This window comes from Mesoplodon bidens (assembly GCF_964165515.1).
Source record: "Mesoplodon bidens genome assembly, chromosome: 4".
Taxonomy (NCBI): domain Eukaryota; kingdom Metazoa; phylum Chordata; class Mammalia; order Artiodactyla; family Ziphiidae; genus Mesoplodon; species Mesoplodon bidens.
The window spans coordinates 28,150,760-28,294,938 of record NC_138160.1 but is presented as its reverse complement, the minus strand read 5'-3'; the positions used below and the strand labels follow the sequence as shown (position 1 = coordinate 28,294,938).

The 144,179-nt window shown below is 38.3% G+C and overlaps 1 pseudogene across 1 annotated transcript; it reads right to left on the bottom strand.

The window, feature by feature from the left end:
- Positions 1–34,769: 34,769 nt before the first annotated feature.
- LOC308616305 (phosphorylase b kinase regulatory subunit beta-like) lies at positions 34,770–140,960 on the bottom strand (annotated as a pseudogene). Its single transcript has 5 exons — positions 140,766–140,960; positions 116,437–116,479; positions 112,230–112,371; positions 36,068–37,333; positions 34,770–35,856 (listed from the first exon to the last, which is right to left on the bottom strand). The product of its transcript is annotated as a phosphorylase b kinase regulatory subunit beta-like (transcript).
- Positions 140,961–144,179: the final 3,219 nt, after the last annotated feature.

Here is a 144,179-nt window from a genome sequence, read left to right as displayed (position 1 = left end):
TTCATTGCGGTGCGCAGGCTTCTCATTGTGGTGGCTTCTCTTGTTTCGGAGCATGGGCTCTAGGCACGCGGCATCAGTAGTTGTGACACATGGGCTCAGTAGTTGTGGCTCGCGGGTCCTAGAGCACAGGCTCAGTAGTTGTGGCGCACGGGATTAGTTGCTCCGCAGCAGGTGGGATCTTCCCAGACCAGGGCTCGAACCCGCGTCCCCTGCATTGTCAGGCAGACTCTTAACCACTGTGCGACCAGGGAAGTCCCTAATTTTTATTTTAATACCCATGATCCTCATGATCTGTCTCTTTCTTACCTCTGCAGTTTATCTCTCACTGCTTCTCCACCTGAATCCTTTGTTCTAGCCACACAAAGTTTTCTGAATGTCTTTATGCTCTTCCATGCCTCCATACTTTTACACATGCAATTATCTTCTTTCTTCAAAACATCATCCTCTTCTAGCTTCTTCTAGATAACTCTTACGTGTCCTTTAAAAATCAGTCCTTAGGGGCATCCCTGGTGGCGCAGTGGTTGGGAGTCTGCCTGCCAATGCAGGGGACACGGGTTTGTGCCCCGGTCCGGGAGGATCCCCCATGCCACGGAGAGGCTAGGCCCATGAGCCATGGCCGCTGAGCCTGTGCGTCTGGAGCCTGTGCTCCGCAATGGGAGAGGCCACAGCAGTGAGAGGCCTGCGTACCGCAAAAAAAAAAAAAAAAAAAGAAAGAAAAAAAAATCAGCCCTTAAAATCACCTCTGCTTGAAAGTCTTCCCCTAACTACCAATCTGATATAATTGCCGCTATGCTTAGCATAGTGTAATAAATAGTAAAATTTACCATCCTTTCTTTCTTGGGCAAAGTCAATCTAAGTAGAGTTTATCACACTTTAGTTAGTTGTAAAACTTGGATTGAGGTTCATCAGTTCTTCTACATTTACTCTAGGACTTTCTAAATTTATCAAAGTAGTTGATCTTTGGAATGCTGATTACATTCTGAGAGTTGGCATAGGGCTTGCTGGAGGACTGATGATATTCTGTATATTGATCTGTTCTGTATATTGATACTTATATATCAGTTTATCATTCTGTATACTTAAATTTGTGTACTTGACTATAAATTATGCTTCAGTTTACAAAAATGAATGTAAATAGCCGACCTTTTAACTATAAAATTTATCTTAAGGCCATTTTGTCCATTTGCCTTTTTGCCTATTAAAATGAAATCATGGGAACCTTGCCTCTAGAGGATAATTTTAAATGTCTATGCAAGGCACATTAAGCTTTCTGGAGAAGAGAGCTCTTAAAATTTTAACTTCTCATGAGACAATGAAATAATAAAATAGGATTAATTGGAAAAGTGGTTAAATACTTGCTTTACTTATGTTTCTGCTATTTCCTATATCTTTTCCAAATATTTATTTTATTGTGCTAGGTTTTAATCTCCTTGCTACTGGTGTGTTCTTTTTAGCTTTTCAAGATTACCAAAACTAAAAATTGTGTGAGTTATCTCATCAAGGTTTATTTTAAAAGTGCTGATAAGAAAAATAACCAGTGCTTCTTGATTTTCAACTTGAGGTCTTAAATCCTTCTATTAATCATTGTACTACATGATCTTTAAACTCCTAATCTTGAGCATCTATGATTCCACTTGGAGTGGTTTTCCATGAAGAGAGATTATTGGTAAGAATTGCATCCACTCGTAGCTATGTCTTCCAAGAGGGACTTATCTTTAAAAATAGATTTGTAAATTCCATCAGAAACTGTTTAGTTTACTATTGCATCTCCAGCACCTAGAACAGTCCCTGGCACATAGTTCACGGTCAACTATAACAGCAATGTTGGTGAATGAATAAATGAAATGACTAAAACACTGCAAAATATGCTACTCACTTCTCTGTTCCTAGATCTGCTATAATTCACAAATTAACCTCAACTGTTTAATTTTGGTCATTTGTCTTCTGAACAATTTAACATTTAGAAAATCAAGTTATAAGTTGTGGAAAAGGCCTTCACAACAGTTTCCAACTTTACTATTTACTTTATTTTTAATGAACGTGTTTATTACTGAAGAAACACCTGATTAGGTGCTATTTTTTACTTAGAAATTAAAAGGGAACTAGTAATACATTTCCTGGACAAATTTTAATATGTTTACTCTTGAGAGATTTCATGAATTCTTAAATTTGAATTTTAAAAAATATGGTTAAAGAAGAAGCAATTGAAGGAGGCAATTTAATTTACCCCTTATCCCCTACAATACCAGACTGATGCATTAATACAACCCATAGAGCTAGAGATGTCAGCTAATACATAGAGAGTACATAATGGAACCTTCTAAAAAGAGTTTTCCTTTCATTGATTATTGTCTTCTACTAAATCTTTCTACTAAAGTTTTTCTCAATCTTTGTAATGCATGTTGTCATATTTTGACATTTTTTCAGTCTCCTCTTAGAAGTAAGAATTTATATATGAGACCTAACCATTTTTCCGTAAAATTGGCCCATTATTAAACCTGGGCAGTTGTGGAGAGGAGGGACTGGGGCTGCATATTGGGAAGGAGATTAAAGTTGCTTTTTTAAAAAATTCTACTGCTACATAAACCCTAATAAAACCCCTGAGAGAAAGTAAAGGTGCAAGTTCTCATAGTAACTTATTAATCCTTTTTCATCAAGAGATATCTAAAGCCAACTATGCATACCTGGGACCTCTTTGTTGTGTTATATGCTTAGAAATAAATGTAGGTTTTAAAAATACTTATTTCTGGGAATGAGGAATAATAAACTCTTTGGTACTTCTTGTCACAGCTACTCATCAACCAGTAATTCTGGAACCAGCCTGTTTGTTATGGTGTTGTGACAACACAGTTTTCAAATCTTGGATGAGTTTGAAGGAAGTACCATTTTCACTTTGTCGTAACTTGTGTACATGTCTTTGATGTTACTATAAAATAAAGAGGCAGAGTTTCATTAGCCACACACTAAATGTTATTTTCTTTATTCGATAGTTACATCAGGTATAGGTAAGGCAATCTAATCCTGTACCTTAACTAGATTTATATCAAGTATAAAATTCATTGAGCACAGCATAGCTATATTCCTGAGAGATGGAAGCATCAATATTGCTGTTATTATGACTTTAGAACAGGTTTTGGTCTTAACTCAGGAATCCAAAGTAAATCTAGGACTGGAACCCAGGTTTTTTCAAACTACCTTGACACCTTGAAATTTTATTTAACCTTTGTGCTCTAGTCAAATAGGAACAATAAAATGGGAATAATGCTATCTCCCCTATTTCATAGGGTAGTATTGAAAAATTAGGAAATGTGCTACCTACATTGAAAGAGTTTACAACTTTGTAGAATAAAATAAGTGATATATCTGGCATTTTTATTAAATAGTTTTTAGGAGATTACATAATTAAATAATTATAATAGTTTTCATACCCACCAAAAAAGCGTTAACAAAGGATCTAGCCTATTAAACTTCCTTTAACTTGGTTTCCCAGTTAGGATATTCCCCAATATAAATGATGCCCCCTTAGTTTTCTGACCTTTGATCGACCAATAATTTCTATTGATTGGTACTTTGTTTTGCATTTAAAACAGTTGTTTCTAATACTTCCTATGGGATACTGTAAAATCTTGATATGCTTTCTATGCCATCAGAATGTGATTTAATTTTGCTGAATTTAATTTTAAGGTTAAGTAGTTTAAACCTTTTTCTTCATGTTTTTAATTTCCTAGAGGGAAGAACCTATGTGTTTCATTTTCTTGTATACCCCAAGCATCATGTCTTGTGCATAAAATGATACCATTTTTCCCCTCAAAAGCTAAAGGCCTTATCAGGAATTATTACATACTTATATAAATTTAACAATAGTTACATGAAATGTAAGCGACTTTGTTTAATTATACAAGGAAAAATAAATCTAAAGCTTAAGATTACAACGTCCATATGAAGTAAAGAATTGCAAATTATTACCTAACAAAATGAAATCTGTTATTTTCAAGTCTACTAAAACAGTGTTAGATTTTCCTTTACCCCTAGTTGCTGAAACACTGTTTATTGTAAAAGATGTTGAAAGAATGAATAAGTATACAAGAAGCAACATACTTGCTTCTTTCTAGTATTTAAAATTTGTTAGTCCTTTTAATATTGGCCAGTAATTTCTGTTAACTTAAATGTTTGCTGTCTCACAGGGTTTGGCACTCAACAGGCACACAGTAAATGTTTTTCGGTTGAGCTGAAAATTTTAATTAATAAGGTAACAGATGAGAAAACACACACACAAAACAGCACCTGACACAAGCCCCAATGCAGAGAAAACACAATAGAGATGTTTCTTGCTCCACTCCCCCACCCCCTCCAAATATTTCCTGTGTTTCATAATATTGCTGCAAGAATCTCCTGTTGAGTTCCTTTATTTAAAAACTCAAGTAGTTTGACTAAAGTGCCAAGTGATTATAACTGAATGTCCCTGAATAGTTGCTCACATAAGGGCCAGTGAGAGGTATAGTGGAGTTGGTCAAAATGTGTCATGTCCTACACTGGGTCACTTTTCCCAGTATGCTTTAAGATCTGCTAAAACCTTTGTTTCAATGAACTTTCACTTGAGTGTTGCAAAAGGAAATGAAACATGGGATGTTGATGGAGAGTCTGCCACAGCATTATGTTTTCTTTCTCAAAATACACTATTTTTTTTTTTCAGGACTATCCTAATCCTAGCATGACCTTAGCCATAATTATACTGACTCCATTCACCTTGTGCAATTAACTGGATAATTGCATGAATGTGAACACTGCTTTGGCCAGCCTTTCCCCCATATAATTCTGCAGGGGACATCCTCTTCAGCTGCAATGTATTCTTCTGGGATCTAATTATGGTGTCTCTTGAAATCTGGCCTGAGTACAAGAATTCAAGCTGATTTTCCAGGGTGGAGACCATGCAGAAATCCCAACTGGACTCACTGGAATCCAGTTGTAAACATCATATTATTCAACTGCATTGTAATGGAGTAATCCATTACAATTTTAATTTACACACTAAAGTTGAATACTAAAATACGTCTTGACTGTCCACTCCTTTAGCAGAACTGAATGTTGAAATACTTACTGAGTGTTGACTGATTTGTTTGTAAGGTTGATAGGCCCTATTGTGCTGTTAGTGAGACAAGGTAATTGCTCTTGGTATAGAGTTTCAGCAAATTGGATAACAGGCTCCAGCCTGGAGGAAGGGCCAACACAGTTAATTTAGAGATTGAAATTATTTCTTCCCAAGGTGAAAGAAACTTGTAATGATGGTCTGAACTTCTGAAGCTCTTGCAAGAAAAGTTGAAGTTGTGTAAACCATTGCTCTATATTTTGACTGAGTGAAAGTAAATGAAAGTACATGTCAATTTTCATGTAGTCTCAGCTTGTCTTATAAGGCTTCAGAAAGAGACCACTGATGTTGACATGTCAGTGAAGGAGCCACAGCATCCTTCTGGGGGAATTATGCTTTCATGGATTAGAGTTTTTGAATTCATTGAGGACAAAGTACTATCATTTGGTAAATTATTCACTATCCAAACTTATCCTTCTATTTAAATGATGAAATATTCACCAGAAAGAGAGGGATGTGGAGGAGTGATGTGTGGAATGAACAAATATGGCTACATGGATTCCGTTATGTAGTTAGGAGTAAGTATTAATGAATCAGTCTAGTTGTTTAGTTGTAGTTGTATACTTGGTCCTCCAGCTTAGGGTAGTGGCAGCTTCTTGCTTTTGTTAACTCCTGGGTTACCTATAACACTCCCCTGTTTTGCTCTTTAGTCCTTCTTCAATCTGTGTAACAAAATTCCCTCTATTACACTCCCACATTTCTATTTTCGTGGTTGGACCTTGACTGGTGGGAATGGGTTTTGTTTTTTTGATGGAGAGAGAGAGTGGGAATGAATTGAAGAAGAGAAACAGAGACATAGTTTATGGATATGCTTAGGACTGGCCTGTGAGCTGTCACTTATTCCCTCCTCCTATATCCCTAAGTCACTGCTCACCTTTGATAGTTTGAAGGACCTTAGGTGGACACCTGAATTTGTCAGGTCTTCAGTGATGGTTCTCATTGAGACTCTTATTTCTGTTCAGTCATTTGACTCCCAGTCAGTTCAGTTTTCCTCCAAGAGGATATTGAGTTTGTCTGCTGGAGGGCTCCTATATTTTTCTATTAATGCAATACATGGAGAAAAATGAATTCTTAACAGTTCAATGTGGGAAATTAAGTATTCAGTCCAAGTGAATTTTCCTGTTCCCCCATAGAGCAACATTTATGAAATTCAGACTTCATTTAGCATGTGCTTTTGCTTCTCCAACAAAATCATAATATCAGTAATTTTTCTGCACATACTTTGGTTGAAACTTTCTCCGTAAATAAAGCTCCTACCAAAATGACTTCCTTAATATGATGTTAGATGTGATTAGTTCACTGCAAAGCCACAGAAAAATAATATTTATATGATCAGCACTGTAAAGGTAATACCTCAGATACTGTCTGGTCGTGTGAGTGCTCTGTGGAAAGCAATGCACATGCTCTTTGCACCTCTGCCTTGACAGAGATCTAAAGAAGCCATGATGGTCTCAGCTCTTTTAACATAAAGGTCGATCCTTTGGTAAGTTTTGTTAAAGAATGATTTACTGAATTGGATTGTAAAGAAAACATAAAATAAATATAACATGCAACAGTTTGTCCTCCTTTGGCTAATAAAAACCTGGCATAAGTGTATGTCTTAAAAATCCAGATTTTCTATGGTTTCAAAGCATTTGCAGTATTAAAGCACTCAGTCATTTAAAAGACAATCCAGCGTGAAACATTTTGTAGAAGTTGGAGAACGAAGGCCAAGGTGGTGTTGCACCTATCCCAGGGAGCTAGTTCATTTCTCTGAGACAATCTTGAATTATTAATTGCCTCCAGTTTATAGCACTAATGTTTCATATCAAAAACCTCAGGTTAAATGGAACTCAGATGACCTAGGCCTGACGTTATGAACACCTTTACGTGAATTAGAATTAGGATATGTAAAGCCAAGCAGAGGCAACCAAGTGAACACCAGAGCTTTCTTTGGCTCACAGAAGGACTTGCATAGCCAGATGCATTAATACTCTGTGGGCATACATACGCGAAAAGCCTTATGTAAGTATCAGGTGCCAGGCTGGTGACGATGGTGTATTAAAAATCATCTGATAGGTGGTAACACAAATCCAGCCTCCTTGTAAAATAAGCTTACATGGTTTTTTTTTTTTTTTTTTTTTGGTAAGAACCAACACTAGGCTGGGCAGTTAATGAGCTCCGGAGCTGTTGATTGGTTACTCCTGAGTAGCCTGATGAAGTAGTTCCGTCATGCTGAGATACTGCTTCGGTGGTGCTGGAAACCTAGCCAGCCTCAGTGCCCGTTTTCTTCCACAGTGGTAGATATTTCCATAAACCAGATGTCTGCATTCTTTTAGGGGATCCATCTCATGGAAATTGTGGCGCTTGTTTGTGCCTTCATTGCCTTATCACATTGTGGTCGCTGGGGAGGAGAGGGGATGTATGGGGTCAGCTGGATGGCATTAGGTCAGAGGCAGATGGGAAAAGATGGTCTTTGCTAAGGGGTCTCACTCAGCCAGCTTGCAAAAGGCTGTGCTGAGAGGATGAAAGATAAGCAAACTTAGCAAGTGCAGGGAGAGGAAGCAGCACTTCCTCCAGGCAATTCTCAGAACTGTTTCTAAGCTGTTTACTTCCTATTTTGATACCTAGAGCAATGAGAAACAAGGTCTCTGGACCAGTCTTTGATTGGCCTCGTCCTGAGCTTGTTTATCCACTCTTTCTGTCAGGAAGCAATTGTGATAAGGCCTCTGGCACTGCTCTGGAAGATTTTTTTTTTTCCATTTGTGTGTGGCTTTTGATTGATCATGTTGTGAACACAGTGCTCTATTCTTGGATTGATTTATTAACAAGGTTCAAAGAACCTCCACCATTTAGAGGGTTTTTTCCTTTTGCTTAAGGAGAAAGGCATTATTTGCACCTTTAAATGAGGGTGTTTTCCAGGCTCTCGTTCAATAACTGACGAAGATGGAGTGGCTCTCTGTCTCAAGATCAGTTTACCCACATCAAGATGTATTATGCATGTGTATGCTTGACATCTAATTTATCGTCCTGGAGTAGACATTTATTTATTTTTTTTTTAGTTGAAGTATAGTTGATTTACAATGTTGTGTTAATTTCTGCTATACAGCAAAGTGATTCGGTTTTATATATATATATATATATATATATACACACACACACACACACATTCTTTTTTATATTCCTTTCCATTTAGGTTTATCACAGGATATTGAGTATAGTTCCCTGTGCTGTAGAGTAGGACCTTGTTGTTTATGCATTCTGTATATAGTAGTTTGCATTTGCTGACCCCAAACCCCCAATACATCCCTCCCCCATACACCCACCCTCTCCCCGTTGGCAACCATAAGTCTGTTCTCTATGTCTGTGAGTCTGTTTCTGTTTCATAGATAGGTTCATTTGTGTCATATTATAGATTCCACATATAAATGATAGCATATGGTATTTGTCTTTCTCTTTCTGACTTACTTCACTTCGTATAATAATCTGTAAGTCCATTCGTGTTGCTGCAAATGGCATTATTTCATTCTTTTTTATGGCTGAGTAGTATAGACTTGCTTTTTCTGCTGAGAAAATGGAGGGTGAGAGGCTTCTTAAAGAAAATGCTGGTTTGGACAACTCATTTTGAGGCTCTAGGGCCTATTTAAAGGGTTTCTATTATTTTATTATACTTTAAGGATATCCCTTCTTTTCTTCAGCCTAAAACCACTTCTTCTATAGCCCTTCCTTTGCAATGGCCCTGAGCTATACCATGTTTATTTTGAGTTGTTGGTTTGGTATTGGATTGGGTCTGTATGTGGACTCTGCCTGCTTTGGACCAAAATTTGATTTGCTTGGCTCCACTGCAGATATTGTCAGCACCCTGCGCATTTAGGGCTGTATAAAAATGTGAAGTAATAACCGCAACTTTATGAGCTGAAAACAGCTTTTCTCACCACACTTACTTCTCAGTGGACAACAGCAATTTCCACATTTGAAAAGCAACCAATATTAAACATCTTTCATTATCTCAGTACTACTTCCAATAAAACTGACATAACGAGGAACTGGAAGCATCTTATTTCTCTGTTTTGTGAAGATATCGATCCAATGAATGGTTTTCAAAGTCAAAATAAAAAGAATATACATTCTGCCCTGCAGTGAGAATACGTAGATAGAAAGTTCCTGTTATCCAGCAGCCAGTATCACTTGTCATGTTTATTTTTCCTTCTACACCTTGACCAATAACAGAGGAACAAGGAGAACAGAACACTAATGAAATTAGTTTCTTAAAAAAAAAAAAAAAAAAGTATGACCTGCCTGCAACTCAGAGCAGCTTTAATTTCTGGGAAATACCATCTCAAATTCTGAGGAGTCATTGGATAAGACAGCTGGGACATACCTGATTAAACAAACAAACAAACTGGACATGAAGGGCAGTTATACAGGAATTCTGATAATGACCAATGAGATCCTTCTATGAAGTCATTTATTCAATATGGCCAGATGGCATATCGGGTCTACAAATGTTAGTCCAAGATCTGTTGCTCTTTTGTTCTTAAATTTCTACTATCTGTAGTAAAGTGGGACAGGATAGTGAGTTTCTCAGAAGAATAATTTTTTAAAAGTTAAGTGATTACTTTCTATTAATGGGCGTTAAATGCTGTTTCTCTTATGAAATGGTTGTGAGCGTAGGTAGTCGTATATTTGCTGTCTCTACTTGAAAAAATAAAAAGAAAAATATGACACCCCAGTGTCAGTCACCAGTTTCTACTGAAATGTAAAATTCTACTGTTGTCTTTTTTTCTTTCATTTGTGTGAGTCAACAGGCATTTACTTGCAAGGAGACAGTATGTCTGAGCAGGCACCTATGATGTCTCCAGTGGAGTCTGGAAAGAACATGTTGATTCACTTATGTGAACTACGCACCAGTGAGAAAGAAAAATGTGTTTGATATGATACCAACTGAGTAAAACTTCACAAATATTCAGTGGAGTACGTCATGGTGAAGATATCATAGTATTTGCTGGGACCCCAGAGAAGAGAAAATTGTCCGCGATTGGGCATATGGTGACAAGTAGGCTTTCTGGAGAGGATAGCCTCGGCTACACGACCTCCTTTTTACCTTTGGGGTCCATGCCTACAGCAGATGATTGGCTGCAAAACACAGGGCAGCTGCACTGAGTTCAGTGGCAACGCAAGCCTGTGTCATATATTCAGACTGTTCACAAGGGACAGCTTCCCTGAGTCCCCCAACAGCTCGTTGGTTCTAAGGGCAGGGTCTGCAGGCTGAACTCTCTTGGCATGGCCTTTGTGGATGATGATACAGTATTTTGAGGTATGATGTCATTTATCATTTTATGGTGTATTGCATGGTGAAGCTGAGGAAGCAGCATTGAACAGCAGAACCAGAAGACCTGGGTTCTCATATCAGTTCTGTTTCTGATTTGCTGGTGTAACTTCCCTGGGCCTCAGTTTACTCATTTGTAAAGTGACAGGGTTGGACTACGTCAGTGTTTCTAAACAGTGTCTGTTTACCCCACCTACATCAGGCTCAAAATGCTTGTACAAATGCAGGTTCCTGGGCCCACCTGGCCCTATTGAATCAGAATTTTGTGGTGTGGCCCTGCAGTCTGCATTTGTAATGCTCTCCACTGCTAGGTGACTCTTCCACAAGCAGAAGTTTGAGAATTACACTATTGAACTAAATATATCTCTAAGGTTGCTTGTATTCTACAGTTTTCTAATCTTCAGCTTGGTGTTTCAGAAGTAAATCTCTCCCTCCCCCATGGGAATGGCTGAGGGCCATTCAAGGGTATTTTGTCCAGCTAAACTCTTTTGTAGATAAAACATTTTGGAACTGAGTTATCTCCAGTACTTTAGGTTAGAAAGATTGCTTACCTCACAGAGATAAATTAAAACAATGCCCCTGGGGGGAAAAAACTTTACAAGATTTTGAAAACACAGATGTCCTTGTACTACATTCCCCTTCAGTCACCTTCAGAAGAATCTCTGGAAGGTCCTAACTTCCTCTCTGTGGTATGTGGGTTGGTCTGTGTAAGACTTCACAGCCAGGTGATTCAGCTCTGTAGGCTTCAGTTCAACGCTGGTGAGGATTCAGTTCTTCTTTGATTCCTTCAGTCTAAACATTTGAGTTACAAGCCACATGATACCATTTGGTAGGGATTGTAGCTAGGGAGAGTCAGTTCACAACCTGACACCTCATAAAGCCAAATTTAGGGTTTGTGGGGTTTGCTGTATATAAGTTTGTGTGTGTGTGTGTGTGTGTGTGTGTGTGTTAAGCAAGCACCTGGATGTGGGTTTTTCTCTTTCTGGCTGACAAAACAAAATGGAGTTCAGTTCTTCTCCCCTTTAAATGCTTTATGATCTTTGCCTCATTTTGTTTGTACTTAATTGGGCTAGCAAGGATTGTTACAAATACAAAGCTCCTGGAGGAGCTTGGGTGCAACCAGATGAATTAGAGCTTTGGATTTCCTTTTTCCAGCAAATACAGTGGTGCTTCTCAAGCAGGGACAGTTTCCCCTCTAGGAGACATTTGGCAACATATGGAGATATTTTTGCTTGTCACAACTGGGGCAGTGCTACTGGAATCTACTGCATAGAGGTCAGGGATGCTGTTAAACAGCCAAGTGCACAAGTCTCCCCCCAGAGCGCCGTCTCACCCTGTCAACACAGAATTATCTGGCTTGAAATAGCAGTGGAGCGAAGATAGAAAAACCCTAATATTCAGTAACTAGAGTAATAAGTTATATATTCTGGGATAGGGGCACTTGCATAAAGCCAGCAGGAGTGGAGGATGGAGGAGTCAAGGGAGGGTTACTGACATGGAATGTTTGACACAACTTAAATGAAAATAAAGTCTACTAATTTCTAGGACAGGTTCAGGCTCAATGAGGTGCTTATAACAGATTTTGAAAAGGAGCCAGGAGAGAATTACAGGCTGGGTTGAAAATAAAGAGGCAAGCCCATTAATTTTAGGCCAGGTAAGGACACAAGACGAGTTTCATTTGTTAACAGTGACATAATAAATAGCACAGTTTGTTTTTCTGATGAGAGTGATTTTAACAAACAAGTATATATATATATATTTTCACTTCTTTCTTTTAAAAGTTATATTTTGAAGATTCTAGAATCTCAGATCTAGGATATCCCCTCATCCCTTCAAATTTTCTTAGGCTGTTAAAAGCATCAAGTAGTTAACCACTAGCTATAAAGGGAGCTTGACTGAAAGTTCTTATTCCTGTTGATGTTCCTCGACTCTGTACTTGCAGTCATTATTTTCTCTATTCCATGCCCAATTCGTTCTCTTCCCTGTGCACCAGAAAGCCCTCTTGTTCCCTGGTTTCTGGGTAGATTTGGCTAACGAGAGACAACAGCAAGTGGAGGCAGGAGCAAAAAGAAGAGGTCCAAGATATTTACCCCAGTCCTCCAACCTCCCTGCTTTCTGGCAGTGGCTCCTTCTGTGAGACCCCAGTTTCTTTGGGTCAGCCATACTTCCTCCAGTGTTGGAGCACTGGAAACCCTGTTTCCTCCCCCTAAGAAGGAATAGTAAAGACTTTTTAGTCCTGCTAGTCCTTAGATGCCTCACCATCTCTTTTTGGTTCCCTTAACTCAGTACACTACTCTGTAAATAGTCCCTTCATTCAATTCTTTTCAGTTAAGCCCTCTTTATTGTGCCATCTATTTTGTACTAGGCCTCTCACTAATGCAGTACTTATTAAATTTTTAGTGGGAGGTTATTGATTTTGTATTAGATATTCAAATACTATTGATCTGGATGCTAGAAAACTTGGATTCCTGTTCCAGTTCTTCTATTAGTTAACTCTTTCCTTACGAAAATCCATTGAGCCTTAGTCCCTCATCTATTAAATAAGGATTAAAGAATATGTCCTATCTTTCTTACGTAGTTGTTGTGAGAATGAAATTAATGTATACTGTTTGAAAACATTAAGCACTGAAAATTGGAAGCCACATGTTGGCAAGGAGACTAGCAACACGTGTTCTAGTTCTAGCCCTCAATTTTTTAGGACTCTAACTTTGTGTGTGAATATACACATATATATTGATTCTCTGGGACTCCTTTTCCCCATGATAAATATGCTGATTAGATTAGACAATCTTCTTGGTTCCACCCAGCTTCAAGAAATTTCACAGTCTTTATATATTCTGTTCTCATTGTTCTAGACTATTCAGCAGCATGACCTGTAAAAACAAAAATTAAAATGTAGAATATAAAACTGGAGAAAAAAAGAGTAGATCGAGGTTCTTTAGAGAAAAGATAGTTTGAAATATTCAAAATACACAGCGTTAAAAGATGGACTTAACTTCTGTGTGGTTACAGAGGGAATAATCAGGACAATTGGGTAGATGTTATAGGAGACATATGTAAGTACAAGGAATGGAAAAACCTTTCATATATTTGGACTGGTTCAGTAATGGAGTGGAATTGGAATAGGCTGGCTTTCAGGGAAGTGACTTGCCCATCACTGGGATTGTTCAAGCAGAAATGTGTTTGCTCATTTCTCAGGAATACTCTAGAGAAGATTGCTGGGATGAACATTGTAGTCACATGATTTAATAATGTAATGGTTATGTAAGTCACAAATATAAGTGGATTGTTCAGGAGTGTTAAAGAATTATGATTCTTTATTTTCAACAAAAGAAGACAAAGGCAATTAGAAAGGAGAAAATGTGAAGTGTTATTGTGTATGCAAGATACTGTTATGTGGTCTTCTGTGTTTGCAGAGAAGCAGAAAGAATAGAGCAGGGTTTAGATTTCAGCAACTAGTTTTTGTTTAATCTACTGGAAAACACCCATTGTAATAGTAATTAAACAATTCCTACATCAGAGGACTTCTAATTCATTTCATAAGTGTTTAATGAATTCCTACTATATATACCAAACATATGCTGAGATCAAAGCTGGGTTTTAAAAAGACCAGATGCAGATTTTAGGGGGGAAAAAGATTTTAGGGGGAAAAAAATATAGTACAACACGATGCTGTTTCTATTATCAGCATATTCTAGAGGAGGAGGCCCTTTTAAAAATGGTAGTTTGGCTTCGCCATCACTTCACTCCTCTGTTAGTTACTTCCCTGCCTGCCTTTCAGCAATACTTTCTTATTCATTTGACAAATATTTATTAAATATCTACTAAGTGCAGTTACTGTTCAAAGTTATAAAGATACATCAGTGAACAACAGAGACAAAGTGATCAGTGCCTTGAATCTGCATTTTGAGTCTACCTCATCAAAGGCTCAACCCCTACCTGCTTCCTGCAACAAACGTCAATTTGTTGTCAACTCTGTTTCACATTAATTTGAGCAAGTGGAAAACATGTCAATTCTGACCAAAGGTGGGGAGACTGAGTATCAACACTTAATATGCAGCAACATTTACATCTCTCCACTTTAACAATAAATGGGAATGTGATTCATTTTGTCACTATATGTGTTACGGACTGAATTGTGTACCCCCCTAAAAAAAATCCATATGTTGAAGTCCTAAGTCCCAGCATCTCAGAATGTGATTGTATTTAGAGACAGGGTCTTTAAAGAGGCAATTCATGTAAAATGAGGTCATGTAGATGGGCCCTAATCCAATATGTCTGGTGTCCTTATAAGAAGAGGAGTCTCAGAAGAAACCAACCAACCCTGCAAACACCTTGATCTTGGACTTCTTGTCTCCAGGACTATGAGAAAATAAATTTCTGTTTTTTAAGCCACCCAGTCTGTGGTACTTCATTATGGCAGCCCTAGTAAGCTAATACACATGGTATAGGATACTAAGTAGCACATGATTTCAAAATTTCTTATCCTGTAAACATGAGGCTGCTATAATTCCATCCATGCCCCCGCATCCATTTCTCCTGCTTTACGCCACTGACATTGGGGGTCAACACCTGGAAACTCTAGGCCCGCCAGGGGCTCACAGTGCGTATCAGTGCAATGTCTGTCCAGCATATCAGTGACTCCCTGAGGAGGAGAGCAGCTGACTGAGAAAGGGTTAGTGATCATTATTATTATTAAAGTTTCTGTTTAGAGACATCCTGCTGAGATGTGCACAAAACAGAGGTTTGGTACACCACTGTAGGCATATTCCAGCCTTCAGAATGCAGAATATGCTCCTGAATCAAAGTTAAGAATTTTCTTCCCCAAATTGACTGTGGGAATTTTATGTATTTATTTGAGTGTATATTTATTTGGGTCAGCTGACAGGACCAGCCTGCCTACAGACTCAAACTGTGATTTACACTTTGGTGAAGAGAAGCGGTTTTGGAAACGCAGACCTCTTCTAAATACTATATGATCCTGGCTCTAATTGGCTAGCTCCTTCTCAGGTAAAACTGTACATCCGCAGTGATTTATGCTGACAGAGTCTGCAGCCTGGACCTTGTGGCATGTGACTCCTGTCTCCCACCCTTTCCTTGAGGACTAGATAGCAGAGCCTACCCACCACAGTGGTCCCATGAAGAAGGGTTTGTTACCTGTTGATTCAAGGTAATGAGGAGGAGGTTCTGTTTGTTCTGAAATAGCAGCTTTAGAGACAGAGGAAAGAGCTGCAGGGAGAAGCATTTTCCAGGAAGGTCATCCTGGGTCAAATGTCATTGAGGATGTAGCATGAGAAGGAAAAGCTCGAACAGATCAGGAGAGCTCTGGATTTAATCCCGACTTCTAGCACAGTAACACAATGACTGGACAGGTCATTTAGAACCAGTGTTTCCTCCTAAGAAATCCAGCCTGTGGAGAACAAAAATGGTAAAAATTTACATAATGCTTATCCCTAGTTAGGCACTAAATGCTTTACATTTATTGTAACTTAGTTAATCCACTCAAGGAGTCCTGGAAGCTTGTTGTCTTAGACAAAATTCTAAATGTTCCACAATGGGTTATCACCTCATACCTGTCAGAATGGCTATCATCAAAAAGAATAACAAGTATTGGTGAGGATGTGGAGAAAAGGGAACCCTTGTGCACTGTTGGTGGGATTGTACAATACGTTGGAGCAGTCACTATGGAAAACAGTATGGAGGTTCCTCAAGAAATTAAAAATAGAACTACCATATGATCTGACAATTCCACTTCTGGGTATTTATCAAAAGAAAATGAAAACACGAATTAGAAAAGATATATGCACCCCTATGTTCATTGCAACATTATTTACCAAAGCCAAGATATACATACAATATATGTATATATACATACAATATATGTGTGTATATATATATATCCACATATACATACTATACAATGGAATATTACTCAGCCATTGAAAAGAATGAAATTTTGCCATTTGTGAAAACATGGATGTACCTGGGCATTATGCTTAGTGAAATAAGTCAAACAGAGAAAGCTGAATACTGTATGTTTTCACTTATATGTGGCATCTAAAGAACAAAGCAAATAAATACGGAGATATAGAGAACAAACTAGTGGTTAGCTGAGGGGAGAGAGTAGGAGGAGGGGTGAAGTAGGTGAAAGGGATTGAGAGATACTAACTACCAGTTATAAAGTAGGTAAGTAGGATGATATGTACTGCACAGGGGATATAGTTAATATTTTATAATAACTTTGGTGTGTAATCTGTAAAAATATCAAATTCTTTTTTGGTATGCCTGAACTAATATAACATTGTAATATACTTCGATAAAAAAATAAATAAATAAAATAAAATGCTCCGCAATCTTCCTGCCCCCTTGTGTTTATACCCTATGTGATCCCTGCACACACACTTGAGTTTGAACAGAACTTATAAGTCTGAAGGCTACCACTCTGTGATTATTTTACTTTAAAAGGTGAGAGAATTTTGTAGATGTTATTAAGATCCCTAATTAGCTGGCTCTGAGTTAATCAAAAGAGAGATTATCTAAGTTGGGCCTGGCTTAATCCAGTGAGCTGTTACAAGGGACTGGGTCCACCCTAAAAGAAGGGATTCTGCTGCTGACCTTGATCTAGCAAGCTGCCATGTTGTGGAGAGGGCCACGTAGGAGGGAATAGCAGGCAGCCTCTAGATGCCTAGAATGGCCCCTTCATTTACAGTCAGCAACAGAGTGGAAACCTCAGTCATATCATCACAAGGAAATGACCAAAGGACCTTAGAAGCAGAGCTTTCCCTAGTCAAGACCCCAGACATGGACATACCCCACTGACACCTTGACTTAAGCCTTGTGAAACTCTGAGCATAGTACATATAGGCACTAAAATGTGCCTTCTGACCCACAGAAACCGTGAGATTGTACATTTGTATCTACAGAAACTACTAAGTTTGTGGTACTTTGTTATGCAGCGATAGAAAATGAATATACCTGTGTATTGTTACCTCCATTTTACAACAGGGAAACTGAGGTGCAAAGAAGTAGACTAACTTGCCTAAGGTTACGAAGTCAGTAAGTAGTAGAACTTGCATTTGAACCTCAATTTCTGGCTCCAAAGTGTATATACTCAACCGTGGCATTGCACTAAGCTCCTGCCACCTGCCTTCTCTTTGTTTCATGCTCCCTGCAAGTTACCATGGCCAGAGTATACATAGGACCCCTCCCTCTGGAATAGTTGGCTGGAAAGCCTTTTTTTTTTTAAACATCTTTATTGGAGTATAACTGCTTTACAATGGGGCGTTAGTTTCTGCTTTATAACAAAGTGAATCAGCTATACATGTAAATATATCCCCATATCTCTTACTTCTTGCATCTCCCTCCCTCCCACCCTCCCTATCCCACCCCTCTAGGTGGTAACAAAGCACCGAGCTGACCTCTCTGTGCTATGCGGCTGCTTCCCACTAGCTATCTATTTTACACTTGGTAGTGTATATATGTCCATGCCACTCTCTCACTTTGTCCCAGCTTACCCTTCCCCCTCCCCGTGTCCTCAGGTCCATTCTCTACTAGGTCTGCATCTTTATTCCTGTCTTGCCCCTAGGTTCTTCATGACCATTTTTTTTTCTTTTTTAGATTCCATATATATGTGTTAGCATAAATACCGTATGCTAACACATATATATATGGAAAGCCATTTTGAAAGCAGTAACTCTAGCCCCTGGCCTCTAGCCAGTCCTCCACTCTGTAACAACTCCCTTTTTTCATGGATGGGAAATCCTAGGCTTCATTCCCAGAGGGTGGTTTTTTTTTCTTCTACTTCTTTTTCTTCCCTTAACACTTCTCTTTTAAAAAAATCTACAGTTTTTGAATTGTAGCCCTGTGGTTAAGGGAAATGACATTTACTGGGGAAGCAACTTGTTATGGTCTTAGGTACTCTGCCAGATGCAATGAGAAGGGAGCTTTTAAATGTCATTTATACATTAAAAAGATTTAAAGAGACACTGAAGAATATACCTGCCTGGCATTGACGAAACTTTAGGCCTTGTATCCACAAGTGCCCTGAGCTAAAATTTAATTTGTTCTTTTATGAGTGAATAGAGTATATTCTGCCCCAGGTCTGAACCAAAATGTTTAAAAATCACACTTCATTTAAAAGGATTCATGGAGACATGCCAGATCTACAAAGAAAGTGTAGATCTGAAGAGTAAGCAGAAGCCTTCATTGCCTAGAGAGTTTTCCTAGTTTTGGAGGAAAAATATAGTAGGAAAATGAGACAATATTCTTTTAAGTAACAGAACTGAACCTGCCTGAGTTTTCTTCAACTTTTTGAAAATCTGGACCGAACCTCCTCTAATTTAAATAAAAGATGACTGAGGTCCAGTTATTTAATAATTGTTAGGAAATAACCAGGTGGTAATCCAAATTACTCGGCAATGGTGTCGAGTTAAACCGAGTCTTGACAGTGGCTAGATTGATCTGATCCCTGTAGAATGAAGGTTGGAGGACGATTTAAAATCTTGAGGGTAACAATGGTAATGGTATCGCTGCAATGCATTTTAACCCCTGTTAATTAATTTCATCTGTGGCCTTGAATACATTAGCATTATATATATCTCTGTAATTTCATTTTTGTCATTCACGTTTTTTGCTTGTAAAAGGCACTTGAGAATCCCTCTCCCAGTAAACTTCAAATATCCTAGATATTTATAGCTCATTTACAGGCTTTCACTTGCTTTGTAAACAGTGGCAAAATACTGATACATCTCTCACTTTGTGAGGTTAATGCAGCACACTGACACATTAAAGTGAAATAAGGGTCTTTTTTTTTTTTTTTTTTTGGTACGCGGGCCTCTCACTGTTGTGGCCTCTCCCATTGCGGAGCACAGGCTCCGGACGCGCAGCCTCAGCGGCCATGGCGCAGGCTCAGCGGCCATGGCTCACGGGCCCAGCCGCTCTGCGGCATGTGGGATCTTCCCGGACCGGGGCACGAACCCTCGTCCCCTGCATTGGTAGGCGGACTCTCAACCACTGCGCCACCAGGGCAGCCCGAAATAAGGGTCATTATATGTAAAAGTGACATGAGCATCTCGGTATCAGTGGGCTGTGTACATTGAGTTGCTTTCATTATAGGTGATTAATTTGGGTCAAATCATCTAATGCCTTTTAGTCTTCTTTGTGATCAAGAGCATGCAGCATTTTACAAGACCTTCACCAGGAGTAAGTGTGTTCTGGAATGGATTTGCTCACCATGTACTGATGCCACAGTTTTTCAGAAACACAGTGGAAAATGTTACAAAGGTGAAGCTGTCACTATTTGGTTAAGAAACTTGCAAAGAAATTTTTAAACGATGCTAAGGATTAGCTATTTTAAATCCAATTAGAATTTAGTTGTATTTGTATAGAACAGGACCTGCATCTTAATAATACTGTTCCCTGTACACATAGCAAGCTCTCTGGAAAGTGCTGTCACCTACAGATTATTGTTGTGATGAATTTAGGAGAGAATACATGAGACTGTATGTAAAAAATGCTTGGCACCTGGGAGTTATTTAATTAATAGTGAAATCTAAAAAGCAAACAAAAAGATTTTATTGTGTGCCCATCAAATGAATGAACACAGGTATAAAGCATTTTAGATAGTTACTAACAAGTAAGTATAGGATTTGGGGTAATGTGACTATATTACGTTTTATTTTTTATTATTTATTTATTTTTAACCGGATATCTGGAAGAGTCCTTTTGCTCTTTTTTTTTTTTTTAACATCGTTATTGGAGTATGATTGCTTTACAGTGGTGTGTTAGTTTCTGCTGTATAACAAAGTGAATCAGCTATGCATATACATGTATCCCCATATCTCCTCCCTCTTGCATCTCCCTCCCGTCCTCCCTATCTCACCCCTCTAGGTGGTCACAGAGCACCGAGCTGATCTCCCTGTGCTATGTGGCTGCTTCCCACTAGCTATCTATTTTACATTTGGTAGTGTATATATGTCCATGCCACTCTCTCACTTCGTCCCAGCTTACCCTTCCCCCTCTCCATGTCCTTAAGTCCATTCTCTATGTCTGTGTCTTTATTCCTGTCCTGTCCCTAGGTTCTTCAGAACCATTTTTTTTAATTCCATATATATGTGTTAGTATATGGTATTTGTTTTTCTCTTTCTGACTTACTTAACTCTGTATGACTGACTCTAGGTCGATCCACCTCACTACAAATAACTCAATTTCGTTTCTTTTTATGGCTGAGTAATATTCCATTGTATATATGTGCCACATCTTCTTTATCCATTCATCTGTTGATGGGCACTTAGCTTGCTTCCATGTCCTGGCTTCTGTAAATAGAGCTGCAATGAACATTTTGGTACGTGACTCTTTTTGAATTATGGTTTTCTCAGGGTATATGCCCAGTAGTGGGATTGCTGGGTCGTATGGTAGTTCTTAGTTTTTTTAGGAACCTCCATACTGTTCTCCATAGTGGCTGTACCAATTTACATTGCCACCAGCAGTGCAAGAGGGTTCCTTTTTCTCCACACCCTCTCCAGCATTTATAGTTTGTAGATTTTTTGATAATGGCCATTCTGACCAGTGTGAGGTGATACCTCATTGTGGTTTTGATTTGCATTTCTCTAATGATAGTGATGTTGAGCATCCTTTCATGTGTTTGTTGGCAACCTGTATATCTTCTTTGGAGAAATGTCTGTTTAGGTCTTCTGCCCATTTTTGTATTGGCTTGTTTGTTTTTTTGATATTGAGCTGCATAAGCTGCTTGCATATATTTTGGAGATTACTCCTTTGTCAGTTGCTTTGTATGCAAATATTTTCTCCCATTCTAAGGGTTATCTTCTTTTTTTTTTTTTTTGCTGTACGCGGGCCTCTCACTGCTGTGGCCTCTCCCGTTGCGGAGCACAGGCTCCGGACGTGCAGGCTCAGCGGCCATGGCTCACGGGCCCAGCCACTCCGCGGCATGTGGGATCCTCCCAGACCGGGACACGAACCCGTGTCTCCTGCATCGGCAGGCGGACTCTCAACCACTGCGCCACCAGGGAAGCCCTAAGGGTTGTCTTTTTGTCTTGTTTATGGTTTCCTTTGCTGTACAAAAGTTTTTAAGTTTCATTAGGTCCCATTTGTTTGTTTTTGTTTTTATTTACAATTCTCTAGGACGTTGGTCAAAAAGGATCTTGCTGTGATTTATGTTATGGAGTGTTCTGCCTATGTTTTCCTCTAAGAGTTTTATAGTGCCTGGCCTTACATTTAGTTCTTTGATCCATTTTGAGTTTATTTTTGTGTATGGTATTAGGGAGTGTTCTCATTTCATTCTTTTACATGTAGCTGTCCAGTTTTCCCAGCACCACTTAATGAAGAGTCTGTCTTTTCTCCATTGTATATTCTTGCCTGCTTTATCAAAGATAAGGTGACCATATGTGCATGGGTTTTTCTCTGGGCTTTCTGTCCTGTTCCATTGATCTATATTTCTGTTTTTGTGCCAGTACCATACTGTCTTGATTACTGTAGCTTTGTAGTATAGTGTGAAGTCAGGGAGCCTGATTCCTCCCGCTGTGTTTTTCTTTTATATTACATTTTAAAATAGTGAAACATTATTTAAGAGAGTTCTTGACATCATTTAGAGCCTTGAGATTGCCACATCCTTTTAGATAGAGAAGAACTTACAGGAAGGGAATTTTGGATATTTGAAGAACCTTGTGATAGGATAAATGGTTATATCAAATTATGCAATCTTTAATCAAAATATGTAATGACAGTTGTTTCACAAAGATCTTTCCTGGGTTAAAATGCCTGACGCAGGAGCAGTCAGAATGATATCTTTGTTGATAATAGGCAGTGTTTTATCATGTACATCAGTGAAAGTCTGACTCAAGCAGAAGAAAAGCCCAGGGGGAAAAAAGGCCCGTTTTCTCTGAGAACTCCAGCTATGGCCTATGGCCAAGTATCCTGCTTGATACTCTGGACTACTTAAAAACAAATTATTTGAAAAACAAAACAAAAAAAACAAATAAGTTGTAAGGATATTGGCCAAGTCCTTCTATTCCAGGATGTATGACCCTGCTCTAATTGACAAATAGGTCAGAAAAGGCCAATCATATTACTGTGTCTGAGTTGTTATAAAGTTGAACAGTTTTAGTTATTTAATTACTTAATTTTTTTTGCTGGATACTCTTGATATTCTTTCTTCTTTAAATGTTCTTTTTAATGGAAGGTTGCATTTGTCACTCTTTTGTAGCCTGCCAAGTAGTGTAATTGGCAAAGAGTGTTTCAGGTGTTGGAACCCTTTAGCCAGAACTTGCTGTCATTCTCATTGTTCTGGGGAAAAAGAAAACAAACATTCGGAAATGACAGTGGATAAGCCTGAGCCTTGGTTTAAGCAGTGGAAGGAAATGTAGTTAGTAGTTTCAGCACAGAGGAAATCTTTCTTAAAGAAGCTGGACTGATTCCTTTAGGAACTAAAAGCCAAAGTGCTCTGTGGGGAAGGTGAGACACTTGGTGACAGTGAGCTTAGTGATCAGCACAGTCACAAATGCTTGCTAGCCTGGTGACGGCAGTCCGCAGAGGGATCTGCCGGATAATGAACAGCTAGGTCTAGGGCCTGCTCTGAGCAGATAAGTCATCAAGTTTGTCTTCAGCTGCACCCTCACCCCTCACTGCCTCCTCCTTCATCCTCCCTCTCAATTCCAAGGTTTCTTTTCTCCATTTTTTCCCAAAGGCTTAAGGCATTTTAATTACTTGTTTTTAATTGTTAAAAACTTTTTATGCATTTTCCTTTTGTAGTTTAAAATTCTCTAATCAAAGGAGGACAGTAGTTTGGTAAACTGAATTCATACTGAGGTGATAGAATTGCAGGGATTTATTATTTATTTATTTTACTGTTTCTAGGGATCTTTGTACTAATACTTAGAAAGGAGTGTGCTTTAACTTAAGAGATTTTCAGACACCTGCGGACCAAAGTGGAAGAGATGAGCGGGCACTTATGGAGAAGATTAACTGAGTGAATGAAATTGTGCAGCGGATGCCAGTGAGACTCAAAGTGTTGGGTTCCAAATCTGTTTCTGAGGTCTTAAAAAAAGATTATTTCTCGTGCGTAATATATGAAGTAGGCTGAATTACTACCTCATTCTGTCTCATTTCATTTTCAATGCTTCTCAGAGGCAGTTTATACTCCTGTAACATCTCATGCCCTATGGAAGCATGAACATTTTTTCTGACAGTGTTTGTCATATAGAGCACCCAGCCAGTCTTCCATTATCTTTTTCAACTTTTGTTTTTGTTGTTGTTCAAATAGGACTTCGTAGAGCTTTGCATTATACTGAAACTCAATAATATGGGGTTTGAATCTCTTTTGAAGAGATAAAGATGTACTTATACACACCCATAAAGAGGGCAGGTTATAAAGAATAGATTCTGTCCAAGTAGAAAGGATTCCAGAATAGCCATAAGCCATCAGAAAATGCAGAGTCTTTAGCCTAACCCAAAGAAGAAATATATCTCAATAAGACTGAAGTCTCTTTCCTAGTTTTTTGGGTTTTTTTTTCCAAATAACTACAGTTAACACCTTCTTATCCATCTGGGATGTATCTGAGTAGTATCTATTGGGAAAAGAGATTTGGATTTGTAGATGTGAAACTGGGTATTTTCACCTAGTATGCTGCTTCTCTTCACCTCCTCCAGATCCATTCCATCCTCCTCTGCCCACTTCTGTGCCTGACTTTTTTTGGTTGCATCATCCAGTATCTTTATTCTTTAGCTTCTGGTTTATTTTGGTCAATGGGAGATGCTGGCAGAGGAGTGGAGGGTGAGAAAAGAAAAGGATCTGGGTATTTCTTCACTGGCATTATGGTACTCTGCTCTGCCACAGCTCTGGCAGTATCTGTGTCCACCATCCTGTCAGGCAACTCCTCTTTCACAGTGGAACCTCTCACCAAGCTCTGGGAACATTATTCTCTCTTCTTCAGGCCTAGGGGTAGTTGTGACTTTCTGCTTTTTAGTCCCTGAGTGTTTTACATTCCCTTTGTTGGCCCCTTCGATCAATTATTTTCAGTCAAATCCTTTAGGTATGCCATTTGTTTCCTGTCAGAACACTAACAGGTACATTTAGGTTCTTGGACAAGTCAGATAATATCTCTGACCTTTTATTTTCTTCATTTATAAAATCAGATAATATCTACATTGTTTATATCTAAGGGTTGCCAAGAGGACCAATAATGCATGTGAATTAATAAGGTGTCATAAAAATGCCCGCTATGAATAGCAAATGATCTGCTAATATTGAATCCCCAATCAGCTTTCCTTAGATACTTGATTTGTTTTTCATTACCTGTCTCCATGATAAACTGATAGAAGCTTTGAGGATGAAATCTTGGGTTGACTAAAGGCAAGCAGAAGCAGGAAAGGTAATTCCCTACTGCATATGTTCCAAAGCTAAATATATGCTAACCTTAGGTTTTTACCATACCTGTGTTCCCCTTCTTGGCAGTATGTAATTAAGAGCTGGGAGGGCAATGTAAATCATCTTATACCTTTGTTCCTACCCTGCATTTGTACCCTTGATAATGACTTTGTCAGACATTATTTTCTTGTAGTGTGTCTTGTGTATGTCTTGCCCCTCTGTGAGATTATAAAGTTTCTTTATGGTGTTCCTGAAGATGGGGATCGTATCTTACAAGTTTTTTATGAGAGGATAATTCACGTACTGTTAAGCATATATTTGATAAAGCAGACACTTGGGAAATGAATGGTTGGGTATTCAGTGCACAGCTCTTGATATTGAAACTTCCAAAGCCTGATCAGGGGCATTTACTGGTTTTATAGAGTGTGCTCTCCCTGATTAGCATGATCCTTTTTGCCTGCATGGAAAGTGTTTGTTTAACAAATGAAGATTCTATGGACATCTGTTGTGTTTTATATGTGTATTTTATTGTGTGGTTTGGCACATGTAGGACTTAAAATTCAAGAGGAGAAACTCTTCCTCTTTGTTTCCATCTTACTAGGTTGGCACCTAGTAAAATGATCTTAAAAACAAAATAAATGTTTATGATGAAAACAACTAATGTTTTTCCATCCAGTCTTCCCAATGCCAATAAAGAGAAGTAATGCTACTCCTGAAGATCAGGTAAACCCAAATTCACACATTCAGGAGAAACATTTAAATTTCAGAATAACAGGCCTGGGAATAGTGACTGCTGGTTTATCCACTGAACCAGCTCTAGAAAGGGCACACGGACAATGGTACAAGAGGTATTTGGCTCACTGATTCTTCCTTTCTTTGTTTTCTTATTTCTGAATAGGCACAATGCACTCTAGAGAACCCTGGCTATTTTTTGTTCCCACATTCTCACTCCTTCAAAAATAAAAAGAAAAATAACTTAGGTAATCAGGAGCCATATTAAAGGCTCTTGGGAGGCCTAGACTGATCCTACTAATTCCTCTCAGAGAGAGGCCATGTGAAAACAATATCAACAGCCTAGTTGAAGGGATGGTATAAAAGTCCCTTAGCTTAGCAGGGTCACCAAGGTGCTGAAAAAAGTAAAGAAATGCTTAGACCCTAAAATATATTTGGTAAATTGAAGAACTAGCTGGAAACAGAAGACTGTAGGAGTATATGTATGTACATATGGTATGAAACTAGAACATAACAGAGGGGTCATGGTAGATTAGCAGCTGACTGAGAGTAACACTTAAGTGCAAAAGTACAAAAGGAAACACAGGACTGCTGGGAAGTCCCAAGAAGAGAAGAGAATGCACAAGCTTGTTAAATTTCTGATATATTTGGTATAGACAATAATACCAGAGAAGTTTAGAAAATGGAGAGATTAAAATGGAAGGAACCATCAGGGAACATTCATTGGAGAAAATAAGCCTGAAATTGGCCTCTGAAGGGTTGGCTTGATATAAAGCAGAACAACGGGGGTGATGAAATGCCATATACCTTTTCATGGGAAGATTTATACATTAAAGCAAAAAAATTGTTCAAATAGAATGTCTAGTAAAAAATAATGAGGTGATATTGTAACGTCTTCTCTAGACCCCCGGGAAGAGAGAGAGGCAGTCTTCTGGATGGTCAGTAGTAATGAGGCTGAGGAAGCAGTCATTTCCGGAATTCTTAGTGGAGAGGATGCAGGGAGTGCCTTGGTTTGCTCAGGGTGCCACGACAATCCCATAGACTGGGCAGCTTAAACAGAAATTTATTTCTCTTCCCCTTCTTATTAGGACACTAATCCCATCATGGGGACCCCATCCTCATGACCTCGTCTAAGCCTAGTTATCTCTCAGAGGCCCCACCACCAAACACCATCATTTTGGGGGTTGGGGCCCACTGTATGAATTTCAGGGGGGCACAGTCATTCAGTCTGTAACAGGAAGTAAGTCAGTTGCATGGAAGGGAATTCATTATTCTTTTGGGGGCATCAAGAGAAGCTGTCATGTTAGAGGAGGAAAAAAGTAGATACAGAACAAGAGGAATAGCATAGTCCTGACTACATGGCAATTAAGAAACCGTGCCCAGAAAAATAGATGAGGAGTTGTGACTTATCTCAGAGTATAATTGACCAACCATAGGAACTAACTAACTAAGGACTGCCTAGTCAGATAAAAGAATCAAACTATGCAAAAAGGCAATTGGCTAGGGAGAAAACAAATGTGGGTTCTGATTTCTGCACCTAGAATTCAGATAGAATTAATTTCAGGGAAGGAGATTATAAAGTCTATAGAGGTTGTTTGGGTTCCCAGAGAAGAACACTGTAGGGTTATGTGGGAAATACACTTCCTCATATAGGGCCAGGAATGAATGCAAAGAGACAGCTGTGGAGTGAGTGCAGAATGATCTAAATTCAAAGAGGACAGGGCCGTGGAGTAGAGACCTGATGTACTGAAAGAAGCTAACTGTATTGTCTTTGGTGGAAATGGAAGGAATAGTGAAAGATTAACACTCTTGGTATGGGGTTAAGGCAAGGATATATTTATAGAGTGGACTAAGAGTCTTGCATAAACATAACCCAAAAGGCTGGTGAGACATCTTGGGAACAAATTAGGACATAGGCCAAGATGAGACATCAGTAAAGAGATCATAGTCATCCTAGGATCTCTCACTTCTAAGCATAGTCTCATTACAGACAGGAGTAGCCTTTCATGTCATATCTTTGAAGCTCTATTACTTCTGAACATGCATCTTCTTTCTTTTCTAAGCAAGTTCCTAAGGAAGATAGTGGCAGTATAGAAGGGCAGCCGAAATACTGGGGGTCTAATACAAAGAAGAAGAAGCAATTAATTTTGATGGATGAAGTAGACTGATTTTGCTTAGTAGAGTACAGTGTACCTCAAACATTAAACCAGTTCCTATATAATCAGTGTTCTCCACAGCGAGTAATCTAGCATGCATACTCTTTATATGTTCAAAAGTGCATTATCATAATATTAATAATGTGTTATATTCATGATAAATTATGATATATATATTAATACTGTCACATTCATGGTAAAAAAAAAACTAATTGGAAAGGCACACTAACAAAAAAATTTGAAGCTATATAAATTTAAGGCAATGTGAGCTATTAAATTTGTATTTTTTAAAATATTTATTTAGTTTTGGCTGCATAGCCTCTTAGTTGCACCGCACAGGCCTCTCTCTAGTTGTGGCATTCAGGCTTCTCTCTAGTTGTGGCACATGGGCTCCAGAATGCGTGGGCTCTGTAGTTGTGGCACGTGGGCTCAATAATAGTGGTGTGCAGGCTTAGTTGCCCCACGGCATGTGGGATCTTAGTTCCCCGACCAGGGATTGAGCCTGTGTCCCCTGCATTGGAAGATGGATTCTTAACCACTGGACCACCAGGGAAGTCTCTAAATTTGTACTTTTATTTCTGCCTCTAAATATGTCATTTTGTGGGGGGGAGTTCCCTGGTTGCCTAATGGTTAGGATTCAGGGCTTTCACTGCTGTGGCCCGGGTTCAGTCCCTGGTTGGAAACTGAGATCCCACAAGCTGTGCAGCATGGCCCAAAAAAAAAAAAAAAAAAAAAAGTCATTTTATTGGAGTAAATTCCACAAATAGTTTTTCAAGGCTTTATAAAAAATATTAAAACTTTATACTCCTGCTGGGCCTATAGAATCTACATTACACTGTAACCTCATTCTGAGCAAATATAACCTGGGTAAGTTAAGGTAAATTAAAGGAAATAGAGTAAATGAAGACGACATATATACACACGCCCTCTGTATGTGTCTTTCTTTTTACCGCTGAATTTTGAACTGTTTTCCCCACTCTTTGCCCTACCATTCTCTCCCATTTCTCTGTTTGTATGAAAAGAATCAGAGCCCATCTCAGTGAATGTGAAGTTGTAAGTGTTATCTCTGGAGCAACCAATGTAAATCAGGATTTAAACCCTACCAGCCAAAGGCTGATGAACAGTCTCAGAATGTAGTGTGTCTACCAATGTCTGTTACTTGAGGATAGACGGATTTGGTTCTGATGTGGTCATTTTCTGTTGGCAGTAAGGAGCTGTTAGGAGACAAAGGGTGCTAGGAAACAAACAAGATATTTCAAATAAAAAATTACAGGGCTTCCCTGGTGGCGCAGTGGTTGAGAGTTCGCCTGCCGATGCAGGGGACACGGGTTCATGCCCCAGTCCAGGAAGGTCCCACATGCCGCGGAGCGGCTGGGCCCGTGAGCCATGGCCACTGAGCCTGCGCGTCCGGAGCCTGTGCTCCGCAACGGGAGAGGCCACAACAGGGAGAGGCCCACGTACCGAAAAAAAAAAAATTACAGAACTCCTGTATCCAGAGTGATTATTTTTTAATTAAAAATTATTAAAATGGTACTTTTGAATTTTAGAGATGTTCTGGACTAAAATCTTCTAGCTGCCCACATCAAAAGAGGATTATTGAAAAACATACAAATAGACGATCACAAAGAAGGCACCAGGTCAGATAAAACCAAGGTCGAGCATGGCTTGAGCAAGTCCTAAGTTTCTAAAACCCTCCAGGTCTGCTTGTGCAACTTTTCATGACAAAGATCAGGAAAACTGATCAAGGCCATGCTAGGTGAGGCAAGTGTTCCGTCTCAATTCTTTTACATGTTTTAAATTTGGAACAGAAGAGCCTCAGTCATTTTTAGTTGAGCATGTATAGGTGAGGAGGTGAACATGCTTTCATGCTTTGGGCCTGCCAGCCTTTGAGTCCTGCCGCTGGCAACAAAGCTGGCAAATTCGTTCAGGACCAAACTGGGGTGTGGGGTGTGTGTGGGGTGTGCGTGTGTGTGTGTGTGTGTGTATGTGTGTGTTTTGAAATTTTGAGTGGAAAATTAGTGTTAACAGTGTAATTTTTGGTTTTATAAAATTCTAGCATTTCCAATGCTATCTATTTCTTTCTAAAGTGATATCATTTATATAAACTACAATCAAAGGCTGGTAGTACTTACATGAGGGCTTGAGGTTTGAACAGCCAGGCTTCTAAGAGGAATAATCAACTGAATTAAAGGATTTTTTTTTTTACTCAATTTCTTTTCTATCAAAGACTGAACTTTAGTCACACACTAAAGCACAACTATTACTAAATATATGTCTAAAACTTTACTTTTATGAAATCTATTAAGGACTACCTATTTGATATTCTTCAGAATATTAATGTAGTCATTAGGAAGCCTAAAATGTATTTTAATTGACTTTGAAATTCTTTGTAGAAAAATAAAGAACTTTTGCAGAGAAGTGGGGGAGGTAGGTAGAATCAGAAAAAAAGTAGGATATGGGAAGAAGACACTGATTATGTAGAGGGATTAATAAAAAAGATTTGATTTTCTGGACTGTGGTGTTTGACCAGAATACTAGGGAATGGCAAATGGTAACGTATTTCTGGACAACCAAGAAGAAAATATTTTCAAAGAATTTTTTAATGTTTTAGAGGCTTTAAACTAATTCTTGAAAGGAAGACCGAAATAAAAAGAAGATATCATAAGTGTAACACAGAAAAAGCTATAGTGGAAATGCTGCCCAGCTATTCTTAGCCATCACCTGGCTCATATTATCTCCCCAAGTGTGCCCCCCACCACTCCTTCCAGAGCTTTTTACTCCATGCTTTCTCTACTTAGAAGTGCTTTCCTCCTTGACTACAGGGCAAACTCTACTTATTTCTCAAGACTTAGTTCAAATATCTCTTCTGCTATGAAACTATCCCTGATGCCCTACAAAATTTTACTTTTTATTGCACTAATTGCACTGTCAGGTTATTTGCTTATGTGCCTTCTCTTCTAGAATGTTCAAAACAGGTAGAGACTTAACCATCATTTTATGTGCCTAATTCATAAATTCTTTTTAAACAAATAAATGAATATTGAGTATCATGATTTTAGAAAGATGTGACTGTTTTCCTGACATAATTGTGAATAAGATAAAGAACTACAGTCTGGATCTAGTAACAGTGGCTTTATGGTTGGTGAAATCACTCATTAGCCCAGAAGGTGATTGGGAAGTATGAATTTGGAGGGGAGTCTCCAGTGAAAGACTTTAAGGCTTTGTCTTAAAGTTAATCTTATACTGTGTAATCAGTGAGTTAAAGAGAGAAACAAAAGATTAAGATTAGTTAATTACATGTATTCAACTCCTGGTAGTCTTTCAAGTTTTAGACTTCCTAAGTTACTCTATGCCCTTTGCTGTACCAACCAATAAGTTAATTTTGTGGTTTATGTATTACTCTTTTTTTCAGTTGGGTTATTAGGTTGATTTTCCGGAAGCAGAAAAAAATCTTATTTGAACTAAAAAGAAAAACAAAAAATAAAATAAAACTAAAGTTTTAAAATTTGTAACGGTGAGGTGTCTCTTTCCTTGTCTTTGTTGTTTTCTCCTTAACACCATCTGTGCATCAGTAATTTGTTGAAAACTCCATCTTGATGTTATCATTTTAGTGTATTTTGTTAAATAAGACACAAGACATTGAGTTTCTTCAGTATTTTAGATGGCTTTTAGAGTCCAACGTGAAATATTAACAGATGAAAATAATAATAATAAACCCTTACATTGTTGAGAACAGCCAGACCCTTCTGGAAAATATGTGAGTTCTTTCACTTAAGAAGCCTACTGTTGGAAAATAAAGAAAAGAAAACTATGCTCTCATGTGCTCCTGTTGGCCAGGATATAGTCAAAGCCGTTAATTCTGCGGTCTTGCTAGTCTTACCATCTTAAGTCTGTTTTCTCCAGGCCACAGAGAGGAACCCAGTGTCTGGATCTAAAGACTGATTTGCACAAAAAGCAATGGATGCAAAAGAGAAAAATGATTTATTCACAGTTCTAGAGCAAGCAGGGACTTGAGACATCATCTGGTTTAGAGATTTCCCAACATGATCGCTCATCAGAATCACCTGGAGAGCTTTTAAAATACAGATTTCTGGTCCTCATCCCCTGAGACGTTCTGGGAAGGGGATCTAGAAGATTAAGTTTATTAAGGCCTCCAGACAGTTTTGATGCCTAGCCAGTTTTGGAAAACAGTGATCTGGTCAAGCCTCCCTGAATTCTGGATGCATAAACTGAGGCACAGAAGGTTAAGTGACAACTCAAGGTTGGCACAGCAGCATCAGAACCCAGTGCTCCTGATGTCCCATCTTCAGTGCATCTATATTAAACTATAGAAGTGCAGACAGTATTTTCAGCTGCCTATTTGATATCTTAAGTCACCTTTTATAGTCATAGGAAGCAGTGGAATAGTGAAGGGAAAAATAACTAATTGAAACCAAAAACGCAAAGGACTGTTGTGAGAACCTGGTGAAACGATAGGTTACTGCTTCATAAACCATGAAGTGGTATACCAATATACATATACAGAGTATATGCAGGGGAGTAAAACTGTCATATGAAAAAAGTTTTTAAGTAAATAAAAGTAAAATTAAAATGTTTTAAAAGAACTTGATGGTGCATTAAAATTGCTTCAAACTTTTTCCATCTCAGTTAAAGAGGCATAGTCTACAGGTGAACAGGACAATCTACAGGTGCTTTGTGTCTGTGGTTTGTGTTTTTTTCTAGGAACTGTGGACCAAACAATGAGACTTGAGTTCAAGGTCTTCTACTTATTTGCTGCTTGAGCACTCTGAATCCCAATTCTACCCCTTATCAAATTAAGTGATTAAAGAAGATAAAAGTTTTGTTCTGGCTTTAATCTTTTGTAATGTTTTTTTTTTCTGCTGACTTTGCAAATCTCTTTACCATCTTGATTTCTCATGTTTTCTAATTCTGCTTTGAGACTTTCCCCATTTTCATGTCATTTCCTATTATTTCTAGTTTTTAATCCAAGAAATAGTTATTAAACATCTTTTAAAATATGTTACTCTGCTAAGTATCTGGGATATAAAAATGAAGAGTATGGTGTTCCTGACCTTAAGAGAACTCACATTCTGCAAGGAAGAGAGCCATCTAATAACCACATTCTGATAAAATGTGATAAGAGCTACAGTGGTGACATATGTAAAGTATCATGCAAGCATATGGGAGGAAATGATGAATTCTTCCATGGAGATGGAATACATATGGGGATGCTGTCAAAGGTTTACAGAGGTAGGGTGATTGGAGTGGATGTATAGAATGAGAGATAGTGGGAGGAGCACTCCAGGTGAAGTATGGATAAAAGTGTGAAAGTGCCTGGTGTGTTCAGGGAATAACTACTAAATCTAGAGTGGGGACTGCAGTTTGGTATAGAGTGTGGGGTACCTGGGTTAGAGAAGGAAACTTAAAAGGAAGACTCAGATGAGAAAAACATGATAAGATACCGACTTTAGGAAGATTGCTGTGACAACAATGTGGTTGTGTTGAAATGGGATAGAATGGACAGGGAAAACAGTCATTGGGGCTTGTAAATAGTTATGGCTGTAGATGAAGACATCAAAAGTTAGACATTGACATTAAGGTTAGAGAGGAAGGGGGATGTAAGAGAGATGAGCAGAGAGACTTTAACAAGTTCCTTCCTGGAATTAATTTAGCACATCCATTAACAACAAAGAAGCAAAGCTACTTGCATGTAGTCTTAGGATTTTTTCCTTTCTCTTTCTTCTCACCTCCCGTCCTCCTTTGGTTTTACTTTATTTCAAGGCTTTCCTTTTTTCAGAGAGATAAAATTAATGTCAGTTTCTAAAGGGTCATTCACTACGCAAGGCCCTGTGCCATCTGGTTCCCCTTTATCTATTTCCATTTCTCACTCCTCTTCAACCATGCTGGCTCCATTGCTCTTGCTCAAATGGGCTAAACACTCCCCCTCTAAGGGACTCTACATTTGTTCTTTCTTCTTCCTAAAATGCCCTTCTACCATATATCTACATGGCTCAGCTTTCACTTTATTCAAGCTGACCTCAGGGTAATGGAGGTGTAACCCCGCCCCCCCCCACCCGCCGCTAGGATCTGACTGGCTAGCCATTCTCGCTCTTCCTCAATCTCAGAGCCTTTTATTCTATGTTGGGTTTTGAATGCCTCTCTGGAGGAAAGGCTTTTCTACACTCAAATGGATTCCCAGGGGCTTTTTCTAAAGGAGCAAAAGGGGCCTGGGGAGGGTGTCTGAAGGTGAAGGTAGCAGTAGATACCTTCTTCTTCCCCTTTGTAAATAGTATTTTTGTATGCCATCCTCACATCTCAGGCATTATACATGGAAGTCCCCACATGAAGGGGATGGGAGGATTTCTGTTCCTCTCCAGAGTGGATAAGGGTGAGAGAAAGGTGTGTATTTATAGAAAATAAAATTTAATAACAAGTTTCTATGAAAAATCAAAGCTTTCCCTCTATGCTCCTCCTTCTATCCCCTGAACTGTTGTGTTTCCCTTTATACACTGACTCTACCTGATCTCTTGTATGTATATATTGTTTATTGTCTGTTCCCACCCATTATAGAATATGAGCTTCCAAGGTACACGGTCTTTTTTTTTTTTTTTTTTTTGGATCAGGCATAGATTTATTATTTTAGTTCAACCATTACAGTTAGCACAAATACAAAACCACAATCATGTTTACAAGGCAAAAATTATACAATAGCTCTGTATACTAAAATATTATCGATAATGCAGTTTGAGAATCAAAATATCAGCTGGCTGATTTTGCTTTTATGATGCATATTGGTATCTTTTTCTAGCATTATAATGCCACTTAAAAAAATTTACCATTCTTTCATTATATTTTCATTCCTAGTATGCATAATTAGTTGGAAAATTCATTTAATTGGCAGTAAGGTGGGAATTTAGTCCAAAGTGCAAAGACTCATTTTGATGAGCTGTGTAATCATAAAACATGCAGTGGTGAACTTTCAATTCATAAACAATTACTATTGTTCAGTAAAGATTATTATTGTAGTGGGCATAATCATGAGAACTTATTTTCACTTGATTATAAGCAGTTCTTACCATCAGATTGCTTATGGCATGCAAGAGGTCCAATAACTCTGCCAAGGGTGTGGCAACCACTCACCAGCATGATCAGCCCACACATAAATGGCTGCCTTGATTAAGCTTCAACACAAACTTAACACAGTTCTGGAAAACCTGCCTCAACAGAGTCTCTAACACTTTCCTCACTAGCTAACCAGACATGGGTCATCATTGCTTGGCTTGACTTCTCCTTCCAGCAGCAAATTCATCACGACCTTTGTCAAATAGCTGCATGTTCCTTTTTTTCCCAGGGAGGGGAGTACTGTAAAAGGAAGTCATGTCATCTTGTTTTTCAACTTCTTTTAGTCGACTCTCATCTTTTTGAAATTCATGAAATGCTTCTTTCACCAGTTTGTCTAGATCTACTTTGTCTTGAAATTCTAGCTCAGGGTTTCTTTCCAGTACAATGGATACAACCATTAGTAACTCCACAACTATCTGTCTGTACTTTGGCTGGTCAATATTTCCCAAGATGTCTTTAACAAGGAGAGAGAAATTCATCTCATACATGGTCATATCTGACAGGGTTGGTTGCTGGGGCAAATGCCTTCTGGCTACAGTGATTCCATTGGGTGTGTGCTCCAGGATCTGCCACACTCGGTCATAGAACTCAGGGGGGGTTCTATTCAAAGACCCATCGATCTGACACCTGTTCAGCCAACATCTTCCATTCCGTTGAGGCTGCAGAATACCCAACAGAAGCTGTTTCACTTCACTAGGTGACAACCGATATGTCTCTGGCTGGCTTGTTTCCTCCACGGATCTGTAGTTCATACTCCATAGCATGGATGATCCACCCAATTCATATTTTCAGCATGCCACAGAATAACTCCGGGTTATTGGAGATGATCCAGCCAATATGAATGATCAGTTCTTGCTGAATGACTGCCTCCCTCTCATCATGGGTATTACACTTGTAATGGATGATGTTCTTAATCACTCTTGGAGACAAAGGATTAGAGATAACCTCTTCTTCATGTCCAAAGGCACCCAGAGTTACCTGTTTGCCCTGCACTAAAACATTAGTAAAAGGGCTTCCTTGGTGGCGCAGTGGTTGAGAGTCCGCCTGCCAATGCAGGGGACACGGGCTCGTGCCCCGGTCCGGGAAGATCCCACATGCCGCGGAGCGGCTGGGCCCGTGAGCCATGGCCGCTGAGCCTGCGCAGCCGGAGCCTGTGCTCCGCAGCGGGAGAGGCCACAGCAGTGAGAGGCCCGCGTACCGCAAAAAAAAGAAAAAAAAAAAACACATTAGTAATGGATGGGGCCAGGCTGTCCACTAGTTTACTTAAAAGACTTGCTGTATGGTGCACCACCGACCAACGTTTTTTGCTGCCAGCTCTTCTATAGACTCTCTCAATGTGATCAGAAACGGTACCTTCCTTTGTGATGAAGTTGGGCCCTTCTCTTTTGAGCAGTATACCCAGCAGGATGGCTTGGCTAGCCAGACAACTACAGCCATTCAGTTTTTGAAGAATTTCATGGGTGGGTTTGTTTTTCCATTCAGTAATGGTGACATCTGGCTGCTGTTCTTGTTCAGGAGCATTGGAGGTGCTGCTTTGTCATTTGACTTTTGAATGTTTGGGAACTTCTAGTTCCTCAAAACTCTTAAATTCTGGAAGCTCTTCTGTGTCACTGATTCGTAAGAAAAGTTGTTCTACCACAGCTCCAGATATTAGTGTCTGTAGACAATCTATGTGAACTTTGACTCCTCCAACCACTCCTTTCTTAAAAGCTGCCAGCATATCTAATATGGGATTGAATCGGCTACCTCTTATATTGTCTTCCCAGATGAGAACAAGGAAAAGTGGATGGCCATGCATTTTCCAGTATTGCTTAATAAACTGTAGTGCATTCTTTATGTCATCTATCAGCAGTAAAACATCTTGAGACATGTAGAAATCACTTAGGTCAAAGATGATAGAGTAACAAACCACAGTCTTTCCTAGAATGCGATAAATCTTTGATGTACCAAGGCAGCCAATGGGCCTATCTGGCCTTCCGCAGAGTCCTAATTTTTCATTGATCCCCAGATGGAAATAAGCTTTCACAAGCTCCTGCTGGGCCCAGATCTAAATGGGTTCTACCTGTTGAGGAGTGTGAGTCTGAATACCATATGTGTTGAGGAAAACTTGAAGGCGTTGGCCTTCTGCTATGAGCGCTGCATAAACAACCAAATCATTTTCCAGTGGGCCCTGATTGGAAAGCCTCATGCTCACATTAAGTTGGTTCTGTAGTGGGACATAACGCTGAACAGGATCAATGTCTTTAGGACTAATTAATTCATCAGCCAGGAGTTTTACGATGACATAAAGGGCTTGTCCCCAAAGAAACAGTTTTCCATCACGGCCACAGTTGCTAGGAAATCGCTTCTGACTACCAGGGTTTCTTTTTTCATATTCTACAAAATCAGCTGGCACAGAGTAGTACTTTGGTATGACAGGATAACCTGAGAGGCTTGTCTGCTCACCCACCCCCCCCAGGGAGGGTTGGGGCTGGGAGCTGAGGCTCGGGCTTCAGAGGTCAGATCCCAGGGAAAGGACTTGGTACAAGGTCTTTATCCCCAGCTCCTAGAATACTGTGGGGTTCATAGTAGGCATTCAATAAATATTTTTTTAAAGAATATCTATGCAGGCTGGATTTAATTAAGGACCTGATTAGAGTATTTATTTGTACTCGTTTATTTTTATATGATGGTAATATTAAGATCGCTTCCTGGAATCCCAGGAATAAGATAGTAGGTTTTGTCTTCTTGGCTGCTTGATTTTTGTTGTTGTTGTTCTTGCTTTCCTCATTCTTTAAATGCATATATGCACATAGATCAGAAAGATAATACTGGGTTGGCTAAAAAGTTCCTTTGGTTAATGAATACCCAAAGTTCTTGGTGAAAATGAAAAAGGTGTCTTTTATTTTTACTTAAAACCGAGTGAACTTTCTGGCCAACCCAATACACATCGAGGAGCAACAGGGCTGTGGTCTTACTGGGTATAGCTCGTGAAATATTTATTAATTGGTTGCTAGTTTTGCTTAAACTACAAGGTGTGAGTGTGTGTGTGTGTGTTTATAGGTGTGTTGGTAGATGGGAAGAAGAGAGTGGCATACTGGGAATAGGTGTTTCTAAAGAAATTGCAGTGTCAATCAAGAATTTATGGACATATAAATGAAAAAGGCCTATAAAAGCACCTGTTAATTTTCCATTCAACAAGCATTTTTGAGCAAGAATGCAAGGCCTTGGCAGGGGGCTGAGTGATGCACAGGATCCCTTATGTTAAAGGATTTACAGTATAGTGAGAGATACAGGCTTATATACCCTGAGCTATGCTACAAGACTGAGGGTGCTAAGACCTGCAACAGGAAAGCAAAGTACTCACAGAGGAAGCAGAATAGAGACTTAAGTACAAACTAATAGAGGTGACTACATGACTATGTCACTTATTAGCTAAGAGATGCCAATAGTTAAGTGACAAGAGCATTTAAGTTTCATTAGGGAAGGCTTCAGAGGAGAAAGGAGGAAAGTGCAGCACCCACTTAATACATAGGGGAGAGTGACTATTTCCTGTGTGCCCTACTTCCTGACAGTTAGAAAGATGCTTCTCTTTCCAAGGCTGCCTCTTGTCAAGTGAGGAGTAATCCTAGAGGATAGGCAAATGGCTCTTTAAGTTCTCTAAACTCTTTACAAGTTTCCTTGTACATGAATACTGGAGGAAAGAGGTACTAGGTTAGGATATTTGTCTTCTAGAGAAGTAAACTAACAACCTGGCTAACTGTCTTATGGTATGGGGAATTTGCTGGGCAATTTTAACATTGTCAGCCAGTGCCTGGGAAGGAACTCATGTGGGTCCTGACTCCCTTTGAAGACAGGAAAGCCAGAGGAAGGACATGGGTTTGTTTTACTATTCCCTCACCCCTACCCCCAGCCCTCAGTGTGAGAAAAGGTTATCATTTCTTGGCTTTCAAGGTTTTCTCTCAGGAAAATCTTTTCCTTTGTTCTATTTATGCCACAGACCCAGACAAAGGCACTCCGTACCGCAATTCTGGAACAGTGACACTCTAGTCACAGTGCATGGGGAGCTGAATGAGTCAGCCTGACAGGGACTGGCTTACATCCTAATTATAGAAAAGAAAACAAGATTGTTTTAGATTTATTAAAAACTGGAAGGTGCTGTTGCTGCACATGAACAGAAAATCCTTGCCTCCAGTAACCCTTGATCTTGTTTTAACACAGAAACAGAAAGTGAGCTGAACTATACACTTGCCTGTCTAGAGGAAACAATGCTTCCTCCCTTTAGCCTTGAGCTTCAGTGAATTAGAGGAATGAGTGAGAAATGAGGGTGTGAAAAAGAGGCTGGACACAGTGGTGCTGCCCACTGAATTATTTTCCATCTGGAGGGAAGGCCGTTGCTTTCAGTATATTCTTCAAAGGAAAAAAAAATGGTAGTGAGCTCAGTCAAGTTTAAATATTACCTTGTAATATATTTAATACTAAGGGAATGGACTTGAGTCACAGCACTGAGGGCTTGGGCAAGGCTCAGTGCATTGGGATGATCTGATGCATTCTGTCCTGTGTTTATCTGAATATCTGCCGAGAGAAAAGAGATTGGAGCAGCATGTTAGTCCTGACAGTGGTAGAGGAGGCAGCAGGATGACACGGGGTGTGTGTGTGTGTGTGTGTGTGTGTGTGTGTGTGTGGTGGAGGCAGGCATATCCACATGTACGGAAGACAGTTTAGCAGGTAGACTAGTTAGAGCACCAGAAGCTAGGCAGAGGCAAGGAATGATTCCCCTACAGACTTCAAAGGGAGCATGGGCCTGCTGACATTCTGATTTTAGACTTCTAGCCTCCAGAACTGTGAGATAATGAATTTCTGTTGTTTTAAACCTCCAAGTTTATGGTATTTTATTATAGCATCCCTAGGAATTAATATACAGTCACTCAGCTAGTAAGTGACAGAAATAGAATTTGAAACCTAGTCTATAATCCATATACCATGGCCATTTCTAAATGGAGACATTGGAATGTTAGGCTGAATTTCTGTAAATAAGGCTTTCCTGACAGCTGAAGTATATAGGCAGTGACTGGTAATCATAGGAGTAGATACAGTCAGGTTGGAAGTGGGGCTGGCTAAATTTGAGCAAGTAAGGATGAAGTTAAGGCATATAGTTGTTCAGTCTTGCCTAGTTCTGCTTCATCCCACCTAGCCCTAATCCTCAGTCTGATTACCTGCACAGGGGAATAACAAGAGCTAAGTCAGTCCAATGGGTTAGGAAGAAGAAAGCAGAGATTGTTTTAACTTCGGAGTTGGAGGGAAAGGGGAGAGTAGTTGGATAACTCAGGGATTTCTAGGTCTGTTGTTGAGTTGCCAAGAGAAACTGTTATTTCCTTCTTTAGAGGTTCCTAAAATCACTCCTAAATTATTCACTGACTGCTAAATGTGTGTTGGGCACATTGGGGAGGTGACGACTGTAAAATAAATATGAGATCCAATCCCAGTAATCAGGGCTGAAATCTGGGAACACAAAAATTAGTATATCTGAAAATATTAGAGACAGTAAAACTGTTCAGGTTCAACTATAAGTGTAATAGGAGTTCAGGAAGGGATGACAGAAAAGGATCCTCCTTTTATTTATTTTTTTCCAGCTTTATTGAGATATAATTGACATAGAACATTCTGTATGTTCAAGGTATACAGTGTTTTGATTTGATACACTCATATATTGCAGAATGATTACCACCATACCATTAGCTAACACCTGCATCACATCACATAATTACCACTTCTTTTTTGTGGTGAGAACAATTTAAAATCTACCCTGTTAGCAACTTCAAGTATATAATACAGTATTAATAACTATAATCACCATGTTGTACATTAGATCTCCAGAACTTTTTCTTCCAGTCCATGAATATGGAATATCTTTCCATTTATTTGTGCCTTCTTCAGTTTCTTTCAGCAATGTCTTATAATCTTCAGTGCACAGATTTTTCACCTCCTTGTTGAAATTTATTCTTAAGTATTTATTCTTTTTGATGGTATTTGTAAATGGGATTGTTTTCTTAATTTCTTTTTCTGATAGTTCATAGAAACACAACTGCTTTTTTGTATACTGCTTTTGAGTCCTGCAAATTTACTGAATTTGTTTATTAGTTCTAGCAGGGTTTTTTTTGTGTGTGTGGAGCCTTTAGGGTTTTCTACATATATAATACCATGTCATCTGCAAATGGATACAATTTTACTTCTTTTTCAATTTGGATGCTTTTTAAAAAATTGAAGTACAGTTGATTTATAATATTATATTAGTTTCAGATGTACAGCATAGTGATTCAGCAGTTTTACAGATTATATTCCATTACTGATTTGTATCCTTTTAAATGTCAGTTTTTTCTAATGCTCCATCTTCAAATCTTTACCCTCTCTATGTACTCTATGGCTGATCTCACGATGTCAGCTACTGTCTGATTCCTCTGGAGTTGACTTTTATTCTGAATTTCAGATTTTATTTATAGCTATAACTGCAATCTTCTCACAGAAGAATTTAGAATCAGCCCAGAATCACCATTTCCTGGGTAGAGGGAAGAAAAGTGATTGCTGTATCCTAGATCAAACATAAAATATAGTAATAGCTGCTAACATTTATTGAGAGGCCTTCCAATCATTTGCCTACTTGGGATCAGAACTATTTCCAGCCCTTCCCTTTTCCCAGATAACTATATTTGCTAGACTCCCTTACCAACTGGCTTCTAGCACATTTCAGAAAATAGACACTGGCGGAAGGTTGGAGGACTGGAGACAGGGTATATCCTCATCTTTATGTTTCCAGTAGGATCTCCCGAAGTGGCTATGTCTTTCTCATGGTTCCGGCTTCTCCCAGCTCTTAGGCACTGTTAAAACTACTTTACTTTCCAGTCCTATGGGGTAGAGAGACTTCCTGTACTTGTTAATTTCTGGATTGCTTCATGTTCCCCTGTTTAATCTTTCAGCACATCCAACATACTTGAAAACAGATTCCCAGGGTTTGGCTTCTCTGCCTGGATCCTGGTTGTTCTGAGTACTTTACATATATCACCTTTCTAATCTATATAACAGTTCTATGAGGTAGACACTATTATTTCCCAATTTTAGAAATGAATAAACCAAGGTAAATAGAGATTAAGTGGCTTGTTCAAAGTCCAACAGAAAGTGGTGGCCTGGGCCTAAACTCTTGAACACTAAATCATGTTGCCTCTCATTAAAACACAGTCATTCACCTTTGACTTCAAGCATTTCTAACTGAAGAATTCTCCCCTGAGTTCTGAGCTCCAGGGTCATTGGCATCTTGCCAAATGTCTCTGGTGATGCTTCTATTTTTAGGAGAGCAAGTGGCCAAAGGACTGCTTATGTTATCCCCCATGAACCTCTAAGTTCTATTTTGCTTTCTCTAATTTATATGTTCCCCCCACCCCCGCCATTTCTTCTACAGGCCTCCTACCAGGGTCACTCACTGGATTGTCTTGATCCCATCACTCAGTGCACTCAGTGTATCCAGAGGTTGCCTTCTGCTTTAGTTTTGCTCCCTGCCTCATTTCTGCCCTTTTCCAATTCCATTGGTACATAAGGACAGGTCAGAAATACATCACATAGGAACACACTGATTTTTTTTCTAACGATGAATTGAACACTTCCCAGAAGAGTTTTACCATCTTTCCCAGCATAACTTTTTAATAAATACATACTGGCTCTCTACTTAGGATTCTATGAATATACTAATTTTATATTTATTATAAATACCTATATTAATTTTTATTTTTTCCCTTATAGTCCTCTTTGTTTGAAATGTCCTTTCCTTTATTTTCTTCCTGGTGAAATCATACTCATCTGGAGAAGCAAGATCTAGCTTAAATGCTGTCTATTCTAGTAGTCTTTCATGACTCTCTCCCCTCCCCGCTGTGCCTTGTCCTTACCTAGATTGAATAAATCACCTCCTACCTTTTGGTTCCATATCACCCTGATCACCCCTCTGACCCAGTTCTCAGTGTGTGCATGTCTGTCTCCCAAATAAACTTGACAGTAGAGATCATATCTTTGCTTTTGTGTTTCCTGTCACCTAATACATGTTAAGTAAATTTTGGAGTTGAATCAGAGCAAGCAGTTTTGTTGAAATCCACTTAGGAGACTTGTTGACGACGAGCAAACAATATTTAGTGAATGTTAAGCAGGTGAAACTATCTTCCTTATAGATCTGGCTTTTGTTCTTTTAACTTGATATGTTATAAATTGGGACACTTGGTGATTTTTTTTAATTTTTTAAAAATTAATTAATTTATGGCTGCATTGGTTCTTCGTTGCTGCTCGTGGGCTTTCTCTAGTTGTGGCGAGCGGGGGCTACTCTTCCCTGCAGTGTGCAGGCTTCTCATTGCGGTGGCTTCTCTTGTTACAGAGCATGGGCTCTAGGCACGTGAGCTCCAGAGTGCAGGCTCAGAAGTTGTGACACACGGGCTTAGCTGCTCCACGGCAAGTGGGATCTTCCTGGACCAGGGCTCGAACCCATGTCCCCTGCATTGGCAGGCGGATTCTTAACTACTGCACCACCAGGGAAGTCCGACACTTGGTGATTTTTATAATGAATAAATTGTACCCTAGATACTAAGTTCTAATGCAGAATTGTGTGTGTGTGTGTGTGTGTGCGTGCATGTGTGTGAGAGAGAGACAATGGGAAATTTACTTGAACATTTTTTTTTCTTTTAGACAACCACCTCACAATGTTATTTTGAGGAAACATGACTGAACGGTAGCAGAATATTACTTTGTAAATATAACTAAATTCCTGTGAAATACTCAGCGATTGAGGATAGGTATTACAGAATCAGCAATAGGTTATAAGTTGGTTTATTTCTAATGGGAAATATTTAATGTGGAAAGAGTATGTTTTGGTGTTAGGGAGATCTAATCAATATATATAATCTTAGTTTATGCACACATGGGTTAGGTATTATGTGTGTGACTTACCAAAAGATGATTACTTAGCTATGTGGGTATTATAAGGGCCATTTACAAAGAGTTAAATGGTTTACTGAAGGGCTAATATGAGTTAGTTAATCGTTAAGAAGTTTGCAATTTCCAGACTAATATGTTCCCCTTTGAATGGTTTATTAAGTTGGTCATTTCCCAGAATAGTTTAGCACCCAGATAAATAGATCCATTGCAGTACCAAAAAAAGCACAATAAATATATTTTTCTCATGGTTCATCATCCAGTGAAATCCAGAGAGCACGATCAAAGGATTATAGCCATCAGAGTAACTGTTCCATATTGCTCTGTAGCTTTAGGCCTGTAAATATCAGTGTTCCATCCCATGCTTTTTCTGGCTTGTATCATGGCCACTGAGCCAATTCTTTTCCTTTTTAAGTTTTTTAACCTGTTTATTTATCCCAACATGATCTTTCTTTCTGCTGTTAATTTATGTCAAGGTGAAAAGTTTAGACCCACAGTACAAACAGGAGCTGCACTGACTATGATCAGTTCATCATGGGACTTTAGGACCTCTGAAGAGAATGAAACAACAGCCAGGATGCAGGACTGCAAAATGTATCTCCAAGAAACTATGAATAAGGCATACCCAGGCATACATATAAATACAAGTATAAATATATACACACACATATAAAGTTATGTTTGATTTTTGTTAAAATAAGACCACACTATGCACATTACTCTGTAACTTGGGTGCCAAGACAATTCAACAGGGAAAGAGTAGTCTTTTCAACAAATGGACAACTGGATATATATATATATATATATATATATATATATATATATATAACCTCTTTCTTATATCATACAAAAAAATTATTCCTAGTGGATCATGGACCTAAGTGTAAGAGCTAAAATTATATAGCTAGTTGAAGAAAACATGGGAGTAAATCTTCATGACATGGGGTTAGTTAAAGCCTTCTTAGATACAATCAAAATCACAAGTGACAAAAGAAAGACAGGTAAAATGCACTTCACCAAAGTTTAAGACTTTTGTGCCTCAAAGGACCCATCAGTAATGTGAAAAGACAACCCAGGATGGGAGAAAATATTTTCATATCATATACCTGAAAAGGACTTACATCCAGAATATATAAAAAATGCTTGACACTCAACAATAAAATGACAAACGACCACTTAAAAATGGGCAAAGGATCTGAATAGATATTACTCTAGAGAAAATATATAAATGGCCAATAAGCACATGGAAAGATGCTCAACATCATTAACCATTTGGAGATTGCATATCAAAATCACAATGAGATACCATTTCACACCCAGTGGGTTGGCTATAACCTAGAAGACAGGTAATAGCAAGTGTTGGTGAGGATGTGGAGAATTTGGAATCCTCATGCATCGCTGGTGGTAATATAAAATGATGCAGCCTCTTTGGAAAACAGTTTGGGATAAACATAGAGTTACCCTCTGACACAGAAAATCTACACCTAGGCCAGACCTCAGAGAAATGAGGTCATACAAAAATTTGTTCATGGGGCTTCCCTGGTAGCGCAGTGGTTGGGAGTCCGCCTGCTGATGCAGAGGATGCGGGTTCGTGCCCCGGTCCGGGAGGATCCCGCGTGCCGCGGAGCGGCTGGGCCCGTGAGCCATGGCCGCTGAGCCTGCACGTCCGGAGCCTGTGCTCCGCAACGGGAGAGGCCACAACAATGAGAGGCCCGCGTACCGCCAAAAAAAAACCCCCAAAACAAAAAACAAACAAAAAAATTTGTTCATGAATGTTCATAACAGCATTAGTCATTATAGCCATAAACTGGAGACAGCCCAAATGTCCATCAACTGATAAATGGATAAATAAAGTATGGCATAACCAAACGATGGAATATTATTTGGCAATAAAAAGGAATGAAGTACTGATACATGGTACAATATGGATGAACACTGAAAACTTTATGCTACATGAAAATGTCAGTCAAAAAAAACTACATAATGTATTATTCCAGTTATATATTAAGTCTAGTATAGGTAAATCCATAGGTACAGAAAGTAGATTAATGGTTTCCAAGGACTCAGAGAGTTGGAGGGAAATGGATAGTGACTGCTGTTGGATATGAAATTTGGGGGGAGGATAATGAAAATGTTCCCAAATTGATTGTGGTGATGGATGCACAAGTCTGTGAATACACTAAAAACACTGAATTGTATACTTTAAAGTGGTAAATTCTGATGGATTGTAAATTATATCTCAGTTTTTAAAATTCATGACATAATCATATTTGCAAAGTTCTTTTTGCTATGTAAGATAACATATTCACAGGTTCCAGGGATTAGGATGTAGACATCCTAATTTTGTTTGTGGGGGCCATTATTCTGCCTATCACATTTAGATTTTATGGAAGTACTTGAAACTGAGTCAGTCAGACCTGACATGACCTTGCTGTCCTCTATGAGTAGCAGTGCAGCCCCATAGAGCATGGGGCTATAGTAAGGTATGATGACCTGCTTCTCAGCAGATGTCAGCATGGAAAGATGAGGGTAGAAGACAATGCATTTTGTGTCTTCCTCCCTTCTACCACTAAGATATCATGGTACCACAGAAAGCCCTGTGTTAGTCATGTCTTTGTTATGCCTCAGTATTTTTAATCTTTAAGTAAATTCTTCTTCTTCATATGATCCTGATTTCTTACGTTGTTTAGAAAGGTCTCCCCTACCCCAAGGTTAGAATGACTGCCCTAATTTTTCTTCTATTACTTATTTTAATTTTCCTTTAAAAACTTCAATTTATGTGAGATTTATTTTTGTCAGTGATATGAAGTAGGGGTCTGCCTTTGTTTTCTTTTAACTGGATAGCCATTTATGCTAACATCCTTTGTTAAATAATCAATCTTTTTCTCTCTGTTTGGAGACCTTAGTCATATACTAAACTCTCATATGTACTTCAGTCTATTTTTGAACTTTCTCTCTTGTGTTCCACTGATAGCTTTTACATTCAAGAATAAAAACCTCAGGCAGAAAAAAATGCAGAAGATCTCTCTTCTATTACAGACTTTGATATTGAGCACAATTAGAAAGTAAAGAAAAGCAGTTTGGGCCATTTTCTTTCCCTGCCATCATACTCCAATTTACATAGGCCTTATTTGTATAGTCCAGGTCATACAGATGCAAAGCAAGATTGTGTGTGCATGTGTTTTTGAAGTACTTCTGCAAAGAACTGCCTGATCATGCAGACACCCATCTAAAATGTACAAATTGAATGGTGCTGAGAAGCTTCTTCACTTAAAACTGTCTTCTTCATGGATAAGCAGCCTGGCCTGAGATAGCTACCATTAGAGGTACTCTCTTATGATAAATTTACCATCTATAGAAGTTTACCCTCCTGTATGAGAGTTGAATGTAAAACCATTGGCATCCACCACCATCTTAGAAATGAAAATAGATGTGGTGGCATTATGGAATAAAAAAGAATTCTATTCAATAAATTTTCTTAGAATCACTAAATATTGAGGGAGATGTGAAAGCTTTCCAAAGACATGACACTGTCTTAATAGAAGAAAACAAGTTCCCATGAATTTATTATCCTGAAAAGAAATCTCAGGAGAAAATCCCTGTAGATCAGTGACTCTTGATTTGGCTCTGTCAGGCTTTTTTTTTTTTTTTTTTTCTTTTTTTAGGTTTGTAAGCTTTGCTATGATTCTTGATGTGGCTTATTTGGAAGCATAATGAAAAATTTTTTTTTCCTGGGATGGTATGTTTTTAGGGTGAATTTATCTTTCTTCATTTGAAATTTAAGATCTGAGCTCACATAAATATTTCATTTGTTGAAATTTGAGTTGTCATCTTGAAGTGAAGTGTACCATTGAAAGGGCATCCAGCAAGGTGGTTAGTTATGCAGTGACCCTGAGTTTGCTCTGTGCTTTGCTTTCTGTGATGCCATATATCACAAACATGGTAAGGCAGAAATAGCCAAGTTATATTAAGAAGGAATGTGTCCTAAACAAATTAATTAGAGTAACAATTTTCTTTTTGAGTTCCTTAGAACCCTTAAAACTATCTGTGAAGGGACGATTCTATATTTAGTAAATTACTCATTATTACATGGGAATGCAATAGACAATTTTCTCTTCATGGCTTTTTTTAGACTCAGGTCAAGAGAAGGCTTGTTTTCCATAGATGTTTTTCAATAGTAGATTTATTTTATTTTTGTTCTCATGCTATAACTGAAGCCATTTGAGCTTCCTCCTATCCTGCACCCTCTTTTTTTTTTTTAACATACCATTGTAAATAAATTGACAAGTAGTAAGGAATTCATATTTGGAAAGTAGAAAAAATAAGATTGGGGCATATACATAATTATAAAGCAATATTAATCTGTGTTTATCTGATTACTGGCCAATGCAAAGGTACCAATTACAGATCTGTTTACTAAAATAGTTCTTAAAAATAGTTTTAAATGTGTCTCTGTGTTTAAATGTGTCATGTTATAGAGTATAGAAGGAAACATTTTCTCAGCAGTATTTAGATGCATTATCTCCCACGATGAAAGGTATGGAAACATGGGCAACAACAACAAAAGTGTAAAAGTGTGTGGCTTCACCTCTGACTGTGTTCAGAATGTCAGCCATATTGAATGTTTTTATTTGGTCAATCAGGTGCCCAGCTCTATTGCATTTATGGATAGTAGAGAAGAGCTGACTGAAGAGGTTTCCTCAGTCTGAGGACCCTTTTCTGAGAACAGTGATAACATCTTGAAATGGAAGGAGGAGTAACATAAAGCACTTATCAGAGAGGTTCCGTTTAGGGAAATACACCACTGACAGAAAGGACATTTGAAGACTAGTGTTATTAAATTCTTAGTATAGATTGAAGACTGTAGAATAATGTGCAGTTGTTCTTCAGAGCTGCTGTGTTTATTTCCATACAGATCATAGAAAAAAAGCTTGTAGACAAAATATTTAATTTTAGTCAGTGTTTAAAGTCAGCTTGACATTTTTTCCAAGTTGAACATGAGTTCTAATCTTAGATAATTCTTCCCCTTAGTTATAAACATAACATTCCACCTCATTTTAGTTGGTTTTGTAAAACAGCCAGACGATTTTTAATTTGCCCAGTAGTGACTCTAACACATGCACCGCATTTATGGGATTATTTTATGAATATCCTAAACTTATTAAAATGTTTTTGCATGAACTACTTATTCCATATACTGACCATTGCTGGTATTAAAAAATCTCAAATTCTTGCCACTAAAACTCAAATGTTATCTTTTATATTATTTTTTCAAGAAGTGCTTTCTCAACTGTTTATTGCATATGGTAATAATATAGCTCATCAAACCTCTATTGTGGATATTCAAGGAAAAAAATGATCCTGTGCTGAATTCAGTTTGCTCAGAGATTTGGACAAATGTTAAATTTTGCTGTTTTAACTGCAGCTAGGAAAATGAGTGTCATTTTGCAAATGAATTTGTAAGGTTAAAATTGTTGATGTTTCAGTGCCCACCAGTCAAGCAGAACATGTTGAAATTTGATTGCTTTATGATTATACACACATGACATAACCACAAAAATTTGGTAATTAACCTTTATGCATAAAATTAAATAAAATGAATCAATACAGATAGAGATTTATTAATACTATTAAGTAATTAGACTAGTTTTAGAGTTGTTCAGTCTCATTATGTTCTAGTCACATCATGTATATATAAATTCAATGTGAATTTAAAACTTCCGAAAAAACTTTAATCAAAAATATACTAGCCAATGAGCTAACTTGGTTTATTATACTGAAAAAGTAGCTCTCTTTTCAGATTTCAATGATACAAAGATTCTTTCTGTTGGAAGATACACCTTATATACTACCAAGAAAGAAAAATATTCTAACTAAGTTGTGACATAATACTCTCTTTCTGCTTAGAATTTTGATTTTATACTTATTTAAAAAGCTATTATAAACTCATTTACACATATTTTTAAAATTGCTTTTAGACATTCATGTAAAAAGAAAATATGAACAAAATACATTTATTATACTCCTCAAAGTCTTTTTGTTCAAAGTCCAGTCCATCTGAGTCACTTTTAAATTCAGAATTATCACTATCTTTTTTTTCCATACATATCTTTTCTGTCATCAAGAACGTTAGTATTATAGCGTTGTTTAAAACGGTGTTCCAGTATCACCTCAAGTATTTTCTTCCAAGTCATGGACACTCATTCTGCCAATTTTGAAGTTGGCAAGATTTCAGTAAAAGGTTTTTAGATAACAACCAGTCCCTGTTTGCCAGAGATTATAAGATGCCATCTACTGAAAAGATCCTGATTTCAGAAATGTTAATAATATGGGGAAATGTTTTAGAATGAATGAAATATGGTATTAATATTGCTAAAACTTTCTATAATTGAAATAATTTAAATATTTGTAGCAAATCTTCTCTGCATGCCTCATTTGTCTCCATGCTATCTGGACTCCTATGACTAAGTCCCTGCCATGAAACATTAAAAAATGCCCATGCAAGAAACAGCTCAATTGCAAAACAACCTGCATTTCAGAGTTTCATGTTGTAAGTTATTAAGGGTCATGGCACATATGCTCACTCACTGGTAAGTACTGACCTATGAAAGCAAAGGGGTAGGGGGTAGTTCTAAGGATTCAGAGACATTAGGAATAAGTAAGAGTTTTTCCTTTATTACACTCCATTGAAGAACACAATTATAGGTTTTTCTGGGGGGTTTTTGTTTTTGGTTTTTTTTGGCCATGCAGCTTGTGGGATCTCAGTTCCCCGACCAGGGATTAAACCTGGGCCATGGCAGTGAAAGCACCAAATCCTAACCAGGAGACACTAGGGAACTCCCAGGTTTTTCTGTTATTTTTAAATCTCTAAATTTGGATTTTGTCACATTATTCTAAATTTCACTGCATCTAACATGATTAAACAATGGAATTGCATATAATCTGAGGTTCTGCATTCTGATTTAGGGATTGACCAAAAAAAATCCAGACATTCAACAGACTTTTAATTTCTTCAGTATACTTAATTTGGAGCCATTATTTTGAAATCATGTATTGCTTTGTGCATAGCACTTTAATTTTTTTTGACAAAAGAAACTCAAACAAAAGTTTAATAACATGTATACATGGGAGAGACCCAGGAAAACTGAGTAACTCAGCAAAATGGCCAAAGCCCTCAAATACCATCTTCAGCTAAGGACAAAAGAGGATGCTGAGGGTGGGGAGAGTCAGTTAGGGGAGGTTAACCAAGAGCATTTTAATTCTTTATGGCATGCTTCTTTGAATCAGCAATCTAATGTCCCTTGAGCTGGACTTTGGCTTCAATTGCCTGTGCAAAAGCAGTCACAGTATATTATGTCTTGAATATAACTGTTTTCAAAAATTACTGTTTGTCTCTTTGTTTGCTCTAATATGTTTCACGTTGGTTCTTAATCTTCTTTGCCCTTATGAGAGTGTACCTCTCTCAATGGGCCCCAATTCTTCACAAAGGACATCATTACAATTGGCTCCTGAAAGAACCTGTCTCTTTGGACTGGCTTTCAAATAATTATCTCCTTTAGAGAGATTTTTAGACTCTTTCCACTTCTCTCTCCCCTTACCATTTAGCCCTTACTCATATAAAACTAAGATTTGTATATTCTTGGATGGCAGTCAGATTGTGAAGAACTAATGAAAATTTGGAACTCAGATTTATAAAAACTGGAGCAGAATTCAAAAAATAGAAGTTTCTGAAAATAACTCATTGAAATCTTTAAAATGATGTACCACTCTACTCTTTTTTAAAAAATTTTTATTGGAGTATAGTTGCTTTACAATGTTGTGTTAGTTTCTCTTGTACAGCAAAGTGAATCAGCTATACATATACATATATCCCCTCTTTTTGGATCTCCTTCCCATTTAGGTCACTGCAGAGCACTGAGTACAGTTCCCTGTGCTTTATAGTAGGTTCTCATTAGTCATCTATTTTATACATAGTATCAATAGTGTATATATGTCAATCCCCATCTCCCGATTCATCCCCACCGCCCCTTGGTGTCCATACGTTTGTTCTCTATGTCTGTGTCTGTATTTCTGCTTTGCCAATAAGATCATCTATACCATTTTTCTAGATTCCACATATATGTGTTGATATACGATATTTTTCTCCTTCTGACTTACTTCACTCTGTATGACAGACTCTAGGTCCATCCACATCCCTACAAATGACCTAATTTTGTTCCTTTTTATGGCTGAGTAATAATATTCCATTGTATATATGTACCACATCTTCTTTATCTATTCCTCTGTTGATGGACATTTAGGTTGCTTCCATGTCCTGGCTATTGTAAAGAGTGCTGCAATGAACATTGCAGTACATGTGTCTTTTTGAATTATGGTTTTCTCTGGGTATATGCCCAGTAGTGAGATTGCTGGGTCATGTGGTAATTCTGTTTTTAGTTTTTTAAGGGACCTCCATACTGTTCTCCATAGTGGTTGTATCAATTTACATTCCCACTAACAGCACAAGAGGGTTCCCTTCTCTCCACACTCTCTCCAGCATTTACTGTTTGTAGATTTTTTGATGATGGCCATTCTGACCAGTGTGAGGTGATACCTCCTTGTAGTTTTGATTTTCATTTCTCTAATAATTAGTGATGTTGGGCATCTTTTCATGTTCCTCTTGGCCATCTGCACTCTACTCTTTATGAAAGAAAAAAAGTAGCCAAACTTATTTTAGTTGTGATAATTTGGGTTGCTCTAACAGTCTCCAAAATATCAGGGACATGTAATAATAAAATCTTATTTCTTGCTTCTGTAAATTCTTGCAGTTTGCTAAGTGCTTGTGCCATACCTTCCAGAAGCTGGGCTCCTTCCATCTTGTGGCTGTATCTTTCCTCAGTCCTTGGACTCTTATCCATTTAGACAGTACATGGGAGAATAGAGAGAGAATCACATGAGGTAGGATTTTATAAACAAGGCCTAGAAGTATGCACATCTCTTTTGTTCACATTGTGTTGATCTGAAGTCAGTCACATCATTACATGTAGCTGCATTGGAGACTGCAAAATGTATTCTAGCTGTGTGCCCAGGAGTAAGAGAACAATGTGGATTATGGTGAGTACCAGCTGTCTCTGTCTGAGAGTGAATTTTAGGTAGGCCACCTAAATACCCTGGGCTTGCCCTCCAGTTTTGTTGCAAATGTCCAAACAAAATATATTATTCATATATATGTGAATAAATATAAACATAGATTCAATCTTTTGCTAATTGAACTCCCAGTATCTAAGGGGAAATTAGAAGTAGACTGATAATCTTTTTCTCAATTGAAATGCAGTTCCACATGACATATTTTGAGAAAATTTCACATAGTAAATGTATCACTTTAGGACAATACATAATTTTGTTCAGTATGTGGGTCCATGTTTAAAGATTTTTTAAGGCGGAAAGCAACTTAACAACAGATTTAAGAGAAACAACTCTAGGAAAATTGGTTTTTAAACACTAACCTGCAGTTGTTCAAGCCCTCACTACCTGGCTGTGGTTGGGTATTCCAGAATACTTGATTTTCATCATATTTGTTCTTATATCTACAGCAGGTATTTATGAATGACATATGCATCCTATGAAAAAGAGAAAGGACAGAAATATTTGAGAGTTTAAAAAGAGTTTTAATATTGTCAATCTGTGAAATGCTCTTTATCAAAATCGCTCTACTCTCCCTGGCGTGACTAAATAAGTGTTGACTCTAAATAGCCTTCAGTACCCTGTTGTCAACTAGCTGTGAGTTAAGACCCATGACAGAAGTTGTCCCCAAGACCATGTCCTGTCATACATCAGGACAGACCTGATTTTCTCAGTCATTAGTTCAAGGAAGCAGGGTTTAAACATTTATTTCCATATTAAGAGAAGCTTTGAGTTTACACTGTACCCTTCCTTGCTTCTTGGGAATCAGCAATTTTCTCTGTTCATCTGTTCTGATTTATCTTTTTGTTCCTCTATCCCATTGTACTTGCTTTTAAATTATAGAGATGGAATAATGATAAGGGCAGAGATAGGCTTTTTTTTTTTTTTCTTTTTTTGCGGTACGCGGGCCTCTCACTGTTGTGGCCTCTCCCATTGCAGAGCACAGGCTCTGGATGCGCAGGCTCAGCAGCCATGGCTCACGGGCCTAGCCGCTCCGCAGCATGTGGGATCCCCCCGGACCGGGGCACGAACCCGTGTCCCCTGCATCGGCAGGCGGACTCTCAACCACTACGCCACCAGGGAAGCCTGGCATATCATTTATAAAATATTTGTTTTTAAGAAAAATATTAGATGATTCTTGTGATTCTATGACTAACTTTTTTCTTTCCTCCACCTTTTTTAGTGTTTGCTATGTAGATAAGATTGGCTTCAAATTGAGCAGATCTTGTGTATTTGGATTGATTGCTTGGTTTTAAGGAAGGAAGCGTGCTATTTTATTGTTTTAATTGAAGGTTCGTGAGCAAATGGACAACCTTCAGTCCTTGAAACTGTGATGGATACTGAGGGTCTCAATGGAACATTAATTCCAAGGCCATACATATCTTGGGTAATAATAGAAAGTCCTTTTCCCATGAAGTCAGGAATGAGAAAGATTATGCTGTTTGAGAATGTAGAGTTTTGGAATTAGATTCAAATCACCAGTAATTCTTTTTGTGGAGGATATGGTTAATTTTGATGCTTTATGCAAAGGCCTCCTTTTCCACCACTGGCCTGTCTTATTGCTTGAAATTGAGTCTTTCAGTTTGAGGCTTTGTATCTCTAGGAGTCTCCCTTAAAATGTAGAGGATCACAGGAGAGATAGTAACATCAATTATTAAAAGAATTATTAGAAGAACATTATTTTTGGAAGAGATAGAATAAGACAGTAAACATGCATGCTAAACATTTCAGATATATTAATCCATAGAATAATTGATGCTTAGTCAATTCATTCAGAAATACCTATGAAGCATCAACTGTGTGCCTGCCACTATGTTAGAATCTGATTATGCATAGGTAACTAACCATTGCTTCTGACTTCAAGGACTCACAGTCTAATAGGCAAGATAGACAAGTAAACAAATAAGTGTCATACAATGCAAGTGCTCCTAAAGCCTGTGAAGTGGGTGTGCTTATCCCCATTTCACAAAAAGGACAATTGTTGTTGCCCAACGAAGGGAATCTTATTGAATTAATGGTGGGCACAGAAAGGGGAAACAGAGGAACAATACAGTGTCTGGAAATTAACAGGTGGTCAGAAAATACCCCGTCAGGACTTCTTCTATTCTGTGCTTACAAGGGTCAGTTTTGCCTACCAGTTATGAGAAAGGAAAAGGATTTATAAGACTGTATCTCAGTTTTTCCACTTCTAAATTATACATTCTGATTCTGTAGAATATAATCAGAAGTGAGATTTGAGATATTTAAAAACCTGTAGAGCATGGACACTGACCAATCAAAATGGACACAGCCATAGCACTGAAACAGACTCCTGAAGATCCCGTGCTATGGCAGGCAGTATGCCTTTATTTGTTGGAAAGTAGAAATCACTAGGATCCTGGGGGAGGGACCTGGGAGACTAGAGTGGTGGTATGTCACCTGGGAGATTTTAGGTAGTAATTCTTTGCTTAATTATACAAAAGTTTTCAAATATTTTAACAACTGGTTTGGCCATTTTAGTGTGTAGGACTGAATGTCAACATTGAGAATAGCCATGCTCCTGAGAAAGAATAAATGAAACTATGAACTGGAGGAGTCAAAGTTATTATGAAAACTGATGGATATTAAACTAAAACCAGATTTCTTCTTGGTATCTGGATGATTTTATGATTCTTGGAATTAATAAAAAAAATAAGAATCAACCACAAGTAGATACTAATTAAGATCAATACAGCACATCTGAATATTTACACCCATGTATTGTCAAGTTTTGCCAGAAAAGGCAACTTCTTTTTAACAGAACTGCAAGAAGAGATAGGCAAGTTTGAATAATATCTCTGATGGTTAATTTTATGTATCAACTTGACTGGGCTGTGGGGTGCCAGCTATTTGGTCAAATATTATTCTGAGTATGCCTGTGAAGTTGTTTTTGGATGAGATTAACATTTAAATCAGTAGACTCAGTAAAGCACGTTGCCCTCCATTATGTGGGTGGACCTCAACCAATCAGTTGAAGGCCTGAATAGACTAAAAGGCTGACCCTCCCTTGAGTAAGAGAGATTTCCTCCTGGACGAATGCCTTCAAACTGGGATATCAACTTTTTAATGCCTTCAGACTAAAACTGTAACATTAGCTCTTCCTGGGTCTCAAGCCTGTAGGCCTTCAGACTGGGACCATACCATCAGCTCTCCTAGTTGTGTGTATGTGTGTGTGTGTGTGTGTGTGTGTAAATCCTATTGTTTCTGTTTCTCTGAAGAACACTGGTCAATATAGTAAATAGCATGTGCAAAAAAAAAAAAAAACTAAATGCACATTTTTTTACTTTAAAATTTTGAGCAATTAAGTTGAAGGAGAGGAGGTGAATACTGAAAACTTAATTAGTGGCCTAGAATACAAAAAGGGTGATGCATCTTAAACTACAGTGAAAAATACAAAGAGAAGGGGAGAGATCAAGATGGCAGAGTAAGAGGACATAGAGCTCACCTCTCCCCATGGACACATTAAAAATACATCTACATGTGGAACAATTCTCATTGAAAACAAACTAGAGACTGGCAGAAAAACTCTTATACAACCAAGGCTTTAACAAACATCCACATGGAGTTGGGTAGGAAGGGAAGAGAAGCAATCAGGTCAGGACCCACACCCCTAGGAGGGGATATAGAAGAAGAGGAGGATTACATGGGCTGGGAGATCCTCTGTGGGGAGTGAGTGGTTTGAACAACATATTGGGCGCCCCAGCCCTGGGGTCTGACACTGGGAAGATGAGTTCTCTTAGCTCATTTGAAACCAGGGGCTGTAAGAAACCTAGATTCTGCTTATGAAGAGTGCACACATATTTGCTTACTCCCAAAACAAGGTGGAGGAACCAGATTGAAACTGCTTGGGACTCTGGTGACTCTGGTCAGTTTCCTGTGACTGCCCCAGCTTGGGCCCCAACCTGAACTGAGTGCCCACTCTGGCCCCTCTTACTCCACAGCACAGCTCCCCATTAAGGTGAAGGCTGCCAAAGCCAAGGAGAGTGCACAGTTGTGGGGCACAGAGGTGGTTCAAACCCAACATGGAATCTGAAGTGGGTAAGTGCAGCCATACTGGCTTTCATGGAGGCAGCAGATCAAGAAAGGTCTGAAACTCTGCCATGCTAAGACCACCCCAGCATGCACCCCAGCCCACACCAAGTGCCCTGGCAGGCCCCTTTTGCTCCAGCCTTGCTCCCTCTGGGACAGAGGTGCCAATGCTGCAAGGGGGTAGAGTACACAGAAAGAACAGAACCAGCTCAGACCTGACCCTCAAGGCTTCTGCTCCAGCAACTTGGTACGTGACCCCACCTCCAATAGGGTGGTGTTGACCACTGAACAGAGGAGAAGCCTTGGCTCACACCTAGCTCTGGCTTTAGCCCCTCCATCTCCAGCCCCACCTCTTAACAAGGTGTTAGCTGCCAGCACACCCTGGGGGAAGATGTGACTTGTGCTCACTTCATATCCAGCTTCCCCACCAAATCCACTGGGCACACAGACTGTGAATATGGTAAATTATTGATATTTGTTTCTGCTTCATTAGTTGTTTTTCCAGGGTTTTCTCTTGTTCTTTTGTTTGAAACAAATTCCTCTGCCTTCTCATTTTGCTTAACTTTCTCTGTCTCTGTGAAATTAGGTGAAATATTTACGTATCACAGTCTTGAAGTGGCATCCAAATATATATATATATATGTGTGTGTGTGTGTGTGTGTGTGTGTGTACATATATCAACATATATGAACCCCATGGTAACCACATATCAAAAACCTACGACAGATACACAAAATATAGAAAGGAACATAAGCATGTCATTAAAGCAAATCATAAAACCACAAGGGAAGAAACGAAAGAAGGGAAGAAACTAAAAGAAGAAAAGAGCAGAGAACTACAAATACAACCAGAAAACAAGTAACAAAAAGCCATTAAGTACATACCTATCAATAATCAGTTTAATTATGAATGGCCTAAATGCTCCAATCAAAAGATGTAGGGTGGCTGATTGGATACAAAATAAGAAGCATCTGAATGCTGCTTACAAGAAACTGACTTCAGAGCTAAAGATACACACAGAATGAAAGTGAGGGGATGGAAAAAGATATTTCATGCAAATGGAAACTACAAGAAAGCTGGGTAGCACTACTCATATTCAACAAAATAGACTTTAAGACAAAGTCTGAAACAAAAGACAAAGGTCATTATATATGATAAAGGCATCAATACAAGAAGAGGATATAACATTTGTTGACATAGATGCACTTAATATAGGAGCACCTAAATATATAAAGCAAATATTAACATACATATAGGGAGAAATAGGCAATAGTACAATAATCAAAGGGGATTTTAACACCCCACTTACATCAATGGATAGATCATCCAGACTGTAAATCAATAAGAAAACAACAGCTTTAAATGACACTTTAGACCAATTGGACTTAATAGATATCTATAGGACATTCCATCCAGAAACAGCAGAATTGAACAGAACATTCTGTTCAAGTCCACATGGAACATTCTCCAGGACAGATGACATGCTAGGCTATAAAACAAGTCTTAACAAATTTAAGAGGATGGAGATTATATCAAGAATTTTTTCCAACCACAACAGTGTAAAACTAGAAATCATTTACAGGAAGAAAATGGGACAAACACATACATGTGGAGAATAAACAAGCTACTAAGAAAACCAATGGGTCAATGAAGAAATAAAAGTGGAAATCAGAAAATACCTTGAGACAAATGAGAATAAAAACACAACTTTCCAAAATCCATGGGACAAAGCAAAAACTGTTCTAAGAGGGAAGTTTATACAAAAACAAACTCAAAATTGATTAACGATCTTACTGTAAGACTGGAAACCATAATACTACTATAAGAAAGTATAAGCCGAACACTCTTTGACATAAATTGTAGCAATATTTTTTTTGCATCTGTCTCCTAAGGCAAAGGAAACAAAAGCAAACCTAATTAAACTTAAAAGCTTTTGCACAACAAAAGAAACCCATTAACAAAATGAAAAGACAACCTACTGTATGAGAGGATATTTTGCAAATAATATGACCAATAAGGAGTTAATATCCAAAATATATAAATAGTTCATACAATTCAATATAAAAAAAACTGATTAAAAAATTGGCAGAAGACCTGGATAGACCTTTTTCCAAAGAAGATATACAGATGGCCAATGGTACCATGAAAAGATGCTTAACATCACTAATCATCAGGGAAATGCAAATCAAAACCACATTGAGATACCACCTGACACCTGTCAGAATGGCTGTCATCACAATGTCTACAAACAACAAATGTGGGCAAGGATGTAAAACAAAGGGAACCTTGTGCACTGTTGGTGGGAATTTAAATCAGTGCAGCCACTGTAGAAAACAATATGGAAGTTCCTCAAAAAACTAAAAATAGCACTACCATATGATCCAGGAATTCCACCTCTTGGTATGTATACAAAGAAAATGAAAACACAAATTTGAAAAGATACATGCACCCCAATGTTCATACAATGGAATATTACTCAGCCATTTAAAAAGAATGGAATTCTGCCATTTGCAACAATGTGGATGGACCTAGAGAATACTATGATTAGTGAAATAAGTCAGGTAGAGAAAAACAAGTACTTCATGTAAAATTTTAAAAATAAAACAAACGAATGTATCTAACAAAACAGAAACAGACTCACAGATAATAGAGAACAAACTAGTGGTTACCAGTGGGAAGAGGGAAGGGAAATGGGCAAGTTAGGGCTAGGGGATTAAAAGATACAAACTACTATGTAAAATAAATAAGCTACAAATATATATTGTACAGTACAGGGAAATATAGCCATTATTTTATAACAACTTTAAATTGAGTATAATCTGTAAAAATACTGAATCACTGTGTTGTACACCTGACCCTAATATACTATTGTAAATCAACTATACCTCAAAAAAACTCATACATATATAAAAATAAATGTCAAGGTTCCCCTTCCACATAGTAGTGTAAAAAGCTCTTTTTTCGAAAGAACTTTTTAAAGTCTCTGGAAATGGCCCTAAGGGCATAATGCAAATGAAGAAACATTTATTCATGAAAATTTGCTAAAATTAGGTAAGAACTACAAGGTTTTATGATATCTGAACAAAAATCCACGTCTTCCCCTAACTTGCCCAGCTCAGTAAGACAGAAACTATACTCTAGACTGGTACAACCAAGAACAAGGGGCTCTCTCTCTGTCCTTCCAGCTCCCAGCAAGAGGTCTACCTTCCTGAGAAGTGCAGGATTTAAGCATTTTTTATTCCTCCTGTCACCTGTTGCTAAGGCTAGGTTCTAGGTGAGTGCAGCTGAGAGGTTGGGGTTCTTTTCTTCCACTCAGCCCCCTCATGGGATAAAGTTGTCTACCTTTGGTGTGGTGCTGGTGAGAATAACGGGGACCTGATTACCTTTACCCCACCTCCTGGGCTGTGGGTTCCTCACTTAGGGAGCCAAGCCCAAAAGACCTTGATTCCTGCTGCCTTCTCTTTCATTTCCAGTCTCCTGAATGCTCAGCTTCTAGGAGTGTGCTTCACTAGGAAAGAAGCTCACGATTGTCCTTATAAAAGGATTATAGAGGAATACTACAAATAATTGTAGGTCAAAAAATTAGTTAATAGATATAGTGGACAAAGTCCTAGAAAGACAGCAACTACTGAGATTGACTCAAGGAGAAATAGGTAATCTGACAGACCTATAACCAGTAAAAACTTTTAATTAGTAATCAAGAAAACTATCCACAAAGAAAAGCTCAGGTTTAAATGACTTCACTGTTGAATTTTACCAAGCATTTAAAGAATTGATAACAATTCTTCATCATCGCTTCCATAAAAAAGAACACTTCTCAACTCATTCTATGAGGCTTTTATTTGTTCAGAATCAAAACCAGTCAAATATATGACAAAAAAACACTATACCCATATCTCTTATGAAAATAGACATGGAAATTCTCAACAAAATACTAAGAAACTGAATCTAACAACATATAAAAAGTTATACATCATGACCAAGTGAGATATGTCCCAGGAATGCAGGGTTGGTTTAACATCCAAGAATCAATTAATTTAATACAAATAAATTCCTTGAAAATTGAACATTCTTATTTTTTTAAAGGTTGTATGATTTTTCTGTTGAGGATATAATGATATTCATAAGATAAATAAAAACAATAAATAAAGAGAATGAAAAGCAACATCATTTGAAAGATAAAAGATATTTGAATGAGAGTCTATTATTTTCTCTCATTATGTCCTGGCAGATGTAGTTTATTTATTCACTAATCTAGTCATTAATCTACTCATTCAAAGTTAATTTGGATCACTCAGTCAGTACATAAGAATCTCCAGACCAGGGCTTCCCTGGTGGCGCAGTAGTTGAGAGTCTGCCTGCCGATGCGGGGGACACAGGTTCGTGCCCCGGTCCGGGAAGATCCCACATGCCGCGGAGCAGCTGGACCCGTGAGCCATGGCCGCTGAGCCTGCACGTCCGGAGCCTGTGCTCCGCAATGGGAGAGGCCACGACAGTGAGAGGCCCACGTACCGAAAAAAAAAAAAAAAAAAAAGAATCTCCAGACCACTTCTAGTATATGTATAATTATATATATTATAATATATATAATTATATATATACTCTGTTTATATGTATTCTAATATATATGGAACTCTCAAGAAGCCTTCTTAAAGAGTGTATAGTCTTGTTAAACTGGTTTTATTATAAGTGTTCTGGATTAAATGTGGGTAGCTTTCCTTGTTAATAATAATGATAATGTCTTTTCAGTTAACTTCTCACGGCTAAGGAAGTATGGAAGCTAGAAGGAAAATAGAGATTGCTACCAATGATGAGGAGAAATCAAGAAATACGTAAAAGGCAACACTGTGGTGCCTAGCACCAATGCTAAACCTGGGTGTTGTGTATTCAATGCTATTTCATCTTAGTGGTGGTGGTGGTTTTAGATAGAGAGGCCTGATGAGCACCATAAGGTTGACCATAAATAACTAATGTCCATATTTCTTTGTTTTTCCCATTAGTCTTCCAGTAGTGGTAGGAAGCATTGGATTTGCAACAGAAACATTCGTTCTGTGAATCACTCATGCCTTTCTTTTAGTTAGAAAAACATGTTATATAAAATTGGATTCCCTTGAGAAAACGTTAATATAAATGAAAGGAAAAACACAGGCACCCCTAAGGCTTTTACAGCTAGTTGTCAAATAACAAGAAGAATATTTGAAACTGAAAAGTAATATCAGTTTTTGTGATACAATAGTTTAGAAAATATACTTCCCCCACCAGTATCCTTAGAATTGGAAAATAGCAGACAAAAATGTCATTTTGGTAAAGTCTTCATTAAACTTTAACTTTAAAATTTAGTTAAAAATACTCAGGAAGCGAGCCTAGGATAATGGCAATGCCCTCAGTTCATTTGGGCAATTCAAAGAGAAAAAGGACTAATCAAACCAAAATTGATTATGCACTAATTTTCAGTTCAATATATTGGCTTCATATATTTAGGTTTTGAATTCCATGCAGCTATGGACAATTTGTTGTCTTCTTCTTCAGGAGGACTCATTACTGATTTCAGAACTTGAGTTGGATTGAAGAATGAGTACAAATATTAATTGTTCCAGCCTGGGAAGAATGACAAGTATTGTGGAAGGATTTTTTTAATGTGTTCTACAAATGATTATAATTTTTAAAAAATTTATTCATAATAAAAAAAGAATAGTGTTGTTATAGGAAGTAGTATATATGAATAGTGGCAGAGTTAGATTGGATACTATTTAGTAATCTTTGTGTTATATAACATTTGTAAAATCGCTTTATTTTCTGGTAAGCATATATCTAGTTTTCAAACGTCAGACAAATTATTTCTAATTTTAGTGATGATCAGAAGAAATTAATGAGAAGCATTTGACCTTGTATGCCATCCACACCATATTGGTTTGGGTTTTTTTGGCTGCAGTGGGTCTTTGTTGCTGCGTGAAGGCTTTCTCTAGTTGCGGCAATCGGGGGCTACTCTTCGTTGTGGTGTGCGGGCTTCTCATTGTGGTGGCTTCTCTTGTTGCAGAGCACGGGCTCTAGGTGTGTGGGCTTCAGTAGTTGTGGTGTGTGGGCTCAGTAGTTGTGGCTCATGGGCTTAGTTGCTCCACAGCATGTGGGATCTTCCTGGACCAGGGATCGAACCTGTGTCCCCTGCATTGGCAGGCGGATTCTTGACCACTGTGCCACCAGGGAAGTCCCTGGTTTGGTTTGTGATTTCTGATCTATTCTAGGAAGTACAGTAGTTCAGTTCCCAAATTGTGTTTCACATAAGTGAGCTTAACTAAAGGATGGAGTAGATGAGAAGACGAGAGGAAGAGGAAAATCCCAAATGGTATTTTGATTTGTACAACAAAACAACAGACTTATGGCTTTACTATCAAAGAAAGAAGAATAAATGACAAACCAGCAACATGGTGTGGCATCATCTGTGAGCTTGCTAGAAAGACAGAACCCCACTCTTAATCACAATGTACATTTTAACAAGATCACATAATTCTTATGCATATTAAGTTTGAGTAGCCCTGGTTAAGGTACCCGTCTCCTACATTATTCATAAGCACTTTCTACACGATGTTCGGCTAGGTGGGGATTCTACCCAGTTTAAAGCTTAATAGCCCAATGTTTGCATTTAGCTATAAGGCTTTAAGCTTTAAACTACAAAAACATGAGACTTCTGTGTAATTTAAGGCATTAATGAATAAGGGGGAAAGATGTATGGAGCTCCAGGGCCTCTATTTCCTCTAAAGTTGAACCATAGAGGCAGTCTATTCCACATGTAAGTAGCCAGTTTCATCAGTTATACAGAACAAAGTAAATTTGTTGAATCTTGGATTTAGCTTGTTGTTAAACATTCTGGACATAAAAGTCATTATGCAATTTTGAATGCATCTTATGGGGGATGTCAGTTTTTACAGATATTTGTCTTCCAAGAATGAGTACTCTATATACCTGGGGAGAGAGGGCATACTTCTGAAATTTGGTACCTTTGACTGTAAGGAATGTTTGTGGCATGACTGTTTATTCAGATTGCTTGAGGTTACTCTACTAGTACTTTGTATTAGACCCATGATAGAAAAGACAAGTTTTAAGAAAAATCTTTAAATTATGCTTTTATAGATTTGAGAATTATGCATTTCATTATCATTGCCTGAGGACATTTGAAGAACTGTCGATATTTTTAAAGGTTGTAATAGTCACTAAATGTAGGACCACAGAGAATGTATTAATCTAAGTATCCTAGACAAATATTAGCAGATTGAATTATGTCAATGTGAACCAGGCAGCTGACAGATTGAAATCTATTGATGCAAGTGGTGGTTATGTTAAGTAATTGGTTTGATTAATTAAACGACAACTTCATCCTCCAAAATCCCATCTCACTTGTAGTACATGTGATGCAAATGGAGAAAAGAAGATACAACGCAAATATCAGGGTGTTGTTCTTAGTAGTGCCATTTAAGCCATTTTCTCAACACTCTGGTTTAGTTTTCTTCCAAAGAATATTTACTTTCTGCTAAAATCTTTCCACCTGCCTAATACTCCAAACTTGATGAAACAAGGTGGCAGTAATTTTTGCAAAAAGCAGTATTTTCTAATGCAAATGCCCTCCAGCCAAAGACCACCAGGAACACACCTTTAGCTAAACAAGTTGTTTTTATTACTTGGTACAGTAAGAGAAAATGCACACCATGGAATCATCATGGAATCATGGGGCATCTCAGTAAGAAGATATTATGGACTGAATGTTTGAGTCTCCCCAGATTTCATATGTTGAAGTCCTAACTCCCCAACTTGATGGTATTTGAAGATGGGACCTTTTGGGATGTAATTAGGATTAGACAAGGTTGTAAGGGTAGGGTACGTGTGATGAGATTAGTGCCCCTTTAAGAAGAGACACCAGAGATCTTTTTCTCTTCACTATGTTAGACCACAGTGAAAAGGCAGCCATCTGCAAGTTAGGAAGAGAGTCTTCACCAGAAACTGGCCATGCTAGCACCCTGATCTCAGACTTCTAGCCTCCAGAACCATAAGAAAATTAATTTCTGTTGTTTAAGCCACCCAGTCTATGGTACTTTGTTATGGCAGCCAGAGAAGAATAATACAAGGCTATTAGAAATAATCTATTATAGCATTTGGGCTTTATAGCATTTGGGTTATTTGAGGGAGGATCTAAAACAGGGATTCACTCTAGATAGGGTGTTGCCAGAAAGTGGGCACCGTTCCATAACTGGGTATGTCAATAGGTAGATGGAACAGACAAGAGAGTGGATAAAGCTGTAATTGGTAAAGAAGCAGCAAACACTCATATTAGCCAGGAGAGAGGGAATTTTGGTATTTTGTGGGTGGCACACTGACCTTGATTTTGTCTATGCTTAGATAAATTATAAAGTGACCTTGTTTCATCTCACACCATCATGGTCTCAGAGTGACCTTGTCTGAGGTTGGTATCACGTGAGATTATTTATGTACAATGGGGGAACACATGGCCCAGCTGTGAGCACAGGCTAGCTTTTTAACAACAGTGAAGCCCGGCCTTATGTGAGACATCAGTTCCCTGATTCTGGTTCCCAGTTTCTTCTTTTTCACTAACTAGAAAGTTGGCTTCTAGATGTTTTGGAAGAATTATTCCTTCCAATAGTAAAATATATTTTATTGTAATAAAATATATTTTTATTTTAAAGTCTTTAATTTTTTTCAATAAGCAAACATTAAATAGATAATAAGACTGTATTTATAGAATCTTAAATTTCTTTCTTATGAAAGAAAGCTTAAATCAATCAATAACTTGTTTGATGCTGGTATCCTCTCTCTGACATCCCTGCCTAGGAGTTGCCCAGGCTATACCGGAATAGTTTCAATAAAAGAAAACACTCATCTACCTGAGACAGTCTATTCCATAAGCCAGACAGTTGAGCTACTCTGATTCGTTGTATCTTCATCCTTTGGCTGTTCTTGTAACCCTTGAAACAATAGAGAACAAAACTAATGTTAGTCATAGGAAAAGTTTCTTAATCAAGAAAAAGAAACCTACAAAAACTAGTTCAAAGAAAAAAAAGGGAATTTTTTTTGAAAGGCTACAACAGGCCATCCCAAAGACAGTGATAAAAAGAAAATTCTCATCACACGGACCAACATAAGCCTCTTCCTAACATCTTCCATAGACTCATACCATTTCTCACTGAGTATCTTTCCCATTTTTTTCTTCTTGACCATCATTTTTCTCTATTTCTGCTTTCACTCATAGCTTCAGTCAGCAGATCACTTTGGCTTATCATGGTACCAGCTCCAACAGAATCTGACATCCTATATCTACAAGATACTTTATCTTAAGGGCTTATGAACATCTAAGTGACTCAGTCTTGGTCCAGTTCAAATTTTTTTTAATAAATGTATTTATTTATTTTTATTTTCAGCTGTGTTGGGTCTTCGTTGCTGCATGCGGGCTTTCTTTAGTTGCAGTGAGTGGGGGCTACTCTTGGTTGTGGTGCACGGGCTTCTCATTGCGGTGGCTTCTTTTGTTGTGGAGCACGGGCTCTAGGTGCACAGGCTCAGTAGTTGTGGCACACGGGCTTAGTTGCTCTGTGGCATGCGGGATCTTCCCGGACCAGGGATCAAACCTGTGTCCCCTGCATTGGCAGGCATATTCTTAATCACTGTGCCACCAGGGAAACCCCCAGTTCAAGTTTTGAGGTGAAGAAATCTACTTGGATCAGTTCTGCCTGTGAATTTCATTCCTCTAGGTCAGATGTTTGGTCTCATCTAATCATTCTACCCCTGAAATAATTATAGTCAAGGGCCAGCATTGTATTCATTACAGAACCCTAACCCAATGCTCAAATAATTATTTGGAAATATACCAGATCAGGGTAAAGGCTATGAAAATACAGGTCACAGAAAAGGAAGCGCAGATGGTTCCTAAACATATGAAAATGGTCAACTCACTCATAAGTATAAAATAAAACTACATTGTAATGCCATTTTTTCACCTGTGAAATTGTTAAGAATTAGTGTTAAATATGTTAGATAATACACTGTGTGGGTAAGGCTGTGAAGAAATAGGCCTTTTCATACATACATGGTGGGAATGTACAATTTCTGTAGGGATTAATTTGCCAATATGTATTCAGTTTTCATCAATAGGAACTGAATAAGTATATTAAGACACATACATTTTAAATTTAAACTAGTTCCAGCACTGTAACTTGATTACATACCTTCAGGTTACATACAAAAAGAACTTTAAACAAATATTGATTCTAGTTAGTGGGTTTGTTTTTCACAGGGGTATAGATTAAACAATTCTGAAATATATAAAGTGCATCCTAGTTCTGAGCAAATAAGTAAATACACTGTGGATTATGAGAGCAAGGTTTCTGACTGTCAGAGAAGCAAGTTACAGAGATGTTCAGGAGGACGACTAGAACAAAATTCTGATGTTACATTGGGATTGGAGATGTCAGTATGGACTCATGGTTTTAAATATAATGATAGATACAGATGTTTATGTATTTATATATTCCTATCTCTGTCCACTGAGATGACCTAGAAACAATGCACTCTAATACTAATAAACATCCCTAGCACCCAGATAGTAGTTTCTAAATACCATTCTTCACTAAAAAGAACCAGGGATCCTTAGAAAAATGACCAATTCTGGAGCTAGTGTAGCCAAAGTTCAAGTTGAGATTAGAACACTTTTCTTGCATGTGTGCCAGTAAGGAAGGAAGTGCTCAAATAATGATGGAAACATATCAAAAGGGTGCAGGAACTAGTTTAAGGGCCCCCACTGTCCAAGTCTTGGGCAAATAAGCATCAAAATAAATAATGATGTATTAAAATCCATGATTTTTTACTTATATACATACATAAATGAATACAGGCATACCTTAGAGGTATTGTGGGTTCAGTTTCACACCACTGCAATAAAGTGAGTCACAAGAATTTTTTGGTTTCCCAGTGCATATAAAAGTTATGTATACACTATATGGTAGTCTATTAAGTGTGCAGTAGCATTATGTCTAAAAAAACCCAATATACATACCTGAATTAGAATATACCTTATTACTAACCATCATCTGAGCCTTCAGTGAGTCATGATCTTTTTTTCTGGTGGAAATTCTTGTCTTGATGTTGATGGCTGCTGACAGATCAGGGTGGTAGTTGCTGAAGATTGGGGTGGCAATTTCTTAAGATAATCAACATCTATTTATGATAAAAACTCTCTGGGACTTCCCTGGTGGTGCAGTGGTTAAGAATCTGCCTGCCAATGCAGGGGACATGGGTTCGAGCCCTGGTCTGGGAAGATCCCACATGCCATGGAGCAACTAAGCCTGTGCACCACAACTACTGAGCCTGTGCTCTAGAGCCCGCGAGCCACAACTACTGAGCCCACGTGCCACAACTACTGAATCCCATACACCTAGAGCCCATGCTCCACAACAAGAGAAGCCACCACAATGAGAAGCCCACACACCACAACATAGAGTAGCCCCTGCTCTCTGTAACTAGAGAAAGCCTACGTACAGCAATGAAGACCCAACACAGCCAAAAATAAATAAATAAATAAATAAATTTATTTTTAAAAATGATAAAAACAAACAAAAAAAACTCTCATCAAAGTGGGTAGAGAGGAAACATACCTCAACATAATAAAGGCCATTTATTAAAAGCCCACAGCTAACATCATACTCAATGATGAAAAGCTAAAATTAGCATTTCCTCTAAAATCAGGAATGCCCACTCTTACCACTTTTATTCAACATAGTATTAGAAGTCCTAAACACAGAAGTCAGACAAGGAAAAGAAATAAAAGGAATCCAAACTGGAAAGGAAGAAGTAAATCTGTCACTGCTTGCAAATGACATGGTATTATACATAAAAAATCCTAAAGATGCCGCCAGTACCTACTGGAACTCATCAATGAATCTGGTAAAGTTTGCAGGATACAAAATTAATATATGGAAATCTATTCGTTTTTATAAACTAACAGTGAGCTATTAGAGAGAGAAGTTAAGAAAACAATCCCATTTACAATCACATCAAAAGAATAAAATACCTGGAAATAAATCTAACTGAGGAGGTAAAAGACTCGTACTCAGAAAAGTGTAAGACACTGATGAAAGAAATTGAAGATGACTCAAAGAGATGGAAAGGTATACTGTGTTCATGGATTGGAAGATAATATTCTTAAAATGACCATATTCCCCAAAGCAATCTACAGATTCAATGCAATCTCTATCAAAATACCAATGACATTTTTCACAGAGCTAGAAAAAATAATTCTAAAATTGTATGGAAACACAAAAGACCCTGAATAGCCAAAACAATTTTAAGAAAGAAGAACAAAGCTAGGGGTATCTTGCCCCCTGATTTCAAAGTATACTACAAAGCTACAGTAATCAAAACAGTATGGTACTGACTCTCACCACTGTTATTCAACATAGTTTTGGAAGTCCTAGCCACAGCAATCAGAGAAGAAAAGGAAATAAAAGGAATACAGATTGAAAAAGAAGAAGTAAAACTGTCACTGTTTGCAGATGACATGATACTATACTTAGATAATCCTAAAGATGCCACCAGAAAACTACTAGAGCTAATCAATGAATTTGGTAAAGTTGCAGGATACAAAATTAATGCACAGAAATCTCTTGCATTCCTATACACTAACAATGAAATATCAGAAATAGAAATTAAGGAAACAATCCCATTCACCATTGCAACAAAAAGAATAAAATACTTAGGAATAAACCCACCTAAGGAAGTAAAAGACCTCTACTCAGACAACTATAAAACACCCATGAAAGAAATCAAAGATAACACAAATAGATGGAGTCATATACCATGTTCTTGGATTGGAAGAATCAATATTGTGAAAATGACTATACTACCCAAAGCAATCTACAGATTCAATGCAATCCATATCAAATTACCCATGACATTTTTTACAGATATAGAACAAAAAGTCTTAAAATATGTATGGAGACACAAAAGACCCCAAATAGCCAAAACAATCTTGAGGGAAAAAAAATGGAGCTGGAGGAATCAGACTCCCTGACTTCAGACTATGCTACAAAGCTACAGTAGTCAAGACAATATGGTACTGGCACAAAACAGAAATATAGATCAATGGAACAGGATAGAAAGCCCTGAGATAAACCCACACACCTATGGTCAACTAATCTATGACAAAGGAGGTAAGGATATACAATGGAGAAAAGACAGCCTCTCAATAAGTGGTGCTGGGAAAACTGGACAGCTACATATAAAAGAATGAAATTAGAACACTCCCTAACACCATACACAAACATAAACTCAAAATGGATTAAAGACCTAAATGTAAGACTGGACACTATAAAACTCTTAGAGGAAAACATAGGAAGAACACTCTAACATAAATCACAGCAAAATCTTTTTTTGATCCACCTCCTAGAGTAATGGAAATAAAAACAAAAATAAACAAATGGGACCTGATGAAAATTTAAAACTTCTGCATAGCGAAGGAAACTATAAACAAGACAAAAAGACAACCCTTAGAATGGGAGAAAATATTTGCAAATGAATTAATGGACAAAGGGTTAATCTCCAAAATATATAAACAGTTCATGCAGCTCAATATCCAGAAAACAAACAACCCAATACAAACATGGGCAGAAGACCTAAATAGACATTTCTCCAAAGAAGATATACAGATGACCAAGAGGCACACGGAAAACTGCTCAACATCACTAATTATTAGAGAAATGCAAATCAAAACTGCAATGAGGTATCACCTCACACCAGTCAGAATGGGCATCATCAGAAAATCTACAAACAACAAATGCTGGAGAGGATGTGGAGAAAAGGGAACCCTCTTGCACTGTTGGTGGGAATGTAAATTGATACAGCCACTATGGAGAACAGTATGGAGTTTCCTTAAAAAACTAAAAATAGAACTCCCATATGACCCAGCAATCCCACTACTGGGATATACCCAGAGAAAACCATAATTCAAAAAGACACATCTACTCCAATGTTCATTGCAGCACTATTTACAATAGCCAAGTCATGGAAGCAACCTAAATGCCCATTGACAGACGAATGGATAAAGAAGATGTGGTACATATATACAATGGAATATTACTCAGCCATATAAAGGAATGAAATTGGGTCATTGGTAGAGATGTGGATGGGCCTAGAGACTGTCATGCAGAGTGAAGTAAGTCAGAAAGAGAAAAACAAATATCATATATTAATGCATATATGTGGAATTGAGAAAAATAATACAGATGAATCAGTTTGCAAAGTAGAAATAGAGACACAGATGTAGAGAAAAAACATATAGACACCAAAGGGGGAAATCGGGGTTGGCGGGTGGTGGTGGTGGGATGAACTGGAGATTGGGATTGACATATATACACTAATAGGTATAAAGTAGATAGCTAATAAAAACCCACTGTATAAAAAATAAATTAAGGGCTTCCCTGGTGGTGCAGTCGTTGAGAGTCCGCCTGCCGATGCAGGGGACGCAGGTTCGTGCTCCGGTCTGGGAAGATCCCACATGCCATGGAGCGGCTGGGCCCGTGAGCCATGGCCGCTGAGCCTGCGCGTCCGGAGCCTGTGCTCCGCAACGGGAGAGGCCACAACAGTGAGAGGCCCACGTACCGCAAAAAAATAAATAAATAAATAAAATAAAATAAATTAATTAATTAAAAAAAAAAACCTATAAACCCAGTATGGCACTGGCACAAAAACAGCCACATAGATCAGTGGAACAGAACAGAGAGCCCAGAAATGAACCCACACTTATATGGGCAATTAATCTATGATAAAAGAGGCTAGAATATACAGTATGGAAAAGACAGCCTCTTCAATAAATGGTGTTGGGAAAACTGGACTGCTACATGCAAAAGAATCAAACTGGATTATTTTCTCATACCATATACAAAAATACACTCAAGATGGATTAAATACTTAAATGTAAGACCTGAAACCATAAATCTTCTAGAAGAAAACATAGGCTGTATGCTCTTTGATGTATCCAATAATTTTTGGATATGTCTTCTCAGGCATTAGCAACAAAAGCAAAAATTAAAAAATGGGAATCTATCAAACTAAAAAAGCTTTTGCACAGCAAAGGAAACTATCAACAAAATGAAAAGTCTATCTACTGAATGAGAGAAGATATTTGCAAACAATATATCAGACAAGGGGTTAATATCCAAAATATACAAAGATCTCATACAACTCAACATCAAAAAAACCCCAAACAACTCAATTAAAAAATGGGCAGAGGACCTGAATAGACAATTTTCAAGGAAGTCATACAGATGGTCAACAGGCACATTAAAAAATGTATGCTCAACATCACTAATCATCAGGGCACTATGAATCAAAACCACAATGAGGTATCACCTCACACCTGTCAGAATAGCTATTATTAGAAATACAACAAATAATAAGCATTAACAAGGATGTAAAGCAAAGGGAACCTTGAGTAGTATTGGTGGGGATGCTAACTGGTGCATCCACTGTGGATAACAGTATGGAGAATCCTCCAAAAATTAAAAATAGAACTACCATATAACCCAACAATTCTACTCCTGGGTATTTATCTAAAGAAAAGGCAAACATTAATTCAAAAAGATACATGCACCCCTATGTTCATTGCAGCATTATTTTCAATAGCCAAGATAAGCTACCTAAGTTCCCATCAGTAGATGAATGGATAAATAAGATGTGGTATATATGTACAATGGAATATTTCTCAGCCATAAAAAAGAAGGACATCTTGCCATTTGGGACAACAGGGTATTATACTAGGTGAAACAAGTCAGACAGAGAAAGACAAATACTGTATGATTTCACTTATATGTGGAATCAAAACATAAAAATAAAAACAAAAACGAATAGACATAACAGAAACAGAGTCATAGATACAGAGAACAAACAGATAGTTGCCAGAGGGGAAGGGGTGGGGCTTGAGAGAAATAGATGAGGGAGATTAAGAGGTAGAAACTTCCAGTTACAAAAATCAATGAGTCATGGGTATGAAACATATAATGTGGGGAATATAGTCAATAATTATGTAATATCTATGTATGTTGACATATGGTAACTAGACTTATGATGATCATCTTGAAAGGCATAGAATAGTGAATCACTGTTGTGTACCAGAAACTAACATAGTGTTGTAGGTCAATTACACTTCAAAAACAAACTCATAGAAAAAGAGATCAGATTTGTGGTTACCAGAGGAAGGGGGTGGGGAGGAGGGAGAATTGGGTGAAGGTAGTAAAAGAAGTACAAACTTCAGTTATAAGTAAGAACTAAGGATGTAATGCACAACATGATAAATATAATTAACACTATTATATATAAAAGTTGTTAAGAGAGTAAATCCTGAGTTCTCATCATAAGGAAAAATATTTTTCTATTTAATTTTGTATGTATATGAGATAGTGAATATTCACTAAACTTACTGTGGTAACCATTTCATGATGTATGTAAGTCAAATCATTATGCTCTACACCTTAAACTTACACAGTGCTGTATGTCAAGTATATCTCAATAAAACTGGAAGGAAAAAGAAGACAGCAATGAAGTTTGCCACATTGATTGACTCTTCCTTTCACAGATAATTTCTCTGTAGCATGCAGTGCTGTTTGATAGCATTTTACTCACAGAATTTCTTTCAAAATTGGAGTCAGTCTTCTCAAACTCTGCCGCTGTTTTATCAACTAAGTTTATGTAATATTCTAAATCCTTTATTGTCATTTCAACAGTCTCCATAGAATTTTCATCAGCAGTAAATTCCATCTCAAGAAACCATTTCCTTTGTTCATTCATAAAAAGTAACACCTCATCCTTTAAAGTTTTATCATGAGATTGCAGAAATTCATTCATATCTTCAGGCGCCACTTCTAATTCAAGTTCCCTTGCTGTTTCCACCACATGCAGTTGCATCTTCTACTGAAGTCTTGAAACCCTCCAAGTCATCCATGAGGTTTGGAATCACCTTCATCCAAACTCCTGTTAATTTTGATATTTCGACCTCTTCCCATAAATCACAGAAGTTCTTAATGGCATGTAGAATGGTAAGTCCTTTCCAGAAGGTTTTCAATTAACTTTGCCAATATTCATCAGAGGAATCACTATCTATGGCATCTTTAACCTTACAAAATGTATTTCTTAAATACTAAGACTTGGAAGTTGAAATTACTCCTTGATCCATGGGCTACAGAATGGATGTTGTGTTAACAGACATGAAAACAACATTTATCTCGTACATCTCCATCAGAGCTATTGCATGACCAGATGCATTGTCAATGAGCAGTGATATTTTGCAAGGAATCTTTTTCTGAGCAATAGGTCTCAACAGTGGGCTTAAAACATTCAGTAAAGCATGTTGTAAACAGACGTGCTATCATCCAGGCTTTGTTGTTCCATTTATAGAGCACAGGCAAAGTAGATTTAGCATAATTCTTAAGGGTTCTAGGATTTTGGGAATGATAAATGAGCACTGTACCTGGCTGCATTAGCCCCCAACTAGACAGTCAGCCTGTCCTTTGAAGCTTTGAAGCCAGGCATTGACTTCTCCTCTCCAGCTATGAAAGTCCTAAATGGCACCTTCTTCCAATACAAGGCTGTTTTATCTACATTGAAAATCTGTTGTGTAGTGTAGACACCTTCATTAACGATCTTAGCTAGATCTTTTGGATAACCTGCAGCAGTTTATACATTAGCACTTGCTGCTTCACCTTGCACTTTCATGTTGTGGAGACGACTTCTCTCCTTAAACCTCATGAACCAACCTCTGCTAGCTTCAAACTTTTCTTCTGCAGCTTCCTCACCTCTCTCAGCCTTCACAGAATTAAAGAGTCAGGGCCTTGCTCTGGATTAGGCTTTGGCTTAAGGGAATGCTGTAGCTGGTTTGGTCTTCTATCCAGACCACTAAAACTTTCTCCATATCAGCAATAAAGTTGTTTCACTTTTTAACATTTGTGTGTTCACTGAATAGCACTTTTAATTTTCTTCAGGAACTTTTCCTTTGGATTCACAACTTGGCCACCTGGATCAAGAGGCCTAGCTTTTGGCCTGTTTTGGCTTGATCATTTCTAAGCGTAATCATTTCTAACTTTTTTTTTTTTTTTGCGGTATGCGGGCCTCTCACTGTTGTGGCCTCTCCCTTTGCGGAGCACAGGCTCCGGATGCGCAGGCTCAACGGCCATGGCTCATGGGCCCAGCCGCTCCTCAGCATGTGAGATCTTCCCGGATCGGGGCACAAACCCGCGTCCCCTGCATCGGCAGGTGGACTTTCAACCACTGCGCCACCAGGGAAGCCCATTTCTAACTTTTGATTTAAAGTGAGAGACATGAGACTCTTCCTTTCACTTGAACACTTAGAGGCCATTGTACGATTATTAATTGGCCAATTTCAATATCGTGTCAGAAATATCGGAAATATCAGAAATAGGGATGCCCAAGAAGAGTGAGAGAGACAGGGGCCAGTTGATGGAGCACTCAGAACACACACATTTATTAACTTCGCTGTCTTATATAGGCACAGTTTGTGGTGTCCCAAAATGATTACAACAGTAACATCAAAGATTATGATCACCATAACAAATATAATAATAATGAAAAAGTTTGAAATATTGTAGGAATTACCGAAATGTGACACATAGAGTGAGCAAATCCTTTTGGGAAAATGGCACAAATAGACTTGCTCAACACAGGTTTGCCACAAACTTTCAATTTGTAAAAAACACAACATCTGCAAAGGGCAATAAAGTGAAGCACAATAAAACAAAACTAATGGACAAAAGTTTCCTGATGAGAAATGAGATTTTTACATAATCTCAAAGCATCTCTCCATAAAATACTAATTAATTATAAAAAGAAAAATAGTAACTTTATGGTGGACAAACCTGACAGAAACCACCACAACCAAACTCCTGGTAATGGGACGAACATCATGTACTTCCTGAAAATGTGTGCCTGGAAGACACAGAATTTCTTCTGTGTTATTCCTGCCAAAAGTGGAAAAGTGAATCTAACCTTGAGGAAACATCGAGTGAAGCTAAATTGAGGGATATTCTACAAAATGTTAAAGTCATTAAAGACTGAGAAACTGATCTAGAATAAAGGAGACATGACTACTAAACCCAGTGTATGATCTTAAATTGGAATCTGGACCAGGAAAAAAAATCATTTTTCTGTAAAGGACATTAGTGAGACAATTGGTAATATTTGAATAAGGCCTTTAGGTTAGATAATAATGTATCAGTGATAGTTTCTGGATTTTGATCACTGCACTAAAATTGTGTCCTAAGTGTCCTTGGTTTTGTGATATACACACATTGATGTATTTAGGGGTAAAGAGTGAACACATCTGTAGGGAGGGAGAGAGGGGAGGAAATGACAAAACAAATGTGGTAAAATTCTTACAATTGGGGAATCTGGGTGAAGGATATGTGGGAATTCTTTGTACTATTTTTGTAAGTCTGAAATTAGTTCTAAACAAAAAGTTTCAAATATATAAAAATAAAATAGTACCATTTGCTTTCAAAATCACTATTAAAATAGCTACTTTAGGGATTTGACATTTTGCTAGAGTGTAAGTTAAAAATATATGTAATATTTTAAAATAATCTCCAGGTGTTTAAAAACTCTGGTTTGTTCATGTACTTGTTTATTAGTTAAATTAGTTAAATTAGTCACTGATTAAATTAAGTGTCAGTTTGCTAAATACAAGGCTCTGAGCTTATAGTTATAATTGAGATGGACAAGTCTCCTAGCACTCATGGTGCTTACATTTGTAAAGGGAGAGTGTGTTATGGGGGACAGAGACAATATAAAAGAAAACAAGTGCCATAACTTACATTAGGTGTATTGTTATGAAGGAAATAAAATAAGTTGGTATGCTAGTGGCAGTCACAGAAGGGTATGTTGGTCAAGAAAGACCTGTCTGAGAGAATGACATTTGAAGTGACACCTGAATAATGAGAAACAGCCAATACTTGAAGAGCTCAAAGAATACTTCATAAAGGAATGCCTTGGATTTATGATACATGTAAAGGTGGACACTGTATTAGCAGCCATTTGGTCTGCAAAAATTATGTATATCTCAATGCCAACTAGAAAATTATTTCATAAGTTACTGAAACATGAGAGGCATGGAATATCATTGGAATGACAATTAGGATATATAGGATCTGTTCTTTTTTACCACTATATATCTATATTATGCAAATTGCTGAAATTCTGACTCAGATTTATCTGTAACAAAAGGCCATGAGTAGAAAATCTCTAATGCCTCCTACACATTCAATATTTAATATTTTACAATCTTATTAAATGTCAATATTTATAATTTTACAGTAGAATTATGTAAATACATATAGATAAATTCAGGTTGATAGTAAAGAAAAAGTGATGTTTTACAGTATTCCATTGTTAACTATGAGCACTCTCTGGACTAGGCCATACTTTGTTTTGTTTTGTTTTTTATTTATTTATTTATTTATTTTTGGCTACATTGGGTCTTCATTGCTGCATGCAGACTTTCTCTAGTTGTGGTGAGCAGGGGCTACTCTTTGTTGTGGTGCACGGGCTTCTCGTTGTGGTGGCTTCTCGTTGCTGAGAACGGGCTCTAGGCACGTGGGCTTCAGTAGTTGTGGCATGTGGGCTTAGTAGTTGTGGCTCACAGGCTCTAGGGCGCAGGCTCAGTAGTTGTGGCACACGGGCTTAGCTGTGCCGTGGCATGTGGGATCTTCCCAGACCAGGGATTGAACCTGTGTCCCCTGCCTTGGCAGGCAGATTCCTAACCACTGTTCCATGAGGAAATTCCCCATACTAAGGAAAAGGGGGTATTTCCATGACACCAAGAAAGAGAAACTGGTCAAAGGGCTTCACAAAATATGCAAACTGTAATTCATACTTTAACAACACTCCTCCCCTTTCACTACTGCTTGATGACTTTATATTTTATTAACTGAAAAAAAAAATCAGATGTGAATTCCTATATATTCCCAACAGCAAAATGTACCAACCTATTCAAATATGTGCCAATATTCTCTGCTTTAATTCCTGTTGTAGTGGATTTGTCCCTGCTTCTATCTTCTCTCTTAGCAACTTTCAAATATACAATACAGTATTGTAAACTATAGCCATCATGCTATACATTACATCCCCGGAACTTATGTGTCTTGTAACTGAAAGTTTGTGCCTTTTGATCACATTCACCTGTCTCCCCTACCCCCAAGCCCCATCTCTGGCAACCACGAATTTGTTCTACGTTCCATTCCTGTGAGTTCAGTTTTTTCAGACTCCCAAATAAGATCATACAGTATTTGTCTTTCCATGTCTGACTTGTTTCACCTAACATAATGCCCTCAAGGTCCATCCATGTTGTTGCAAATGGCAAGATTTCCTTTTTTATGGCCAAATAATATTCCATTGTATATATATAACACATTTTCTTTAGCCATTCATCTACAGATAGACATCCAGGTTGTTTCCATGCCTTGACTAGTTTAATAATGCTGCAGTGAACATGGGAGTGCAGATCTTTTTGAGATAGTGATTTTGTTTCCTTTAGATGTATATCCAGAAGTAGAATTGCTGGATTATAGATGGTGATCATCTTAAGGGAAGAAACGTTATGTTAGTTCTCTTGGTCATACCACTGCAAAGCACAATACTTGGAAGCTAACTGGTAGACAATCAACAAATATTTAGTTAACTAGACTGAATTAAATCCACAAGCATTAAGATATGGAAGAATGTTCTCTACTCTTTGTTGGGAGATAACTCACCCCCCCACAGCCATATATACACTAACATAACATGATACACATAGGGAAAGGAAGCATTCCTGTATTAATTAAACTCTCATCTTGTATACTTAGGCTTTTTTCTTGAGATATGTATCTTAGAGCTAACTCAGCATATTGCTTGGTGAGAAAGTCTGCGAGCCAGCTGGAATCTCTCCTCAGCAGCTGGGTACCCCAGCCTATAGCAGGTAATGGAGTGCCTGACAGGATGTAAATGAAACTGTATGGGCCTGGCTGTTTTTTCAGAGCCAGTGGAGGCTAAGAGGCTACAATGTGATCCATTGATGCTAATTTGAAATGCATGTTAATGTGCTGATTCACATCAAAGATAAGTTTGCTTTTTAAAATAGTACCCTGAGAAAACCATAATTCCAAAAGAGACATGTACCAAAATGTTCATTGCAGCTCTATTCACAATAGCCCGGAGCTGGAAACAACCTAAGTGTCCATCATCGGATGAATGGATAAAGAAGATGTGGCACATATATACAATGGAATATTACTCAGCCATAAGAAGAAACGAAACTGAGCTATTTGTAATGAGGTGGATGGACCTAGAGTCTGTCATACAGAGTGAGGTTAGTCAGAAAGAGAAAGACAAATACCGTATGCTAACACATATATACGGAATTTAAAAAAAAAAAGTCATGAAGGACCTAGGGGCAAAACGGGAATAAAGACACAGACCTACTTGAGAATGGACTTGAGGATATGGGGAGGGGGAAGGGTAAGCTGTGACAAAGCGAAAGAGAGGCATGGACGTGTATACACTACCAAACGTAAGGTAGATAGATAGTGGGAAGCAGCCGCAGAGCACAGGGAGATCAGCTCGGTGCTTTGTGACCGCCTGGAGGGGTGGGATGGGGAGGGTGGGAGGGAGGGAGATGCATGAGGGAAGGGATGTGGGAACAGATGTATATGTATGACTGATTCACTTTGTTATAAAGCAGAAACTAATTTAAAAAATGAATAAATAAACTTAAAAAAAAATGGAAAAAAAAAAAAAAATAAAAAAAATAAAATAGTCCTTCTCTCCTCAGTAAATAGGCTAGAAGAGATGACTCTCTGACAGGAATGAGACTTCAGGACTGAGGCACTCCTAAGTGAAGGGGCCCATTTAGTTAATTATGGGGCCAACTTGTGAATGTGCTGCTAGAGGCTAGAAATGAATATGATACCTTGTGCTAAAGGACCAGTAGATGGTGGTGTCAGCCAACTTCAGCCCTGTCTATGAAGAGCCCACACTTCCCTGGATAATCAGCCCAACTATTAGGTCTATTTAATAATTGAGAAGCCACATGTTGGTCAGAGCTAACAATGAGAAGTAGAGAGTGAGCGAGGGGTGATTTTTGTCACCTCTTTCATCAGGGAATGTTCATGAGTATATGTATGCTTTGGGATGGGATTCAGACTTGTGTTCTGAGGCACAGGAGGGTTTTTACTCCAGGGTATCCAAAATAAGCTTACAGTTCAGCATATGGAATTCTAGCTCTGTGTTCTGCTCAAAATTTTTTTGAGGAAATAATACAACCCATAATTTCTCCAGGACTTGACATTTCCTATATCAAATTCCATATTTAGAATACATAAAATCAATGCAAGGAATGGCACTCTGGTGGAGTATCTGGTCATTTCTTTCTTTCTTTCTTTCTTTCTTTAATTCTTTTTTTTTCTTTTATTTTTTATTTTTTTTCTGCTTTATAACAAAGTGAATCAGTCATACATATACATCTGTTCCCACATCCCTTCCCTCATGCATCTCCCTCCCTCCCACCCTCCCTATCCCACCCCTCCAGGCGGTCACAAAGCACCGAGCTGATCTCCCTGTGCTCTGCAGCTGCTTCCCACTATCTATCTACCTTACGTTTGGCAGTGTATATATGTCCATGCCTCTCTTTCGCTTTGTCACAGCTTACCCTTCCCCCTCCCCATATCCTCAAGTCCATTCTCAAGTAGGTCTGTGTCTTTATTCCCGTTTTACCCCTAGGTTCTTCATGACATTTTTTTTTAATTCCATATATATGTGTTAGCATACAGTATTTGTCTTTCTCTTTCTGACTTACTTCACTCTGTATGACAGACTCTAGGTCTATCCACCTCATTACAAATAGCTCAGTTTCGTTTCTTTTTATGGCTGAGTAATATTCCATTGTATATATGTGCCACATCTTCTTTATCCATTCATCCAATGATGGACACTTAGGTCGTTTCCAGCTCCGGGCTATTGTGAATAGAGCTCCAATGAACATTTTGGTACATGTCTCTTTTTGAATTATGTTTTTCTCAGGGTATATGCCTAGTAGTGGGATTGCTGGGTCATATGGTAGTTCTATTTTTAGTTTTTTAAGGAACCTCCATACTCTTCTCCATAGTGGCTGTACCAATTCACATTCCCACCAGCAGTGCAAGAGTGTTCCCTTTTCTCCACACCCTCTCCAGCATTTACTGTTTCTAGATTTCTTGATGATGGCCATTCTGACTGGTGTGAGATGATATCTCATTATAGTTTTGATTTGCATTTCTCTAATGATTAATGATGTTGAGCATTCTTTCATGTGTTTGTTGGCAGTCTGTATATCTTCTTTGGAGAAATGCCTATTTAAGTCTTCTGCCCATTTTTGGATTGGGTTGTTTGTTTTTTTGCTATTGAGCTGCATGAGCTGTTTATAAATTTTGGAGATTAATCCTTTGTCAGTTGCTTCATTTGCAAATATTTTCTCCCATTCTGAGGGTTGTCTTTTGGTCTTGTTTATGGTTTCCTTTGCTGTGCAAAAGCTTTGAAGTTTCATTAGGTCCCATTTGTTTATCTTTGTTTTTATTTCCATTTCTCTAGGAGGTGGGTCCAAAAGGATCTTGCTGTGATTTATGTCATAGAGTGTTCTACCTATGTTTTCCTCTAAGAGTTTGATAGTTTATGGCCTTACATTTAGGTCTTTAATCCATTTTGAGCATATTTTTGTGTATGGTGTTAGGGAATGATCTAATCTCAAACTTTTACATGTCCCTGTCCAGTTTTCCCAGCACCACTTATTGAAGAGACTGTCCTTTCTCCACTGTACATTCCTGCCTCCTTTATCAAAGATAAGTTGGCCATATGTGCGTGGGTTTATCATGGGCTTTCTCTCCTGATCCACTGATCTATCTTTCTGTTTTTATGCCAGTACCACACTCTCTTAATTACTGTAGCTTTGTAGTATAGTCTGAAGTCAGGGAGCCTGATTCCTCCAGCTCCGTTTTTCGTTCTCAAGATTGCTTTGGCTATTCGGGGTCTTTTGTTTTTCCAAACAAATTGTGAAATTTTTTGTTCTAGTTCTGTGAAAAATGCCAGTGGTAGTTTGATAGGGATTGCATTGAATCTGTAGATTGCTTTGGGTAGTAGAGTCATTTTCACAATATTGATTCTTCCAATCCAGGAGCATGGTATATCTCTCCATCTATTTGTATCATCTTTAATTACTTTCATCAGTGTCTTATAATTTTCTGCATACAGGTCTTTTGTCTCCTTAGGTAGGTTTATTCCTAGATATTTTATTCTTTTTGTTGCAATGGTAAATGGGAGTGTTTTCTTGATTTCACTTTCAGATTCTTCATCATTAGTGTACAGGAATGCCAGAGATTTCTGTACATTAATTTTGTATCCTGCTTCTTTACCAAATTCATTGATTAGCTCTAGTAGTTTTTCAGTAGCATCTTCAGGATTCTCTATGTATAGTATCATGTCATCTGCAAACAGTGACAGCTTTACTTCTTCTTTTCCAATTTGGATTCCTTTTATTTCCTTTTCTTCTCTGATTGCTGTGGCTAAAACTTCCAAAACTATGTTGAATAAGAGTGGTGAGAGTGGGCAGCCTTGTCTTGTTCCTGATCTTAGTGGAAATGGTTTCAGTTTTTCACCTTTGAGGACAATATTGGCTGTGGGTTTGTCATATATGGCCTTTATTATGTTGAGGAAAGTTTCCTCTATGCCTGCTTTCTGCCGGGTTTTTATCATAAATGGGTGTTGAATTTTGTCGAAAGCTTTCTCTGCATCTATTGAGATGATCATATGGTTTTTCTCCTTCAACTTGTTAATATGGTGTATTACATTGATTGATTTGCGTATATTGAAGAATCCTTGCATTCCTGGAATAAACCCCACTTGATCATGGTGTATGATCCTTTTAATGTGCTGTTGGATTCTGTTTGCTAGTATTTTGTTGAGGATTTTTGCATCTATGTTCATCAGTGATATTGGCCTGTAGTTTTCTTTCTTTGTGACATCCTTGCCTGGTTTTGGTATCAAGGTGATGGTAGCCTCGTAGAATGAGTTTGGGAGTGTTCCTTCCTCTGATCTTGTTTGGAAGAGTTTGAGAAGGATGGGTGTTAACTCTCCTCTAAATGTTTGATAGAATTTGCCTGTGAAGCCATCTGTTCCTGGGCTTTTGTTTGTTGTAAGATTTTTAATCACAGTTTCAATTTCAGTGCTTGTGATTGGTCTATTCATATTTTCTATTTCTTCCTGAGTCAGTCTTGGCAGGTTGTGCATTTCTAAGAATTTGTCCATTTCTTCCAGGTTGTCCATTTTATGGGCATAGAGTTGCTTATAGTAATCTCTCATGATCTTTTGTATTTCTGCTGTGTCAGTTGTTACTTCTCCTTTTTCATTTCTAATTCTATTGATTTGAGTCTTCTCCCTTCTTTTCTTGATGAGTCTGGCTAATGGTTTGTCAATTTTGTTTATCTTCTTAAAGAACCAGCTTTTAGTTTGGTTGATCTTTGCTATCGTTTCCTTCATTTCTTGTTCATTTATTTCTGATCTGATCTTTATGATTTCTTTCCTTCTGCTAACTTTGGGGGTTTTTTGTTCTTCTTTCTCTAATTGCTTTAGGTGCAGGGTCAGGTTGTTTACTCGAAATGTTTCCTGTTTCTTAAGGTGGGATTGTATTGCTATAAACTTCCCCCTTAGAACTGCTTTTGCTGCGTCCCATAGGTTTTGGGTCGTCGTGTCTCCATTGTCATTTGTTTCTAGGTACTTTTTAATTTCCTCTTTGATTTCTTCAGTGATCACTTCGTTATTGAGTAGTGTATTGTTTAGCCTCCATGTGTTTGTATTTTTTACAGATCTTTTCCTGTAATTGATGTCTAGTCTCATAGCATTGTGGTCGGAAAAGATACTTGATACAATTTCAATTTTCTTAAATTTACCAAGGCTTGATTTGTGACCCAAGATATGATCTATCCTGGAGAGTGTTCCATGAGCACTTGAGAAAAATGTGTATTCTGTTGTTTTTGGATGGAATGTCCTATAAATATCAATTAAGTCCATCTTGTTTAATGCATCATTTAAAGCTTGTGTTTCCTTATTTATTTTCATTTTGGATGATCTGTCCATTGCTGAAAGTGGGGTGTTAAAGTCCCCTACTATGATTGTGTTACTGTCAATTTCCCCTTTTATGGCTGTTAGTATTTGCCTTATGTATTGAGGTGCTCCTATGTTGGGTGCATAAATATTTACAATTGTTATATCTTCTTCTTGGATCGATCCCTTTATCATTATGTAGTGTCCTTCTTTGTCTCTTCTAATAGTCTTTATTTTAAAGTCTATTTTGTCTGATATAAGAATTGCTACTCCAGCTTTCTTTTGATTTCCATTTGCATGGAATATCTTTTTCCATCCCCTTACTTTTAATCTGTATATGTCTCTAGGTCTGAAGTGGGTCTCTTGTAGACAGCATATATATGGGTCTTGTTTTTGTATCCATTCAGCCACTCTGTGTCTTTTGGTGGGAGCATTTAGTCCATTTACATTTAAGGTAATTATTGATATGTATGTTCCTATTCCCATTTCCTTAATTGCTTTGGGTTCGTTATTGTAGGTATATTCCTTCTGTTATGTTTCTTGCCTAGAGAAGTTCCTTTAGCATTTGTTGTAAAGCTGGTTTGGTGGTGCTGAACTCTCTCAGCTTTTGCTTGTCTGTAAACGTTTTAATTTCTCCATCAAATCTGAATGAGATCCTTGCTGGGTAGAGTAATCTTGGTTGCAGGTTTCTCTCCTTCATCACTTTAATTATGTCCTGCCACTCCCTTCTGTCTTGTAGAGTTTCTGCTGAGAGATCAGCTGTTAACCTGATGGGGATTCCCTTGTGTGTTATTTGTTGTTTTTCGCTTGCTGCTTTTAATATGATTTCTTTGTGTTTAATTTTTGACAGTTTGATGAATATGTGTCTTGGCGTATTTCTCCTTGGATTTATTCTGTATGGGACTCTGTGCCTCCTGGACTTGATTAACTATTTCCTTTCCCATATTAGGGAAGTTTTCAACTATAATCTTTTCAAATATTTTCTCAGTCCCTTTCTTTTTCTCTTCTTCTTCTGGAACCCCTATAATTCGAATGTTGGTGTGTTTAATGTTGTCCCAGAGGTCTCTGAGACTGCCCTCTGTTCTTTTCATTCTTTTTTCTTTATTTTGCTCTGCATCAGTTATTTCCACTCTTTTATCTTCCACCTCACTTATCCGTTCTTCTGCCTCAGTTATTCTGCTATTGATCCCATCTAGAGTATTTTTCATTTCATTTATTGTGTTTTTAATCGATGCTTGATTCATCTTTAGTTCTTCTAGGTCCTTGTTAACTGTTTCTTGCATTTTGTCTATTCTATTTCCAAGATTATGGATCTTGGAAATAGAATCTTGGATCAGCTTTACTATCATTATTCTGAATTCCTTTTCAGGTAGACTGCCTATTACCTCTTCATTTGTTAGGTCTGGTAGGTTTTTATCTTGCTCCTTCACCTGCTGTGTGTTTTTCTGTCTTCTTATTTTGCTTATGTTACTGTGTTTGGGGTCTCCTTTTTGCAGGCTGCAGATTCGTAGTTCCCGTTGTTTTTGGTGTCTGTCCCCAGTGGCTAAGGTTGTTTCAGTAGGTTGTGTAGGCTTCCTGGTGGGGGGGACTAATGCCTGTGTTCTGGTGGTTGAGGCTCAATCTTGTCTTTCTGGTGGACAGGTCCACGTCTGGTGGTGTGTTTTGGGGTGCCTATGGCCTTATTATATTTTTAGGTAGCCTCTCTGCTAATGGGTGGGGTTGTGTTCCTGCCTTGCTAGTTGCTTGGCATAGGGTGACCAGCACTGTAGCTTGCTGGTCATTGACTGAAGCTGGGTGCTGGTGTTGAGGTGGAGATCTCTGGGAGATTTTCGCTGCTTGATATTATGTGGAGCTGGGAGGTCTCTTGTGGACCCGTGTCCTGAAGTTGGCTCTCCCACTTCAGAGGCACAGCACTGACTCCTGGCTGCAGCACCAAGAGCCTTTCATCCACCCGGCTCAGAATAACAGGGAGAAAAAGCAGAAAGAAGAATTAGTAGAAGAAAGAAAGAGAGCAGGAAGGAAAGGAAGGAAGGAAGGAAGAAAGAAAGAAAGGAGGGAGGGAGGGAGGAAGGATGGAAAGAGAGAAGGAAAGAAAGGAGGGAGGGAGGGAGGAATGAAAGCAAAAGGAAGAGTGAATGGAAGAAGGGAGGGAGGGAGGAAGGAAAGAAAGAAAGAAAGACAGGAGGGAGGGAGGAAAGAAAAAGAAAGTGGAAAGAAGAAGTGTGGGAGGGAGGGAGGAAAGAAAAAGAAAGAAGGAAAGGAGGAGCGGAGGGAGGGAGGGAGGAAGGGAAGGTAGGAAAAAAAGAAAGAGCAGGTAAAGTAAAATAGAATAAAGTATGAAATATAGTAGCGTTATTAAAATTAAAAAGTAATTATTGAAAAAAAAAAAACGGACCGATAGAACCCTGGGACATATGGTGGAAGCAAAGCTATACAGAGAGAATCTTACACAGAAGATTACACATACACATTCACAAAAAGAGAGCAGGGGGAAAAATCAAAAATCTTGCTCTCCAAGTCCACCTCCTCAATTTGGGATAATTCGTTGTAAAAAGAGGAAAAGGGCGAGAAGTCTGAAATCTTGCTCTCTAAGTCCACCTCCTTAATTTGGGATAATTCGTTGTAAAAAGAGGGAAAGGGGGGAAAGTCTTAAATCTTGTCCTCAAAGTCCACTTCCTCAATTTGGGATGATTCGCTGTCCATTCATGCACTCCACAGACGCAGGGCACATCAAATGGACCGTGGAGCTTTAATCTGCTGCCTCCGAGGCTGCACAGAGAGATTTCCCTGCCTCTGCTCTCACAGCTCCCGGGTCTCAGCCTTGGACCTGGCCCCGCCTCTGCGCATAGGTCGCCGGAGGGCGTCCGTTCTTCGCTCAGACAGGACGGGTTTAAGGGAGCCGCTGATTCGGGGGCTCTGGCTCACTCAGGCAGAGGGGAGGGAGGGGCGCGCAGTGTGGGGCGGGCCTGCGGCGGCAGAGGCCGGCATGACGTTGCAGCAGCCCGTGGCGCTCTGTGCGCTTTCCCGGGAAAGCCGTCCCCGGGTCCCGGGACCCCGGCAGTGGCGGGGTGCACAGGCCCCCCGGAAGGCGGGGCGGACAGTGACCCGCGCTCGCACACAGGCCCCGCGGCGGCGGCGGCGGCGGCGTTGGGAGCCCCAGCGTCCCACGCCCGTCTCCGAGGTCCGTGCCTTACCCGCGGCTCGCGCCTGTCTCCGATGCTTCCCCAAGCAGCCCTCTTAATGCCCTCTCCTTGTGCACCAGGAAACAAAAGGGAAGAAAAAGTCTCTTGCCTCTTCGGAAGCTCCAGACCCTTTCCCCGGACTCCCTCCGGGCTAGCCGTGGTGCACTAACCCCTTCAGGCTCTCTTCCTGCCGCCAGCCCCAGTCCTCTCCCTGCGCTCCGACTGAAAGCCGATACCCGAGCCTCAGCTCCCAGCCCCACCCGCCCCGGCGGCCGAGCAGACAAGCCTCTCGGGCTGGTGTGTGCCTGAGGGCACCGGTCCTCTGTGCCGGAATCTCTCCGCTTTGCCCTCCACACCCCTGTTGCTGTGCTCTCCTCCGCTACTCCGAAGCTTTCCCCCTCCGCCACCTGCAGTCTCCGCCCGCGAAGGGGCTTGTAGTGTGTAGAAACCTTCCCTCCTTCACGGCTCCCTCCCACTGGTGCAGGTCCTGTCCCTACCCTTTTGTCTCTGTTTATTCTTTTTTTCTTTTGCCCTACCCAGGTATGTGGGGAGTTTCTTGCCTTTTGGGGGGTCTGAGGTCTTCTGTCAGCGTTCAGTAGGTGTTCTGTAGGAGTTGTTCCACGTGTAGATGAATTTCTGATGTATGTGTGGGGAGGAAGGTGATCTCCGCATCTTACTCTTCCGCCATCTTCCTCCGGGGCCATTTCTTTCTTTCTTAATCATTTATTACCTTTTACTCAATACCTATTAGGTGCTGGTAAGAATATCTATTGGTCCTTTATCCAACAGAACAGTTTCCAAATTCTGTTGATTGTGCTTTCCTAAGGTCAAAAATATGGACCGTGGTGTCAGAATACCTACATTTGAATTCTGGTTACACATTTATGTGAGCTCAGATCCTTTATGTGTAAAGTTGTACCTAGTTCATAAGGATGATATGTAGAAAGAAATGTGATAATAACATTTTAGGCATTTAGGCCTAGCATGCAGTAAGTAATTTAAAAAATTTTCTCCTGAATTTGTTCCATCTTATTTCTTCTTGCTCCCTTAATCTAAGATTTCATTTTATTTTTTCTGGGTTATGGTTTTCTTCCACAAATCTATTATCCTCTATTATTTCTCCTCCCTGCATAGCTACCAGCGTAATTTTTCTAAAATGTAAATACAACCATGTCACTCCCCTGGTTATATTCAGACTCCCCATCATGGCATACAAAGCATTCTCCTTTCCAACCTCAATCTCCTACCTACTCTTCCCATTTTGTTCTACCACAGTACTGAAAGGTTCTCAGTGATCCCATCACAGCAGATTCTCTTATGCTTCTAGAACTCTGTCTAATATATTCTTTCCCTTCTTAGTTTCCTGGTGAGCATGTTTCAGACTCCTACTCAGGATTTCCTTCGGTTGATAGCCTTCTGTAAGCTTCTTTCATCTGTGACTGAGCTAATTGCTTCTTCCTTTGTGTTTCTTCTATTTATCAGTTATAATTCTATTATTTCACATAACCTAATATATTGTGACTTCACATGGGAATGGGACAGGTGTTTCAGGTAAATACCCAAGAAGGTGACAGTACACTCTGCCTAGGTGGAGAGAAGTTCTATTTGCTTAGGAAAACATCCATCTGAAATTAGAGATCCAAGCAGTTACATAACAATAGTTATTGAACACTCTGTTATACTGAAAGAGCTGTGGTTCTGAGGTATTTAGGAATATTTGCTTACACCTCATAAGATTTGAAAATAAAAAGATCTAACATGGCTATTGTGAACTATAGAATTAAATAAGATAAAGCCAGTGCAAAAATTGGAACAGGATCTGTTGTTGTATTTAGAATATCCATGTGACAGAGATTTGTGGTCACACCCAAATTTCCTTTTTCCCTTCTTCCTGAGTGTGTATAATTGGGATCCTAGAAGATGAGTAGGAAGGATCACAGAAAAAATATTTGAAAAAATATTGGATGAAAATTTCCAAATTTTATGAGAACTATGAAGCCACAGGAACAAGCTAAACAAAACCTAAATAAAAACAAAGTTGTAGGACATCATAATCAAATTGCTTAAAGAGAAAATCTTAAAAACAGCCAGAGTTAAAAGGACACTTTTTATACTAAGGAAAAAAATGAGAATGACAACAGATTTCGTAAGGGAAATAACAATGTGAACCAGAAGATAGTGAAGCAATATCAAAGGTTTTATAAGAAAAGAAAACTTCAGGTCAATATCTCTCACTGACACAGAGACAGTTTTTTTTTTTTTTAATTTTAGCAAATGGAATCCAAAAGTGTATTGAAAAGCTAATATCAATAAATAATCATCAGGAGAGGTTTATCCCAGAAATGAAAGACTGGTTTAGCATTTGAAAATCAATCAGTATAATTTAACATGTTAATATTTTAAAAATAAAAATCATATGATCATCTAAAGAGATGCAGATAATGAATTTCACAAATTTCAACATCCATTTCTGATAAAACTCTCAGCAGACTAGAAATAGAAAAAGTTTATGAACCTAATAAAAGACATACATGAAAAACCTAGGACTGACATCATATTTAAAGATGAAAGGTTGAATGCTTTCCTTCTATGATCAAGAATGAGGCAAAGATATTCACTCTCATCACTTCTTTTGAACACTTTACTGGAAATATGAGCAGGTGCAATAAAACAAAAAAGTATTAAAGACATATATAATGGAAAGAAAAAAATTTAAGCTGACATTATTCATAGATCCATGATCATCTATGTAGAAAATTTTAAGTAATCTAGCCAAAACCTATTACAACTAGTAAATGAATTTAGAAATGTGGCATATTTCATATACTAACAATGTCCACATAGAAAATGAAATTAATAAAGTACTATTTACAGTAACATAAAAAATATGTAATACCCTGTGATTATTTTGACAAGAGACATTCAAGACCTACATACAAAAAACTATGAAACAATGTAGAGAGAAATTAAAGACCTAAGTAAATGGAAGGATACACCTTATCCATATATCCAAAGACCCAATATTATTTAGATATCAGTTCTCTTCAAATTTATATATAGGTTCTGTGCAACTCCAAACAAAATATAAGCAGAAATTGGAAATTGATAAGATGAGACTAAAATTTATGTAGAAAGGCAAAGGACCTAGAATAGCCCAAGTAATTTTTTATAAAGAGATCCCAAAATGAAGGATTTATATTCCCTGATTATAATATATGTGATAAAACTACAATAATTTTTTTAAAAATATAATCCAGTGGAGTCAAGATGGCATACTAGGAGGATGTGGTATTCGCATCTCCTCACAACTAGGGCACCTACAATGCACTGGTGGGGGACCACAGACACCTAAGGGGAAGGGAGGAACCCCCAGTGACAGGTAGGACATGTGGCGTGGGGGGAGTGAAGGGGGAGGAGAAGTGGAGGCGGGACAGGACTGGCGCCCCTGAGGGGTGGCTGGGGGAGGGGAAGGGGGAAATTGGTGAACCACTGGGAGGGCAGAGGATCAAAAGGGAGTGTGGCCAGGCTTCCCCTGCCCACTTGGGCTCCCAGGAACCTGCTGAGATCCCGGGCCTGATCCTCTTCCCACCGAGGCCCCCTCCAGCCCCGTGGGTCCTGAGTGAGTGGGAGGGAGGGAAGGGGGAGCAACATTAAAGGCTGGACCTACGGGACCAGCACCCCTGAGGGGCGGCTGGGGGAGGGGAGGAATTCCTACACACAGAAGGACCCACCTATGGTTAGCATTCTAGTGGTGATGGGGGAAACGGTGGGGGAGGGGCATGAAGGAACAGAAGGGAATGCAGCCAGTGATTCTCTGCACTCACAGCCACCCTCCTGCCACACAAAGCCCAAGCCCCGCCCCTCACCCTCACCCTCACTCAGAGCCCTACCTCAAAATTCCAGAACTCCACACTCCAGAGGCCCTCTGTTCGATGTGCTGCCTCTCCCCTTCTGTGCAGGTCCTAAGCAGAGGCCCTGCCCCATGCTTGAACGTCGCCCCACCTAGGCCCTGCACCATGCTCAAACGTCACCCCCGCTACCCACCTAGGTCTAGCCGCACCATAAACCCTGCTGCTGCCTAAGTTCCACCCCTGCCTAAACTCCGCCTGCATAGCCAAGGCTTCTTTTTTTTCTTTTTTCCTCTTTGAGATTGGGGTTCTGTTTTACCTTGTTGATCCATTGCTGTTGATTCTTACATATTTTTATTTTTCCTAATAAATCTTTTATTTTTCTAATTTTATTTTATTATTTATACTTTGTTATTGTTCTCTCCTTTTGGCTTGTTCGCCCCCCCCCCTTTTGTTTTCTTTTTTCTTTTGTGGTTTTATTTTATTTTGTTGCAGTTCTTTCAATTACAGTTTTCTTTTTCCTAATATATTTTTTATCTTTCCAATTTTATTTTGTTCTTTATTCCTTGATACTGTACTGTTCCTTTTTTTCTTCATTTTTTTTTAAACCACACCACAAAGCTTGCGAGATCTAGGCTCTCAGGCTGGAGGTCAGGCCCATGGTGGAAGGTCTGAGTCCAAACCACTGGACTAACACAGAACCTCAGACCCCAGGGAATATTAATCGGAGTAAGGCCCCCCGGAGGTCCTCATCTCAGCACTGAGACTTGGCTCTGTTCAACTGCCTGAAAATTCCAGTACTGGATGTCTCAGGCCAAACAACCAGTAAGACAGAAATATAGCACCACCCATCAAAAAGGGATAAAAAAAAATGAAAAAACAAAAAAATATGTTACAAAGAAGGAGCAAGGTAAACACCTACAAGAGAAATAAATGAAGGCAAAATAGGCAACTTACCCAAAAAAGAATTCAGCGTAATGATGATCCCAAATCTCAGAAACAGAATGGAGAAAATACGAGAAACATTTAACAAGTATCGAGAAGAACTAAAGAACAAACAAAGAGTGATGAACAGCAAAATTCTTGAAAATAAAAATACTCTAGAAGGAATCAATAGCAGAAGACCTGAGCCAGAAGAACAGATAAGTGAGCTGGAAGATAAAATGGTGGAAATAACTGCCAGAGAGCAGAATAAAGAAAAAAGAATTAAAAGCATTGAGGACAGTCTTAGAGACCTCTGGGACAGCATTAAATGCACCAACATTTGAATTATATAGGTTCCAGAAGAAGAAGAGAAAAAGAAAGGGGCTGAGAAAATATTTGAAGAGATTATATTTGAAAATTTCCCTAACATGGGAAAGGAAATAGTCAATCAAGTCTAGGAAGCACAGAGAGTACCATACAGGATAAACCCAAAGAGAAACACTCAGAGATACATATTATTGAAACTATCAAAAATTAAATACAAGGAAAAAATATTAAAAGCAGCAAGGGAAAAGCAACAAATAACATACAAGGGAATCCCCATAAGGTTAACAGCTGATCTTTCAACAGAAACTCTGCAAGCCATAAGGGAGTGGCAGGACATATTTAAAGTGAAGAAAGGGAAAAACCTAGAACCAAGATTACTCTACCCAGCAAAGATCTCATTCAGATTCAACAGAGAAACTAAAACCTTTAGAGATAAGCAAAAGCTAAGAGAATTCAGCACCACCAAACCAGCTTTACAACAAATGCTAAAAAACTTCTCTAGGCAGGAAACACAAGAGAAGGAAAAGACCTACAAAAACAAACCCAAACCCAAAACAATTAAGAAAATGGTAATATGAACATACATACTGATTATTACCTTCAATGTAAATGGATTAAATGCTCCAACCAAAAGACATAGACTGGCTGAATGGATACAAATACAGGACCTGTACATATGCTGTCTACAAAAGCCCACTTCAGACCTAGGGACACATACAGACTGAAAGTGAGGGGATGGAAAAAGATATTTCATGTAAATGGAAATCAAAAGAAAGCTGGAGTAGCAATACTCATATCAGACAAAATAGACTTTAAAATAAAGACTATTACAAGAGACAAAGAAGGACACTACATAATGATCAGGGGATCAGTCCAAGAAGAAGATATAACAACTGTAAATATTTATGCACCCAACATAGGAGCACCTCAAAATACATAAGGCGAATGCTAACAGCCATGAAAAGGGAAATCGACAGTAACACAATAATAGTAGGGGACTTTAACACCCCACTTTCAGCAATGGACAGATCATCCAAAATGAAAATAAATACAGAAACACAAGCTTTAAATGACACATTAAACACAATGAACTTAATTGATATTTATAGGATATTCCATCCAAAAACAACAGAATACATTTTCTTCTCAAGTGCTCATGGAACATTCTCCAGGACAGACCATATTTTGGGTCACAAATCAAGCCTTGGTAAATTTAAGAAAATTGAAATGGTATCAAATATCTTTTCCAATCACAATAGTACAAGACTAGATATCAATTACAGGGAAAAAAAAACTGTAACAAATACAAACACATGGAGGCTAAACAATATGCTACTAACTAACCAAGAGATCACTGACGAAATCAAAGAGGAAATCAAAAAATACCTAGAAACAAATGACAATGAAAACACAACAACCCAAAACCTATGGGACGCAGCAAAAGCAGTTCTCGAGGGAAGTTTATAGCAACACAATCCAAACTCAAGAAACAAGAAAAATCTCAAATAAACAACTTAACCTTACACCTAAAGAAATTAGAGAAAGAAGAACAACAAAAAAAGTTAGCAGAAGGAAAGAAATTATAAAGATAAGATCAGAAATTAATGAAAAAGAATGAAGGAAATGATAGCATAGATCAATAAAACCAAAAGCTGGTTCTTTGAGGTGATAAATGAAATTGATAAACCATTAGCCAGACTCATCAAGAAAAAAAGGGAGAAGACTCAAATCAACAGAATTAGAAATGAAAAAGGAGAAGTAACAACTGACACTGCAGAAATACAAAGGATCATGAGAGATTACTACAAGCAACTCTATGCCAATAAAATGGACAACCGGGAAGAAATGGACAAATTCTTAGAAAAGCACAACCTTCCGAGACTGTACCAGGAAAAAATAGAAAATATAAACCGACCAATCACAAGCACTGAAATCGAAACTGTGATTAAAAATCTTACAACAAACAGAAGTCCAGGACCAGATGGCTTCACAGGCAAATTCTATCAAACATTTAGAGAAGAGCTAACACGTATCCTTCTCAAACTTTTCCAAAATAGAGCAGAGGAAGGAACACTCCCAAACTCATTCTACAAGGCCACCATCACCCTGATACCAAAACCAGACAAAGATGTCACATAAAAAGAAAACAACAGGCCAATATCACTGATGAACATAGATGCAAAAATCCTCAACAAAATACTAGCAAACAGAATCCAACAGCACATTAAAAGGATCATACACTATGATCAAGTGAATTTTATCTCAGGAATGCAAGGATTTTTCAATATATGCAAATCAATTAATGTGATACACCATACTAACAAAATGAAGGATAAAACCATATGATAATCTCAATAGATGCAGAAAACGCTTTTGACAAAATTCAATACCCATTTATGAAAAAAACTCTCCAGAAAGTAGGCATAGAGGGAACCTACCTCAACATAATAAAGGCCATATATAACACACCCACAGCCAACATCATTCTCAATGGTGAAAAACTGAAGCCATTTCCACTAAGATCAGGAAAAAGACAAGGTTGCCCACTCTCACCACTGTTATTCAATAGAGGTTTGGAAGTTTTAGCCACAGCAATTAGAGAAGAAAAGAAATAAAAGGAATCTAAATCAGAAAAGAAGAAACAAAACTGTCACTGTTTGCAGATGACATAATACTATACATAGAGAATCCTAAATATGCTACCAGAAAACTACTAAAGCTAATCAATGAATTTGGTAAAGTAGCAGGATAAAAAATTAATGCACAGAAGTCTCTTGCATTCCCATACACTAATGATGAAAAGTTATTACTGTTATTAAAAGTTATTACTGGCACTGTTGGATCTAGGCTGCTTATTACTAAGTCTCATTGAACTTGCCCTTCTTTCTCAAACAATCCCATTTATAGTTATTTGGGGCTGGGTATATGTAGTGAGGCTTCCTTATTCCTTCTCTATTATGGCCCAATTTATTAAATAGCATCAAGCTTTTTCCCCTTCATGCTCCCTGAAAAGAGCCCCACTGTCCTTCTACCTTGACACATATGTACTCTAAATTTATTGCCTTTATATCACAAAATTCATAGTTATATATTCACTATTAAGATATACATTTTCTTTGTAGTTACAGAACACCCTGTTGATAAGTATCTTTGTGGACCTAATCTAGTATTAACCTCCCTTTCCCAAGAGTAGCACCAACTTAATGCCTCCTGACATTATTATTCATGTACTTTAAACTTTATCACTTGCTTCTTGTTGAGCTTGGCTGCCTTATTTCTCCCTTGCCTAACATAGCCACACAAAATAAGGAGCAGTATTTTTGCTTTGAGAATATGTTAGAAAAGTGTTTGCCTTAAGACCATTAGCTAGTCACTTCTATTAATATATCTAGGTATATGGCAGGCTTCTTAACCAGTTAAGAATATAGAATAAACCAAACTCCTTCTGTAAAATGAGCAGAGCAATGTGACAACTGACAATAGATATAAAAGGAATAAGGTAGGTTGGAATAATTGTGGAAAGCTTCACAAAAGAGAACAATTTTGAGATACACTTTGAAGTACCTTGTATTCTTTGTTCATGATTTTTCCTCCTTTCTTTCCCTTTGCCATGAATCCTGCCCTCCTTCATGACAGGATTACACTTACATGTCCCATTGATGTTGGGCTTGGTCATGTGACTCGCTTTCACTATGAAATGTGGACAGAAGTGATTGAGTGCTAGCTCTGAGCTAGGACTTAAGAAAAATCATGTGTTTCTTTTTAATCTTTTGTGCTTTTGCCATTGCCATGAGAAGAGCGTTCCTCAGTTCACTGAAGGCCCCGGAATGAGACATCTAGGATAGATCTGAACCACCTCACAACTTGAAGCCAAACCCACCTAAGCCCAGCAGAGATCAGCTAAACCACAGCTGATCTACAGACTTGACTTGTGAGTAAGAAAAACATATGATTGTTGTTATAAGCCACCAAAGTGAGGGGTTGTTACTTGATATTACAGCAATACCTGACTAAAGTATACTAGTGAGAAATGGTTAGGTCATGAACTGGTAGCATCTTTCTGTTTCCACTGGTGCTACCTCAGTTCAGGTTTTCATCCCACCTCCCTGGATTGTTTTTAAAGCATCTTATCTTTCCCATCTGTGTTAGTTAGGGTCACCCAATAGCTATTAGAAATTGATCCAAAATTTATAGTGTTTCAAACACACAACAAGTTTACTTATTGCTCACATTACTACACTATTATAAATAGTTGGATGGGGGATCCCCTTCCACAGAGTCATTCAGGGGCCCAGAATGATGGAGGCTTTTTGGTTTTATTAAATGTATGTTTCAACATGGTCCCGTGGGCCATCAAAATCTATGGTCCTGTTGCCTACAGATTCAACATCAAATTTAGCATAAATAAGTGATTTCCATGTAGACAGCTTCTATTTTCATCCAGTGCCAACCCCGCAGAATAGGTGAACCCAGAACTTCTTTGCTTTCTTCAGTAAATAATACTGTCATACCAAAACATTAACAAACAATGTAGAAGTTACCTACAATTTTATAGGAGTGGCAGAAGTCATTCATCACATGGCAAATAGCTCAATAAATCCTATCCTCGTCACAATTTTCATTCTCTTCCAATCTTTTTTCAGCTGTGTGACCACTTATGGGCTTTTGTTGTTGTTGTTGTTCCTCCAGCATGAAGGCCCTAAATCTTCCAATTCCTTTCTTTTGTGCCTATAACTCTCTCTACCCATTTTTGTTCTTATATATCTTGTAATGAACCAGATATACCAAACATGCATAGGCACACTCATTACCTCATTCAGCACAATAATAAAGACCATTTGATTTCTGGTTCCACCCTCCTCAGAAAGCAGTGAGGAATCATACACTGCATTCTCCCCCTGATACAGGTTGCATACAAGACCTTTATGGCTGGCTCATTTCTACTTTTTAAATTTTTATTTCTACTTTTCCCATTCATTCCTCTTACTACCCTCCAGTCGTACTGAACTCCTCACCATGGCTTGAACACATTTTGTTTTTTCCTGTCTCTGGAGCCATTGTAATGACTACACCCTCTGTCCAGAATCCTTCTTCTCCTGCCTCTGCATGTCAGGAAGATCCCATAAAGCCTTTAAGGGCTAGCTCCAACATCTCCTTCACTGTGGAGTCTTATCTACCTTTATTTCACTGCCCCATCTTCCCAGAATTCATTGTTCTTCTTGCACATATCTCTATTATAGTACTTATTACATTGTTAAGTATGTTATTCAGGTATCTAGTTCCTCAGAACAGAGACTTTGTCATCTTTTAGTTCTTAGTGTAGTACCTAACATGAAGCTTGAAACACAGTTTCTTGGTAAATGTTTATTGATGCAAGGAAAACTTACCAGGGAGATGAAAATCTGTCCAAGAGATGCGGAGGCTTTCAGTTCATTATCAAAGGTTTAGTAACTAGTCTGGGACAGAGAGCATGCCCATGAGGGAAGTCTCCAGGACCACTTTAATTCTTTCCCCCAAAGTGCTATCATTGAAGGGAAGTAAACATTTCTGGAGCTATTTTAATATGCTACTTTCCAACACGTTCTTAAATCATACTTTTTGTGAAGATAAGTCAAAGAGATTGAGTGAAAGGAGAATACTGAGCCAGAAGTTAAAGACATTCCAGAAATATTATGAGAGTTAAAATGTATAACTTTTCCCCTCACATCCTGGGTTTCATGCATTTAATATTGCTTGAACTATTGAACTCATCTTGGGTTTCCCTATGAAGGCTGTCTCTTTTAGGCCAAATTATCTGTCTAATGTAGCAGATAGAGAAATAATCATGTATCTCTACCAGTTCAGTGAATGTTTGTGAATTAATAAAATAATCCAGGATCTAAGTCTTCTAATGCAATAGATAGTAACAAACAACACCATTAATCTATGCATGGAAGACTACTGTGAATGAGTAGCCAGTAACTCAGCTTTCTTTCTTATCATTCTGGCCTTGATACTGAAACTGACCAGAGATAGTTGAGTAAAATAATATCCTCATCAGACCCTACAGAGCAATTAAGGTACATCCTCCAGAGAATTAGGCAGTAGAGACATAGACAAGGTGTTCTAACTGGAATAGTAGTAGATCAGTATTACTTAAGGTAGCACTAGCTGCTGTATACAAATAAATCTCCAAATCTCAGTGGTTTAACACAAAAGCATATTTTTCCCTCATGTTGGGCAGTTTACCCCAGGGTGATGATTGAGGGATAATGGTTTCCTGGTCTCCTTTCAATGGTTTCTGCCATCCTGTGACTCTACAAAATTCAACACAGGACTCCCAAGACTGCTCTGGGGTTTTTCTCCATCCCAGACAGTAAGAAAAGGAAAAGAGCACAGAGAATCTCGTTTGGAGATGTTGTGGGCCAAATCTGGCCCACTACATATTGCTTCTGTGTCCATTCCTCTGGCAGCAAGGCTACCACAAGACCATGCCTAACTCCAAGGAAAGCTAGAAAATGTAGTCAAGCTATTGTAAGGAGAAGGAAAGATGTGTGGTAGATGATGCTATAATCCACTGATAAAATAAACATGGTTAAAAAAAGAGAATATGAAAAGTTTATAACAAAATCCTCATTTTTTGTGGATTCCATATTTAAGAATTCACCTACTTTCTAAAATGTATTTGTAACCCAAAAATCAAAATTCCCAGTCCTTTCAAAGTCATTTGTGGACATGTCCACAGTCATTGTGGACACAGAGCAGCAAAAAAATTTGAGTCACCCAACTGTACACATTCCCAGTGGACACTGAACAAGGCAAAAATGCTCTGCCTTCTTGTTTCAGCTCTCATTCTGAAAACAAGTGTACTTTTCAGTCTGTTTAGTACCATATTTTTTGCATTTTTGTACTTTTTGTTGATGGTTAAAATGGCCACAAAGCATAATTCGGAAGTGCTATATAGTGTTCTTAAGCACAAGAAAGCTGCGATGTGCCTTATGGAAAAAATACATGTTGCAGTTAAGTTTCGTTTAGGCACAAGTTACAGTGCTGTTGTCTGTGAGTTTGATGTTACTGAATCAACAATGTATATTAAATAAGCTATCGTTAAACAGAAACTCACATAAAACAAAGTTGTGTATTGGTTGGTTGATGTAAACATGACCAGAGGCTCACAAGAACCTAACCCTATATTTCCCCTAGGAGCAATGGTTCAGTATTCACTAATTCAGTGTTTGTTATGACTTTATAGAACATAAATACCATAAATAACAATAATCAGCTATGTGTGTGTGTGTGTAATTATAACTGGCTTTCCCACTTACATTTTTTTGGTTTGTATATTGTGTCGGCCACTGCCTGATGCCTATCCCAAAAGGCACTCCCTACTTCCCCCTGATGTACACTAACAAAAACTCTGATTGTGTTCAGACATCAGGGAGAGTAACTTGATTTCGGGTAATGTTAGCCCAGCACCCAGGATAGGTTTCACTTAACACACAGTTCTAGCTGGTAAAATATAAGGGGTCTGTCTTGCACTGCTTCCCATTTTTTCCTGCCTCCCATATGGTATGAAGATGTGATACTTTGAGGTGCTCCAGCCGTCTTGCAACCATGAGGTAAAGGCCAAGAGAACTTCCCAAATGTTACCATAATTAAGCTGCTAAATCAGTGACAGTAATGCTCTACCTCCAGACTTCTTGTTGTGCAGAAAATAAATCCCTATTTTTAAACTGTTGTCAATTACATGTTTTCTCCATTACACAAGTGCTTTACAGCCAAAAGTATTGCTACTTATTTGCATAATGTTTAATCAGTTCAACAAATACTTGTGAACAAAACTTGTGAACAAGACAAATCACAGTGAACGAAACAGATAAATTCATGCCCACATGGAACTTATATTCAGTAGGAAAAGACAGACCCATCCCCCTCAAAAAGAGTAAATTTATAAGTGCAACTATCAACTAGTTTGGGAAGAAACCTACTCTTAGTAAGTTCACAAGTCAGTCCCCATTTGTGGGAGCAGAAGAATGTGGGATACCAGAGAACATGCAGAAGGCATGTACATCGGCATATAACATGGAGCAAATGAAGAGCCAGGATTAATAAGTCTCCTAAGTGAAGATCAGTTAAAAGAGCTTCATTGGGTCTTCCCTGGTGGTTCAGTGGTTGAGAGTCCACCTGCCGATGCAGGGGACACGGGTTCGTGCCCCGGTCTGGGAAGATCCTACATGCCGCGGAGCGGCTGGGCCCGTGAGCCATGGCCGCTGAGCCTGTGCGTCCGGAGCCTGTGCTCCGCAACGGGAGAGGCCACAACAGTGAGAGGCCCGCATACCACAAAAAAAAAAAGAGCTTCATTGTACCCCTAGAGGAGGAAGCAACCAACTCATGAAGAGGTAAAAGTAAGGTGTTAAACTGAGTTTTAAAGAGTGGATAGGAGTTCACCAAGCATAGAAAGGAATGAAGAGCTTTCCAGAGAGAACAGGATATGCAGAGACACAGAGTAGTAATAGAACATGCCATGGTCGATGAGCACTTCTATGTGGCTGAAGGCTTCTTTCCACTAAAAAGGTGGGAAGAAATGAAATGAACATTAGGTTGAGACACACATTAAAAGGCTTTACATATCGTATCCAGGGTTTTGAATTTGTCCTTTGAACTCCAATACAGTGTTGAATAGAAGTGGAGGGAGAAGATATCCTTGTCTTGTTTCTAACCTTAGAGGGAAATACTCAGTTTTTCACCATTTAGTGTGATGTTTGTTATGGGTTTTTCATAGGTATCCTTTATCATGATAAAGAAATTCTTTTATATTCCTAGTTTATTGAGTGTTTTATCTTAGGGGCATATTGAATTTTGTTAAATGCTTTTTCTGCATCTATTGAGATAATCATGCAGTTGTAGCCCTTTATTCTATGGATAATGGTGTATTATGTTAATTGATTTTTGGATATTTAACCAACTTTTCACTCCTGAGATAAATCCTGCTTAGTTATGGTGTATAATCCTTTTCATGTTACTGCATTCGGTTTGGTAGTATTTTGTTTAGGATTTTTTTGCACCTACATTGATTAAGGTCAGCAGTTTATGAAAGTACAATATTTATAACAATATAAAGATCAGTAGTTTTCTTATCTTGTGATGTCTTTTATTAGATTTGGTATCAAGGTAATAATAGCCTCATAGAATAAATTGGGAAATGTTCCTTTTAAGTTTTGGAAGAATTTGTGGAAAATTGTTATTAATTCTTCTTTAAATGTTTGGTAGTATTTACCAGTGAAGTTATCCCAGCCTGGGCATTTCTTTTTTTTTTTTTTTTGCGGTACGCGGGCCTCTCACCGTTGTGGCCTCTCCCGTTGCGGAGCACAGGCTCCGGACGCACAGGCTCAGCGGCCATGGCTCACGGGCCCAGCCGCTCCGCGGCATGTGGGATCTTCCCGTACCGGGCCACGAACCCGTGTCCCCTGCATCAGCAGGCAGACTCCCAACCACTACGCCACCAGGGAAGCCCCTGGGCATTTCTTTATGATAGTTTTTTACAATACAAATTCAATCTCTTAACTTGTTCTAGACCTATTGAGAATTTTCTTTTTATTCTGGAGTCAGTTTCAGTAGTTTATATCTTTCTAAGAATTTTTCCATTTAACCTAAGTCATCTAATTTGTTGGCATATAACTGTTCATGGTATTTCCTGATGGTCTTTTTTTTATTTCTGTAGGGTCAATGGTAATGTCCCCTCTTTCATAACTCATTTTATAATTTAAGACTTTTCTCTTTTATTCTTTTTGTTCAGTTTAGCTAAAGATTTTTAAATTTTGTTTTCTTTACCTTTTTTTAATTAAAGTATAGTTGATTTACAGTGTTATATTAGTTTCTGTAGAACACAGTGATTTGATATTTTTATAGATTATACTCCATTTAACTTTATTATAAAATATTGGTTATATTCCATGTGCTGTACATTACTTCCTTGTATCTTATTTATTTTATACCTAGTAATTTGTACCACTTAATCCCCTTCCCCTATCTGGCCCCTCTCCCCTCCCCTCTCCCCACTGGTAACCACTAGTTTGTTCTCTGTATCTGTGAGTCTGTTTCTGTTTTGTTATATTCATTCATTTGCTTTATTTTTAGATTCCACATATAAGTGAAAGTGTACAGTTTTTGTCTTTCTCTGTCTGGCTTACTTCACTAAGCACAATGCCCTCCGGGTCCATCTATGTTGTTGGGAATGGCACCATTTTGTTCTTTTTTATGGAAGAGTAATATTCCATTGTATACATATACCTATATACATGTGGGTATATATATACCACATCTTCTTTATCCATTCGTCTGTTGATTGACACTTAGGTTGATTCCATAAGTTGGCTATTGTAAATAATGCTGCTATGAACACTGGGGGGCATGTATCTTCTTGTAGTAGTGTTTTTCTTTTCTTCGGATACATATCAAGGAGTGGAATTGCTGGATCCTATGATAGTTCTATTTTTAGTTTTTTGAGGAACCTCCATACCATTTTCCACAGAGGTTCTACCAATTTACATTCCCACCAACAGTGCATGAGGGTTCACTATTCTCCACATCCTCCCCAACATTTATTATTTGTGGTCTTTTTGATGATAGCCATTTTGACAGGTATGGAGTAATATCTCATTGTGGTTTTGATTTGCATCTCCCTGATGATTAGTGATGTTGAGCATCTTTTCATCTGCCTTTTGGCCATTTGTATGTCTTCTGTGGAAAAATGTCTATTCAGGTCCTCTGCCCATTTTTTAATTTGGTTGTTTGTTTTTATGATATTGAGTTGTATGAGCTGTTTATATATTTTGGATGTTAACGTCTTATCAGACATACTATTTGCAAATATTTTCTCCCATTTAGTAGGTTGTCTTTTCATTTTGTTGATGGGTTTCCTTTGCTGTGCAAAAGCTTTTTAAGTTTAATTAGGTCCCATTTGTTTGTTTTTGCTTTTGTTTTCCCTTGCTTGAGGAGATAGATCCAAATAAATATTGCTAAAACTTATGTCAAAGGGTGTACTGCCTGTGTTTTCTTCTAGGAGTTTTATGGTTTCTGGTCTTACATCTAGGTCTTAATCCATCTTAAGTGTTTTTTTGTATGTGGTGTGAGAAAATGTTCTAATTTCTTTATTTTACATGTAGCTGTCCAGTTTTCCAAGCATCACTTATTGAAGAGATTGACTTTACCCCATTAGTGTATTTTTTTTTTTTTTTTTTTTTTTGCGGTACGTGGACCTCTCACTATTATGGCCTCTCCCATTGTGGAGCACAGGCTCTGGACGTGCAGGCTCAGTGGCCATGGCTCACGGGCCCAGCCGCTGTGCGGCATGTGGGATCTTCCCAGACCGGGGCACAAACCTGTGTCCCCTGCATCGGCAGGTGGACTCTCAACCACTACACCACCAGGGAAGCCCTATTGTATATTTTTGCCTCCTTTGTGGTAGATCAATTGACCGTAAGCGTGTGGGTTTGTTTCTGGGCTCTCTATCCTCTTTTAATGGTCTATTTGTCTGTTTTGTGCTGTTCTGATTACTAACACTTTGTAGTATTGTCTGAAGTCAAGGAGCGTGATACCTCTAGCTTTGTTCTTTTTATTCAAGATTGCATTGGCTATTTGGGGTCCTTCGTAGCTCCATATAAATTTAGGATTATTTGTTCTAGTTCTGTGAAAAATTCCCTTGATATTTTGATAAAGATTGCATTGAATCTGTAGATTGCTTTGGGTAGTATGGGCATTTTAACAATATCATTTCGTGAAGATGGGGTGTCTTTCCATTTATTTGTATTATCTTCAGTTTCCTTAAACAATGTCTTATAGTTTTCAGAGTATAGGTCTTTCACCTCCTTGGTTAAGTTTATTCCTAGGTATTTTATTCTTTTTGATGCAGTTGTAAATGGGATTGTTCTCTTGCTTTCTCTTTCTGATAGTTCATTATTAGTGTATAGAAAAGCAACAGATTTCTGTATGTTATTCTTTTTAAATTAATTTATTTATTTTTGGCTGTGTTGGATCTTCATTGCTGCATGCAGGCTTTCTCTAGTTGTGGAGAGTGGGGGCTACTCTTCATTGTGGTGCATGGGCTTCTTATTACAGTGGCTTCTCTTGTTGTGGAGCACGGGCTCTAGGTGCATGGGCTTCAGTAGTTGTGGCTCATGGCCTCTAGAGAGCAGGCTCAGTAATTGTGGTGCACAGGCTTAGTTGCGCCATAGCATGTGGGATCTTCCCGGACCAGGGCTCAAACCCATGTCCCCTGCACTGGCAGGTGGATTCTTTACCACTGCACCACGAGGGAAGTCCCAAGATTTCTGTATATTATTCTTATATCCTGCAATTTTACTGAATTCATTTATTAGTTCTAATAGGTTTTGGGGGGGGTTTTTGGTGGAGACATTAGAGTTTTCTATATAAAGTGTCATGTCACCTCAAATAGTGACAATTCTTCCCTTCCGATTTGGATGTCTTTCATTTATTTATTTATTTATTTATTTTGTCTGTTTTCTGTGGCTAGAACTTCCAATTCTATGTTGAATAAAAGTGGTGAGAGTGGGCATCCTTGCCTTGTTCTTGATCTTAGAGGAAAAGCTGTCAACTTTTCACCATTGAGTATGACGTTAGCTGTGGGTTTGTTATAAATGGCCTGTATTGTGTTGCAATATGTTCCCACTGTACCAACTTTGTTGAGAGTTTTTATCCTGAATTGATGTTGAATTTTGTCAAATGCTTTTTCTGCATCTATTGAGATGATCATGTGATTTTTATCCTTCATTTTGTTAATATAATCTATTGGATTGTCCAAAAAGTTCATTCGGGTTTTTCAGTAGCATCTTACAGAAAAACTTGAATGAAATTGTTGGCCAATCCAATATTACATTGATTGGTACCCTCCTTGTGCATATGTTGGTGTGCTGAATGGTGTCACAATATTTATCAGAAGCTCTGTTCATGTTTCTTTATTTTTCTTTCCTTTCTGTTCTTCAGACTGAATATCTATTGATCTGTCTTCAAGTTCACCAGTTCTTTAATACCAGTTCAAATCTACTGTTGAGCCTCTTTTAGGAATTTCTCATAAGGGCTATTGAACTTTTGACTCCAGTATTCCTATTTGGTTCTTTTGTAAAAGTTATATCTCTTTAACAATATTCTCTGTTTAATAAGACATTGTCATCACAGCTTCCTTTACTTCTCTAAGGGTTGTTTCCTTTAGTTCTTGGAAATATTTATAATGGTTGCCTTGACGTCTTTGTTAAGACTAACATCTGGGACCTCTCAGGGTATTTCTCTTGCCTGCTTTTTTTCTTGTGTATGGATTACACTTTCCCGTTTCTTTGAATGTCTCAATTTTTTGTTTAAGGTGAACCTAGTAAGTAACATATTGTAGCAACTCAAGATATGATTCTCTTCCATTCTCTACAGGGCCTCTTTATTTTTAATTTTTACTTTTTTGTCTACTTGCTTAGGGACTTGGAAAGACTATTTTAATGATGTCTATTTACCTTGCAGTGTGAAATTTCTGATGACATTCCTCAGAGGGCAATGCCGTGGGCATATGCACAGTCACCCTAGGATGATAGTGGCTTTAGAGGGCCTCTTTGACTATCTCTTTACCTAATCTCTATTTTTAAGCTGTCTGCTTCATGTGATATCACACCCAGCTATTGTGCTAGAAAATTTCAGGCAGATTGCTGTATTTTTTTCAGTTATGCCGTAGGGCATACATTGCTTCACAGTCAGATCCAATTACATTTAAGAAAGTAGTTTTTGAGAACAATCTGAGGCTTTTTCTGAATCAGAAAGAGTCTTCTTAGCTGTCTTTTTCCCTAGTTCTCTGGTAAACTAGCTGGTCAAAGGTATAGTTTGTTGCTTTCATACAACTACCAGCCTCCTCTTAGTTGCTTATTAGCAAAATCTCCACTGTTTGAGTTCCCTTAGGTTTGAACTTTCCCATACTGTGTTTCAGATAAAACTGGTTCCTTTGGGGAGAACTTCAGAGCTCCCTGTTCTCATGGACTGCCTCTCCCACTGGGCAAAATCTCTGAGCCACTGCTCTAGGTGCTTTATTTTACTGGTATATTCATTTCCTAGAGTTGCCATAACAAAGTATCACAAACTGGGGAACAACAGAAATTTATTGTCTCACAGTTCTGAAGATCAGAAATCTGAAATCAAGGTGTTATTAGGGCCATGTTGCCTCTGAAGTTTCTAGGGGAGGGTACATTCCAGGCCTCTCTCCTAGCTTCTGGTTATTCCTTGGCTTGTGGAGCATAACTCCAATCTTTATATAACATTCATCCTGTGTGCATGTGTCTCTCTTAATATGGTATTCTTTTTATAAGGACACCAGTCATACTGGATTGGGGCCCACCCTAATGACCTCATCTTAACTTGATTACATCTGCAAAACCCATATTTCCAAATAAGGTCACATTCGCAGATACCAGAGGTTAAGACTTCAACATATCTTTTGGGGGGTATGCAAAACCCATAAAGCAAGGGAACTTAGAGGATACAGTCTGTAGAGATCAGCATCTCAAAGCACAAAGCAATAAGAGAGAGGTAAAGAATGGATCTGGGGGAGAGGAGTTAATGCAAATGGAGACTAAACAGCCTAAACCCTTTCCAAAGGTAGCTGACTTATAACAAGCACTGGAACCAAAGAAGTAAAGTACAAAGATAATAATTTGGCTGTGTTTCTTCAAAATTGTGTAGAACATGGATTACAATGACCAGTGCACTCAAATTCCTCTTCCCCTCGGCAAATGTTACCTCTGTAGTGGAGCTGTATTTTAGCCTATTGTCACAAGCCATTATAATCACTAAGTAAAATTTATTTATTTTTATCTATCTATCTATTTATTTATTTATTTCCTTCCCTTGTTCTGAATTCAAGTTTAGCAAACTGATTATAACTTGGCTTCCATATAGTTTTTCCATAGGGCAAGAATATTCTGACCACCTTATTAGGATATTCTGGTCTAAGAAATTGTTCTTATTCTTATTATGAATTGGCATTTCTGTGTGCTGGTCTATTTAAAATATTGATTTTCCTGGGTGTGAAGAGCTGAGGACCATATTGGCTCCTTAATCAAATTTCTACTTTGCAGGTTACTGTCAGAGCAGTCAACTGGTCTACCAAAATGACTCTTCTGCCTCTTCTTTACTTCACAACTATAATAAATAGATATTGCATGAGTACTCAGTAAAGCACTAACGTTTATTTAATACTTACTATGTGTAATCTAATATGAGGCTCTCTCACCCAATTCTCATAATAATCTTGAGAGGTAACCCCATTTTACATCTAAGGAAACTAAAGCAAAGAAAGGACAACTTTAGTGTCCCCTAGCTAGTAAGTTGCAGAGCTGGTCTTTGAACTTTGGTCTTCTCAATTCCAAAGCCTGTAACAGTTCCATTACAAAAAGTTGCTTTTCTGACTATTGATGTCATAGACCAATGACCAAAGCTTGTTCATTATAATTCAATTTAATAGGTCTTTATTAGCACCTAATTATATTTTATATTTTCATAGGCATTGTGGGGAACATGAAAGAAGTTACCAAAAATAACCCCTTGCTTCTGGAAGCTTGTAACCTAATTTAACAAAAAGGAATTAAGTGTAATAATACAGTACATAATTAACTCCCAGAATAATATTTGTGAATTATAAATGCTGCTAGAAGTCAGAAATCAGTAAGGAATTAATATAGATATGGAGGCTTCACAGAGGTTGAATAGGTTATACAGAGAGGTGTTTTAGAAAAGAGATCTACCATTAGAGAACATATTTGGGTAAGAATGAATGTAACATATTTTGGGATAAAGAGAAGACAGTCCTATGTAGAGCAGAGGGAAAGTGGAATGAAAGAAAATAGTGGGTCAATGAGTAGTCAGGAAAGACCTCACACCTCAAACATCTGATTACTCTGTCTGAACTTGGTTTTTCAGGCATTGTAGAAATATTGAAGTGTATTATACAATACTGTTTGTTTTTTAAATGACTCACTGAAAATAAGTCTGTCAGGATATGTGGAAAGCCAAAGTCAAAGACAGGGGTTCATTTCTCTGGGCCAGAGATGCCAGCCAAGAGCTACGGTATGCCTCTGCCAGCTAGGGCAGTGGTTTAGCCACCCGAGAGCAGCACTTGCCACAGGCAGCCTTTCTGCTTCCACTTACGACCTGAGACATTCTGCCTCTGGCCACCTTCCAGAGCTATGACACTGACTCGTTCTAGCCACAGTGAGGATGGCAGAGAGTTTACAGATGCATGTATTCAAGCATTTTATCCGTCTTAAGCAAGAAGTTGTTTAGTGAGTTTTAGCATGGCCGTGTTGTGAAGAGCCAGGCTCTCTTTAGTACTTAAAGCATTTTGGAGGAAATATGCCTAGGAAAATTGAATTGATGCTATTTATGACTGACATGGTTTTCTTCTAAGTGTCTGGAATGTCTCTCAGAGATCACCAACTTGAGGACTCAAAAGGCATGCCCAAGAGACCTTGCCGCAAGTGGCAGCTCTATCAACAGCCAGTTGTGAAAAGCAAAGAGGATTATGTGACTATTAGAATAGCTAGTGCTATTTGTATCACATAAAAAGGTGGTCCAAGGTCATCACTCTTACACCAGTCTTGGTAAATTTTTCATGACATGTTTTCCTCAGTTGTTGTTGAAATGTCTCCTTTGGTGACACCCACCAGCAAAGGATAAAGTTCAAATTCTTGAACTTGTTTTCAATGTTCTCTACAACTCTCTTTTTGCTATCTTTTAGCTGCTTACCTGCTCTGATCAAACAGCTCTAACTCACTATTGCCCAAACTTGGGCCTTTTCACCTGTATGTTTTTGCCCCCCCCACCCCATCTAAAACATACCCCTTACTTCCCCTCCTTACCCCTCCTATCCCTCTGTTTAGATCCTGCATATCCTTTAAGAGGCAGTATAAATTCTGCTTCTCCGTGAGATCAGCTTCACAGAGATTATAGGTAGTCTACTCTTTATTTCTGTGGCTGGTGTTCTCAATATACATTCTGTTTTACATTTTTTTAATGTTTTTAGATTTGAAACTCCTAAAGGGCAGGAACTGACTCCTAACTCTGCACACAGCCAAGAGCCCTGTGTAATTAGGAACTGAAATTTTCATGCTTTTAATGATACTGATATTTTGAATATGAATAGAGGAATGCAGTAAGGAGAGTAGTTGGTTGTTACTCCTATAATTTATAAGAAAAAATCATGGTGATCCAGGTACCACTGAAGAATTTGTATAAATGTATAAAGTTTATGACTATTGTTAAGGTTACTTGTCAAAGGTGACTGTGTCGTAGTGGAGGAGTGAGGCTAGGTTAGGCTAGCTGACTGAGATTCTCAAACTAAACTTTTATGGTCTTTCCCTTGGCCATAGAAAAGTGAACTTCTCCAAGTAAGGGTCACTTTTCCCCCAAGTGCCTAGTCTCTCTGGAAAGCTGGGGGAGCTAGAAATGAGTTCCTGTTTCTCTGCCTGATACTGTAGTTTCTGCCAGATGTTATAATCTATCTCAACAACTGTGCCAGCTTCATGATTGCTATTATAGTACTCCCTTGGTGATACAGATTTCTTTCGGCAGGGATAGCAGATGCTCCCACTGTCACCAAGACTGAAAAGCAGCAGCAACATATGCTGACATAAGGCCAGTAAAAACTAGAATCTTCCACCAGTCATTGTCTGAATCATTCGACAATGACTTAAATACAAACTTCCCTTATTTCTTATCTTTTCCACCCTCACACCCCATTTTTAGATTTATTCAACACTTTTTGGCTATGATGATTCAGAATTGCACTATGCACAAAAAGAAGTAGACTGATGCCATTTTTATGAATGCTTCTGGGTGAAACAGTCTTGGCATATGAATGTCTTATCACCTTATATTATAACTGGTTTATGGGAGATACTGCTTCTGAGACAGAAATTCTTACAGTCTGTTCCCTATGGCCTATACAGATAGTAAGGCCAATGCTTTTGTTCTATTTTTTACATTTTGTTCTATCTTGTGGTAATATGCTATAGGGATGATAGAAATATATGCACCATTCAACTCTAAACCACCAAGGAGATTCAGTACTTAGTTTTGGAAAAGACTGATCAAACAGTCACCATCAGCTCATCAAATGCTATGAAGCATCAGGCAAGGTAACTGGAAAATGCTTGAAGAGGTTAGACTATACATGAATATTTGTAGCCTGCTGAGGTGTTTCCCCAATTGTAAAAATGTTAGGGAAAATATGAAGAAAATGTGCACCATTTTCTTAGGGAAAGAATGCTTTATATTCCATGCCAACGTTTCTTCCTTCTTTTACTTTCTTACTTTTTTTAGTATTAGGAATTAAAAATATTTGGTGCAGCTTAGAATATGATCTGGTGACAAAGTATGATTGTGAATTTGTCTAGCTTCTAATCTGTTTTAACTGTTTTCTTTACCTCTGTGCACAATTGGCTTCTGGGTAAGGAACCTCACTTGTTACCACCCACCTTCTTGACTGGTATTGACTAAATAGTAATATGGGTCCTCCTGGGGGATCTTCTGTTGAGTAAAGTTATTTCCTTTACTGGATCCCTCCCAGTATGGTGTCTGTAAAACATTCTGAATTTTTTGGTTGTTATCAAAACAGTCTCCTAAGCCCACGGTCTGGATTCTGATTTGGATTGGAGAGTTGCAGTTTCACAAGGATCAAATGAATGTGCATTTCTGGAAGGAAGGAACATTTTTTGTGGTCACGGTAAATGCCACTGGACATCACCAGTTTTAGACTTAGGGGCATCCGAGAAGAATGTGATATTTTCCCATATTTTAGCTTCTTGCTTTTTGAAGCTAGTTTCCTTGAGTCTGTGGCATGCTTTCATACTGGAATGATTTTTCTCTTAGACTGATTATAGATATACTTGGTCATACTTCAGCCCCCAGTATTTGGGAGCTCCCTGAATTAAATGTGTGAACTTAATCTGGCCTATGTAATTATTAAAAATGAGAAATTAGATGCAGATGTATTGCAGTCTACTCAGATTCAGGTACTACTCTCAAAGTTAAGAAGAGGGAAGAAGGAGGATATGCACGAAGACAATTTACCAAGGATCAGGCTGTATCTTTTTTCTGTTTCTGGTTTAATAAATCTCAGGAATTTTCTTGAAAGGCATATATGGAAATTGTGGGTAAAAACATGGATGATATAGTGGTGAAATAAGGAGAAGGAAATGAAAATAAATGGAGGTATAAATTAATTTGGTGATGGATCAGGGAACTTTGGTTGGAGATATACATTTCTAAGAACCTCTTATATTATTTATTTTAAAATAATTTTAAATTGGGAGAAAAATTATAAAATAATACAAAAAACTCCTATAGTCCTTCACCCAAGTTCTCCAAATGTTAACATTCTACTAACATTTGTTTTCTCTCTTTCCCCTTAATCCTCCTTTCCCCTTAATCCTCCAGTGTGTATATTTCAAAAATTAATTAATTAATTAATTTAATTTAATTTAAATAACAACACTCTCCTACATAGCCAAATGCAGACATCCAAAGAAATTAATAGTCCTACAACACTACATCCAATACACAGACCTTATTTAGATTTTACTACCTATACCAATTGTGTCTCTTTCTGATTTCTGGTTTAGCATCCAGTTCAGATCATGAGCTGCATTTAGTTGTCATTTCTCTTTAGGCTCTTACACCTGGAACAGTTCCTCAGTCTTTCTCTGGTTTTCATGATCTTGAGTTTTAAAGTAGTGAGGTCTTTCATTTGGAAGCATGTTTCTTACCCCAGGTCCATCTGATGTTTCCTTGGGACCAGTGTCAGCTCATGCTTTCTTAGCAGGAATACTACAGAAGTGATGCTGCCCTTGTCTAAAGGCCTGAGAACCAGGAGTGCCAGTGGTGTAAGTTCCAATCTGATTTCAAATCCTGATAACCAGAAGCACCAGTAGTGTAAATTCTAGTCTAAGCCTGAGTCCAAAAGCAGAAGGCACATGTCCCAACTCAAAGACAGTCAGGCAGAGAGACTGAATTCTCCCTTATTCAGCCTTTTTTATTATAGTCAGGCCTCCAACAGATTGGATAAAGCCAATCCACATTAGGGAATGTAATCTGTTTCACTCAATCTGCTGATTCAAATGTTGCTATCATCCAGAAACACCCTCTCAGAGACACCTAGAATGTTTAACCAAATAACCTGTGGCCCAGTCAAGTTTACACATAAAATTAACCATCATAAATCTAACCCTTGTCAACTTGATACCATAAACTAAGCATATGTTTACCATATGATACAGCAGTCAGGCTCCTTGGTACTTACCCAAGGGAGTCAAAAATGTATGTCCACACAAAAACCTGCACACAGATGTTTATAGCAGCTTTATTCATAATTGCCAAAACCTGGAAGCAACCAAGATGCTCTTCAGTAGGTGAATGGATAAAAAACCTGTAATACATACAGAAAATGGAATATTATTAAGCACTAAAAATAAAGGGAGCTATCAAGCCATGAAAAACATGAAGACACCTTAAATGCATATTATTAAGTGAAAGAAGCCCATCTGAAATAACTACATACTGTATGATTCCAACTATATGACATTACTGAAAAGGCAAAACTATGGAGACAATAAAAAGGTCATAGATACAGAAAAAAATCTCCTTAAGCCATATTTAATCTCCAAATAAAGACAATAACAAGGTCAAAATGCCACCTGCCGTGATACACCTATCCTGCATACAGCAAAAACCACACTAGCCACTTCCCAGAAAAGGAGGTAAAGTCCTGAGTGATGCTTACTCTTCTTCTTGATGTCCAGTAACTTAAATTCAATGATGTAAAGTTGACAATACTTAAATACTATGATATAAAATCAATACCTCTTATAAGCGGATAAGAGAATGAAGAAAGCAATGATTTGTGTAAACATATATTAAAATGAGGAAATACTCATGACTACTACAGTCCTCAGTTCTGTAACTGGTCACATGGTTGTAATTAGTATTTTTAACTAACTTCTCTCATTACCCTGTCTGTATTACCTTTGCCATCAGCAACTTCAACTGGTAATGGTTTGCTACCAGGTGGAGTGATTCAAATATTAATTTCTGAAGGGTCTGGGCAATTAGCAGTCCTGCCTGGATTGGGGTGTTGTAGTTTTCCACTGACCTTAAATCATAGGTAGTGGTAATACTAAGAGACACCCTAAGGGATCACCTGTATTCCAGACATAGTTTTCCTTACCTTCATTGTCCAATTTTTCCTTGGTAATTGGGATCAATCACCCTAGGCAGCATAGTAACTCCCTTCTTTGCCTGTTGATTCACAGGCATGAGGGAGTGCAAAGGGGCTGGATAACAGTCTTAAATTCCAGATCAGTGGAATCATTGTTGTATCTCCTGGTGGAAACATTCCTCCCTTTGGAACTAAGGCCTCTAGGTCAGCAGAGCATAAGGTCTTGGGAAGAGGAAGCAAAAATTTTGCTAATGGGTTACTAGGGGTAATAGTGAGATGTGATACTCCCACTTTCACTGCTTGATTCCTGGACCCATGAATCCTGGCTGTGAGAGAAATAGCACATATATCAGACGGTGACTCAGAGCATATACAGCATTCTGGAGAACCTTGTCCCAGACCTGCAAGGTATTGCCACCTAACTGGTGCTTTAACTGAGTCTTCAAAAAGCCATTTCACCATTGTATCAAGCCAGCTGCTTCAGGATAGTGGGGAAGATGGTAAGACCACTGAATTCCATAAGCATGGGTCCATTGCCACACTTCTTTTTCTGTGAAGTGAGTTCCTTGATCAGAATATTGTAAGGCCCTTGCTTGGCCCAGGGAGTATCTTTCCTTGCCTCTTCCATCTTCCATTATCTCCAGCATTCCTTGATTTGTGGCTGGATAATTCCAATATCTACTGTCATCTTCACACGGCCTTCTCTTCTCCCTGTGTGTCTCTCCTCTCTTTGTCTCTTATGAGGACACTTGTTCTTGGATTTAGGACCCATCCAGAAAATCCCAAATGATCATGCCTCAAGATCCTTAACTTACTTACATCTACAAAGGTGCTTTCTTTCTAAATGAGGTGACATTCACAAGTCCTGGGAGTTAGGACATGAACATATGGGGACCACCATTCAACCCACTGCAGTCATTTAAGTTTTTTCTTTTCTCTTTTTTAATGGATAAAGAAACTAAGGTTCAGATAATTTACATAATTTGCTCTAGATGAGATAAAAGAATTTGAATCTGGATTAATCTTCCACCAAAATCTGTGCTATTTCTATCACTGTCTCTTATGTGAAGCTCTCTGGATTGCATGTGTATCTTGAGTAGAGTTGGAAATTTATAAACATGGTGACTCTTGCTCTCTTTTCATACTAGCTTGTGCTATTATCATTCTAGCATACATCCAGGTAAACCCACCTTTACCAGGAGAGATGCCTGGGGAACTCCTTTTGAGAATATGCCTGAAGCATAGTTAGTCCAATTTGACCATGTTAAAACACTAAAAAAGAGCAGCAACTTTCCAGCAAACCAACTCACTGTTGTAGGTGGCATTTGTATCATTCTCTTTCACATCAGCAGAGGTGGCAGATGGTTTAAGTCATACATTTGGGTTATCAGCAGGACACAATTTTCCACAGATGAATGTAAACAGCACTTTTTGAAAACATGGTTTTTATGGAATATTTTAATCATAATTGTTGTTTATCACCAAAATTCAGAAGACACCCTTAACTTGGTACACATGACATGTTGACCTACACCCAAATGTTCTGAGTTCACAACCTTTCTAAGGAGTCTTATTTTAGCCTCAGCTGCCATGTTTCTGACCTCTGAGGTTATTTCATAATAACAAATACTTTGTTTCATTCATTGCTTCAGTAATGGCAATTTTTCATCATTTTTTCATATTCTAGGTTTATTATTTCCTCTTCAATTCACTGCAACTTTTTCCCTCAGCAATTGCACCAAAATGCATTTTACAGAGACTTTCATGGACTTTTTAAAAATGAAAATTAATTAAGTGACTTATGCTTTTGATTATTATGACTTTAATTCCATTTTATAGCTGAGGAAGTTGATTCAGAGGCAAATGACTTTTCATAGGTTATAAGGCAAGTTCTCATCAGAGACTTCCTGGCAATTGCTCTCAGGCCTATGGCTGACTTTGTCTTGTTAAATGTAACCCATATAAAAATAGACTCTAATTTTATAACTTATAGGTAGTTTTTCCTATCCTTGCAATTGTTACTTCCCTTAGTAACTGCTTAGCACTTCAGGAGTTCCTCTGCAGTATATTAATTTGTTTGACAATTACTTATTTCATGATTTCCTGTCTTTTTGAGATTTTTTATCTAGATTGTAGGCTGAGAATCTTTTCTGCTTTGAATCTTCTTCCTCATCTCCCAAGATGCCTGGATTATTATTCTGTTCACATTGGAAACAGAATATTTACTGATAATAGTGTCTGGAAAAAGAAGTGCATCCTCTTCAGGCACATGAAACAGAGGTTGCTCATTTCCACTACTCTAGTCTAGGCTCCTTTACCATAGCATTGCATGTATTAAAAATCATGGACTCTGGGCTTCCCTGATGGCACAGTGGTTAAGAATCCACCTGCCAATGCAAGGGACTTGGCTTCCAGCCCTGGTCCAGAAAGATGCCATATGCCGTGGAGCAACTGAGCCCGTGAGCCGCAACTGCTAAGCCTTCACTCTACAGCCCGTGAGCCACAACTACTGAGCCTGCGTGCCGCAACTACTGAAGCCCATGCACCTAGACCCCGTGCTCTGCCACAAGAGAAGCCACTGCACTGCAATGAAGAGTAGCCCCCACTCGCTGCAACTAGAGAAAGTCCGTGGGCAGCAACGAAGACCTGATGCAGCCAAAAAACTAATTAATTAAATAATAAAATAAAAAGATAGCATTAAAAAAAATCATGGACTCTGGAGTCACGCAACTGGGTTCAATTCCAGCTCTACTTCTTACCTTGGTCAACTTGCTTAGCCTCTGTGTCGCTCAGTTTTCCAACCTATAAAGTGGAGATAATAGTAATACTTATATTACAGGATCAGTGATAATTAAGTGAGTTAATACTAAAATGAGAATCATGCCTGGAATGTAGTGAACACTAAATATTTATTTATTAAATAAGTAATTTTTCCCGGTATTACTGACATTGCCATATGTTATGTTTCTGCCCCTAATCTTGTTCCCCACCAATTCACTTGCCATTACAGGCAGATTGAGCCTTCTAATGTACAAATATGATACTGTACTTCTCTGCTTAAATACCTAAATGAAGAGAGTTTCAGCTTCCAGCTGTCTTGGAGTAAATGGTACCAAGCTAGACTTCTTGCCATAAGCATCCCTAGATCTGAACAAAACACATCAGGCAACTGTTTTTCAGGCTATGGACAGCACTCAGTTTAAGTCTGTGATCCGTGAGGAGGGAAACTCAGGAAGTAAGCCCTGCAATTGCCTAGTTCTCTGTCTGGAAACAATTTTCTGACTACAGCATAGAGTAGAGTCTAAGCAGAGTACAGTGGTCCACTGAGCTAATGAGGCAGAGATCAAAGTTCTGGGTTCCTGAAGCAGTTGGAATGTGGTGGGTGGAGGCATCACAGAGAAGGGAGCTATCTCAAAAATCTATGTGATGGACCACCTCAAGTCTGTGGCTGAGGGTGAGCTGTAGATTCTCAGGGAAAATTACCAGAGATTTAATAGCTAGCAGCTGCTATAGGGTTGAGAGCTGGACAAAAATATTGGAGGTTAAGCAGTACCTGCAGACATTGAATTTCCAACCTTGCCAGAGCAGAGAGATTTCCCTAAAGCCTTTTTAACACGCCTGGCATCCAATGGAGACACACAAAAAGCCACGTCTTAGGAGTAAGGACCATGTCCTAAAGTAATATCTGCTATAGATTTCCCTAAGAAACCCTAATACCAAACTCTAAAAAGATCCATAGAGCAACAGAGTTTAAAGGTTGAATCCCACCAACTTATAGGGGCTGGCAAAATACCTTTTGTCTTCCACAGTTCCTCACTAACAAAGCATAAAATCAGGCCTACACAAATTCTAGGGAATTAGCCAGTAATCCAACTTGTTGACAAATAGAAAGCAAAGAACATAGCAGAATCCTAATTCTCTACAATGTATTATCCAAAATATCTAGTATTCAATTTTAAAAAAACGAGAAATGCAATACATAGTCAAGAAAAAAAAGTCGATAGAAATGGAATTGATTTTCTGTAAGGCAATTCAATGGGAAAATGATAGTCTTTTCAATAAATGGTGCTGAAACAATTGGAATATGATTGTGCAAAATCTCTATGTGCAAAACAATGAGCTTCTTCACTCTTACCTCATACATATACAAAATTAACTCAAAACGGATTATATACCTACATGCAAAGATTAAGACTATAAATCTTCTAGAAGCAAGCATAGGAAAAAGGAAAATGCAGTAACCATAAAAAAAATTGATAAATTGGGCTTCCTCAAAATTCAAACTATCTGCTTTTCAAGAGAGAAACTCAAGAAAATGAAAGGGCAAGCTATAACTAAAAGAAACTATTCATAGCACATATAACTGACAAAACACTTGAATCAACAGCATATAATGAACTCTTAAAACTCAATAATACAATCACCTCAATTTTTTAAATAAGTAAACATTTTATAAAAGACAAAATACAAATGGGCAATAATCAGGTAAAAAGATGTTCGACATCACTGGTCATCAGGGAAGTACAAATTAAAATCATAATAAAATACTACTTCACACCTATAGAATGACTAAAATTAAAAGGACTGGTGGGGGGGGACCTTTAAGATAGTGGAGGAGTAAGACGTGGAGATCACCTTCCTCCCCACAAATACATCAAAAATACATCTACATGTGGAATAACTGCTACTGAACACTGGCAGAAGACCTCAGACTTTCCAAAAGGCAGGAAACTCCCCTTGTACCTGGGTAAGGCAAAAGAAAAAGGGAAAAACAGAGACAAAAGAATAGCGATGGGACCTGTACCCTGGGGAGGAAGCAGTAAAGGAGGAAAAGTTTCCACACACTAGGAGCCCCTTCACTGGCAGAGACGCAGGGTGGGCGGGGGGAAGCCTTGGAGCTACAGAGGGGAGTACAGCAACAGGGGTGCAGAGGGCAAAGCAGAGAGATTGCCGCACGGAGGATCGGTGCAGACCCGCACTCACCAGCCCGAGAGGCTTGTCTGTTCACCCGCCAGGGCGGGTGGGGGCTGGGAGCTGAGGCTCGGGCTTCGGGCGGATCCCAGGGAGAGGACTGGGGTTGGCGGCGTGAACACAGCCTGAAGGGGGCTAGTGCACCACAGCTAGCAGGGAGGGAGTCAGTGAAAAAATCTGGACCTGCCTAAGAGGCAAGAGACCATTGTTTTGGGGTGTGAGAAGAGAGGGGATTCAGAGCACTGCCTAAACAAGCTCCAGAGATGGGCATGAGCCGCGGCTATCAGCGCGGACACGAGAGACGGGCATGAGACGCTAAGGCTGCTGCTGCCACCACCAAGAAGCCTGTGTGCAAGAACAAGTCACTGTCTGCACCTCCCCTCCCAGGAGCCTCTGCAGCCCACCACTGCCAGGGTCCCATGATCCAGGGACAACTTCCCCGGGAGAACACACAACGCACCTCACGCTATTGCAAGGTCACACTGGCCTCTGCCGCCACAGGCTCACCCGGTATTCCGTACACCTCACTCCCCCTGTCCTGAGTGAGCCAGAGCCCCCTAATCAGCTGCTCCTTTACCCCCATCCTGTCTGAGTGGGGAACAGACGCCCTCAGGTGGCCTACACGCAGAGGCGGGACCAAATCCAAAGCTGAACCCCAAGAGCTGTGTGAACAAAGAAGAGAAAGGGAAATCTCTGCCAGCAGCCTCAGGAGCACTGGATTAAATCTAAACAATCAACCTGATGTACCCTGCATCTCTGGAGTACCTGAATACACAACGAATTGTCCCAAAATTGAGGCGGTGGACGTTGGGAGCAACTGTAGAATTGGGGTTGGCTTTCTGCATCTAATTTATTTCTGGTTTTATGTATATCTTAGCTTAGTATTTAGAGTTTATTATCATTGGGAGATTTGTTTATTAACTTCGTTGCTCTCCATTTTTATATACATATAAATATATATTTTTTCCTTTTTCTCTTTTTGTGAGTATGTATGTATATGCTTCTTTGTGTGTTTTTGTCTATATAGCTTTGCTTTTACCATTTGTCCTCGGGTTCTGTCTGTCCGCCTTTTTTTTTTTTGTATACTTTTTAGTGCTTGTAAACATTGGTGGATTTGTCTTTTGGTTTTGCTGCTCTCTGCTTTCTTTCTTTATTTTTATTACTTTTTTATATTTTTGTTTTTAATAACTTTTATTTTAATAAATTTATTTTATTTTATTTTTCTATCTTTCTTTCCTTATTTTTCCTTCCTCTTCATCTGAGCTGTGTGGCTGACAGGGTCTTCGTGCTCCGGCCGGGTGTCAGGCCTGAGGCTCTGAGGTGGGAGAGCCGAGTTCAGGACATTGCTCCACCAGAGAACTCCCTTCCCCATGTAATATCAAACAGCAAACGTTCTCCCAGAGATCTCCGTCTCAGTGCTAAGCCCCAGCTCCACTCAACGGCCAACAAGCTACAGTGCTGGACAGCCTATGCCAAACAACTAGCAAGACAGGAACACAAACCCACCCATTAGCAGAGAGGCTACCTAAAATCATATTAAGTTCATGGACACCCCAAAACACACCAACGGACCCGGGCCTGCCCACCAGAAAGACAAGATCCAGCCTCATCCACCAGAACACAGGCACCAGCCCCTCCGCCAGCAAGCCTGCACAACCCACTGAACCAACCTTACTCACTGGGGGCAGACACCAATAACAACGGGAACTACAAAACTGCAGCCTGCAAAAGGGAGACCCCAAACACAGTAAGCTAACCAAAATGAGAAGACAGAGAAACACACAGCAGATGAAGGAGCAAGGTAAAAACCCACCAGACCAAACAGGTTAAGAGGAAATAGGCAGTCTAACTGAAAAAGAATTCAGAGTAGTGATAGTCAAGATGATCCAAAATATTGGAAATAGAATGGAGAAAATAAAAGAAACGTTTAACAAGGACCCAGAAGAATGAAAGAGTAAACATACAGTGATGAATAACACAATAAATGAAGTTAAAAATTCTCTGGAAGGAATCAATAGCGGAATAACTGAGGCAGAAAACAGGATAAGTGACCTAGAAGATAAAATAGTGGAAATAACTACCACAGAGCAGAATAAAGAAAAAAGGATGACAAGAATTTAGGACAGTCTCAGAGACTCTGGGACAACATTAAGCACACCAACATTCAAATTATAGGGATCTGAGAAGAAAAAGAGAAAAAGAGAGGGACTGAGAAAATATTTGAAGAGATTATAGGTGAAAACTTTCCTAATATAGGGAAGGAAATAGTCAGTCAAGCCCAGGAAGCACAGAGAGTCCCATACAGGATAAATCCAAGGAGAAACACACCAAGACACATATTAATCAAACTATCAAAAATTAAATACAAAGAAAAAATGTTAAAAACAGCAAGGGAGAAGCAACCATTAACATACAGGGGAATCCCCATAAGGCTAACAGCTGATCGTTCAGCAGAAACTCTGCAAGCCAGAAGGGAGTGGCAGGATATATTTAAAGTGATGAATGGGAAAAACCTACAATCAAGATTACTCTACCCATCAAGGATCTCATTCAGATTTGATGGAGAAATTAAAACCTTTACAGACAAGCAAAAGCTAAGAGAATTCAGCACCACCAAACCAGCTTAACAACAAATGCTAAAGGAACTTCTCTAGGCAGGAAACACAGAGAAGGATAAGACCTACAATAAAAAACCCAAAACAATTAAGAAAATGGTAATAGGGACATACATATTGATAATTACCTTAGATGTAAATGGATTACATGGTCCAACCAAAAGACATAGACTAGCTGAATGGATACAAAAACAAGTCCCATACATATGCTGTCTACAAGAGACCCACGTCAGACCTGGGAACACATACAGGCTGAAAGTGAGGGGATGGAAAAAGATATTCCATGAAAATGGAAATCAAAAGAAAGCTGGAGTAGTAATCCTTATATCAGACAAAATACTCTTTAAAATAAGGACTATTACAAGAGACAAAGGAATACACTACATAATGGTCAAGGGATCATTCCAAGAAGAAGATATAACAACTGTAAATATTTATGCACCCAACATAGGAGGACCTCAATACATAAGGCAACTGCTAACAGCCATAAAAGGGGAAATCAACAGTAATACAATCATAAAAGGGACTTTAACACCCCACTTTCACCAATGGACAGATCATCCAAAAAGAAAATAAGTAAGTAAACACAAGCTTTAAATGACACATTAAACAAGATGGACTTAATTGATATTTGTAGGACATTCCATCCAAAAACAACCTAATACACTTTTTTCTCAAGGGCTTATGGAACATTCTCCAGGATAGATCATATCTTGGGTCACAAATCAAGCCTTGGTAAATTTAAGAATATTGAAATCGTATCAAATATCTTTTCCAGCCACAATGCTATGAGACTACATATCAATTACAAGAAAAAATCTGTAAAAAATACAAACACATGGAGGCTAAACAATACACTGCTAAATAACCAAGAGATCACTGAAGAACTCAAAAATACCTAAAAACAAGTGAAAATGAAAACACGACAACCCAAAACCTATGGGATGCAACAAAAGCAGTTCTAAGAGGGAAGTTTATAGCAATACAATCCTACCTCAAGAAACAAGAAACATCTCAATTAAACAAACTAACCTTACACCTAAAGCAATTAAAGAAAGAAAAGCAAAAAACCCCTAAAGTTAGCAGAAGGAAAGAAATCATAAAGATCCAATCAGAAATAAATGAAAAAAAAAATGAAGAGAACAATAGCAAAGATCAATAAAACGAAAAGCTGGTTCTTTGAGAAGATAAACAAAATTGATAAACCATTAGCCAGACTCATCAAGAAAAAAATGGGAGAAGACTCAAATCAATAGAATTAGAAATGAAAAAGGAGAAGTAACAACTGACACTGCAGAAATACAAAGGATCATGAGAGATTTCTACAAGCAACTATATGCCAATAAAATGGACAACCTGGAAGAAATGGACAAATTCTTAGAAAAACACAACCTTCCGAGACTGAACCAGGAAGAAATATAAAATATAAACTGTCCAATCACAAGAACTGAAATTGAAACTGTGATTAAAAATCTTGCAACAAACAAAAGCCCAGGACCAGATTGCTTCACAGGTGAATTCTATCAAAAATTTAGAGAACAGCTAACACCTATCCCTCTCAAACTCTTCCCAAATATAGCAGAGGGAGGAACACTCCCAAACTCATTCTGTGAGGCCACCATCACCCTGATACCAATACCAGACAAAGATGTCCCCCAAAAAGAAAACTACAGGCCAATATCACTGCAGAACATAGATGCAAAAATCCTCAAGAAAACACTAGCAAACAGAATCTAACAGCACATTAAAAGGATCATACACCATGATCAAGTGGATTTTTTGCAGGAATGCAAGGATTCTTCAGTATATGCAAATCAATCAATGTGATACACCATATTAACGAATTGAAGGAGAAAAACCATATGATCATCTCAATAGATGCAGAGAAAGCTTTAGACAAAATTCAACACCCATTTATGATAAAAACCCTCCAGAAAGTAGGCATAGAGGGAACTTTCCTCAACATAATAAAGGTCATATATGACAAAACCACAGCCAATATCATTCTCAATGGTGAAAAACAAACCATTTCCACTAAGATCAGGAACAAGACAAGCTTGCCTACTCTCACCGCTATTTATTCAACATAGTGTTGAAAGTTTTAGCCACAGCAATCAGAGAAGAAAAAGAAGTAAAATGAATCCAAATCAGAAGAGAAGTAAAAGAGTCACTGTTTGCAGATGACATGACACTATACATAGAGAATCCTAAAGATGCTACCAGAAAACTACTGGTGCTGATCAATGAATTTGGGAGAGTCACAGGATACAAAATTAATGCACAGAAATCTCTTGTAGTCCTATACACTAATGATGAAAAATCTAAAAGAGAAATTAAGGAAACTCTCCCATTTACCATTGCAACAAAAAGGATAAAATATCTAGGAATAAACCTACTGAAGGAGACAAAAGACCTGTATGCAGAAAACTATAAGACACTGATGAAAGAAATTAAAGACGATACAAATAGATGGAGAGCTATACCATGTTCTTGGATTTGGAAGAATCAATATTGTGAAAATGACTGTACTACCCAAAGCAATCTACAGATTCAATGCAATCCCTATCAAACTACCAATGGCATTTTTCACAGAACTAGAACAAAGAATTTCACAATTTGTATGGAAACAGAAAAGACCCCAAAGCCAAAGCAATCTTGAGAAAGGAAAATGGAGCTGGAGGAATCAGGATCCCTGACTTCGGACTATACTACAAAGCTACAATAATCAAGACAGTATGGTACTGTCACAAAAACAGAAATATAGATCAATGGAACAGGACAGAAAGCCCAGAGACAAACCCACACATAGATAGTCACCTTATCTTTGGTAAAAGAGGCAACAATAATCAATGGAGAAAAGACGTAGTCTTCAATAAGTTGTGCTGGGAAAACTGGACAGCTACATGTAAAAGAATGAAATTAGAACACTCCCTAACAACATACACAAAAATAAACTCAAAATGGATTAAAGACCTAAATGTAAGGCCAGACACTATCAAACTCTTAGATAAAAACTTAGGCAGAACACTGCATGGCATAAATCACAGCAAGATCCTTTTTGACCCATGTCCTAGAGAAATGGAAATAGAAACAAAAATAGACCAGTGGGACCTAATGAAACTTCCAAGCTTTTGCACAGCAAAGGAAACCATAAACAAGATGAAAAGATAACCCTCAGAATGGGAGAAAATATTTCCCAACGAAGCAACTGACAATGGATTTATCTCCAAAATATACAAGCAGCTCAATATCAAAAGAACTAACAGCTCAATCCAAAAATGAGCACAAGACCTAAATAGACATTTCTCCAAAGAAGATATACAGATTGTCAACAAAGACATGAAAGGATGCTCACCATCACTAATCATTAGAGAAATGCAAATCAAAACTACAGTGAGGTATCACCTCACCCTAGTCAGAATGGCCATCATCAAAAAATCTACAAACAATAAATGCTGGAGAGGCTGTGGAGAAAAGGGAACCCTCTTGCACTGTTGGTGGGAATGTAAATTAATACAGCCACTATGGAGAACAGTATGGAGGTTCCTTAAAAAACTAAAAAGAAAACTACCGTATGACCCAGCTATCCCACTGCTGGGCATATACCCTGAGAAAACCATAATTCAAAAAGAGTCATGTACCACAATGTTCATTGCAGTTCTATTTACAATAGCCAGGATATGGAAGCAACCTAAGTGTCCATCAAGAGATGAATGGATAAAGAATATATGGCACATATATACAATGGAGTATTAGTCAGCCATAAAAAGAAACAAAATTTCATTATTTGTAGTGAGGTGGATGAACGTAGACACTGTCACACAGAGTGAAGTAAGTCAGAAAGAGAAAAACAAATACCATATGCTAACACATATATATGGAATCTAAAAAAAAAAAAAGGTTCTGAAGAACCTAGGGGAAGCACTGGAACAGAGACACAGATATAGAGAATGGACTTGAGGACAATGGGACAGGGAAGGGTAAGCTGGGACGAAGTGAGAGAGTGGCATGGACATATATACACTACCAAATGTAAAATAGATCGCTAGTGGGAAGCAGCCACATAGCACAGGGAAATCAGCTCAGTGCTTTGTGTCCACCTAGAGAGGTGGGATAGGGAGGGTGAGAGGGAGACACAAGAGGGGGTGAGATATGGGGATGTATATATATATATGTATAGCTGATTCACTTTGTTCTACAGCAGAAACTAACACACCATTGTAAGGCAAGTATACTCCAATAAATGTTAAAAAAAATTTTTTAATGGACTGGTAATATAACATGTTGTCAAGGGTGTGGAGAAGGAAACAAGGACTCTCATGCATTTATGGTGACGTGTAAAATGGCATGACCATTTCTGGGGACAGTTTGCCAGTTTCCTATACAGTTAAACATACTTATCATATGACCTAGTACATCTTCTTCTGAGGTGTTTACTCAGAGAAATGAAGACTTATGTCTGTAAAAAGACTTGTACATGAATGTTCATAGGTGCTTTATTTATAGCTACTCCAAATTGGAAACAACCCAAGCAATGATGGGTTCAGTAAATAACCAGATAAACAAATTATAGTATGTCATAAAATTAAATTCTACCCAGCAATGGAAAGGAATATACTACTGATACACAGCGTGGAGGAATCTCACAAATATTATGCTGAATAAAAGAACAAATTCTATTTATATGTAATTGTAGCATAAGCAAAAAAATCCATTAAAGCAATTTTTAAAAAAAGAACATCAATTTTCACCTAAGTCAGAGTATGGGGATAAGAAGGGAGATGAGTACAAAGGGATGCTAACAATCTTTCCTCAGAGATGAAAATGTTCTATATCTTGATTAGAGTGTAGTTTACATTATATACATTTGTCAAAATTCATTTTACCTTAAATGTATGCATTTGATTGAATGTAAATTATACAATTCAATTCCTTTAAAAAAATTTAGACCTTTCATATCCTGACTTCCACCTTCTCTGCAGCCTAATCTCTAGCTGTTTCATCTTGAACTTTTAAGTTTTCTTCATTGGGTCACTTCTTGCCTTCAGGTTTTTGCATATACCGCCCCCAAACTTGATAATTTTTCCACTCCTTCTTCGGCTTGAGGAACGCATTTCCTTCTAACCCCAGATCCATTAAGTGCTCATCCTATCTGCTTCCACAGCACTCCAGAATAGCACTCAGTGGAAGATATATATCCCTTTTTAATGTTTAATTGTCTGTCTTTCCTGTTAAATTATAATCTGTCTGAGTACAGGAACTGTGCTTGCTTTGTTCCCACAAGATACCTGTCACAGCCTTGGCTTGTAGTTGGCACTTAATAAATATTTGTTGAATAAGTGAATGAGTGAATCAGTAAATGAACAGATCTCCTGAGATCTTCAGGTAGATTCTCAGTGATTTCCAGGTTCTGTTTTCTCGGTGAAATTAATTGAGGGCTTCCCCCTCTAAGTGAATGTTATTTTTGGTATGGCGCCACACAGTTTATTATAGGCATTTTTTCCTAAATTATACTTCCCAGAAGCCACCGTTTTTGTAGGAGCAGTGAGTCACAGAAATGCAATTCTTGGCTGTGCCTTCCGCCACCACCCCGTCCCCCCAGCTAGCCAAACTAAACATTCCATGTTAACCGTGTTTTTGATTGTGTAAAGGATTTCTGTCTGAATTAGCTTGTCTATCAAGATATTTTGTAGTCTCCTTCCACTCTGAAAAGTGTAGCTTATTCTTCCTTTCTTACAATGTTTCTTACCTTTTTGCAAATGATTTTGAAAAATAGTTGCCATATAAATAATAATTTATGCAAACATTATAGATGAAACCTTCTAAGGTAGATTTTTATCCACTCTACCACCGTTTCTTGTCTTTTATTCTATTGATATGTAGTTTTGAAGCTTTTAGGAAAAACTAAGGTACTATGCATTCAATTTAATGTTTAAGAGAGAGGTACCGAGCCCCCTTCTCAAAGATCTTAGAGTCTTGTGGACTTACAAATAAACAAACCATTTTGTGCTCTATAACACAATAAAGGCATGTCCAGGGCACTAAATGGGGATTGGGGTCTACAACTCTATGTACATTATATCTCATTGTTAAACATGCTGCTAAGATAGGCATTAGTAGTCCCACTTTACAAATAAAGATTATGTTAATAACAGGGCCCTTATGTTTTCAAGGTCACACCACTAGTAAATGGCACAACCAAAATTCAGACCAGGCAGATTTTTAAGCCCATGCCCTTTTTAAATTGTTTTTTTAAGTTACCCTTTATTTCTTAAGCTGTTGATGGATACACTGGCATTCATTCTTTGGTTTTTTTTGGTTTGGGGAGTTTTCTTGGCCACACTGCATGACATGCGGGATCTTAGTTCCCCGACCAGGGATCCAACCCATGCCCCAGAAGCTCGGAGTCTTAACCACTGGACCACCAGGGAGGTCCCAAGCCTATGCCCTTTTGTATACACTGTTCTTCCTGCCAAGTGCAGGAAGGGAAGAAAATTAAGGAGTCAGGAATGACCCACAGTTTTCCAGGGAGGTAGATTGAGTGGCAATTGATGGCGCCCATATTCTGGGACCAAGAATGCAGAAGAGGGGCAAGTTTGGAGGAGAACATGATATTTTGAGATATTTGAAGATCAGTGTTTGATGATCTTGAGACTGGGATGCCTCTGTGCAATTATGTCCAGCTACCACAGGCAATGGGAATGAGAGCCTGGAGCACAAGCTATAGTCATGGTTTGGATATAAAGGCATGAACACCATAGTACCTATGTAGTGGTTGAAACTTTGGGTATGTATCAAATCACCCAGAAGGAGTATGTAGACTAAGAGGCTTAAACATCCATCTTTGATTCATTGGCCTCTAGATTCCTCTTATATATATTATATAAAAATCTCATGAATATATCAGGGCTTAATTAAAGTTGGACTCATTCATTTAACAAATATTGATGAAGTTACTGAGTATTAATTATGTGTTCAACAGTGGACTAGGCTCTATGGGGAGTAGAAAGGAAGAAGATATTATTTCCCCACTCTAGGAGCCTACCATTTGGTTGGCAAGTCAGGGTATATTTATATACCAACTACTGGAAGTCATAATGCACAATCTACACTATGGACAGTTACCAGCATGTTTTATGTTTGTGCATATGTTTCAAGGAAACCTTGAGTGTCTCATAACAAATCATCCCAAGACATCCAAAAGGTATAATATACACATCATTGATATAAGCTCTTCCTAGTTTGCTACTTCGGTTTCTGTTCTTTGGAAGCTCTTTGGAAACTGTTTATCACTTAAATAATAAAAACGTTTCTTTCTTGAGCATGTTATGCTTTAAGCCTGTTTACTTTAATGCTGAAAAATGCAGGTAGACCTCAGGAAGGCTGGAACTTTGAATTGGAAAGCTGTAGGGAGACCCATGCATGACCTCACTCCATTTCTCATCCCTGCTTCTCTCTGCATATCTGGTTCATTCTTCTTTCTGCAGACTCTCTCTCTCTACTCCTAAAGGTGCCTGACAAAATCTGGCCACTCAGAGTAGAATACGGTTGCTAAGTGTTTTCTGGGTCTTGAGTTCCTTTTGGTTTTCCTCTGTGAACACTGTGTATGTATTATTTTTAACCCTTACAACAACTCTTCAAGACTGAAATTATTCTCTCTGCATTACATATGAGGAAACTGAAGCTGAGAGAGATTGTGGCCTCCCAAGTCATTGTCATCTGTTGGGGATTCAAAGATAAAAAGATAAGACCTCTGCCCTCATGGACTTCATAGTCCAGTGATGCAGCAGATATTCATTGTTATAGGTATAAACATAAACTAATCATCACAGAATTCTGTGAGCAGTGCTATAGTGTGTAAACATAGAATTGTAGTAAGACAAAGAATTATGCCTGGAGAAGCAGAGAGAGCACTGTAGAAAGGACATCTGAACCAAACTTGGAAAGATGTGTAGCTCTCCAGGTATAAAAGCAGGGAAATGATGTTCCAGTCAGTAGGAGTCTTAAGTTAGAGAGGCACAAGAGTATTTATTATCAACAGGAAGAGCAGTGCTGTCCATGTTTCTCCTTGAACCCGTGGCTCACCTTCTGAGTTGGCAGCCAAGCACAGGTACACTAATGGTGAACCTGGCTATAGATCCTGCTGAAATGCTTCAAAATAATCTGATTTCCAGAGAAGCCAGAGAAGAGAACACTTGAAACCAATATTTGGTATAAAAATGTAGTCTCTTTCTTGCTCTCTAGTTTTCTCTTCTCCTCCCTATACCTCCACCCCAACCACAATATAAATCAGCACAAAAAACAATGTGGGCCTTGGCAGTAATTGCTGTTAGTTTTGAGTGATGAAAACACAACAGATTTGGGCATTACAAAAGCCTCTTGTGTGGTACATTATACGTTTTTCAGGACTTCCCGAAGTATATTTGTACTGTCTCTGTCTTCCATATCCCACACAGCTTTGCATAGAACTTTGGGGATATCCCACCAAGTAATATGACTCTGGATTCTATACAGACTTATTTAGCAAGCTATGAGTTACATAATCTTACTTACGTCTCTTCAGAAATACGGCTGAAATGTAAGTGCTGTCTATACAGATAGCAGCTTCAGACTGTCTCTAGCTTGTTACAAATGGAGAAAAGTACCAACAATTTTCACTTACGAAATACATTCTCTCATAGCTAAGCTATACCCCCAGAGATGTTTAAATAAAAAGTTTTTTCTTAAATTATGAGAAATGCTAATAAGGAAGAAAGATTTGCTACTTAAAATATATTTAAATTTCAGTAGAATTATACGTGAACATCTGTAAATTCATTCTATTCCTTAAGCTCTGAAGAAGATGGACGTGTGTTTCTATGGAATTCTCTTTCAGCTTAGCATTTGTCAGTAGAATAATCGTTATCCATGCCATTGTTATCAGAAATAGCCCTATCTTCTTCTGAACCTCAGCTGAAGGTCTTGTTAGTGTAGGGCATGACAAATATTGCAATACCAAACTACCTCACTTTATCTAATGTAACTGAAAATCAACTAGTCAGATAAAAGCAAGCACAGATGTATTTAAGTATGTCGCCCCACTAGCCCTCACCACTAATGGAAACAGTATCTAATTATGGCAGATAATTTTAAAAATCTTTTTGTCCAGGTAATTGTATGTATATGTAATAAAAATTGAAAAAAATATAAAATATACATGGTAAGGTGAGAGTAAGTCTTTCTTCCTCAGCACACCCCAGCCATATTGCACTAGCTCTAAAAGCAATTACCATATTCAAACTTTCTCTACCCTTCCAGAGATATTATGCACATATGTGTGTGTATGTTTGTGTGTGTATGCACACACATTGCTTTAATTTTATACAAATGGTGGCACTTATTACACACTAATTTGCATCTTGTGTTTTCACTTAACACATCTTAGAGTTGTTGCATATTAGTCCATGTAGACCTGCCTCATTCTATTTAATCCTGCTTAGTATTCCATTACTTCATTGCACTGTAATTCATTTACCAGATCACTATTGATGGAAATTCATGCTGTTTCTAGTCTTTTGCTAATACAGACAATGTTGCAGTGAATATAGTTTGCATATATATAGAAATATTTGTCAGATAAATTTCTGGAAGCAGAATTGTTGGGCTAATGATGGGGAGGGGGAGAAAAGGTGTTTTTTGAGTAGAAGTTCAGAAGTGATCAGAGGTTTTGTACCTTAGCTTAGCTCTGTATCTGTCTTTCTTGGTTCTTTCTCTCTCCTAGGGATTCCTTACCTGAGACTATTCAGACACTACAATACAGCTCATCTCTACTTTCTCACCAGTATTCTGAATTTCTTTGTCTTTTTATCCTACCTACTCCATCAGTCATCAAAGCTGGATCAATCAAAACATCTCCCTTCTTTACTGCTATACCTAGACTGCCAAGTGTTTGGGGGAAACACATGTAATTTTGTTCTATAACAAATTTATATTTTCTTAGGTCATTTAGGGACTCTATACTACTCAAAAATCTTTTTACTTACACCTAACAAATTGTCCCTCCATTTCCAACATTGGCCATTCCACTGGCTGATCCATATTCACAAGCTTTTTATCTTACTTATACCATACTCACTCTTAGGAAATGGCTTGGTTCCCTACTTCTTAGAGAAAGACAACTCATTAATATTAGAACCCCCTTAACTTCCCTTTTTACCCTTAAAATTTCTACATGAAATTCTTGGACTATCTCAAAACAAGAGCTCCCCTTTTACTATTTAATGCTAATCCTGCCACATACTCCTTATTCCCACTGCCTCTCTACTGATTTTTTCACCCCAGTCTGTAAAGAAGTTCTGTAAAATAACAGTCCTCTCTCTGCTCTTTATTCTCCTTCAGTAATTGCTTCCCATTCCTTCCCAAGTAGCATTCTTAACAGAGTAAGCTGAAGAATAGATGTTTCCAGTTTCATTTCCAATCTGCTTTTCCAGTCATTAAAGAAAGGGGACTGCCTCTACCGCAGCACTGACACTGCTCTTGCCAAGGTCCCCAAAGAACATCAAATTTTGACCATTTTTGATCAGTCTTGGGCATCCCCCTGTACTTGCATTTTCTCCAGCATTTGATCCTTGAATCACCCCTAATCCCACCTCTCCCTAGAGAATTTCTCAGCTATTTTATTTATTTGCTTTCTTCTTGTTCTCCTTAACTCATTTTTTCTTGACTCTTTTTACAAGCTATTTTCTGGTTTCTTTCTGACTTTAGGTCTTTAAGTCCTATGTTTCCTAGGATTAAGTCCTCATCAAGTTTTTCTTCCCTTTATTCTTTCCATGAATGATCTCATTTATTCCCTAGTTTCAGTGATCATCTGTATGCTGATGACTCATAGAGCCTGTCTACACCTCTCTCCTTGACTCCAGACGATATTTACAACTGCCTAATAGTCTTCTTTACTTGGTTGACTCACAGATACCTGAAATATAACATGTCCCAAATTGAACTCACTTTTCAGTTCCCCACCCCATTTCTCAAGGCTGTCCTTTCTATCCATCATTCACTCAGTCACCCAGGCCAGGAATCTTTAAATCATCTCCTCTTGCTTTTCCCTCTTTCAGCTACACCTGATCAGTCACTAAATTCTGCTGTTTCTATCTCCTAGGTTCCGATTGGATTCACTCTCTTATTTCCATACCCATGTGATTGCGGGAGTTTTATCTCTCATTATTTCTTACCTAAACTATTTCAGTAATCTGCTAATTGGCCTCCGTCAATTTATGTACTTCTAATTAAGCTCCTCCACACTGCTTGGTAGAATTATCTTTGTAAATTGCTTATCATATTATGTTACTCCCTTACTTAAAATTTTTTTCTAAGTTTTCATTGTCTACAGTACAGTTTGAACTATTTATCGCACTTTACATTTTACTTGCTTCACCAGCTTCATCACCTCTGACTTTTCAACACATGTCGTATACTTCAGTCTTTAAAAACTATTCATAATTGCCTCCATATCCCTTTCCCTTCTATCTCTGGATGGTTGTTCACACGATTTCTTGGCCTTTCTCACTCTGTCTCCTAAGGAATATCTGTTGACCTTTCAAACTCAGATGAAGTGCTCTCTCCACTATGGCTCCATAGACTTTCTTTAATAACTGTATATTTTTAAAACTCACTGCTCTATTTCCTCCATTAGACTGCAAGAGGTTCCTGGCGAATGACCATGCTTTATTCATCTATGTATATTTATTATCTTTCACAATTCCTTGTACTGAGAAGCCATTCAAAAAGTAGTCACTGAATAATGTCCTTTGTTTGGTCCCTGTTTTCTTTCTTTATTCTAGTTTATAGTTTACTGTCCAATTAGTTTTCCTAAAACAGTTCTCTGTTTATGTCACTTCTGCCCTCTAAATCTTCCGAGGGACTTTGCTCACCTATAGGTTGATTCCAAACTCCTTGGTACGGTGCTTAGTTTCCTCAGACCTGTTTCCCCATATTTCTTTCCAACATCACTGTAAGTGTATCTACATGTACCTTTTACTTTCTTCCCAGAGTGGTCTACTCGATATTCTTCAAAATGTTCCATGTGAATTTACACTCCTCTTTTACCGCTCAGATCATTATCCTGAGGTCAAATGACTTTTCCTCTTTTCTACCTTGTCTGGTCTCACTCAGCCTTCACAGTGGAGTTTGAATCTACAGCTCCGTAGGACTTTCCCTGACCATTCCCTGAATAATAAATCTCTTTCTCCCAACTGTCACAGCACTTGTTCTTTATACCATAGGTTGTTGTGTTCAGCATTTATTTCATTGCTTGTATTCCTTGTTATCTTTGTGAAATTTTGACTTTTATTTGTCTCAACTATGTGACTAATATATAATGCATTAAGGATAGGGACTATATCTCAACAGTATTGAATCAATGCTTCTATTGTCCTTCACATCATTGATCAGGACTATTGTTATTCTTTCTCATATAAGGGATGACAATTTATTGATTTCCTGACTTGACTTACATGTGATTTTAGTCTTAACCAAGTTTTAAGTGCATTTTTGCTTATCGATTCTGACCATTTCTTAAATATGATATTATTTTCTATTGATTTCTAATCTTCTGCCTGCATGGCTGATGGTCCATAATTTTTAAAAACTTGTCCCTTACTCTTTAGCTTCCTGATCCAATTATCTTCCTCTGTATTGAGCCAATTGCTGATATGATGAGGAGGAGGAAAAAGAGGAGGGGGAGGAGTTAACCTGAGTGTTTCAATCATGTTTCAAGGTACAGGGCTTCTTGTTTTCTCTTGTGGACATAGTCATGTGAACATATTCATCAAGTAGAGATAGAGAAAATTTGCTGCTTCTGTATCCCAAAGTACGAAGGAAACATGTGGTCACCAGATGTGATGAAATAGAATTCCAGGGTCTCACTGTTTTTAACTTTTGGGCCTATTATCTGTCCCAAGCCGCTAGGTCCCTTTTGCATGTTATCCCCACCCAGAGATTGGACAGGGACACTCCCCATTTCTAAGGCCATGTCTTTAGGCTCATGGCCATATCTTTTTCCTTTTCCAACCTCAGCCACTTGAAAGAACTCCAACTTACAAAAGTGGTAAACTATTTGAGGTGCAAATTGTATTAGTTATTCTTCGTCCAGATTTCTCAAACTTGAAGAAAATAGGCAATTTTGTGACAATACATATTAGCTTCACTTACTACTTCACTTCCCTCCCTTTAGCAGTTCTGGAGCTCCAGGCCCAGTTCAAGCTCTTTTCCTGCTAGGCCTGTGCCTATTCCCAGCTTCTGGTCTCACATGCTGTACACCAGTGCTGGCTCTACTGTCCACTTTGCCGGATGCAGCCTGTTGTATTAATGAAGTTATACATTTGAACCAGATGAGTTTGACTTGGTGATTGGCCCTATGCACAGTCTACAATTTCGGTCAGACTTATAAAAAGTTTGGTGAATTTGGCACCATCTTTGAGGAAGTGTGGACTCTCTTAATACTCCAGAGAGAAACCTTCGGGATCTCAGACATTCCGTCTCTTGTGGGCTTCCAGAAAAGGCCACCCTCTGCTGGCATGGAAGAGAGAGTTCCTTTTCAAACTATTCAAGTCATGTTGTGACTTGAAGTCGAAGTCTAGTACAAAATCATGAAAACACAAGAGATAATTTGCACTGATTCTAGAATAAGCAGGTTCACTCTACTGCATAGGGACTCTGGTTTAGATGGTCCAGGAAGAAAACATTTCTACCACTGAAGTAGAATTCTATGAAAGAGTTTAAAATAAATGTCATTTCTAAAACATGAGAAAAAAATACAGCTAAGTTATTTTGCTGAGGGGAGACAATGACCAGATCCCATGTACCAATTAAAAGGGATTTGTAGGTTCCAAGGTGGGATACCTCTTTGATTCGTCCTCTTGTCGGCTTCAGTAGAAATGAGGCTTCAATTAGGAGCTTAGTGATAAAGCCTGAGAATTTTTTCCATCCCAGATTTTTAAAGAATCATAAAGCAGCTTGAAAGAAAGCCTCACTCACTCATCCTGAAATCTCCACTGCAAAACAAATAATTGAAACCATAGCTGGGCATCATTAATGAGGATACATTATTATAATTTATTATACTGTTTTTGGAGGGCTGTTTTTCCTCCATTTTTTCTCATCTGTCTCCTCTGTTACCTCTCCTACTACACTGGAGACTGAGCAAAATGCAGATGTTAAGAACATAAAGATATCAAAGAGTTAGTCTTGGCTGAGTTAGCAGTGACCACATTATAGATCTCAGATTTTTCCTCCTTTCATGTGGCTTTTTTGTAGGTTGGACAATAAATTTGCTAGTATGAATTACTACACATTTGATCCAAACGTGCTGCAGTGGATAAAAAGAAGTAACTGTGGATAGGTCTGCGGGAACTTCTAGATCAAATTCGGGTATACATGGAGGGGCCCTAGAATTTAGGTGAAGCTTTTCAAATCTGACAAATACATTGCTTAAGACATTTGAAAAATTCTTAAAACAAATAATAGAAAACCCTCCTTGTGCCTAATTACCACACAGATTTTCATTTAGGGAGTCATATAAGGTAATTATAGTTAGTTAATGTTACTTCTATTCACCTAAATATATCTCTACCTTTTGGTTGAGGGGTTCCCTTTTTTAATATTAAAGAATCTTCTAACTGCTTACAAAGCCCTGATGTTGAAAAGTGTTTAATTATATATAGATGTTCTAAATCCATCCTAAGCACTAAAACTGTGCCTTTCTTGTTTAAACTGTTAAACCTCTTGTCTAGCAATCATGAGCTTCTGTATTTTTTATCTGAAAAGACTATATTTAGAGCAATGATTCTCAAACTTGACTGTACATTAAAATCACCTGAGGAGCTTTAAAAATTTCTGATGCCCAGGCTGTACTCCAGACCACTTAAATCAGAATTTTAGGACATGGTACCTAGGCGTCGGTACTTTTTCTAGATCCCTAGAAAATTCCAATGTGTAGACAAGGTAGAGACCACTGATTTAGAAAGGTAGCATATTTTGATGGAAGAGCAAAGGCTTTGGAGTCAGCTAGTTCCTTGGTTGGTGTTCCATTACTAGCACTTTATTCATTCATCTGAAAATATTTGAACACCTAATAAAAAAATAAAATGCCTAATACACACTGGTACGTTCAATACATGGGAAGTATTATTATAGTAATAATAATGTCTACTAATAAAACTGTCTTATGAATGGCACTATATACATATAGAAAACAATATATTAATAAGATTGCATTTGAAGTGCCTTGTTATGCTTCAAGGTTACATTTACATTCTGTATTCATAAGGGTGACAAAGTCAAATAGACATCTCATCCACCTTTTAGTCTCTTAACACTTGGTACTTACCTTACAATGATTATTTTAATTCCACTTTGGAATTAATTCCAAAGTGGAATTAATTTGGTATAATTAATTTGGTATACATATTGTCTTTATCAGTGCATGAAAAATATTATATTCATTGGTGCAATGCTAAACTCTAAGCTTCTCGAGAACAGAAAATGTTTTCTTACTCATCCTGGCATCCCCATCTTAGCATGGTGCATCTCTCTCCATGATTCTAACATGCAGCCTGTTTTCTGAAGTCAGGTAGTTTGGTCATATTTGAGAAGCAATTAAAGACAGAGTACTGAAGGAATTATAGACTTTATATCCATAAGGGGTGTGTATGTTTGCACGTGTGTGCATGTGTGCCTGTGTGTGTGAGTGCGTGTCTGTGTGTTTGGAGAGAAAGATTTTCTATTAAAGGAAACCGTGCTTAGTTTAGTTCATTCCTTGGCTTATGGCCTCTTGCAGTAGGCATTTTCCCGAGGGTTGTCTGTTAGAAGACTGATCTTGTGGGTGGTCTGCCATACTGAATTTTGGATCTAAGATCTCAGCTCCAAGGCCCTCATCCTCCATAATGCCAGCAGACGGTACACTCCATCAATGCCTAATTTCTTCCTAGTAGTTTGAACCCACAGTCTTTTTTGGTTTGGTACCAGAATCAACTTCATAAGACATAGAAGAAAGAATGTCTGGAATTGGGAACCTAAATATGTGACTTTCTTTTGAGAGGTGATTGATCAGAAGAACATTTGTTATCCACAGTGTGTTTATGGAAAACAGCTTTAAGAAGGAAAGGCTTTCTGACCTCATGGCAACCAGTTTTTGCCCACTGAAACTCCTGTCTTGATTGTTCTTTTAATTAATAACCATTTTAAACAAGAATTTGAGGAGGAAAAGGGTATGGTCATTTAAACTATCAATTGGCTGTACTTCTAACCACATTGTTCCAATCTGCACTTGTAGCTAAAGCCTCCACACAGCTGAATCCATGACACATTCTAAACGAACTTAGGGGAAACCCTGAAATAAGGGTAGAGAATGTTTAGGCAAAGGGCCTTTTAAAACAGAGAAAATATTTTTTTAAAGTGTTGAAATACAAGGGTGTCCATAATTTTTGCCTTTCTCCAATAAATTTATAGTCATGTAGAACATGCTGTAAAAATGGCTAATTGAGATTAGGGACTACAAATGGGCTTAAATTATTTTATCCTCCTATTAAGAGGAACTCACTCCTAACAGATTTGACATCCTCATTAATCATCACAGCTTCCACAATACTCACAAAAACAAAAGCCATGTAAATCTGTTTGGTAGACAGAAGCAGAAAAGGAGTGGTGTGTAGCTGACACTTAAGGCCGTTAAAGTAACGTGCTGGTTTCCTATAGAGGTACTGACTAGCTTTCTTCTAATAGATATTATTTATTTTATTAAAATTCTGCTTACCAGAGTACCGTGACTGGGTATAGAGATTGCACTGAAGATATTTCATCATTGGCAGGAGAGAGAGTGGGTCCTAATCAGTATCAACCTGGAGTATATATGAGTATCTTCCAGTAAAATGAAGTTAATTTTTGAAGTTAATTTTTTCCATACCACAGATATTAATCAATACTTAGAACTTGAGTGTATTATAAATTCTGAATCATTCTTCAACCAGTGGTTTCTGGTGTATATATTACCTGAGGAAAGAAGAGGCAAGAGCCTATTGAAGGAAGAAGGAAAACAACTGAAAGCTATACTATTTCCCATTCCCACATCAATACCTCTGTGAAGACCCATCACTTATTCACAGTGGTGATCATTCAGACATTAATGATGTACAAACATTTTTGCATTCTCATTCCTGTTTTTTCTCCCCCCTTCTTAACTATAGAGTTTGAAATATATACACCTTCTCTGTTCTTGGCTACTTCTAGTTTGCTGTTGTCAATCAAATGTTGGATCATTGATCCATTTACAGTAAAAGTGTAATACATTTTGTAATAAAATTTTGTTGGATTGCAAAGATCCTGTTTCATCCCTGAGTGATGGGGAAACACCTGCATTTTAGAGGATCGTTCTAACCAAGTGATTAAGTTAAGAACACCCAGCTTGATATTGTAATACAAGTATCTTTTGGAAATTACAGTTTTTGAAAACAAAACACAGTTAATGCTACAACTAATGAGTCACAAACAAAATGCAAGAAAATAAAGATATTTTCTCAAAAAGATTTGGAAAACGTAATTAGGAGATTTTTTTTTTCGGTATGTGGGCCTCTCACTGTCGTGGCCTCTCCCATTGCGGAGCACAGGCTCCAGACGCGCAGGCTCAACAGCCAGGCCTCATGGGCCCAGCCGCTCTGCGGCATGTGGGATCTTCCTGGACCAGGGCACGAACCTGTGTCCCCTAGCATCGGCAGGCGGACTCTCAACCACTGCGCCACCAGGGAAACCCAATTAGGAGAATATTTTTAATGGTCAGTGTTTAAGATTGGCCTTGTGGTCTTCCTCTAGATTTTACAGTGTATATTTTGTAAGCTATTTCCTTTGTTCACCCTCACCTTCCTTCACATTTAGCATTGATTTAGATGGTTTGGAATGGAAAGCTTCCCCTTTCTCTAAAAAGGGGAAGCTAATCAGTAAGAGATACTATATAGTTCTCAGCATTCCCTGCTAAGAACTTTACTAGCATGATTGATCCTCTTGGCATTAATCTTCCTTTTTCTCTGCTCTGTGATCTGGGTTAGGATGGGGCAGTGCCTGAAAAAGCTGTAGCACCAGTGAGATGGATCCTAATTTCTACTGTAAAATTTCTTTTTTCTGGTAGGGGTTTTAAGCTTAGCTTTTTACTGTTTGTGTGAAGGCAAAATGTGGCTGTCTCAAAAATATTCTAATAGCACATCCTGGGAAGGCCAACCAGCCAAAAACATCATTGGATGTTCATTTTGTTCCCCAGTTTAAGGAAAGAAAAGGAAATCACACCTTATACGTAATGCCATAAATGTGCTTTCTTTGGTCGATTATGAAGAGCATGCATTGGATTTTAACATGTGGATCTTTGACTTTCGGGGGTGAGATATTTTATAATCATCCAATCATCTGGTTTGCTTCCAGTGTAATCATTATTTAATTAGGGTATAAAATTTTAATGGAGACAACATGGAAAATATTATTAATACATAACATTTATTGAATATCATCACTGCCCTAGAAGTTGAACAAAGCACAAAATTAGAGTACCTGCCAGTTAGCTTAGCATACATTTGCCAATTTTTAAAGCAATTATTTAAAAAAAAAACTATTAAGTATCTTTATAACCACTGTAGTATGAAACCTAAAAGATCTAGTTAATCCTTTTCACCAAAATTCATCATCAATATTTTAATATTACCTGCTTAGGAATACTACTCCCACTGTCTTAACAAGTGTGCCAAGATGAACTGGAATAACTAAATTTTCCCATCAAATTAGCAACGGGCTGCAGTGGGAGGACATGGATAAATAACCCTAGCAAAAACTAATTTTATCTCAAGAACTACCGAAAGGAGAAATCGCATCTCATCCCAATACGTTTTTTGTCGTGAATCACTGTAGGCTACTGTACATTCCCTAGGCAAAACGGATTGCGAGCATCGGGTTTAGAATTCTGCAGTGGTTCACTGGCCATGTATTCACAAAAATGGAAAGCCAATAGCTATTCTTGCAAATACTTTCTGTGCTTCCAAAGTATCATCCTATCTTCCTTTTCCCATTTTCAACTAAATTTATCAAAAAAAGGAGGGGGAGCAAGCGGCGGCACAGAAGGCAGTCTACACATGCTACCTGCTCTTCTTCACCGCTCACCCTTCTTACTTTCTACTCCTACCACTCAGGAGAAACTGTTCTCTCAAAGATGCCTTGTAACCTCTCATTTCCAAATTGAAAGGCTTTTACTCAGTTCTTGTTTTCATGCAAAATACAGAACAGTTGACACTGTTAAACAGCCCCTCTTTTATTAATTTCTCTTTCCAAGGCTTTGTGGCACTGCTTTCTCTGGGGTTCCCCTGACATCTTTTTTAATATCCTTTACTACCTCCTTATCTTTTTTATCCCCTAAATGATGGTGTTTCCATAAATTCTATTCTTGACATCTTATATTCTTTCTCTTCAAAGACTCCCTTAATTCTTGGACTCACTGCGTGAATTTTAACTCTGAAGTCTAGTCCACTACCACTGTGACCTTTGCTCCTACTGTTCACTCCTTCATCCCTCTGCTCCAGCCATGCTGGTCTTTTGGGCATTGTATTTGCCAAGTCGACTCTCCTCTCAGAGGTTTTGCATTTGATGCTCTCTGTGCTTGGACTGCTCTTCCCCAAGTATCTGAAGGGCATGTTTCCTCATCTCCTTCAGGTCTCTGGTCAAATGTTACCTTATAGGTAAGGCTTTCCCAGGTCACCCCATGTAAAATAGTAATTCCTACTCTCCATACTCACCTTTCTGCCTCAGGTTTCTCTATGCTCCTTAACAGCATCAGATATTTTATATGTTTTTTTATTTGCTCATCATCTGCCTCCCCATCCTATAATATGTGCTTCATAAAGTCAGGGATTTTTTATCTGTTTTGTTCCCAGTATATTCTCAGTGCCTAGAACGGTGCCCGGCACATAGTAGGTACTCAATAAATATTCGTTTCATGAATGAATGAGTTACCAGAGTTATAAAGAAGTCAAACTGTCCATGATTCCAAAATTCCTAAATCTCACTATCATTCATCTTACCTATGATGGAAGTGAGGCAACTTCTTGGATCACCTCTCAGACCATGATATGAGAATTTGTGTAGAAGAGATTTATGAAGGCACTTCTCTCAGGGGCAACTTCTTTCCCCTCTAGAGATAGTGCTGGAGAAGATAGAAATAATTAGGCAGGATGTGGCTCTGAATGTGACTCCAGTGCATTTGCCTAGAAAGCCCCTCACAGGTGAGAAAAATTAGTCATACATCAGCTTCACAAAAATCTTGAGTTAAGCTGAATTAATTACTTTGTCATCAACAATATGTTTGAATCATATTGATATGGCCAAACACAGCTCATTGAGAAAGTCAGCAGTGTGAGGAAGCCAAATAAGATTTTAAAATTCCATGGTCTTGGCAGGTCATTTTACCAATAACCAAATGATACACCATTATAAATTAAAGGTTCTTATTTTGATTTTTCAATATATTCATATTGGACCTTTCTAAAGACCAGAATATGGTCCCCCTACTATTTTTTATGTCCATAGGCCCATAAATCTAATTAAATTTAAAAAGATCCCCATAAAAATGTTCTGTGAAAAGTCTTTTTGTTAACAAAACTAAGTTTTTCACAATGCTGAAAATTTGTCATTGTAAAAATCAGAATTCTCTGAAGTCTGGTTAATTCTAAAGCAAGCTAGAACATTAGCTTGCTTTCAAGAAAGCAAATATCTCAGTGAGTTCAAAGCAAAATGTTTGGGCACAAGAGTATATAGCCATTTCAAAAAAGACTTTATTTTAAGATACTTCCTTTAAGGAACACTTGTCTAGACATGTCTTCCTTGCCTTGTGTGAAATTAATAGCTTGAAAAGAACTCTGTGAATGGTTCCAAATGCAAACTTCGAAATTGTTGAATAACTTAATAAAGACGCATTTCATTCCTGGTTTACCAAATATGGTTTGACAATGCTTCCAACAGTCAAGATGGTTTCTATAATGGAGAATGCCACATTATTTAATAATAATGCCACCCGAAAGGAGAACTCTCTTTAAGACTTAACTGCACAGAACGTCTATTTATTATTGAAAAAATAAGTTCATCCAAGCGTCCTCTGAAATCATTAATAGTGTAGAGAAAGGCTTTCTAACACAGAAAAAGCCCAAAGTCAAAGAAGAATCTGAGCCTCTCCTCTATTAGCAAAGAGAACTTTGTGTTCACCTGCACAATTGGGTGAAATAACATTAGTCTTATGAAGCAGGTGCACACTTGATGGAGAAAATAGACTCGCTGAGACTCTACACATAGTATCTGTGTGTCAGATACTTTTGCATATCTTATCTTATTCAATCCTCAAAAACAACCTGTCAGATAGGTATAGTTATTTCTATATTAATGGTAAGACAACTCTGGTTCTAAGAGATTCAGAGATGTGTGACCAAGTTGGCATTTGAACCCAGGTCTTGTGACTCCATGGCCAGTGTTCTTTCCACTAAATCACACTATCCCATGAGTCTGTCCAATCATCTGAGGCAGAAATGGTATTCACAATAAAATATTATTAGGAAAGTCAACAGATTCCAATACTCCACCCATACTCCTTCAGAAACTTCCCTCAGAAATGTTTACATTTTCTGTGCCTGTTCCAGATCCTATGGCTGTATAACAAATTAACCCACAATTCAGTGGCAGAAATCAACCGTTTATTATGCTCATGGATTCTGCAGATCAAGAGTTTGAGCAAGGCATGGCAGGGGCAGAATGCCCTCTACCCATAATGTTTGGGGGCATCGGCCAGAAGGCTAAAAGATGGAATCACCAGAAGTATACCTCATTCACATGTCTGTGGTTGTTGCTGACTATGGGCTTAGATCTTAGTTGAGACTGTGAGACAGACATCTCCATGTGGTCTGGGATTCCTCATTACATGGGACCTGAGTTCTAAGGGCAGGACCAACCCAAGAGAGGGAGTCAGAATCAGGCGAGTATAACACCTTTTTGAGCCTAGCCTTGTAATTCATGTGGTGTCACTTCTGCTGCATTCTGTTCATTAGAAGTCAGTCATTAGGGCAAGTCCTCATTTATGGGAAGGAGAATTGGGCTCCTTTTTGTGGGAACGGTGTTGGAGAATTTGCGGAGGTGTTTTAAGGTTACTACAGTGCCCCTCCCCTAGCTTTGGAGTGCCTTGCTTGCAAGAGTCTGCGACTGCAACTCTTCCTTGGAGAACTGCCCTCAGGTTGAGCCACTTTGCTCCCAAGCCAGAGGTGCCAGGGAGGTTACATGGGGAAACCCTTTTTTCACAGAATGGAACATAACTCACATTTTAATCCTGTGGGATTAAAATGAAGCTACCCTCCACAGACTTTGCTTAAAATCACTCACCTGCTTGATTTCTTTTCCTTCCTTGTCTTCTAGGAGAACTTCCTTAATAAATTTTTTTACACAAATTTTCATTTCATAGTCCTCTACTGGGAATTCAACCTATGACAGGAGTGAGTGACCTGCACATCTGTAAAATGATTCTGACTCATAAGAGCAAATTCGGATGGTACCATCTTTGCTGTCCCTAGTATGCCCCCAGCATGTGTACATGTTGGTTTATTCTAAAGGGTTCAGCAAGATGTATTAATTCACAGATTGTGACCATCACAAAATATTTGGAAATACTTTATATTTTAAATGTCTGAGCCTCTTTCAATTGTTGAGAGGTTCAAAGTGTAGCTTTATTAAGCTTCATTCTCTAGTTAATTTTTATTATTTATTTGTTTATTTATTTACTTATTTATTTTCGCCACATGCCATGGCTTGCAGGATCTTAGTTCCTCAGGGATTGAACCCATGCCCCCTACAATGGAAGCAAGGAGTCTTAACCACCG